General features: G+C 42.1%; 5 protein-coding genes across 5 annotated transcripts; 1 reads left to right on the forward strand and 4 right to left on the reverse strand.

Annotated features, from left to right (window-relative positions):
• Positions 1 to 31,243: 31,243 nt before the first annotated feature.
• On the reverse strand, positions 31,244 to 38,897 carry PSMG1 (proteasome assembly chaperone 1). The gene is made up of 7 exons (XM_063180812.1): positions 38,764 to 38,897; positions 38,467 to 38,549; positions 37,100 to 37,251; positions 36,708 to 36,770; positions 34,565 to 34,763; positions 33,116 to 33,252; positions 31,244 to 31,427 (listed from the first exon to the last, which is right to left on the reverse strand). Exons 1-7 carry the CDS (start codon positions 38,883 to 38,885, stop codon positions 31,353 to 31,355), a joined length of 831 nt encoding a protein of 276 aa, XP_063036882.1. The 5' UTR covers positions 38,886 to 38,897; the 3' UTR covers positions 31,244 to 31,352.
• A 1,669-nt stretch (positions 38,898 to 40,566) lies between these two features.
• On the reverse strand, positions 40,567 to 90,691 carry BRWD1 (bromodomain and WD repeat domain containing 1). Its single transcript, XM_063180825.1, has 41 exons — positions 90,600 to 90,691; positions 90,419 to 90,477; positions 90,247 to 90,276; positions 90,006 to 90,065; positions 86,934 to 87,084; positions 86,071 to 86,169; positions 85,187 to 85,347; positions 84,769 to 84,990; positions 83,329 to 83,429; positions 82,698 to 82,768; positions 81,366 to 81,466; positions 80,718 to 80,758; positions 79,817 to 79,915; positions 77,213 to 77,363; positions 76,640 to 76,774; positions 75,602 to 75,730; positions 74,219 to 74,444; positions 72,792 to 72,977; positions 71,110 to 71,293; positions 69,473 to 69,563; positions 68,401 to 68,541; positions 66,875 to 66,960; positions 65,182 to 65,377; positions 63,066 to 63,182; positions 62,860 to 62,967; positions 62,407 to 62,531; positions 62,228 to 62,310; positions 61,778 to 61,889; positions 58,710 to 58,771; positions 57,773 to 57,928; positions 56,586 to 56,706; positions 54,775 to 54,900; positions 54,169 to 54,244; positions 53,612 to 53,656; positions 53,368 to 53,514; positions 52,540 to 52,692; positions 52,108 to 52,277; positions 50,347 to 50,582; positions 48,913 to 49,104; positions 47,120 to 48,094; positions 40,567 to 44,279 (listed from the first exon to the last, which is right to left on the reverse strand). Exons 1-41 carry the CDS (start codon positions 90,655 to 90,657, stop codon positions 43,138 to 43,140), a joined length of 6,924 nt encoding a protein of 2,307 aa, XP_063036895.1. The 5' UTR covers positions 90,658 to 90,691; the 3' UTR covers positions 40,567 to 43,137.
• Positions 90,692 to 93,843: 3,152 nt separating this feature from the next.
• On the reverse strand, positions 93,844 to 98,499 carry HMGN1 (high mobility group nucleosome binding domain 1). The gene is made up of 6 exons (XM_063180837.1): positions 98,416 to 98,499; positions 98,117 to 98,149; positions 97,981 to 98,010; positions 97,843 to 97,893; positions 95,943 to 96,077; positions 93,844 to 94,740 (listed from the first exon to the last, which is right to left on the reverse strand). The coding sequence occupies exons 1-6, from the start codon at positions 98,428 to 98,430 to the stop codon at positions 94,693 to 94,695; spliced, it is 312 nt and encodes a 103-aa protein (XP_063036907.1). The 5' UTR covers positions 98,431 to 98,499; the 3' UTR covers positions 93,844 to 94,692.
• Positions 98,500 to 98,710: 211 nt separating this feature from the next.
• GET1 (guided entry of tail-anchored proteins factor 1) lies at positions 98,711 to 105,578 on the forward strand. Its single transcript, XM_063180865.1, has 5 exons — positions 98,711 to 98,837; positions 100,490 to 100,655; positions 102,047 to 102,114; positions 103,721 to 103,835; positions 104,489 to 105,578. The coding sequence occupies exons 1-5, from the start codon at positions 98,748 to 98,750 to the stop codon at positions 104,560 to 104,562; spliced, it is 513 nt and encodes a 170-aa protein (XP_063036935.1). The 5' UTR covers positions 98,711 to 98,747; the 3' UTR covers positions 104,563 to 105,578.
• On the reverse strand, positions 105,292 to 121,396 carry LCA5L (lebercilin LCA5 like). The gene is made up of 8 exons (XM_063179516.1): positions 121,387 to 121,396; positions 115,132 to 115,640; positions 113,792 to 113,929; positions 111,915 to 112,008; positions 109,161 to 109,264; positions 108,766 to 108,874; positions 106,974 to 107,285; positions 105,292 to 105,362 (listed from the first exon to the last, which is right to left on the reverse strand). The coding sequence occupies exons 1-8, from the start codon at positions 121,394 to 121,396 to the stop codon at positions 105,292 to 105,294; spliced, it is 1,347 nt and encodes a 448-aa protein (XP_063035586.1).
• Positions 121,397 to 121,964: the final 568 nt, after the last annotated feature.

The following is a 121,964-nucleotide window of genomic DNA, read 5'->3' on the forward strand; positions in this document are numbered from 1 at the left end:
CTGCTTTTATGAGTCTGCTCTTCATAACTCATCTGCCAAAGAGAGCTCGGCACAGCCAAGCTCAATAGGAAATATCCCCCTGGGGAAACAGAAGCATTCTCCAGGCTTTGGGTATATTTACAGCAGGCAGATGAAATGCATAAATTCAAAGGGTAGGTAGAGGCTCTGAGGAGCTGAAGGCAGCCAGGGTACTCAGACACTAGGCACATTTATTAAGGATGGGGTTTGGGGTTTTTTTTTCACAGGGAATGTTAGTGTTCCACGTCTGACTTTCCCAGCTGTAGTAAAACACACGGTGGCATTTTGAAAGCGCCGTGGATCCCCTCGCTGGGAGTGCTTCCCTGCTAGGAGACCTTGGCAGAGGCAAAATCCTGGAACAGACCAAGAGCTGAAAGCAGGCACAGCTAAAAAGCACAGGATTTGAGTGCTATGAATGGTGAGTTTGTCTCCAAGAGAGGCACAAAGGCTTTGCCCAAAGGAGATAGCGTGGAAGCAGTGGGGATGTTCGGGATCTTCATCCCCTTTTGCCAGCACAAAGCTACTTTCTGTCCCCAGTGAGCACCGTGGGTGCAGGCTGGAGGCTGATCAAAGCAAAGGAACAAACAAATAAATAAATAAATGAGCAGTGCCTGTCAATCCCAGCCCTCTGAGGGCCCAGCAGCCCAGGAGCCAGCCGTGGTTCCACACACAGCCCGCGGGCGAAATGGAAACCAGACGGGAACCTCTCCAGCCCCACTGGGCTCGCCTTCCACCCGGTCTGCAATTAATTAAAAGCTGGAGGGGAGGCTTTGAATAACCCCTTTGTGGAACAAAATACACGCAGTCAAAAAGCCCAGCTGACAAACACAACAAAACTGACTTCATGGTTTCTTATGAGAAAACCATTAATGGCCGGAGAAATGAAGAAACACTTTGTTCGAGTCGCTGGTGTGAGTGCAGCATATTCAGATTACAAAGCAGTCTTGCCCTGCTGTAATAAATATCCTATGGCTTTATCCATGGCTAACCAGGTGTGTAAAAGCCAGGAATAACACATGAGGTTTTTAGTTAGCATACAGTACCTACTATTGCACGTTCCCAGAGTTCACTCACAAGGAGCCGGTGCTTCAATGCCTCTGATGCAGCAAGAAACGATGGGGCAGCCACCTGACCCCCCTGCCATGGCTCTGGCTTGATTTCAGCTCTTTATCCATGCCCTCCTCTCGTGTCAGCACCCAAAGGAGAGCAGGGCTGTGTGCTAAACTCTTTAATAAATCTTCTTTACCTCGGTGGCGCGTCGCCTTCTTCTCCACAGTGCTGATGAGCTGTGGCAGGTTGCTCTGTCAGGCAGGCAGGAAGAAGTAGTGATAAACAAATCATATTTGGGGAAAATATTTAAAGTCTCCAGCCCTCAGCTGGGTGGCATTTAGCAGTCTGTGATGTGGCAGGTCAGAGAAAAGGCTGTGACAAGTTTCCCTCCTTGTACGGGTGGTGAAAGCAATATTCACCCTTTGTTTTACTGCCAGCACCCAAAAGCAGCTCAGTAGTGTCCAAGTCTGGCTGATCCCTCTTGCAGTGGCTGGTCACCCTCTCTCTGTGATGTTTGTGAACCCACCACCCATGAGTCAGGGAGAGTCAGTCCATGAAGCACAGACCCAACAGGTCCTGGTCTGGTCTTTTGTCACGTTCTCCCTTTGGGCACTTGAAATCCCTGAAATCTCTGAAATCCCTGAAATCCCTTTTTGCCTGCACCAGCCCCTCAGCTCTGTCTGGAGGCTGCTATCCTAACCTGCAAAATTCATTTCTCTTCCAGACCTAATCCAGCCCAGGATCCCGAGTTCCTTGTGGGAAAAGGCAGCCACCATGCCAAGTCAGCATTCAGTCACAAACCTGGATTATTTTTGGCAATACCATTGTTACCATCGAGAAACACGGTCATTTTTAAACTTGGATTCCTAAAATGAGAGGAATTCTGACCAACAGACTGTATTTTCATCAGGTTTTCAGATAAACCAGCAGAGCACTGTGTGATCTCCGTGGTTTGACAAGAGCTGTAATTGACTGTCCACATTTGTCTCCATCACTAGGAATGCTTTCATGCCCTAAGCATGCCAGGGGGGATAACAAACCACTGGCTCACTTCTAGAACATGGAAAGAGCCCACTGGAACAGGAATGAGAAAACACTGTTCCTACACCTTCACCAGCCCTCAGAAACCTGAAAGATCCAACTTACTGAGGAGGCAAGTGTGCAAATTCAGCACCAGTTTCTTTGAGCTGTATTCTGAGTATTTTCCTACTTCACAGTGAGTCATCTTTACACATTTATGACCTGGAGCCAAGGCTAATCCAATCCCAGGTGAAACCCAAATCATTTCATGCATGAAGCTGGTCCTGCCTCTTCACCTTGTCCTGCCTGGTACCAGACTAATTCCCTTCAGATCCCTGAAATTTGAGATGATGGAACCATCCTCTGGGCAAGCATGATGTGCTGAAAGCAACCACGACCACAAGGCTTCCAATCCCAAGAAACTGACTCAAAATCTCATTTCATATCTGCCCCACTGAAATCAGACCATGCCACAGCTCTCCCAGACCTTTGCTGTCTTTTCTAATGCACACACAGAGATGCTTTGTGCCTCGCCTGCCCCCTGACAGAGGGATGATGAAGAAAATGATGAAGGCAAAGACGAAGATGAAGATGATGAAGACAAAGAATTTGACAAAGACAATGAAGACGTGGAAGAAGATGAAGATGGAGTCAAAGACAACGAAGAGGAAGAAGAAGAACTTAAAGATACATAGTAGAATAAGTGTAGTGACAGGAATAAGAATTTAGCACACACAGAAGAAGAGGAATAGGAGTAAGAATTTTATAACCCATAGGAGAGGAACAAGAATTTTAAAAGCCATAGAAGAAGAATAGTAATAAGAATAATAGTTTTAGAATCCACAGAAGAAGAGAAATAAGAATAAGAATTTTATAACCCATAGGAGAAGAGGAATAATGATAAGTAGAATGTGAAAATATGTAGAAGAAGAAAAGAAGCAGCAGAATAATGAGAATAAGGAGACTATGAAGAATGATTTAGAATTCCATAAATGAAGCTAAAGTCTAGTAAATAAGTGAAATGAAGAAATAATTTCTATTTTCCAATGAAATTTGTGATGCACAAGGACAGAGTCTCCAGATTTCCTTTCTCCTCTCTCTGAGCCATTGATGGATTTCCCACTTCAGTCCCAAGAAATGCCCTGGGAGCAGCACCTGCTCAGCCCCAGCACCTGTGGGAACCCAGAAAGGTTGGAGCCAGCTGGGATGGGGTTCTGCTCCCAAGGAATGAGGGATGGCCTGAGAGGGAGAGGCCTCCAGCTGTGCCAGGCAAAGGAACTGGGAACAATCCGTGCCTGGAAAGGGTTTTCCAGCCCAGGGCAGGAGTGGTGTCCCCATTCCTGGAGGGATTTCAAATCCATGTGGATTTGGAGGGACCTGGATCTGACAGTGCTGGGAATAACTGGGATGCATCTCCAAGGGCTTTTCCAGCCTAAATGATTCTGTGATTCCATCAGCCCCCACCTGCAGAGCTGCATCCAGCATCTGGATCAATACCAGGAAATGGAACTGCTGGAGCAATCCCAGAGAAATCATGGAGATGCTTTGATACACATTGCTTTCCTAAAGTGCACTATTTATTCAACAGAAATTGTATCTATTATTGAAATGGAGAAGCACCTGCTGTTGTTTCTGCTTGTGTAACACATGCAGGTAATAGAAAAATGATCAGTGATAAACCAAGAGATTATGAGACTTGGTATTAAATTCAAGGTAGCTGAGGACAGTCCAAGAAGTTGTTTTTATTTGTGTTGTTATCAATCAATGTAGGACAGGTTGTTCCCCATGCCTTGAGTCTTAAAATCATGGGAGGATGAGATGCAAAGCTGCAGGGCCTCAGCTCCTTCACCCTGGTGGTCACCATGGCCTGTAGAGGAATCTCAGCTCTGGCACCCTGAGCTCCTCCTGCCCCTTCTTCTCCACTGACCCTGCTGTCCCCACATTGTTTCCCTCACATGCTCTCACCTCCTCCTCTTCTCTGGCTAAGAAAAAACTGTGCGTGCTCCACTTTGCATTGATTTTGTTCTTCAATATTTTATAACAGAGGAGTTCCCCAACAGTCTCATGGCCCAGCCTTGGCCAGCAGCTTGTCCATCTCCAGAGCCACCTTCAGAGTCTTGGCTCTGCTGGACATGGTGGAAGCTTCCAGCAGCTCCTCACAGCAGCCCTCCTTGTGGGGCCCCAACTATCAAAAACCAGGCCCTGAAAAGGCATCACAGTTATTTAGAAGCAGGAGCAGGTCTGCTGGGGGCTGGGGTTGCCAGCAGACTTGCTCCTGGTTCTAGATTGTTTCCTTGTTTGCTATAAATGGATAAATTAAGAAGTTTTGTGTCTACGTCTGTGTGGAGGCCAGACACAAACTCTGGCCAAGAATGAAGTCAGACTCCTCTTTAACACTTAAAAGGTGATTTTGGAGGGTTTATCCCAACAAATTTGGAGGATTTGGTAAAACCAGGACACATATCAGAGTTCAGCCCGATTCTCTGTGGCAAAAAAGAGCCAGAAAATTCCTTGTTTTAGCAAACCCATTCCCTCTCCCTCCCCGAGGCTCTCGGAGCCCCTGCAGCCAGCTGTGAGCAGCCAGGTGAGGAGGAGGAGGATGGCAGCACACGTGTGCTGGCACATCCAGAGCAGGAATGCTCTCCCTGGGGAGGCAGAGCCAGCTGAGCTCAGGGTAAAGCAATCCCCAGGCTGCTGCAGCCAGACAAAAACCCTTCCTAATTGGCTTCCTGGCAACCCCAGCCCCAGCAGAGCTCGGCTGCAGCAGCGACTGTGACCCCAAATGCCCTGGAATTCCCAAAGTGTTTCTGCATCTGGGAAGGTTCAGGTCTGGTTTCCCATCAGTTGTTTCTTCCTTTAAGAGGCCCTGCAACAGACACACATCCAGAGATGTGCTGTTTTGGCCTCCCCTGATAAATGAAGAAGACAATATTTGTATTTTTACTGGGATATTACAATAGATCATGTGCTGGTTTCCACCTGTCCATAATCTGCTCACTAGTAAATCAAATTCACCTCAGACACACAAAAGTAAAGAATGGTTGCTCTCCCACAAGGCCTTAAATGTGGAAATATGGGTAAGTAATTTTAGGTTTCAACACAATTAATGTCATGGCTTCCTTGCTGTTAGAAATTCAGAATAATAAAATGGGTTGGGTTGGAAGGACCTGAAAAAAACCCAGTTCCAGCCCCCCTACCATGGGCTGGGAATCACTCTGGAAGTTTCTGTCTCTCTCCATTGAGTAGAGAGGGGGTTTCATGTGAGGCATCACCGCAGCCTTTTGTTGTGACAGCACAGTCCCATTGCAGACATTACCAAAATTCCTGTTCAATGTGGTGATCAGAGAGGGCTTCCCCCAGTGTTGCCACGGAGAACGTGGGTTTATGCCACAAGCAGTCCAAGATGAGGGTGGGACGGGTGATTTCTTCAGGATCTCCTGTGGGGCTCCAGCTGAGTCAGAGCTGCTCATCAGGCAGTTCCTGATGGCCATGGAGGCACTTTGCTCATCCTTTTTTGGGTAAAATCTGCACTTCCCACCCCACTCTGCCCAGAACTTCCTCTCAGGGCAGGCCGTGTGGTGCTCACACCACCCATGAGCTCAGCTGGGTTTTGGCAGGGAGGGAAGGGACAGAAATGCCAACCAAGAGAGCTCCTCCATCCTTGGGTAGAGATCCTGAGGGAAGAAAAGCAAGAGGAGCACAAGAAATGCTTGCTGCACTCACACAGCTTGGACTTGCTGCCTTTTTCAGGCAGACAGGGCTGTAGCTGACCACAACAACTGTGCAGGTGTTGGAAGCCTGGTTATTGAGAATTTGAGATTTTCTGTGCTGCCAGGCACTGACCCCCAAGAGAACACTGCACTGACCTGAGGCCGTGGAGAAGCTTCCAAAATTCAATAATAAAACTGAGATTATAGGTGAGCAATTTGAATAGAAGTGTGTGATATCACAGGGTGGGAAACTCAGAGTTTAAGTGTTTAGAATACAGGAATAGATAGAAAGCAAGATGGAGGTTTTAGGGTGGAGGCTGTCCCTTCTTCTTCTCCTTCTTCTTCTTCTCCACCTTCTTCTTCTTCTTCTTCTTCCTCCTTCTTCCTTCTTCTCCTCCTCCTCCTCCTCCTCCTCCTCCTTCTTCTTCTCCTTCTTCCCCTTCTTCTCCATGGCTTGGGTGGTTTTGTGTCATTGGATAAAAAGTCCCCATTGCAGACAAGGTGGTTGGTTATTGGGTTAAAAGTAAAAATAATTTAGGTGTAATTTCTTAATTGGACAGTTTATCCTTAAAAGGCCTCGTAGAAAGAGACAGGGCTCCATTTTTAGTTTGTTAAAGTGCTGCAGAACTCAGGGTTTGTGAGACTGTGACAGAGATAAGAACTAATAAATATCTGAGTCCCAACAAGAAATACCTTCTCACACATTTAATCCCAACCTTAGCAAAAAAGAAGCAAAGAATCAGCAAGCAGGAATCCCAATTTCTTCTGGAGAGACACCCCTCCCTCTGGCAGTGGGAAAATTCCAGCAGGAGCAGATATTCCAGGTGCCCTGGGCTCGGCTGCTCTGCAGAAGGCTCTGCTTTGTGTTCAGGGACAAAATCCAAACAACAACAGCAAAGAAAGGACATTTTCAAACAGAAACACCTGTTTCCCACAGAACCACAAAAATCTCCAGGGCTGCTCTTCTCACTGGAGCTGCAACTCATTAGCAGGGACAGCCTGGCAGAGAACATTTGCAAAGAGATGAGCTGATGTATGACCAGGCTGCTAAGGTGGTTGAAAACACCCCCAGAAAGGTGCTGGTTATTTGAGATTGCTCACAAAGAGAAAAGTAATTTCACTGCTGAAGCCCATGAGCTGCTATGAACTTGGCAAACACAATCCTGTGCCTCCTGCAGGTGCACTCTGAGGAGAAAATCAGTGTGCAGGGAAGCACAAACCTTCATTCTCCTCTCCTTTGGCAGCAGAGAGGGAGTGAAGAGGCAGGGAAGGAGAGGGAGACAGCAAAAACTTCTCATATTCTGCTCCAAATTCAGCCAGAAAGCAACTGCTGGCAGCACCTGTCTTGAACCATAGTTTATTTTGTTGTGGGGGGTTTTTGTTTCATTTTGGTTTGGGTTTTGTTTTTTTGTTTTGTTTATTTTATTGGCTTTTTAAAGACAGCTGTCACAGGTACCTCAGCAGAGCACAGGCTCCCCCACAGCCAAAGCAGTGGCACCTCAGAGGGATTTCCTTGGGACAGTAATGGATTCTGGTGGGAAAATGACCCTTCCCAGTGCTGGTGTTGGGGGAACCATCACCCAGCTCAGCTCTCCCTGGCAGTTCAGTCCCTCACTCCATGTGGTGCACACGGGGAAGGTGACCCACCTTTGTCCCTTCCAGAAACAGAGCAGGGTTGTCACTGTCACATTTTCTGAAAAATCCCTTTGCCAGGATTTTTCTCCTGGGAAGCTGAAAAAAACCTCAGAGAAAAATGAAAACAATATTATCTCATTTGCTTCTCCTGTGTTTTGCTGCTTTGGAATGTGTTTGGAGATTGTTTACCAACGGGTCATTGTTTTATTGGTTTCATGTGAATTGTTTTAACTTAATGATCAATCACAGCCCAGCTGTGTTGAGGCTCTGGAAAGAGTAATGAGTTTTCATTATTATCTTTTAAGCCTTCTTTCTGTATCCCTTCTGTATTCTTTAGTGTAGTTTAGTGTAGCATAATAAATTAATATAATATAATATAATATAATATAATATAATATAATATAATATAATATAATATAATATAATATAATATAATATAATAATAATATATAATATAATAATATAATAAAATACTATATAATATAATGACATAATAATTATGTTTTATTTATATTATAATTATACTTTCTATTATAATTTATTTATATTTATATAATATTTATATTATAATTTATAGTGCTATTATAGTTAATAATTATATATATTATTACTATATTAATAATGTATTAATAATAATAAATTAGCCTTCCAAGAACACAGAGTCAGATTCATCATTCCTCCCAACAACAGGGGACCCCAAAAATACCACACAGGGAGCCCTTTAGGGGAGCCCTTTTCCCTCCTCACCCTGAACCCCCAAAGCTCCTGAGCCCACCCCACAGTGGGATTTCCCACTACCTTGCCCCAGGATAATGGATTTTCCCTGGCACATCCCCTGACCAGCTCTGTTGCCCTCCTGCAAACCTTCATTAAGGAAATCACAAAATAGCACAGACCCTGCCCTGGGGTGCCCTAGCATTGATCCCCCTTCTCTGGGATGCAGCATCCACCTTGGATGATGAAAATTCCTGTGTTTTGATGGCCTGTGGAGGCACTGACCTGCAAGCAAGCATTGCCAGGTGCTCATCCTGCAGGGGAAAACCCTAAAAATGCCACCTCTAGGGGATCTACCTGGATAGTTCATTAAATATTCAAGGATTGAGGGTTTTTTTAATACTTTGAGGAATTACATTGCTCTGTAACCGTGCCCCAGCCCCCTGAATAGTTTATTTTTGTCTTGACATCATATTATCCTTTGGGGAACTGCTCACTTCCAGGAAGATTGTCCTTAAAGGGGAAAAATGTGCAGTGAAAAAGACCAGATCAGGACCCACCTGTAAAAGAACATCATCCCCACCACTTCATCAGCTTTTAAAAGCCACACATGAATGAAACAAAAAGTAAGAGCTGCTTCTTTTTTTGAGAGCTGAGGACCCACAAGGATTGTTGAGTCCCACTCCTGCCCTACACAGGACAGACCCAAAATCCCCAAAATTCTGTGCCTGACAGCATTGTCTAAACTGTTCTTGAGCTCTGGCAGCCTTGGGGGTGCAACCATTTCCCTGCAGTGAGATTATGGGAATGACATGGATGGCATCTGATGCCAATTTGGCCTCCAAACTGGTGAGTGTGGATAAGAAGTCACACAGAACCCCTTCCACTTCCCCCACTGTGCTTCTCTGGTTGCTGTTGTATCCTCCACAATGAAAAAAACAAGATTTTTTCCTATTTTTGCCCAGCTGTGGACAGCACAAAGCTTTCCAAGGAGATATCTGGGAGAGAAGAATCCCATAACCTCGTTTGCTTTGTTCAAGGCCCCTGTGTGGCAGTGTTTGTGGGAGGGAAGAGATGAGAATCTTGACTTTATGTTTCAGAAGGTTGATTTATTTTATTATATATTATATTATTTATGATATATTTTATATTAAAAATGTAATTCTTTAATATTTTAATATAAAATAAAAGTATACTATTTTATTATATATTACCATAAAATTATAGAAAATATTTTGATATATTATTATATATGATATATTATATGATATAATGAAAATATTTTGTATATTATTTTTATTATATATATTATATCAAAAGAAAATTATAGATTAAAACTATACTAAAGAATAGAGAAAGGAGACATCAGAAGGCTAACAAAGAAAGGAATGGAATGAATAATAAAAATCTTGTGACTGACCAGAGAGTCTGACACAGCTGGACTGTGATTTGCCATCAAGTAGAAACAATTCACATGAGATTAATCCAAGATGCACCTGTTGGTAAACTCTCTCTAGATCACATTCCACAGCAGCAGATAATGAATGTTTACATTTCATTTCTGAGGCCTCTCAGCTTCCCAGGAGAAAAATCCTAGCAAAAGGATCCCTGCCTAAATAACACAGGCACAACTTTTTTAATTGGTTAAAAGGAGTTAAATGGAAAAAAAAAATAAAATAAAAGCAGGAAAAACCCACCCCAAAACCCTGGGTGAAATTTAAGGAAGATGAAGACGTGCATGTCTCTGCTCTGAGCTGCTGGAACCTGGATCTGTTGGGTTCCATGGATTACTGCAGCACCCAAATTTTTCCAGAAATTTCAGACAAGTTTACCACAGCAATTAAGCCGTCTGCCATCTGCTAAAGATTTGCCCAAGAGTTTCCCTAATGTTTTTTTCCCCCCCTCCCTGAAATACATTTAACTTAATTCTTTCAACGTTTTGCCCATCATTCAAGCCCATGTGCATTAAGCACCGTGGAGCTGGCTGGATTTTTGAGGGCAGCTTTCCCTTCTAAGGATTAGCTGTGCGCTGGTGCACTGAAATTTTATATATGGAGTAACACTCTGAATATGAATTATTCCTCGTGGAACACTGCTCCTATTCTTGGGGAGAGGAGAAGTAAAAACTTTACTGGGAGTTCCAGCCAAGGAGCTGAGATTAACACCCTTTTTTCTCCTCCCAAATGGTGAGTTATTTTCAGAATACTGGCCCAGGCTCCAGCTTGATGTCTCCATCACACTGTATAAAAGTGCCCTGCGAGTAAATACGTGCACTCAGCCAGTGACAATGAAAGACATGGATCTGAATCCTCCAGCACAAAAATTTCCAGCTTTCCCAGGAACATTCAGCCTGCCTTGTGGTCCAAGGAAAACAGTGGTTAGGAAAACTGAAGGGTGTTCTTTATGTTTCTCCTGCTTGCACATAAAATGGTTGTTCCCAACTGCCTAACGCTGGTGGGTGTTCTCACTTTTCACTATGGAAACTATATTTTTATTTTTTATGGAGCTCTCTAAATACAGATTTGCTTGTGTGACAAATAACCAGCCAGTCTGCAGCACGTTATTTTCTCTCTCCCTCAGCGTTTGTGCTTGCACGGCAAATTCTGTTCTTCCAGCCTGTACCCAAACACTGAGTCTCCTAAAATAACACCCAAGAAGTGATTTGTTAACAATTAAAAGGCAGGAGGATTGGTGGCACAACCTCTCCCTTTTGGAGACTGATTTTTGACAGAATTTGGGACAATTTTAGGGTGGGCAAACATTGGAAGGGGCTGCCCAGGGAGGTTTGGTCTCCCCATCCCTGGAGGTGTCACCTGGAGGTGACACTGAGTGCTCTGGGCTGGGGATAAGGTGGGGATCAAAGTTTGGATGTGATGATCTTGGGGATCTTTTCCTACATAAATGATTCTGGGACTCCATGGGCTGGGAGGGCTTTTCCAACCTAAATTATTCTGTATTTTGTTAATTTTATGCTGTTTCTATGACTTTGCAGAAGCACAAGACAAGGTCAGGCCTTAGAAGAATTGAGAATTAGAACTGGAATTTTCACAAAGCCAAATAAAATACTACATAACTGAGAAAAATTGGCAATTTTAAAAAGAAGTAACTCAATCCCTCACGTGAGTTCAGTGTAGAGCCTTTGCTATCCTTGACTGACAAGATATATTGGGGAAATATAAAACTTTGCCCTTGAAAGCACATGTTGAATTTTAGGATGATGAATCTGCATATAAAAACCAATCATCAACCTCCATTCTGTGATTCTATTATTTTATAGATAATATTTTATATTAACTAAACAAATTACCAGCTTGCTTTCCTCTTTCTCTTTCTTATGGTGTGTATTTTCCTATTTCTGGGTGATGAAGCCCTTTGCACATCTTGTCCATTTCCCAGAATCCCAGAATGGTTTGGGGTGGAAGGGATCTTAAAATTCCAATCCCTTCCTACAGGCAGGGACATCTTCCACTATCCCAGGCTGCTCAGAGCCTCATCCAGCCTGGCCTTGGACACTTGCAGGGATGGGGCATCCACAATTTTTTTAGAAAAGTAACAAAAAGCTCAGAAATGTGATCACAGATGGGTAGGGATCTGCATGACCAGTCCCACTACCACAACACTGAGGCAGCAAAACACTGTGCAGAGTCCCCAGATTGGGTTTCAGGCAGCAGCAGCACTCACAAACTGCCTTCCTTGTGTCCTCCTGTCCATCCACATCCTCCTGTCCAAACCTCACTGCAAAGCACTTCCCATCCTCCACAGCTGCAAGGTGGAGCTGCTTGTTCTTCTTTCTATAGAGAAAGTCAAATTTGCTGCACTAAAACAAGGTGTGTCCCCACCCTACTTTACACACACTTTCAAAAATACCACTGCTATTCAAAGCGCTGGATGTTAGGCACCAAAAAATAATTACCAGCAGTGTGGAACACGTTATTTCTGTGATATTTTTTTACAGCACACGGGCCCAGTGCTGGTCACACCAAAAAGAATGCACACACAAAAATACAGCAAAGCCATCGGAGAGGCTGAAAAGCCATCAGAGAGGGCTGTGAGCTCCTGCAGAGGAGCCAGAGCTCCAATCCCTGGCATGGCAGGGACACCTTCCACTGTCCCAGGCTGCTCCATCCCCAATGCCCAACCTGGCCTGGGACATTCCAGGGATCCAGGGGCAACCACAGCTGCTCTGGGCATTAATTGTTGGCATGGTCCTCATGGGAAAGAGACACAGAATTTGCGTTTTCTTTCAGGGTGCAGAACAAGGAAGTGTTGGAATGTTGGGGGACACAAGACAGGTGATGGACTTTGGAGCTGGTTAACATCAGGGATTTGATAACAGGATGCCTTGGCAAAAGCAAAGGGAACTTTGAAAATTAGACCTGGATTGCAAGAAGATTCAATCAGACAGGTTTACTGGAAAATCCCATTAAATTCTGCAAGCAAGAGATGTTGTTATATGCATAAGTTTGTGTGTGTGATTGTAACCTAATCATTGTAGTACACATTACTAGTCTCCCTAAAATAGAATATGTTTGTATCCCACAATAAAATCAGATTCTGATCACCAGCAGTCTCCTCATCTCTCTCCATCACTGACAAGGAAGGGCTGCTGCCTTGGTTTGGAAAGCCAGGTGTCTGCTAAGGAAGGCAGGAGCCTCCCCTCAAATGGAAAATGTAAACCCCCTCCCTCTGAATTATTGTAATTTTGAAATTAAGGGGCTCTCGGGAAAAGATGCGGGAGCAGGAATAACAGATCTGTATTAGGGAAGAAAATAAAACATTTTAAAAAAATGCAGTAGTACAAACCAGCACTGCCAGAGTGAGACCGTGCCCTGCCCCCTGTGTGCCAGGGGGTGTCCCAGCCCCATCCCAGGGGGGCTCAGCCCTCCTGCAGTGCCAGCTGTGGCTCTGCTGCAGCAGGGATCCTGCACAAGGGGGGAGTTTTCCTCTGCAGCTCCAGGGCTGCTGCAGATGGGCCTGGGCTCCCTCTGGCCATGCAGGGCAGCAGAAAGCTGCTCCTCTGGCAGTGCAGGGGGCAAAGGCTGCTGTGCTGTCCCAGCACCTCAGATTGGATCCCGGCAGGAATGCTTGGCTCCTCCCCTGGGCGGAGCATCTCCCCATGGGATGCTGGGATTGGATCAGCCCTGCAGGGACACTCAGTGGAGGCGCCCATCATCTCCAGCAGGACAAGGTCCCAGCTCAGGGAAGGGTTCAGACTGTGCTTACATCAGACAGCAGCCAAGGGGGAAGGGGAACCTTGGGGAATGAGGAATGGTGGGGTGACCACAGACACTGAGACCTTAAAACCTGTGGAACACAAGCAGAGGAAAATGAACAGTCTCGGCTGAGGACCTGTGGGGAAAGGCAGTGCCTGCAGCACAAAGAGTGAATTACAGAACCAAGAATCATCAGGGTTGGAAAAGACCTTAAAGCTCACTCAGCCCCACCAGCATCACCCCAATCCCTGTCCCCAAGGCCACATCCAGGCTCCTCTGGGACAATGCCAGGGACTCCAAACCTCCCTGGGCAGCTCAGCCCAAGGCCTGACCACTCTGCCAGGGAAATTTTCTGTGCCAGTCTCCAACCTGAGCCTGCCCTGGTGCCATTTGAGGCCATTTCCTCTCCTCCTTTCCCTTGGGACAGGCAGCAGAGCCTGAACCCCTCTCACTGCCCCTCCTGTCAGGAGCTGTGTGCAGAGCAACAGAGGCACTGAGCCTCCTTTGCTCCAGCCTCAGCCCCTTCCCAGCTCCCTCAGCCGTTCCCCATAACTCACACATTCCAGACCCTTCCCCAGCTCCATTACCTTCTCTGGACACTCTTCATCACCCCTGCCCTTCCCACTGCTCCTTCTTCTGCCTTGAAATTATCCTGCCCAGAAAATCTCCATCCAAAATGTCCCTCCCAACCTAAAGATTGATTCTGTGGTTCTGTGAAATCCAGCTGCTGTGCTGCCTCTCCCCCTCTCTCCCCTGCTCTGTCTGCACCCTGGGGTTTTAATGGACCTCTGGTCTCTCTCAGTACCCTGTGGATAAATTTCCCATTCCCTCAGACAGTTTTATTCTGCCACAGCCCTGGCTGCCAGGGCAGTCACTCCAAACCCCTCAGCACACCTGCAAAAGCAGCCACAGCCACAAGCCCTGAGCTCAGGCAGAGGTGCCAACACCAAAACCTGGTGCTGAAAATCATCACCTTTTGCCACTTCAGTCCCGAGTTCATTCTTCATGCCCACCACAAAATTCACTCAGCAGGTGCAGGGCTGCTCTGCCTGTGTGGTGTGAGGAAATTACAGCCAGGTCCATGGCGTCTCTGAGTGCCCAAGCCCAGATCATTGGGGCAAACAGAAATTCTTCCTGATTTCACCAGCACTGAGGGGAATTGAGGCAGGAAGACAGCAATAACAATAATTTCGAATATTGGCTCTCTGTTTCTCTAGGAAGTGAATCATTTTAAAATTGACACTTTGCAGCCAGCAAAGAAATAACAAAATAATTCAATAAATCAGTTTAATATGCCTTGGCATAGCAGGTATATGCTTAGGTATGTGTCTGCACACGGGCTGGAGGTCTGCTAGCTGAATTCATATATTATTTTTAAAGTGAGCTAAAATGCTGTCACTGAACAGCAGGTTATTTATTTTTTCTCCCCAAATGAAACCTCTGGCAAAAGCATATAAACAAAGTTGATCAGATTCTATTTCACATGTATTTTCTGCATGAAATCATCCCTGGAAATGCCCAAGGCCAGGCTGGACGGGGCTTGGAGCAACGTGGTCTAGTGGAAAGTGTCCCTGTCCATGGCAGGGGGTCGGAATGAGGTGATTTTTAAGGTTCATTCCAAGCTAAACCGTTCTGGGATTCTGTGGAATTCATTTTGGGAACAACAGGAAAGAGCACACTGATGGTAACAGCAGTGTTGCTCAAAAACATAATTTGTAAAATGAAGAATACAATTTGAACAAAATTATTGGTTAAATAATAATAATTGTACTAGAGACAAAACCAATTTATATTATATTATATTATATTATATTATATTATATTATATTATATTATATTATATTACATTACATTACATTACATTACATTACATTATATTATATTATACTGTATTATACTATATTATTCTATATTGCATTATACTATATTGTACTATATGATATGATATGATATATTATATTATATTATATTATATTATATTATATTATATTATATTATATTATATTATATTATATTATATTATATTATATTATATTATATTATATTATATTATATTATATTATATTATATTATATTATATTATTAATATAACAGCAATAATAATATTTGTACTAGAGACAAAACCAAAATACACCTCTGCTGCCAGAAAGAAAAGCTTTGAGTCGTGGAGGTGAGCTATAAACCACGATTTTATTTCACAAAGATCCCAGCAGGGATTTGAGGCTGAACTGGGGGCACTGGGGCTTTGCTCCGTGGTGTCCCCATCTCAGGGCTCTGAGGGGTTTAAAGTGGAGCAGCAAAACCAGAGCACTGAAATTCAAATGCAGAGCAGTGAAATTCCAATGCAGAGCACCGAAACTCCAATCCAGAGCGCTGAAACTCAAATGCAGAGCACTGAAACTCGTTCAGCGTGGCAACACTGCCCTCCTGCTTCCAAGACATCCCTGCCCTCTGCTCTGCTCAACACACGGTGCTGGGAGATGTCCCAGAAGCTTCCCCCATCACAAAAGTGTCAGGGATTTGCTCTGTGTTTCCTTCAATCTGTTCAAACCAACTTGTGCAGGCAGTACAGACACAGATCCTCAGGGAAAAGAGGGTGGTAAAAGCTCAAACCTTAATTTGTGTGGTTTTCTCAGGGGGAAAACGCACAGCTGTGAAAATCACCTCAAAATCCACTGTTTGATTTCTGGGTTCAGCGTCAGGCTTTATAACTGGGCTTAGGACTTTATAAGTGAATTAATGACAAAAAGTACCTAAAAATTAAATAATAATTATTATTGTGACTACTATTATTATTATTATTATTATTTATTATTATTATTATTATTATTATTATTATTAAGCACAGAATCCCAGAATCACCAAGGTGGGAAGAGCCCCCCAGGATCACCCAGTGCCATCACCCCAATCCCTGTCCCCAAGGCCACATCCAGACTACACTGGGACAATTCAGTGACTCCAAACCTCCCTGGGCAGCTCAGCCCAAGCCCTGACCACTCTCTCAGTGAATTTTTTATTTCAATATCCAATCTGGACTTTTTCTGGTGCAATTTGAGGCCATTTCCTCTCCTCCTTTCCTTTGAGACACAGCAGAGGGGATTGACACCTCTCCTCCCCGACAAAAATTTAAAAAAAAGGTTTCTGTCTTTTCTTCAGGTTAAACATAATGGAAAAAAATAAAAATATAGATGAAATAGATTCTTGGATTAGACTAATCTTGTTCTTTCTGCCTTCTGTTTTTTGGGAATGGCAGGGAGGGAAAGATGCAATACTCTAACCCTGGCCAGATTAAAATCTAAATTAAAATAATATAAATTTAAAAATAAATCAGAATTAAATTAACATATGAATCCCTATGACCTGTTCCAACCTGCTCCTATTGAAATACTTGTTCTGGGCCAACAAAGCTACTGAGGGAAGTGAGGAAGAGAAGAGAGGACACCTCTTGCTCCCTGCACACCCCTGAGCACAGGATGACTCAGAGGGTTAATTTAAACTTCCAATGAAGAAGTTAATTACTGATTCACCTGGTCTAATGGGACATGTCCCTGTCCATGGAGGGTGGAATGAGATGATCTTTAAGGTCCCTTCCAACCCAAACGATTCTGTGATTCTGTGGTTTCTGATGCTGCAAAGGAAGATGATGATGGAAGCCTTTGATTCTGTGTAACATTTAACCTGAGCCTCTGTGGTTTTCTCCTTCCAGAAAGAAAAGCAATCTGAGATGTGCAAATAAACCAGGAAAACTGGAGGGAAGGAAGGAGCAGCTTGCAAGGCAATTGAGAAAAACTAACAACAGCAGTAATGAGGAATGGACAGAAAAAAACTCCACAAAGAGAGGACGTGGGCCAGGATTTAGAAAACATTGGAAAGACTCAAAAGGTGCAGGAAAAAAAAAAAGCTTGAAAAGGCTTATTGAACCCAGGAGGTGAACAAGACTGAGTAACAAAATGAGAAAAAAAGGAAGTTTACAAGGAAATAAATCCCTTTGTTTCCAAGTTCCCATAAATCAGGCTCTGGGTACTGCTGCTGACAATCCCAAGTCCCAGGTGCTCTTGTGTCCCAAACTTCCCTGGAATTCTGTCCTCCTTTGAAAATTGTCCCATACACCTTCACACTTCAAAGGTAAAGGTTTTCCTGGTAAAAACTGCCTGTGTGCTCTGTGTGCTGATCATTTAGAAAGGAAGTTTCCTCTTCCAAAGGAAGAAAAATAATTAGTAACAGCAGCTACAGGCATTAGCCCCAAAGCCCTTATGGCTTTCTGATCTGAACCCAAATCATTACCCATTTGTGGATCCCCAGACTGCCAACTCCACCTTATATTTCCTTCACTCTCCCTCATCTCTGACCAGACCCAGAGCTTTTTTTGGTCAGGAATCAGCACAGATCCCATGGGCTCCTCCTTGCACACCTTCCAGGTGTGTCACCACTGACAGCTCCAACACCATCCTCCTGTCCATCTCCCATCTCCCATCATCTCCCATATCCCATCATCTCCCGTCAGGAAAGCTGTGTGTGCAGCACCCTGTTTCCCTTCCAGAGGCACCAGGAAGGGGAGCAAGGTCTGGGAGAGCTGACAGCTGCAGGCAGGCCTGGAGACTCTTAGTTTAGGTTACAAATGCATAATAGACTTAGTTTAGGTTACAAATGCATTATAGACTTTTCTTTGCTGAGCATCTCAGTACAGCAGAACCAATCTATACCTGAACTATTATCTATAGCCTATCATAACTACTGTAATTACCATATCCATGTTACTGTTCTCCAATCACTACAAGTCAGTACATTACAGTTTAAGCTAAAAGTTGTTTTGCAGTTTTCTTGCAGTGGAAAATTCTGAGACCTTTTTTCTACTTGCAACATTTGCTGACTTGTTTGCCTGTGCTCTCCTTCTTCTTATTTGAGGTGGGTTTATCCTTTGCTCTAAGCCATAAAAACCCCTTCTATCTAACACACCCTTTTGCCTCCTTGGTTATCCAGTGAGACTGGCTCAGCAATTCTTTTCTTCTACATCAAAACTTGCTGCCATCTCTATTCCTTCATCAGACTCTACATTCAAGAATCTTTCTGCTAAGCACACACATCTGTGAGACTTTCTTGTCAAACTTTCATCCTTCCTGTTCCAGACTGCAAGGCACGATGTATTCTATTACCATTTCTATGGCAGTTGTCTTTTATCAAGTGGCAGTTTGCTTTATCTCTCTGAGTGATCACAGTCACTCCTCCCTCGGGAGGGGACACCTGCTGATAAGAGCTATTGAATGTCACTGCATGGCTGATAAGAACTACAGCATGCCATTGGGAGATGTGAGCCCAGAGGGAGGAGCCAAGCATTGCTACCCAGATATAATCCAGAGGTTTTTGAGACACCAGCACGGCTTCTGCACGGGATTCCCCAGAGGAACAGCAGCTGCCTCTGCCACTGGATCTTCAGAGGAAGAATACATCCTTCTCTACAGGATCCCTGCTCCAGCAGAGCCACCCCTGACACTGCAGGAGGGCTGAGCCACAATTCCAATGGGGCTGCTGCCAACACCCTGACCCACAGGTCAGGGTTCTGGCTGGGTTCTGACTCTGGCACTGTTATTCTAGTGTACTGCATTGTTCATTTTATCCTTTTACTTTTTTCCTTTCCCTATTAAAGAACTGTTATTCCTGCTCCCATATTTTTGCCTGAGAGCCCCTTAATTTAAAGTTTACAGCAATTCAGAGAGGTGGGGAGGGTTCACATTCTCCATTTCAGGGGAGGCTCCTGCCTTCCTTAGCAGACTCCTATCTTTCCAAACCAAGACACTTCCCAACATGTGAGATCTGGGAGTTTTGCTGGTGTGGTGCTTCCCCCACACTTGGCCAAATTTTGCATCAGATCCACAGCAGAATGGTCACACATCCCTTTTCACTGGAATATTCCTGTGTGGGAAATATTAAAGGTAAGGAGACTTCCAGAAAGCTGTAAAAGCAGGCTTTAGAAACAGAAAGAACAGAAAACTTGGAGCTAGCTGCAGCTGCAAAGTCTGAAAGTAGAAAAGTTACAATAGAACAGCAAGCAAGGACATGAAACAATAGCTTGAGTTTTAAGACAGACTTTAAGACTGCAGAAAAATATGCTCAACAAGACAGTAGAAGGTTTTAAGCTTAATAATGAATTATTGTGTATTGTTTATAGAAAGAAGACAAGCAAACATTGTGTGCAGCAGGTGTAGGTGTGCTTTTAGTGACTGGCTTGAACGTTTATCTGTAAGCTTTAGCAATATGCTGTTGGCTAGAATGTTTTTCAAATGCTCCGTAGCAAAGAAATCTTGGGCTGCTGTTGCCATCCTCCAATTGTCCCAGCCATGTAATGAGGCTGATGCTGCAGTAAAGCTCAAGGAACATCCCAGCAGTCCTGTCCTATGGGGAAAAATTCCCAACACATTCCTGCTCCCTTCCCCAGCACTGATCTGCACATTTGCCCCATGCTGGCTGTCACCTTCCAGCCTTCCCATACCTGTTGGCTTTTCCTGACCTGTGGCCTTGCTGTGATGCCCTGCAGCTTGGCTTTGTTCTGCACTCCCAGGTGTGACTGTGGTCACAGGGGTCTCAGGATGAGGGAAGAGACAAGGATCTGACTCCATGTTTCAGAAGGCTTGATTTATTATTTTATTATATATATATATATTAAAACTATACTAAAAGAATAGAAGAAAGGATTTCATCAGAAGGCTACCTAAAAATAGAATAGGAAGGAATGGTAACAAAGGCTTGTGGCTTGGACTCTCTGTCCGAGCCAGCTGACTGTGATTGGCCATTAATTAGAAACAACCACATGAGACCAATCCCAGATGCACCTGTTGCATTCCAGAGCAGCAGATAATCATTGTTAACATTTTGTTCCTGAGGCCTCACGGCTTCTCAGGAGGAAAAATCCTAAGGAAAGGATTTTCATAAAAGATGTCTGTGAGACCCAGGTCACTCAGAGAGATATTTTCAAAGCATCCTTCAAGCCTGACAATGACAAATCTCAGTTTATTGCCCGTCCTAAGGCCTCACAGTGTTCCCTCAGACATCCTGGTGGTGCTTTCAAATCCATCACCCTCCAAAGCAGATGTGAAGTAACCGTGGAAAGCTGTACACAGCCATCAAACCATATGAAGGATTTTATAACTCCTGGCAACCCACTGGATGTTAAATATTGGATTAACCTTCAGCAGCTCTGCTGGTGCTTCCTGTATTTTGGCAGAGAGCTCTCCCCACATGGAATGCTCAGGGAATGGGCTGCAACTCCCACTAAAAAATCTGAAAATGGATCCCTTTGTTCTGCTCTCAACACGCAGCCAGAGGGAAATGGAGCAGCACAACAGGATCACAGGCTGGGGGATGAGGCTGCTGCTGCTTTCCAACCTCTGGGAAATGAGTTTGTAACTCTTGACTCGCATGGCTGGCCCAGGGAAAAACATGTGCTCAACCCAAACCTGTTCTCTCATGAGTTTTGGTTTCCTCTCCTCCCGGCACTCCCCTCCGTGAGAGCTGTGATCCCTTTGGGATCAGGACTGGTTTTCCTGTGTGCAGGATGATTTTGCTTTACCTTACAGGGTTCACTTGACCTTTTCTCCCATAACATGAGTGCTTCTCCAAGCAGGAATAATTTCCTCTGAGAGTCAGCTCCAGGTCTCTGCACTCCAGATATTCAAGCACAAGTCCCAACACCACCTTGCACCTCCTGCCAGCTTTCCATCAAGGAATTTCCTCAGCTCTGCATCCCTCCTTGCAGGGTCAGGAGCCTCATGTAGGACCAAAACCATCTCTGGGGAGAGGAGCTGCAAGACCACGGGCACCAACAGGACCCTGTCACAGCTTCACCTCTGTGGGGCACAGACAGAGGAGATGCCATGAGTGTGACAATCCTGCCCAGACACCCCAGCACTGCAGTTGTCAGCTGCCAAATCTTAGCCCAGATCAGGGAAAAATAAATAGACCCAGCTCAAAGGGGCTGCTCCTTCCCTGGACGTGCTCAAGGACAGGATGGATGGGGCTCTGAGCAACCTGGGATCCTGGAAGGTTCCTTGCCTAAAGCAGGGAGTGGAATGAGAGGATCTTTTCTTAGCTGCTCACAGTGACCCCAAGATAAATTAGAAAGTCTCTTTTCCCAGCCCAGCAGTCAAAGAAGGAGTCAGGGCACTTCAGTTCTCAGTCTCGAGGTTGTTTATTGTTCCTTATCTATAAAATTCTTTCTCCTGTCCAGCCGAGGTCCACTCAGCAAGACAGTCCAGGCACTCTGCCTGCCCCTGGGGTGGTGTTATAGATGGAGGCCAAGAAGAAGAAGGAGAAAGGCTGGACACACCCAGTTCCCTCCATCTTGCCCCCTGAACCCCTATTCTAAAAACCCCAAAAATCTATTTTTTCACCCTGTGACAAATTCACTATCATTCTACTTAAACTGTCGTGACTTGTAATTCTTCATATAAAGGTTGGTAATTGTTTTTTTCCAAGGGCTAAATCAAAGGCACAGGGGTCTTGGGCTCTGTGCCAAGGTCAGAGTCTCGAGCCCTCCAGGGCAGCCAGAGGAATTTCCTGGGTTCCAACAATCTTTAAGGTCCTTTCCAACCCAAACTATTCTGTGGTACTGTGATTCTATGAAAGGCACGGGGAGAAACCTGATCCCAGAGGATTCCAGGCAGCCCTGCTGGAGCAACTCCTTCATCACATTTCCTCCTGACTCGTGTTGTACACTCAGACACAGGCTGCAGCAGTCTCAGAGGTAGAACGAGCCTGATTGATGGACTTGTGATAGATGAGTAATGCCATGATTGACTCTCACAATCAATGGACAAATATCATGTGTATAGGTTAAGAAAAGTTTATAGATTTGTAGTTCTGTTGTACCTCCTCATGTGGTTATCAAGGGACATCTGTGAGGGCTGGCTTGTCACTGTGGTGACATCTGACCTCCAGTCAGGAATTGAGGAAGAGATCTCCACCACTGGACAGCCAAGAAGGGGTTGATGGACAGAACTTTGGGAGGGGTTAAAGGGTTAAAAAGGGTAAAACCTCCATTGTGAGGGAACTGAGCACATGGTAGGGAAGATCTTTTGCTCTTGGCACCGTAATCTTTTATCTTTACTCAGTCTCCTGTTGTATTTTTGATAAGGTTTGATAAACCTTCCTAAACTATGAAAAGTGAGTAGCTATTTCTCACAGGCTCCAGCACACAGCCCTGCAGAACACACCAGCATGACAGGGCTAATCACCACGTCCCAAACACCATTTACAGAAAGGCAACCTGTCAACTTTGCTTACATTTTGAGGCTCAGCCCCGGAGGACTCCGGCGAATTTCCAACACATCGAGCTAATTGCAGTTTACATTCGCTTCACTCTCCATCAGAGCTGCTCCACTTTCCAGGAAAGCTAATTGGATCCACAGAGCTTGGGTTTTGTGCAGGAAACCCGAGCAGGGCTCTGGGTACCAGGCAGAGGGAAATGTGCACACGTTCTGTGGCGTGTTCCCCTCAGCCCAAACCAGCCCCAGCTTCCTCCACCCTGCTGGAAATAAAACACACGGAGTTAGCACGGCCGCTGATTGGATTTTGATTGCTCTGAAACGCTGCCAAGTTTAAAGTGGGGAGCGTGGCCTGAAAGGAAAAACAGTAGACAGCAGACAATTTATTTGTTTCAGAGCAGGGCCCTGGCTAACCAGAGCAGCATGTTCCCATATGGAAAGCAGATGGCGGCGGGATCGGGCGGGATCCGCGAGCGCGGCACCGGCGGCAGCGGGAAAGGCAGAGCTTCACTTTCCCCCTGAATGAAACCTGGGCCAACCACAACAGCAAACTGCTGGGAAATGGCTGCCAGGGAGAACATTCCAGAAGGGTCAGGGTGGTGTGGGAGGTGGGGAGGGGAAACACACCCAGAGACAGGGAAGTGAGTGATGGTCGTTGTTGTCAATGTTGTTGTCGTTGTCGTTGTTGTCATCGCTGTCATGGGCAGAGCTGTCCCAGCTCAGCCTGGCTGCTGGTCCCATGGATCTGAGGGATTATAAAACCCTGGAAAAGGGATAACAAATCCCCCAGTGCCACACCCCTCAGAGCTCCGCCCACCCAGCCCCACCCAGGAAGTTCAGCCCCACCCACAAGTGACACCGCCCAGGAGAGGCTGTGGCACATAATCACACAGGAATGAAGCCAACAGAATTCCCTGAATTCCCAGATTTAGCACAAATTTATCCATTGTCTTGATGGAAGAACAAGGATACCAACCTTCTCCTCCCACTTTTTGGGTGTTTTAGACTGGAATGTGACACCACCCAGGAGAGGCTGTGGCACGTAATCACACAGGAATGAAGTCAACAGAATTCCCTGAATTCCCAGATTTAGCACAAATTTATCCATTGTGTTGATGGAAGAACAAGAGATATCAACCTTCTCCCCCCACTTTTTGGGTGTATTAGACTGGAATGCTCTCACACCTTTGTATTTCTATTTTTTTTAAACAGCAGGGTTTTGATGATGGCGAACAAAAAATTAAGGACAAGTTTGTCTGGATTTAAAAAATGAAATAAAAAGAAAACCAAACTCAACCAATTTGGAAAATGAACTCTTAGTCTGAATACAAATTAAACTTCTCAGTCAATTAAAAAACAACAACAACAACAACAACAACAAAAAAAACCACAAACCCTTATAGTTCCATTTTTCCTTTTTATTTTGTTGAGAATTTTTGTCATGTTTTCCCAGACCCAGAATAGCCATTTTTCTGAGGCTGCTTTGATTCAGCCAGTGAAGGGGAAAATAAAATAAAAAACACTGTTTCAACTCTGAGGGCAGAAAAAGAAGGAAACAATTGACCATGTCAAAGCACAGCCTATCCAGCAACCTGACAGTGACCACAGCCACGTTCCCCACTGCTCATTAGCTGCTGAAATGCTTCCAGAACAGGAGCATTTTGTGGAAAAGCAGCATCCAGAGAGTCAGAGCCCATGACTAAACAAAGGTTATGCTGCTATGATCTGTTTTCTCATCTCAGGAGCTACTGACTTTTCATTTCTTGATTTTATGACTTGAAGGAAACAGGGAACAGGGTTTCTAAGCCGTTGTTCGTGGAAAAGGCATCAGCTTTCCCATGTTACCTGCTCAGGATTTACAGTTTTCCCAGTGGTGGGTGACAGTGTGGGAAATGTTTCATTGCAGTTCTCCACGTTCACTGCACGTCCTCAGTCATGGTGAGACCAGAGCAGTGATTCTGTGTTTATTGAATTCATGCTTGATTTGTGCACAAGGGGGGCTGTTCCAAAGCCCACAGAAATCAACAGCACTTACAGAGATTCTGAGGAAAACCCTCTTGGGACAGGAATATATTGAATGGCAGCTCTGAGCAGCCCCAAACTGAGACTTGGGTCAGAAGAGTCCAGGGTGCTCCTACCCCACATCCTGCCTGGTTCTATTCCTGGTGCTCCTAGAAATACAAAGTTCCTGAAAACACCATCCTCACCCAGAGCTGACTCTTGGAGAATTTCATGGCCTGTCCTTTTGGGCCCGTGATTGCCTGGACACACATGTCTATGAGTGCTCTGCTTGGAGGGTTTGAGCACCAAATCCAGAATATTTAAGGGAAAACGGAGTAGAAGGGAGAAGAGAGATGGGCAGAGAAACCCAAACTAGCCACACACCTATCAGAGATGGAGAAACTCCTGAATGCTGGCAGAAGCCAAGGGGCTCCTGGGTCATGGAATGGTCTTTGGAGTCATGGTTTGGATTGGATTGGAAGGGACCTCAAAGCCCATTCAGTGCCACCAATGGGCAGGGACACCTCCCACTGTCCCAGGCTGCTCCAGCCCCAGTGTCCAACCTGGCCTTGGACACTGCCAGGGATCCAGGGGCAGCCACAGCTGCTCTGGGAATTCCATCCGAGCCCTGCCCACCCTCACAGGGAGGAATTCCTTTCCAAAATCCCATCCCATCCTTGCCCTCTGTCAGTTTGAAGCCATTCCCCCTTTTCCTGCCACTTCAGATCCCTGGAAAAAGTCCCTCTCCATCTTTCTTGTCATCTCCTTCAGATTGTGGAAGGCCAAAGTTGGGTGTTCCCAAAGCCTTTTCTTCTTCAGGAATCTTCAATGCCAAATCCTAAGAAATAACTGTAATGCTGAGCTCTATAGCCAGGAAATCAAAGTAGACACCTCAGTCATTGCTTGTGATGCAGCTAAACAAACCAGCCTTCAAATGAAAAATAACACTTATTTCACCAAAAGATCAGAAGCTGTCTGTGTTCAAAACGATCTCAGCAACTCAGTAAATCAATATTTGCCTGTCAAAAATCTCCTGAGAGGTTATGTAAGCCCACATGTACACATACAACTATCATTTGGAACAAAACAAAAGCCGTTGGGATGAGTTTTAGCTTATTTCAGGATAAAGCAGTGGGCACCACTTCTTGCAACAGCACCTCATGCTCCACAAAGCTACAGGATGATCACTTTTATTCTAATCATCACAAAAGCTTTGCATTGATTTATGATAAAAGAGGAGAATGAGGACAGGACCCCATCCCTGTCTCCAGCTGCAGATATTTTTTTTCCCTGCTGAACTCCCATGATCTGTTCTCCTGCAGAAACACAGAGGTCACATCCAGGCTGACACTGCACCTGCAGCTGGAAAAGCCAACCAGGTGTGTCTTTATGAGCTCCAGCAGCAGAGGAACTCAGACTTTTCACTCCCTAAACCAATTTTTCAATGGCAACCCCTAAACACAGCAGGCAGGAGTGCCCTGAGCAATGCTCCTCATTTGTGCTCAGAAAGTGTGACAAAACTCCTCGTTTTAATTAGTCCACAATATTCCAGTCTGTTCTTTAAGGAAAACACAACTCTGGGCCAAGGCTTTCACTTCCCACTGCTGGTTTAGTTCACAGAATCACAGAATATTCAGGGTTGGAAGGGACCCACCGCAACCATCCAATGCAGTTCCTCAGGCTGAGGCAGGTGAGAGCCAGGCTGGCCACAAGTTATCACCAAAGTGTCTTTGGAGAAATAAAATTGAAGCCCCTACAACCAGTGGTTTGTTGAAAATTTGGTGACTTTAGGAAGAAATTCCTCCCTGGCAGGGTGGGCAGGGCTGGGATGGAATTCCACCCCTGGATCCCTGGCAGTGCCCAAGGCCAGGCTGGGCACTGGGACAGTGGAAGGTGTCCCTGCCATGGCAGGGGAATGGGAGTAAATGATCTTTAACGTCCCTTCCAACCCAAACCATTCCGAGACTGTGACTCTATGGCTTTGCCAGAACTTTTCATCACAAAAAGAATCCAGTCCTCATAGTACAGGGTAAATAAAAACCTCAGGAGGTAACTAAAACTATCTCAAATCATAATCAATTTTTAAAAATTGATTTTAAAATCAACTCACAGCTACCTACACTTGGAGCTACCTCCAGCAATGGAGACTATATTTTTATAGTATACATATATATGTATATAACATATATATAATACTATGATATGATATGATATGATATTATATTATAGCATTATATTTTTTTTTTTATTTTCTTGCCAGCAATGTTTTCATCTTTAAAAGCTCTCTAAAAGCTCATTCACTTGGCTGCTTAAAGAGATTTGCTGCCCAGTCACATCAGAGGAGGACTTTCGCCTCTTTCCAGCAGGTTTTGCATTTCTGGCTCTCAAGCTCTGACCAAAAGGGCAATTTTTCAATCATTACAGAACAGGTTTGGCACTTAGGATTTAGTGCCCTGTAATGACATTTTTAAAGTTGGAGAGTTACGGTGTACTAAAATAAAAAATAATAAAAATAAGAAAGCTGGGCCAGAAAAATAACAGCTGAGAAACTTACTGGAACAAAGTGTATATAATAAAAGGCTTTTTATCTTTTAAACACTCGAATAATTTTGTCCAACTGTAGTAAAAACCAAAACTTTTTTTTAATCCTCTCACTTGGAGCACACCTTTAAAACAAACCACAACAATGGATGGAGCTTCCTGCATCCCCTTCCTGCTATGACCCACTGTAATTCTTTGAAATAAATATGTTTGGGGTTATTTTGGTAAGGGCAATGTTTAGTGTCTGTCCCCCAGTGTGTAAATGTGTGGAATACACCAAAGATTTAACATCTGCTGTAAATAATTTTACAGAGGGTCTCAAGTTCTCCTAAGGTTATTAGGATATTGTACAGGTGGCCAAATTATTAAAATATGGTTTCAATCCAACACTGAGACGTTTTCATAACGTGCATTGGATTTGAGGGTCTGGAAGCCACATGTCAGCACCAGGCTGGCTCCCTGCAGGTCCCAAAATCAAAGGCACTTCCCAAACATCCCAGCCCAGGCAGCTGCAGCCACAGCACCCCCAGGGAGGCTGGAGGGGATGGGAAAGCCAGGGCAGGCTGCTCTCCTCTCAGACAAGTGACCTTTTCTACCAGCATTACAGCATTACTTTCTCTGCCCCACGCTGATTGAGTCAAGGCCTCCTCCAAGGGAGCGGAATTTTAACATCTGGCTGTGAGCAGCGGAGAGTGGAGGCTGAGGCACGCAGAGCCAAACAGCTGGGGCTGTGTCTTTGTTCAAAAAGTGAAAATTAAACGAGGGAAAATTAAATAAAAATTATATTTAAAAGCTCTGCTTGCTCTTTACTGGTAACACTCAGTATTTATTCCGGTTTTGAAATGCTTGATCAGGAATGCAGGGGAGCCTCTTGCCTGCAGTGCTCAGTTGTAGCCATGATATTTTCTGAAAATTCATTTCCTTAGGATTTTTCCTCCTGAGAAGCTGGGAGGCCTCAGGAACAAAATGTAAACATTGATTATCTGCTGCTGTGGAATGCAACAGGTGCATCTGGGATTGGTCTCATGTGGTTGTTTCTAATTAATGGACAATCACAGTCAGCTGGCTCGGACTGTCTGCCCTTGTTATTCATTCCTTCTTTTTCTATTCTTAGCCAGCCTTCTGATGAAATCTTCTATTCTTTCAGTATAGTTTTAATATAATATATATAATAAAATAATAAATCAGCCTTCTGAAACATGGAGTCAGATCCTCGTCTCCTCCCTCATCCTCAGACCCCTGTGAACGCTGTCACACTCAGTGTGCAGAGCTCTGGGAATTTGGGTCCCAGCTGGAAGGAAGGACGTGGACAGACAGCAGGAAAACCCATTTCTGCAGCCTGTGGTTCTGCTGGGCTGCTCTGGAGAGCACAGAAAGTGGATTTAGCAGAGAAACTCTTATTATTTAAGGGAAGCACTCACTGTGTTGCTGCAAGGGAGAAGTTCCTGCAGCAATTCCCTCTGTCCCATGGAATAGAGGGGGCTGCCACTACCTCAAGAAGCACCTAAAGCATCACCTGAGCCCCTGAGGTCTGAGGAGGCTCCAGGATGGGCAGAGGGATGGAGCAGCTCTGCTGGCAGGAAAGGCTGGCACAGCTGGCATTGTTCACCTGCACAGGAGAAGCTTTGGGCTGAGCTCAGGGTGGCCTTGCAGGGCCTGGAGGAGCCCCAGGAAAGCTGGAGAGAGACAATTGCCAGGGCATGCAGGGACAGCACACAGGGAATGGCTCCACACTGAAAAATTACAGGTTTAGATCAGATATTAGGAACAATTTCCTCCCTGGCAGGGTGGGCAGGGCTGGGATGGAATTCCACCCCTGGATCCCTGGCAGTGCCCAAGGCCAGGCTGGACACTGGGGCTGGAGCAGCCTGGGACAGTGGGAGGTGTCCCTGCCATGGCAGGGGTGGCACTGGGTGATTTTTTAGGTCCCCTCCAGCCCAAACCTGGCTTGGGCTCCACCTCTGTACAGCCCTGCTCTCGCAGCTGTGGCCTGCACTGCACAGATTCCAACAGCTCCCAAGGCAAGAGCAAAGGAGCCTCCATAAAATGCACCTTAAAATCCTTTCAGGTCAGGCACATCACCAAGGAGTCAGAGCCTTCAGGAATGGAAATCACCTCTGCCCACCAAATAAACTCTGCAGTGTGACAAAGCAGAGTGCACTTGGGAAGAGCCCTTGGTCTGGAAGGCATTCAGCAGAAGACAGATCAATCTTATCTAAAAAAAGGTAATAAGTGGCTTAAATGACTTTTAAAAGTGGGATAAAAAACCCTCTTCCAGTCTCACAGTTCACTCTGGTTTCACAATTTGCATTTAGCAAATACCTCAGCAAACCAAGTCTTACACAATCTCATTTCAAACCTCTCCCCCCAAAGCTCTGAAGCCATGTGCCACATTTGACAGCTCTGAAGTTTGTGAACTCCTCCAAGGATTACACCCAGCAGCTGGGAGGAAACCAGAAAACCTCACTGCAGGCTCTGGGTGGATACGGGAGCACAGAAGGGAAAATAAAAAACAGGCAGCAACATTCAAATATGGAAAAAATCTTCAGTCAACACTCTCATGTTATGAGAGACACAGCTCATCATTAGTTCTGAGGCTTACAGAATATTTAAGGGGTGAATATGAACTGGTTCCTACATTAAATTACGGGAAAAGGCAGAATTTTAAATTAAAATCTCTTATTTCACAGGCCTATAGCACTTCCCCACTACATCCTACCCAAACATTTCCTGCTATGGAGAGCTTTCAAACTTTCAGTTTTGAGGAATTCTGCCAGAACACCGGGTTTCAGCCTGATTTCATCTCCCAAAGTTGCCATTTTTATTCAAGGTGTTTAGGAGCATCTCACACCTCAGCATAAAGCCAAGTAGTAAAAACTGAATTAAATATAATGCAATAACTGTTTTAAAACATTGCAAACTGCCTGGGTGAGCACACCAATACCAGGAATACATTCACAATTCTTCTAAGAGTCTGCATAATTTACTATTAAAGAGATTTCTTGTTATCTGCTTTATTTATTATGAACCAAACATGTAAAAGTAAGAAAATGGTGCAGCCAACTTTCAAAATAACAGAATTCTCAGCTCAGATCACACATAAAACCAATTTATGAATTAAAAAGATGGACAGAAATGGGTGAAAAAAAACCCCCAAAAAGCTTCAGAATTTGTTCCAAAATCCAGCACCACTTTAGGCAATATGTGCTCATCTGTAATTACCTGAACTGAAATGTAAACCAGTGACAGTTCTGAGCAGGAAAACACTGCTCAGAAATACCCACTGAGCATCCAGTGTAAATCAAAGCTGCACCCAGCAGAGAACAGAATTACAAATTAAAACTCTAACACCATTTTCTTAAACAAAATGTTAAATTAAACAGAGTACAACTCAGAACTGCACCTCAATCCTAGCTAGTACTTGAAATAAACTGCTGAAATTGTTATCAGCTTCCAGAGAATTTTCTGAGACAATTTAAAACCTTTTACTTTCTTCTAGAAATCACATTCTCTGCCTAAGAGATCTTTTATTATTTCTACCATTGCCCAAATTTTGGTAGTTTAAAGTGAAATAAATCAGTTTGCCCTGGCAAACACAGCTGAGGCAGCCTGAGATCCTGCCAGCCCCTTTGACCAGGAGAGGTTATTTTTCACTGGCAAGTTTTAAAGGCATTTACCACACTTGAATTACTGCATTTTGTATCAATATATACATTAAAAAGGGCACGTGGAGCCATAAATAAACACAAGCAAAATTCTCTGTGGATGGGAAAGGACAGAAAATGCATTTTCTTGATCACAGACAAATCTTTGAAGAGCATCAAATATTAGAAAAACCTTCATATCTCAAAATAAAGTAAAAAATGGAGAGGTCTTGTTAGATACAGACAAAATTCCTTATCTGCATTTTCCTCTTTGAAATATAAAAGGAATACTTTTAGGTAAAACAATCCCTTCAGGAGGAAAAAAAAGGAGTTGATTTTCATATCCAAAATCTTTCCTAAAATCACTCCAGAAGAATCTTCCAAACCATGCAGAAGGGTGTTCAGTGATGAAGTTAAAACAACAAAAATGAGCGGGAAAGTAAAAAAATCTACTGAAATTTATTCTACTATTAAAGGAAAAAAAATAAAATCCCAGGAGTCCTCAAGAGAAGAAACTGGAGTTTACAAAGTGCAGCACAACTGTCCTTGTCAGATGTAGATGTTATTGTGAGTTTCACTGGCTGTCAGGAACTTCTTCAGGATCTTTGTGCTTTCAGAGGCATCCTGGGGAAAGGAGGAGAGGATCAGCATCAGCCACAGAGTGGGACAAAGCAAGAGCTCCCCTGGCCCCATTTTCATTACTCTGAACAGCACTTTTATTAAGATATTACTGAATTTTATTAGATATTATAATTATATAGTTATACATTATTTATTTAGATTAATTAAAGATATAAATATCCCATATTATATCATACTATATTATATGTATTAGTATATATAATAATATATACACTAATATATATAATATAGTATATATTATATATTAGTGTAGTATAATATATATAATATAATATAATATAATATAATATAATATAATATAATATAATATAATATAATATAATATAATATAATATAATATAAACCATATAATACTATATTATATAGTATATAATATAATATTATATATTATATACTATAATATATAATAATATAGATTATATTATATATTATAGTATATATTATATATAATATATATAATACAGTACTATATATTATATAGTACTATATTATATATTATACTATATATATTATATTATACTATATATATTATGTTATGTTATGTTATAGTATATTATATTGTGTTATATTATTATATTACATACTACATTACAATATATAATATATAATATATAATATATAATATATAATATATAATATTAATACTATATTTTTACTACATTATATTATACTATACTATATTATCTATTATATTACAATATATAATAATAGAACAGAATATATAATAATAAAATAGAATATATAATAATAGAATAGAATAGAATATAGTAATGTAATGTAATGTAACGTAACATAACATAACATTATATTTATATTATATTACATTATATCGTATCAATATTAACTGAGCAAAACTCAGGTTTTCTGAATGAATTTATCCACAGGAATGTGCAGTGCAGCAAGAAAATGGATTTATTATTTTGCATTCCTCCTTGCTTGGACATGAGGGGAAGGTTCTCTGTCATTGTTCTCCTTCAGAGTTTAAATATTTATGTGTTACTCAGAGTTATTCAGCAGAACAGAATGAGCTGCACTGAAAACTGATTTTAGGACTGAAATAAAGACCTCAGTACACACAGACCTCTTTGGGCATTGAAATCGGGGTTCAAAGTGTTCTCAACCAACTAGAATTCAATTAAAAACATTTCAGAAAGAGGAAAACATTCATTTTAGGGGCTGCAATGGGAATTTATGGGAGCAATGGGATTCACTGTGAGGGTGGTGGCACACAGAAATTGGGGCTGCCCCATCCCTGGAAGTGTTCAAGGCCAGGCTGGATTAGTGTAAAATTTCTTCAGAAATTTGGCTTTTTAGCTCCAAAATGAAGTTATAGGTCAAAATGGGTTATTTTAAGAAGCTTTCCTGTATGCCAGAAGAGAGGCATATACAGAGCTAGAGCAGAGCCATCTGATATATGAATATAAAATGTAAAAATAAAAAAAAAACACATAACAAAAAGCTTTAAATGAGGCAACTCCAAAGCAAACTGCAGCTTACACAAGCACAAAAATCCTTCCCTGATACATTCATACATTAGCAGAGCCTGAAAATCCAACATGAAGTTCTGAAGGAAGCTGTAGAGTGCAATCCCCACAGGGGAACAAACCCAGCAGAATGCAAGAGATGAAAACAGACAAAAACTCCCATTAATTATAAAAATGGAATTTTACCTTGGCTAAACTCTTCAGGAGCTCAGAAGAGAGCAGAGGCTTGAAGGCTTCAATGGTGACTGTGTCCAGCTTGATGACATCAGTGTAGCACTGGTAGAGCACTGCAGGGATGTCCCACACCTGGCAGTAACTCAGCACTGACACAGGGAAAGGAAATCTGTTAAACTCAGCACAAAGGGATCTCTGCTCTGCCTGGAAAAATCAGAATTTTAAACCCATGGGAGTTCCATTACCAGCTCAGGATGCTGACTGCTGGAGCAGCCACTCATCCCCCAGCTATACAAGGAAAATTAGTTAAAATCAAAAATTTGTTAAATGGAGGTGTTTTTTGCTGGCACATACCCTACCTGGAAACTGTACATGAAAACAAATATAAAATAAAATAAAATAAAATAAAATAAAATAAAATAAAATAAAATAAAATAAAATAAAATAAAATAAAATATAATATAATATAATATAATATAATATAATATAATAATAAAAATAATAAATAAAAACAATATTTTCTTAAATATTTAATAAATAAAAATAAGAAAAGAAATAAAAATGTAGGACATCCAGGGAATGAAAATAATAAATAAAACCAGTAAAATATTTTATCAAATATTTCATAAATAAATAAAAATAAGAAAAGAAATAAAAATGTAGGACATCCAGGGAATGAAAATAATAAATAAAATCAGTAAAATATTTTATCACATATTTAATAAATAAATAAAAATAAGAAAAGAAATAAAAATGTAGGATATCCAGGGAATGAAAATAATAAATAAAACCAGTAAAATATTTTATCACATATTTAATAAATAAATAAAAATAAGAAAATAAATAAAAATAATAGCAACATCTGCAAAAAACCCAAACAACCCCCCCAAAAAAAAACCCAACCAGAAAACCCATAAAAAGGAATGTGAACAAGATAAAATTATCCACTTTTAGCTCCTGCCAGACAAGCTTTTCCTCATGCTGCTACCATTAGGGATTCTAGAATGCAAAAATTCAAGGTTTTTATTAAATTACATAAAAAACTGAACCTAATTTTTCCATGGGGTTGATCAGTGGATCTGTGCAAGCTTCATGACCTGTTATATACAGAAAGGACTTTATGACGTTTTATTTTGGGTGCTCAGATGAAAATAATTCCTAATAAAATTTATTTAATTACTAAGTAAAATTCCTAAAAAACCCCACTGTACAAAATGCTTTGTAAGGCTGTACTGGAGAATTTCCCAGTATTTCTGTCACACACATAACTGGGAAAATGATTTATGGCTGGTTTGGAAAATTGTCCCTATTCTCCAGGGCAATATGTAAGATGTGAATCTGTCAGTAATTAATTTTTAAAAAGCTGAATTTTCAGCCAGTTCCCACAATTAAGCAAAAATTCTAATTGCAGAGGGATGTTCCTCAGGGGGAATTGTGTAAATAAGTGGAATTGCAAAGTACCAGCAGCAGGAAGGTCCCTCACAATGTTGGGCTGCTCCAGCAGTGGGCAGCAGACCTGCTCCTGGAATTCTTTGGTCTTCAAGGCTTTCAGGAATGGAGACACAAGGGTCAGAGTGGATTCCTGAGTTTTATAATCAGCTACAGGACACGTGGAAAGGATGGTGACTTGCAAGCCTTTCTTCTGCATGGAGCCAAAAACCTGAAATACAAAAAAACACATCAGGAAAAATTCTCATAATAAAAGCAGAAGAACCTCAAGGATTCATTTCAATTTCAGATTCATTTCAATTTCAGATTCATTTATCTTGAACTCAGGTTTGCAGGACCAAAACCAGTCTGAATCACAACCTTCAGGTAGAAATTTCCCAGGCATTGCTCCTAGGCTAGAGATAAAAACCCCAAAATAACAGCTGATATATTTACTAAGTCTAGTGATCTTCTGGAGAGGTTTTATGTTTTCAGCACTTTGTATTCAATATATTAAGATTTACTGCTTTATTAATGGTGATTGTAAAAAAAAAAAGAAAAATAGGATTCCAAATAAAAACAAGCAGTTCACTGAGCTGCTTAACATCTGAAATGAAAACTGTGCTCCCTGGATGCCCTACAATATTGTAAAACAATTTATTTTAGATACACTGATTTTATTTCATTCTATTCAAGTTGAATTGAGAAAGAAAATTTAGGCTTCTCTTTCTCATATTCAAAGAACAAAGTTTTGAAGTACAAAACCTTCAGAACATTACAAAATACCAACAAGGGAAAAGGAAATAGAGAATTTGGAAACTGTGACAGAAAGTTGCCTACACAGGTTTCTGTCTGTGTACCAGTCCCAGGAGGGAAGCTGTGCCCTCCCATCACTGTCACTGTGCCACCAATGTGACAGAAATCTGACAGGAATATTCAGAAGCCCACAGATTTTCCACTTGCTTTGCTGGGAACACAGGCTGGAATCTATGGCTGCAAAATCCAACCTGTGTGTTCTGGTTTGTCAGTGATCCTTACAGAGAAAACCCACCCAGAGGTAAAGATCTGACCTGTGCAGATGGGAGATGCTCAGGAAATCAGGATTTCCACACAGAACAGGGCTGCCACTCACATGAAAAGAAAAAGGATGGGCAGCACGTTGTTTCTGCTGCACATTTAAAAATACCAACAACCACAAAATGTAAAAATACTCAGGAACATGGACTTGGTACAACCACACTCCTGCTGTTCAGGAACACCCACAAATGGGGAAGACAACAACCCCCAGCCATCTCTCTCCTGCAATCCCACTTCAAATGAAGTGCAGGAATGTGTGGAATACAGCAAAAATCTGAGGTCTAAGGGTTTTTAAGCTTCCAAATGAGCTGTGATCCCCCAGCAAAGCTGTACTGATCTCTAAGCCCAGCTTCAGAATCCCTGCTGCTCCATCAGCTCAGCACAGATTTAAAGGCAGGCAGGGAGCAGACAGACAACAAGACAAAATCAGCCACACTTCCTGCAGGCAAAGCAGTGACCCAAATCCATCAGGAAAATCAACAGGAGGAACATTCACCCCTTGGCTTTATCTTGTTAAAATCAAAATGATGATATTTGGAGGGACTTCCCTGAGCCAGCAGGGCTCCTGTACCTGGATAATGCTGGGGTGAGGCCCTGGGAATGTTAAATGTGGGAAGAAATGGGACAAATTCTGCTTGGGAGGCACCTTTATCTCCAGCTGCCCCCTGGGAAAGGCACAGAACACACCCAGCAGCTCCACAACTGGTTTGGCTGGGGATCCTTTGGCAGCTGGACAAATTGCTGCTGGTTTTTTTTTTTTTTTGAAGGAAGAATTCTCCCAGAGGTGAAATGCAGCTGAAATAAGGCATGGGAAATGAAAAGCAAGCAGGAAAAATGTTTGGGAAGTGGTTAAGGGCCAACAAAAGTGAAACTGTCCAAAACCACTCAGCTGGGAGCTGACAGCAGATACAGCTGGCAGCACAGAAAGGGATTTCACTGATCCTGCAGAGAGTAAATTGATCTATTTTTGAATATTTAATAAAAGAAAACCACATGGGAAACTTATTTAACACTGTCATGGTTAAAGTATCAGAGAAAAGATCCCCATCCTAATAAACAGAGGATTTTATTACTCCATTTATTTCCTTGCCAGTTTTACCTTCTCAAGCCACTGGAACTGTTGATCCTCAGCCACATAGCAACTACACTGGCACAATAAAACCTAAAAAAAGGTAAAAATTTGTGTAAGCAAGTGGTTTAAAGGGCACAGCAGCAGCTCAGCATCACCTGTAAGGGTGATGTGGCTGCAGACAATAAATTGTTCAGTTATTTTGGGTTTGGCTCTGTTTCAATGAGGATTTTTTGCTCACAAATGCAGTGAAGCCACGAGGCTGTGACATTCTGTGCTGAACTTCACACAGTTTTAGTTTTAACCCTTCAGATCATTTATGAGATTAACCCATGATCCTGCAGTGGCCTGTTTGGGGGTGGATGAAGTTTCTCCTTTTCAGAAAGCCAAACCACAGAGGAATTAATGCTCAAGTCACTCACTGTGGGGTCTGATATCAATCTGTAGAACAAGCAGAAAGAGTCTGTGGGGAGGACATTTGTGCTGCTGGATGTTCTGCACCACTCATTCCACAGCTTCACAACTCCAATCACTTCCCAGCACACAGAGTCCAGGATAAAAGATGACAGGAAAGCTGCAAAACCCATTAAAAATAGTGTTAATTTATAAAGAATAAAACCTCTGTTTTACAAATAAATAGCTGGACTAAATTAGGTTATTCCTTTGCAATCTGAAGGAAGAATAACTCATTTTTATCAGTTTATTGACCAAATCTAAGAAACATCAGCAATGTGATAACCTTGCTGTACTCAAATTTAAAAAGATGAAGAGGTGTTCAACATATACAGATCCCTAACATAAAAATCACTTGTTCTGAGGAGTTACAGCATTACAATCAACTTCAATTTCTTTAGTATTAATTAAGATTGTGAAATATTAGGTCTCTAATACCTTCTGACATAACAGACATAGCAGATTAAAACCAAAACTCACTGAAGCAGCAAGGCAGAACTATTACACTGATTTTAGAAAAAACAAAGGCAAGAGTGTGGCAAACATGTTAATAAATCAAACTCCTGTCAAAAGCTACAGAAGACAGATCCAAAATATCTATTACCATTTTTCAAGGAAAAACTTGAACAAAACCCAAACAAATTAGCAAAGTTAACTTTGATAAAATCTAAATGTCATCTAAATGTCACTTCAATGCAAGCAAGACTTGTGGGTACTATCAGATCAAAACTTTTGCCAATTAATAAACAATCCCAGAGAGTTTACCAAACAAAAACCAGATAAAGGAAAAGAGGGATTGTCCTAACTGAAATCCCAAACTAAAACATACTTCACTTCTTGTATTCAACTGAAAATACATCAATTTCCAAGAGAAATAAGCACCTGTAATAATAACTGTGTTTTACATGCACAGAGGAACTTCAGCTTTCTCTGGGACAACTCAGCTGCCTCCAGGTTTAACCTCTGCTGCTAAAGGAGGAGCTGCACATTCAGTAAATAGAGGGGTGTAGTGAAAGCTGGAGAGGGATTTTTCAAAAGGTAACGGGATGACAGGACAAGGGGGAACGAGGTGAACTCAAGGAGGGCAGGGTTGGATGAGAGTTTGGGAGGGAATTGTTCCCTGGGAGGGTGGAGATGCCCAGAGGAGCTGTGGCTGCTCCTGGACCCTTGGAAATGCCCAAGGCCAGGTTGGACACTGGGGCTTGGGAATGTCCTGGCACATTTACAACCCCAGTTGGGGCTTGGAGCGGGGAATGTCCTGGCACATTTCCACCTCCCTGCCACCTTCTGCCTCCCCAGTTTATCCCCAGCCCAGCAGCTGAGGTTCTGCACGCACCCGCAGCGTTCCTGCCGATGGCCACGATGAATCTGGAGCACACCAGGGACTCCTCAGCACAGCTCCACAGCACTTGGATCTCCCTGGGAAAACAACACAGAACAGCCCGGGCTGGGTGGGACCCACAAGAACCATCCAAAACCAGCTCTTGGCCCTGTACAGACCCCAACAACCCCACCATGGGCATCCCTGGAGCTCCGGCAGCCTCGGGGCCGTGCCCATTGCCTGGGCAGCCTGGGCAGTGCCAGCACCCTCTCAGGGAAGAACCTTTCCCTGATCTCCCCGCGCTGCCGGTACCTTTTCTTCTCGATCTCCCTGCGGATCTCGCGGTCCTCGGGCGTCTCCTCCCGCGCCTCCTCCTCCTCGTCCAGGCCGGCCCGGGACGGGGCCACCACCACCTCCCCGAAGAAAGTCGCCATGGCCGCCTCGCGCCTGCGCGGCCCCGCCCTCAGCGCCGGAGCAGGCGCGGGAGGCGCCGGGGGCTCTGAGGGGAGAGGCGGCGGCGGCAGCGCCTGGTGCCTTCGGTACCTCCGAACCTCGCACCAAAGGCCACGTCCGGGCGGGTCTGGAGGGCTCGCAGAGATGGTGACTCCATTGCATCCCTGGGCAACTTCTTCCAAGGATTAACCATCCTTTCAGTGAAGAAAATCATCCAGATATCTCATTTAAACCTGCCCCGCCTGACCTCGATGCCGTTCTGTCCTGTCACTGTTCCCTGGAGCACCGCCCGACACCCCGGCTGCGACAGCTCCCAAAAGAGGATGGAGGTGAAAGGGACAGGAACAAACCTCAGGAAATCCCAGAGTCCCAAAATCCCTGGAGGGGCTGGCAAAGCCCTCCAAGGTCACCAAGTCCCAGCTGTGCGTGCCCCATGGGCACCTCGTCCCCAGCCCAGAGCACTCAGTGCCACCTCCAGGGGACACCTGCAGGGATGGGCACTGCAAAGCTCCCTGGGCAGCCCCTGCCAAGGCCTGAGCTCCCTTTCCATGGGCAAATTGCTGCTGCTGTCCCAGCTGGGCCTGCCCTGGCCCAGCCTGAGGCCGCTCCCTCTGCTCCTGTCCCTGTTCCCTGGCAGCAGAGCCCGACCCCCCCGGCTGTGCCCTCCTGGCAGGGACTTGTGCAGAGCCACGAGGGCCCCTGAGCCTCCTTTGCTCCAGCCTCAGCCCCTTCCAGCTCCCTCAGCCCCTGCTGGGGCTCCAGCCCCTGCCCAGCTCCGTTCCCTGCCCTGGACACGCTCCAGCCCCTCCAGGGCTCTCCTGCAGGAGCAGAACTGGGCCCAGCCCTGGAGGGGCCTCTCAGAGCCAGCACAGAGGGACAATCCCTGCCCTGCTCCTGCTGCACACACAATTCCCCATCCAGCCCAGCTGCCAGGGGCCTCCTGCCCCCCTGGGCACCCCTGGGCTCGTGTCCAGCCCCTGTCACAGCACCCCCAGGGCCTTTCCAGCTCTCCAGCCCCACGGGGTTGTTGTCCCTTGGTCTGGCTGAACCAAGTAAGAGCACAGTGACATCCTGTTGGAATCCTGGATGCTGAGAATTTTAAACTTTCTGTGCTGAAAGGCACAGACTCACAAGAGAACACTGCATTTGACCTGAGGCTGTGGAGAAGACTTCCAAAATTGAGTGACAGCACTGGGATTACGGGCATGTAGTTGGTTAGAAGTGTGTAATACCACAGGGTGGAAAACTTAAAAGTTTGGGGTTTTAGAATACAGTAATAAATATGAAGCAAGATGGAGATTTGAGGGCCAAGGCAGGTTGTTCTTCACCTTCTTCTTCCTTGCTCTTCATGGGTTTGGGTGGTATTTTGTAATTGGACAGAATAGTCTGCATTGAGGGCTTTGAGGGATGTTATTGGGTTAAAAGGGAAAATAATCTAAGTATAATTTCTTAATTGGACAGTTTAGTCTTAAAAGACCTTGTAACAAGAGATTGTTGGCCATTCTGTGCCTTGTAATGAAAGACTGCTGAACTCATGGTTGTGAGGTTGTTACACTGATAAGAAATAATAAATGCTTGAGTCCAAACAGGAAATACCATCTCAAGTGCCTTCAATCCCAACCCTGGCAGAAGCAGAAAATACAAAGAGAGAATCCACACATCCCAGGTGTATGTACAGCTTTACTTTGGTCACTAACACATGTACATCATCAAAGCCTGGAACATGAATGAATTTGATTCCTTTACGATTCTGTCCTGCACTTTAATGCTTCCCTCTGTTCATGCTGCCTGATCACCATCACACACTCAGGTCCTGCTCTAAACAAACCAAAACACCCCCCAAAAGTCACATTAAATAAAGATCCTACTTTTAAAGGACTACTACTTTACTTCCCTGAGTACAGCTAGACAAAACCAAAAATGCTCACTTCAAGGAAGGTGAAAGGACTGCCAGTCCCACAAGAGCCACCATGCTCCTTTAATAAATTAAAAATAAATAAACTCTTAAAGGGTGAAAGACTCAAAATACCTTTCCAGTTTAATAATTTCTCTTCCCACTATGTGTATAAAATTAGGAAATACAGACCAGCACATGCTTTGCCTAGAAAATGAAGTGTCAGGGTCCTTAAGGCAGTGACTCCTGTGGGATCTGCAGCCCCAAGGCCAGAACCTTCTCCAGCTTTCAGGGACATGAACCTGTGTGTGCAGTGACAGAACACAGCCCCTGAAAGAAATCCAGCTTTGAAAATCTAAGCCTAGACTAGAAATACAAACCCACCAGCCAAATTTTAGCTGTTCAAACTGAAAATTAACAAAAATTTTATATTTAATTCAATTATTCCCAAATTAGAGATTGTACTCCAGAGAACACAGAATAATCAGCTGCTAAATAATCAAGTTTATGGAAAATATAAAAAAATTGGTGGACTTCCTCTCTTATAACAAAGTTTGCTCCTCGAAGAAAACACAAAGCCACCTTCAAGTTTTATCACTAAACACAACTGTGTTTGTATTTCAGAAACCAAATAAAGAATCCAGATAAACATTTACCTTGAATTTACAGAATTCTGCTGTATCCTATTAAAGACTACGCTCTAAATAAAACTTCCTGGGGCAAGAACAATTTAAATTATTTTTGAACTTCACATGAAGTGTTAAGGAAGAAAAAAAGAGTATTTCTCTGTGCTGAGATAACATCTGGCATAGCAAAAGTGAGGGTAAATGCAAACAATGTCAGTGAGGGTGTTGGAGAAGTGGCTCTCACTGCTGGAAGCCTCATTTTTCCATGATGATTTCCATTTGTAAAAATTCTGTCATTATTCACCAGCACTGTGCAGTTGCACTGATTTTTTTACCCCCAAACCCTTCTAGATCCCACTACCAGTCCAACCTGCTGGAAAACCAATCCCCAAACTTGCTATTTCAGTTCACATGAGCTAGGTTAGGGTCAATCTGATACTCTGCCACATTTTCTATTGAATGACAGAATGACCAAGTTTTTAATTTTTATTTTCAAAGAATGACCAAGTTTTCCAAAGTGTGAGAAAGGGAAGCTGCAGAGAAAACAAGGAACCCTGGAGTGGGAAGGAGCAGAGATTCCCTGGTTTTGGGCTGGGGGCAGCCATTGTGGGGCTCCCACCAGCACAGTTCCAGGGAAAACTAAAAATTCAGAGCTGCTGTGTGGTTTTGTTATTGCCATGTGCTCAACCAGGGACTTCCACATATTTTCCTGGAGAAATTTTCCTTCTTGTCCACGAGAGCCACCTCAAACATTGTGAAAACAGGAGATATACTGCAAAGCTCAGAAACTGGTAAGGTTTAATCAATGGGAAATCCAACATTCAAACACTTTAAATATGGAGAAACAACAGAAACGTAGCAAAAAAAGGTCTGGAATGTCGGAATCCTGCACCTCAAGCTTTCCACGCATAAAGAAAACAGAACAAGTGTTTTGTTTGTTTTTCTATTTTATAAAGAAAACACACAAAAACCCTTTTAGGCCCAAGAGTTCACCTGCATTTCATAATCTTAAAAGTTTACAGTATAGAAGTCACATTAATGATGTACTACCTGTCAGCAGAACCAAAGCCTCTGGAAGTGGCAAATAAACTTCTCCACTGGTAACTGCTTGTACAGAGCACTGAACAGCTGCACTGAACCCAGCCGTGGAGTTTTCAGCCTTTTCATTCCTCTCTGGAAGCAATGTTTGCATCCACCAGGTTTTTAGAGTGTGTACTATTATTTAGAAGCCTGTTACTGTTGTAGATGATTTCATACAGCATTAGAGATGTTTGAAATCTGTTCTTGAATGTTGCATGACCTAGGTAGTATTTCATTGCAGCACCCATAACAATAATACTCAACATACTGCTATTAACCTGTTTGCAGTGTTTTAACATTTTTTTTTAACTCTTGTTTATATGTAATAAAATACCAGTAAAGACAAAAAAATTGCCCCTATAATGAGGCACATTTTGGCATCTGTGCTAAATGCTGCTACATGGGCAGGCAAGTGCAAGTCAAAATATGAAAAAGGAGAAAGTCATCATCTAATCACATTCATAACTTTTTCATAGAAAAATATAAATATATTCCCTGAAATGTAGGACAAAGAAGAGCCAGCACCCATCACGAGTTCTAGTGCTATTACCATTAAAAAAAAAAAAAAAGAAAACAATAAAAGAAAAACAAACAAACAAACAAAGAGATGGGCTGGCTATCCTTTAGTTAAGGTTACGTTTCACAGGCGGCCTCCTCGAGGGCTCTGTCGTCGTCGTCGTCGTGGTAGCGCACGGTGCGCCGGCCGCCGCTGCGCGTGCGGATCTTGGAGCGCCGCGGCCGCCGCCGGGCCCGGCCCAACTCCAGCTCCTCCGAGTCCTGCTCCTGGCTGCCTTTCCGCCGCTTCCTGCGCTGCGGCCGCCGCCGGCACGGCCGCAGAGAGTCGTGGCTCAGGCTCTCCTTCCCGCCCACTTTGCATTTCCTCTTGCGCTTCCTGGTGTCCGCGGCGTCGCTGCAGATGGTGCTGTCGGTCCCAGAGTCCGAGGAGAAACACGGGAAGGTGGTTTTGGAGCTTCCTGCAGTCCCAGGTGCTTCCACATCCTCAGAGACAGAGCTTCTCTCCTCTCTTCTCTCCTCTCTTTTCCCTCCCATTTCAGATTCTCCTTCCTTTAAGTCATCCACCCGTTTTAATCTCTTGAAAGAAGCTCTGGGTTTTTTATTTGCTGCTACTCTGGTATTTTTAGTTTCAAGTTTAGCCAAGTCAGAATCTACCTCCTCTTCGGAGTTACTCGTACAATGGTTGTGGGCTGAAGCTGCCTGCCTAGAAATTCCCCAGTTTCCCCCATTTTCTACCCCGTGGTTTGTGGAATTCTCCTCTGAGAAGTCGTAGTCAAAGTTATTCAGAGCTGCAGCACAGAGGGGTTTGTGTGGCTGCACGTGGTTATCACTCTGCTTCCGAGTCTCTGTCTCCGAGTCAGTCCTTTCATTCTCAGACTCAATAATATATTTCCTTTTAGAAACAGAAGATTCAGAGCAGGAAGCTTTTTTCCTACCACAAACCTGCTCACTCTCATTTTCAGACTTGGAACAAGCGTCCACCTCAGAGCTGTTGAACAGCTTCTTCCTGCAGGCTGAGGACACGCTGCCCTGGAGCTGCTTGCGGTTTTTCCTGGCTGGGTAAACACTTTCTGAGCTGGATAATTCCTCCTTTGCATCACTCATGATCTTGATCTTGCTGGCTGCCAGCGTGGCACACCTGCGGGGGTTCTTCTTCTCCCCCACGCTGCACACCCTGATGTGCTTCTTGTAGTTGATGATGCACGTCCTGTTCCTCAGCACCTTGGCACCACTCTGGCTGGCCTCCTCTGATGTTTGCTCTACAAAAGGAAGATGGAAAAGTTCTTTTTAGTGTCTTACATTCCTGAAATTATTAGTTTATTATGGCCAAACGCTGCCACTTCTAATGAAATTCACAAATATTGAATTTCAACTGTTCAGTTCAATTTATCTGAATTCTTTACTAAAAATACCAGCAGTATCCCAGCGACACTTTTAACTCTTGAGATTGTCACTTTTAAAACTTTTCATGGTCTCTAAAGAGCTTTCTCTAGCATCATCCTGTTAATTAGTTAATAAATTACAAATTCTCTCACTTACCAAACAAATGCTGTCATATTACTAATACTTGTATCATTAAAAGCTGTATTTTTCTTACTAGAGGTAGATAGAAGGTAGATACAATGTCTACATAAAAAGGTAGATAGAAAACTAGATAAGAGGTCTAAAATATGTAATTAACATTGCAACTTTTACTAGAATAGAAGTTGCAATGTTAATTACATATTTTACACTTTTTATCCTAAAAAAGAAACTGTAATATTTCACGTGGATGCAAATTTCATGTGGATTTTAAATTTCAATTTTAGATGGCTCCAGGTGGAGAACATTGAAACCCTTCAGCTCCTTATGACTTTAACAATCAAATTGCTGCTAACAGTGAATCTTCAATTCACTGTCTTTAAAATTAATATAGAACTTCCTAATGCTGTGTTTTAAAACAAATATTCCATGTGTAAATCATATACTACGAACACCAGTGTTTCCCTTCTAAATAAGACAATTCATACATGTGAATAAAAAAAAAAATCAAAAGTTCTTGAAGTAAATTAAAAATATAAACAGAGGGGAAAATTATGAGGCATAAACTCAAATGTCCAGCTTGAGTACCAATATTAACAATCTCTTAATATACCAAATCTGGTCCTTATTTAAATGTAGATCCTTTTATGTACTACTCCAGCATATTCCTATTTTTACATTTTCAAAGGATAATTAATTTCTTTTCTTTGTTACAAGCTTCCAGAAATGATACATGAATATTACTACTTGTAGTAGTTGTGTTGTGTGATTTTATGGCCAAAGCACAACACTTCTGCTGCACACTGCAAAATGCTGTATAAAAGGTGAATTAATCCACAGACTAAAAAGAAGAGTTAGATCTTATATTATACACTGTCCTCCAATATTATTAAGTGGACCATAAAGCTAAAGAATAAAGTCCAGCCTTCCTGCAACACTGCCAGAATATTGAAATTATACTTTGTATACAAGATCCTAAATTTGGAACAAATCTATAATAAAAAGTATTGAAATTTTCCCCTGAACATCCAGGAATAAAAGCTGCAAAGCTACAAGCAGGTGGCACAGGCAGAAGGAGGGAGCATTACACCAAGTACCCCCAGAAACTGGAGGAGCTTTTAAAAGCCACAAAGATGTGAAAATTTGGTTGATCAGGGTGTCCTGGAGCTCAGGCCAAACTCCAAACCTGGAATACTGGGCAGGAAAATCCAGCCTGAGCTCCAACCAGCTCAGCTGCAGGGGGCACTACAGCCCACAAGGTATTGGCACAATTTACCTGAAAACTCTGCTTTCAATCTTCTCTGATATACAAAATCCCATGCTAAACACTCCATACCTGTAATATGTATTATATATAACATAATATACATTACAGAACTACATACAGACTGTATGTATGTATATATACACTATATATGTATGTATATAGTATATATATATATACTATTTTACATATCAAAATAGATTTTGTATTATTTATATAATATATATATATATTATATTAAAAATAACTAAAGCAAAGCTTCCACATAAATTGTTTAGCTGGCTAATTGAGCAGTGTGTTATATATACAGTTACAGTTATATATATATATATATACATATATATATATACACATATATATATACATATATATACATATATATATATACACACATATATATATACATATATATAGACACATATATATATATACACACATATATATATATACATATATATAGACACATATATATATATACACACATATATATATATACATATATATACACACACACACACACACACATATATATATATATATATATATATATATAGGAACTCTACAACTATGCCCCTATAAATGTATTAAATATAAGATCTTGGGACAAAACAAGTAAATATTTCTTGTGGAAAATGGTCAAGACAGAGTCATCTTAACAGACATAGTAATTAATTTCAAAACCAATCATTTTCTTAAGATTCTTAAAGCATATTGACAGGATTGGAAGGATTGCACCAAACACCAACCTCTGAATAGTCTTTCAAATTCCAAATCAGGACTAATTTCCTGATTATATGAAGGTACAGTGGACATGACAAAAAAACCCCAAACCAATCCAACTCTCTAAATCATTATCAGCCACCACACAAAGGTCTGACTGATAGATAAAATTACAGAATAAAACACAAAAATAAAGGAATTTCACTTTCTGTAACAAGTGGAATATAAATCTTACTTGTGCCAAGTGCCTGTGTTAAGGACTCTACAGATCATTAACAAAATAAAATCTCAAATCAAGTTTCAGGTTCTGGCGCACACTATGGATGTGAGAATAATTTAAACACCTTTCCATCAAATTTATTTTGGAAAATGATCAATAAATTTACTTCAAACTGAAACTAACAGTTGTAAATCTGCTGTAGCAGAGAAAATCTCAACAGAAAATTAAGGCAAGGTAACAGAACTGCAAACCAGAGGGTTTGGTTATCTCAAAAGAAGGAGCTGAACAAAGAGAGAGAACACTGCTCTACTGGAGATTTCCTCTGTCCTCTACTCAGTATTAAGAAATAGAGAAATTAACTTTAAAAATGTTACCTTTTCTAACTACTTTTGTTTTTCCTTTCCTCTTCCTCATCTTTGCCTTTGAAGAAGTTTCACAGAAATTGCTGTTATTGGAATCACTCTCCGAGTCCGAATCCGAAGAGCGATGGAAGCCGGAGGCAGCTCCAGATTTGGAACCCCTCACAATCTTAGTGGGCACCAAGCTCTCCCACACAAAACTCTTCTCCTCCTCCCTGGTTTCTGCTTCAGACTCTGCTGTGTCCTCTAAATCACTCAAGACTTTTGCTTTTTTTAAAGGAGGAGACAGCTGCAGCCCAGAGGCTTTCCTGCCATTCCACCTGTCCGGCTCAGAGTCCGCCTCATCCTCAGAGTTGCTCACTGCAGGCTTGTGATGTGCAGGTGTTGACTGCTCAGAAACCTTTTGGCTGCCCCCATCCTCAGAATTATGGCTTTTGGAGTCCTCCTCTGACAAGTCTAAGGTGGGACTTTTCCCTTTGGGAGACACAGAGCACACAGAGCCCCTGAGCTTGTGCCCGTTGCTCTGCCAGCTCTTCTGCTTGCTCTGCGTGTCAGGCTCAGAATCCGAACTTCCATTCTCAGACTCGCTGACAAATTTCCTTCGTGGAGCAGAACAACCAGTCTGAGAAAGAGTTTTCCTCTTGGTGAGCTGCTCTCCTATTTCTTTGTCACTCTCAGACTTGAGGCCTGCCTCATCCTCTGAGCCTTCCAGCAGCATTCTCCTGGCGGCGGCCGAGGCGTTGCGGTGCGGCAGCTTCCTGTTCCTGCAGAGCCCGATGCTCTCCGAGCTCGACACCTCTTCCTCCACATCACTCATCAGCCTCAGCTTGTTGGCAGCCACAGCAGCACTCCTGCGTGGGATCTTCCTGTGCCTGCCCTTGCTGTTCCTGAGGGACTCGGATGTCATTGCTGAAGTATTTTCAGAGTCACTTCCATATAACTTTTTCCTGACTGTTTTCCTTGTGTTCCCATTCTCCTGAAGAAGTGTTCCTGTAAAGGAAAGTAGAGATTAATATCTTACATATGGAACAGCAGCTTTGAAACCTTGCCAAAACAGGGACAGGTTCAACCCACAGACATGCATGAAATATAAGCCCTAGTGACAGTCAGGTGCTTTTGCTGTCATAAATTTCAGATTCATGTGGTTGCACATTCTGGTTTTGTTTTTTCTTAAGATATGTTGCAAGTCATTCCCTCTCACCCAGCTCTGGGTTTCTGCCCTTCCCCTAGTCATGAAAAAATCTTTTAAGAAGTTGAATGTAGTTATCTGAGAGCTTCAAAATTAGCACCAGTGAGGCCATTATATTTTCTGAAAAATCTTTTCCTTAGGATTTTTCCTCCTGAGAAGCTGGGAGGCCTCAGGAACAAAATGTAAACAATGATTATCTGCTGCTGTGGGATGCAACAGGTGCATCTGGGATTGGTCTCATGCGGTTGTTTCTATTTAATGGCCACAGTCAGCTATCTTTGACTCTGAGACACAAGCCTTTGTTATTCATTCCTTCTTTTTCTATTCTTAGCTAGCCTTCTGATGAAATCCTTTCTTCTATTCTTTTAGTATAGTTTTAATATAATATATATCATAAAATAATAACGTAATAAATCAGCCTTCTGAAACATGGAGACAGATCCTCGTCTCCTCCCTCATCCTCGGACCCCTGTGAACAGTGTCACACATCAGTAAAAAAAGAGAGTATCTTACACATAAAACAATTTTAAAAATGCTAACTCCACTCAGTTATTTTTTATAAATATAAATAAAATAATTAGGATTTTTCTTGCTGTTGACAAGGCACTCCTGCCCCCACCTGTCTGTTTCCTCTGAGCAGCTCGGTTGCGGGTCAGCCTGCGGCTGCTGTTCCTCCTACACACCCCGTTGGGCAGGGGAGAGGGGGACACAGGAGCCCCAGCACAGCCTTTGCTGTCTTCTGAGCTGCTTGAGGAGGATGAAGATGAAGAGGAAGAAGATGAAGAAACCCCAGAACCTTCTATTTCACTCTCTGTTAAAAAAAAAGCAATTGGCAGTTAGAATTCTAAACAGCTTCCAGTTAAGAGTTACATTTTGCTGATCCTGGAATCTTCAGAATTTTCTCACATTATCTTAAAATGCATTCTCATGCCTGAATATCAAACTGATATCTCAACAAAATCCATATTCATACAGTGTTCAGTGACAGGAAGCTTCTTAAACCTGTATTAAAACTTCAATTAAAATAAAACAGCTCTTTTCTAACACCAGATTTAAGTGAAAAGCATGTTTACAAAAAAACCCAAAGCACAGAACATTTTCTAACAGATTTTACCAGAACTTGCATTCTTATTCTTTGAAATAAGCTGAATTTTTTCAAGGTGAGATGTAGGGGAAAAGGGAATTTCTGTCATTTGCTAATTGTGGATAAGAAGTTTTATATAACATATATATAAATATATGGGCATATAACCTGTATTTTATATAATAGCAATTATCAAATACTCTGTAAGAAGTTTTATATAATATAAATATACATATATGGGCATAGAACCTGTATTTTATATAGTGTCAATTATCAAATACTCTATAAGAAGTTTTATATAACATATATAAAATATATATATAGGTATATATATATATTATATATACATATATGGGCATACCTTTATTTTATATAGAATCAATTATCAAATAATCTATAAAACGTTTTATATAATATAAATATACATATATGGGCATACAACCTGTATTTTATACAGTGTCAATTATCACATACTCTATAAGAAGTTTTATATAACATATATAAAATATATATATATATAGGTATATATATATTATATATATATACATATATGGGCATACAACCTGTATTTTATACAATATCAATTATCAAATACTCTGTAAGAAGTTTTATATAATATAAATATACATATATGGGCATACAACCTGTATTTTATACAGTAGCAATCATCAAACACTCTATGCTCTTCTGTTGACACATTTCTTCATTAATAAAAGTAAATTTACTACATACTATTTCAAATAGTATATACAGTAAACAGTAAATAGTATATATAGTAAATATACTATATCAAAGCAAAAAAATTATATATAGTACACAAATCTTTTTATAGCATTCACTGTAAATAATGTAAGCGTCCAAAATCCAGTAAAACACAAAACTGTGCCTCACACAAAAACCCTCAACCTTGTGGAAAAAAATTCACATTAAAAACACAAAGCTCATTTTGCAGCAATTGTAAATGCTGACCTGATGACAAAGCAGAACAATTGGCCAGAGGTGTGGATCTGGCTTTCCCATTCCTCTCAAAGGATGCCAGGCAGGCAGAGTCTGAGGATTCTCCTGAGGAGCTGTGCTGGTAGGAGCCAGGGCTGGGTTTATGGCTTGTGACACAGGCAGCTCTGCTTGAGGTAGGCTGAGCAAAAGCATCTTCCTGCTCAGATTCAAGTTTGGCCTGAGACTTGAGTGGCTTCTGCTTCAGATTTCTGGAGAGTGAAAGTAGGAGAGAGAAGACAACAACATTTAATTCACTTTTTTATTTCTAGGAGGGTTTTTTATGAGCTAATGTGGTGTGGGACAGTTTTACCTCTGGCAAGGATAAACATGAACATTTACTAAACATTAAAAACATTTACTTTGATTAAATCACAGTCTGCAGTCCTAGGCAGTCACACAAGAGGAGACAATCTCTGTCTGCTCTGAGAAACAGAATTTAATGGTGGATGTCCCCCAGACAATTCATGTTCTCTCATTTCCACTGCAGCAGCCTCAATTCCTGCTGGACTCCCAGCCTCTGGTTAGGTGCACATGAGCCTCCAACTAAATGCTATACAGGCAAATTATTATTATTATTATTATTATTATTATTATTATTATTATTATTATTATTATTATTATTATTATTATTATTATTATTATTATTATTATTATTATTATTCCTCCAAATAAACCAAGTTCCCAACACACACAGAAGGTGGAACCCTACAGTTCACTATTTAAAATAAAGAAAATTTCACTAAACTGATCCTTCCTTATCTCCACAGCCTGAGTGCTGCCTGCCATCCTGCTCAATCCATTATTTTCACCCACAGAACTGGTTTTTTGTCAGTTTTTTCTTTACATTGCAGGTTTTCAGACACTCATCCAGGTGCACAAGGTAATTTCTGTTATCCCAAACCTCACTTCTGCTGTGCCCCACTGAACAATCCCACACAATTCTCCAGATGTGAGCACAAATGAGATTCAAAAGACAATTTCTGCCTGTCCTGGTGGGTGGTTATTTTAAAATATAAAAGTAATCCCATGAAATTAGGTTTGGGGGTTTTAAAATTAAGTTTGGGGTGGTTTTTTTGTTTGTTTGGGGGTTTTTCTGGTTTTTAAAATTTTTTTAAAATTAAAACTCTTACTCTTGCCCTTTCCCTGCCAGAGAAGGAAGACTGGACAGCAGCAGAAGGGAGAAGTTCAGTGTCAGTAATTGACCACATTTAGCTTTTGTATTCTGTTCCACATGCAAATTAGGAAAATTAGTTAATCATGTCAAACAGCAATTGTGTCAAAAGCTTGGTTTGCCTTCAAGAGAAAAGGCAAATCTGGCTCCTAACTGAAAGCTACAGCAAGTGACAATTTCTAGAAATTCCATAGGACTGACTGTATTCTGTAGGTAACAAAATATGTAATTAATGCAGATTTTCATGTTTGTAATATATCCAGAAAGTAATCTTTGTTTCATTCCTCATTATTTTAGTTAAATATTGATTTTCTGATTCAAATATTAAAGAAAAACTCAACCTTTTCTACCCTTCTGTCTCCAGGTATTTCTCAGTTTTATACTATAAAAAGTCCCTGTTTTTTTAACATATTCTTTCTACTGCATGAAAATTATAAAAAGTTTCACTGGGGTTATAAATCATTTAAAAAGTCAGTTGTTCTTCTCTTCACAGACTAAATGTGAGAGTCCATATGAGTATCAGTCAGCTGAGATAGATCTTTTTACCTTTATGATTTGATTACCTGAGCATTTTGGTGGGCTGCTGCACTGAGCTTTGATTATTGAATCTTCTGCTGTACCTCTGGTTCCTCCTTAGCTTCTCATTCTGTTTCTGCCCATTTTTGAAATCTGAAACAATTCTTCGGATTTTCTCTTCAAACAGTGCTGACAATCTCAAGGTCATACTGTAAATCTGGGTAAGGAAGTGCTTTCTATTAAAAACAGAGCCTTTGATCCAAGATTAGTATTTGTAATATTAAAAACTGCATAAAAAGCAATAGGAAAAGCATAAACAATTGTGTGTAACACCAAATAAACAGAAAATTACATTTTAAATATTTTTCTTCTATTTCTCCCCACTATTTACCCAGCCAGCAGCTTTATCAAAAGCACTGATAAACAAATTGCAAAATAAGATTTATTTCATTCACAAACCCCCAGATAGTGACAGCTACCTTTGACTTTTTGTTTGGAGTATAAGACTTTGCATTACTGAATATCAGTCTGATATCTTTGCACAGTTCCATTGGAGTGTCATAATTCCCAGCTTCCAGGGTTTCCTTCACTGTACCAAAATCCATTGGAGTGTCTATAATATGTCTGTAATCCTATAAAAAATATGAAAAAAAAAAAATCTGTGAAAGTATCAAGGAAAAAAAACCTTTTGAATTTTATTTGGCATTTTGGAGTAGCTAAAATTACACAATTATCTTCAGCAGCAGTGAAAAAGGAAGCACCACAGCAGAAAGAAACACTTTTGCTGAGACAGTTTGATTTAAAATCTTTTTCATTATCCCATGAATTTTACTGTGAGAAACAACAGATCTATTATAAAAAACAGCAAAAAAAAAAAAAAAAAAAAATCCCCAAAACACAACAACCACACAAAAACCCCCAAATCAAACCCCATCAAAACACCTCAAGCTCTCTTTCTCTCACATTCTTGTTTTTTAGAGAACCTCAAGATGTTTTTAAACCCTGAAGTGAGACTTAAAATATGGAGTTACCAGGAGAAGTTATGTGCTCTAAAGAATTTCTTTTTTCCTTTAGATTAAATTTGTTGGGTTTTTAGAGGGAGAAAGAGATTGAGGGGGTAGTAAGATTACCATGAACAGCTAAAAAAAGAGGGAAAAAATCAAATTCATAGCTCAGGCTCAGGTAACAGATTTTAGACCTTCAAGATACTAATTTTAATTAAGAAAAGACAGATTTTTCTAAAATAATCCCCTTACAAGGCACAGCAAGAAAAGAAGAATCTATTAAGGTTATCAAGTACAACTTACAGGATATTGATCCAAATCAACTGGCTGCCTGAAAGGTTCAGAATCCTCACACTGGAAAATTAAATTCACCAGTTCCATGCACTGCTTCTTCCAGCAGTTTTCATCAAAGCCACTTTTCAGGTTTTTCCCTTTTTTTAAGCCCCGTCCCTTGAGGGGGAAAAGAAGTTAGGGAAAATATTACTGGAATACAGCAAGAAAAAATTCAACCTGATTTGGGTTATAAGGTAAAGATTGGCCAACTCACTTTTCTTCTTCTGTATGATGTTCTTGGAACACATTGTTCATCATCCTGCACAAAATAAAATCAATTATCTTAAAGTGATATAGGTAAAAAAGAGGTGATGGAGGTTAAAACTGTCATTAGATTTGAAACTGTGGTAAAATTAAATTTTCTTCTTAATTCAAAAGATGAGGATAAAAAATACACCACAGCATCTGGGAGATTTGGAAAGCAATATCCTAGATAAGGACAAGAGCTGGAGTCTGGAATCTTCAGTGGTTTGAGAAAAGGAAAAACCACCATCAGAAATTGCAATTAGAAGTTACTCAACAGATTTGAACTTCAGTCACTAAATATTACCAGCAATGCAATTCACTAATAAATGACATAAAATAATAATATATATAATATATATAATATAATATAATGACATAAAACAGTCATAAAAATTCCTAATATAGCCCATGTTTGTATTAGCTATGTAAATAGCTCAGCAATTTTACCAACAATATTTGAAGGTTGTTGGTATTTTCTTATCACCATAAATTACTGGAGTTTTCCACAAAAACCCCACAACTTACCAGATCAGCATCATGACAATCTTGCTCATCATCTGTTGTGCTACATAATTCAAAAATATTTGTACAGTCCTGGTCACTGCAATGCAATTAAATCTCTGTTATTGGAATAGCAGAAATGTTGTTATTTCCTAAATTCAACTCAGCCACAACCAAGTGCTCCATATTAAAGGGAAGACAGGAACTGAGCATTAAGCAGAATATAAAAATCAGGATTAGGGATTTGAAAGGGGCCTGCCCAGCTGCAGGAAGGCTGCCCAAACTTATTTCTAAATAAACCTCTCAGTTTATTTTAACTTTTCAATGAAGTCAGACAAGCTCCAACAGGAACTTGTACACAGGACAGCACAGAAATCACATTTTACAGGCTGAGCTACTTAACATACTCAATCTCAAGGGACACTTTGGGTCTGTAACACCAGGAGAAAAGGTAAAATGCCTCTAAGCTAAACATGCTAGTGTTTAAGGTAACACTCAGAACGAGACACCTGTCCTCCCAAGTGCACTGAAAATCAAAGCTCACCACACAGGGATCCTGAGCTGTTTTTACATTCCTCTCTTCAAAAGCACCAGGATTTCAAGCATTATTTAGATTAAAATGCCACTTACTTGATAAACTTCAGGAGCTGGGTGGTGATTTTTTTTGCAGCTCTGGCAATAGCACTCCCAGGCTCGTTGAAGGTTCTGGCATTGCTTTCAATGTATCTCACTTCCCAAACCAATGCTGAAATTCTCCTTCAAATTAGAAAATATTGCACTTTTAATACTACAGAAAAGCTTAAAACCAGCAAAAATTATAATCTCTGTAGTTTTCTCTCCATTTAGATTTAGATGTCCTCTGTTTTATGGCCCTTCAGGGCAGTCTCAAACTTCTCCTTTCCATGGCAAACCCAAGAAAGGAGAACCAGCAATGCACAGCTTTCATCACTCATTTCCCAACTCATTATTAATCATGAGTTGGGCAGTTTGGTACATAAAAACTCAGTTAATGCAGCTGGCTAAGTAAGCACCAGCATTTGTTACCCCTAAATCACAAAATATCACTGAAATCATCCCAAGGACTGTGGATTTCCTGGATTCTTTAAAAAACACAATCATTTTAAAAAGCTTATATTTAATTTATTCAAAAGGAGGGGGAAAAATATAATTTAATCACTACTCTAAATGATCACATTTCTTCTGGAAATATCAGAAGCTGCTTATTACAAAGGCCTGAGAAATGGAACACAAGTCATATTCTGAGGAACTTTTAATGTATAAATGCAAAGCACAAGCAATTAAAAAAGAGTGACAAGAGCTTAGTCTAATTATATTTTTAAAGAATCCCAGCTATGATGTTCCTTTCTGTTCTCCCTTAAAGACCTTGCTTTGAGGCCAACTGACCACTGAAAACAGTGCCCCCTGTAAAATGACAGATGTAAAATCTTAAAAATAAGATTTGAGAAACTGCTACAAATTGAAATTACAACTTGGTAGAAATGAGCTGCCACAAATGTGTAATTTCATTTTTACAACTCATTTTCCCATTTCTTTATTCCTGTGAAGCAGAGATACCCCGAGTCTGCAGTTCTTCACCTACAGAAGTTCCAATTATTTCCCAAAATATTTTTTCCATCTTATACAGGAGGAAAATCACTATTAATGCCTCTTCACTGTATTTACAGACACGCTGAATGCAGGTCTAGATGAAGAATATACTTAGATATATATTCAAGCTATGGCTGACCAGCACATCCAGCAAACCACAGCTTTGCCATCATTACACTCTTCCCTCTATCTCCTCTGTAAGTTTTTATCATTTAAAATGCTGCTGTTTATATTTAACATTTCACCTCTTGTGTTTAAGCTCATTTCTGAAAATAGCAACAGCTTAACCTTCTTCACGTTCAACGTAACTCAAGGACAGCACTTCAAAATCTGAATTTAAAGTAACTGCAGGGAGTTTTTTCCCATTGGGTGGTTTGAAGTGGTGGATTGCTCAGAGCAGGGGTGTCAGCTTGCTGGAATTCAGCACTCAGCTGTAGAAGCTGCAATTCAGCACTCACTGCAGAAGCTGGAATTCAGCACTCACCTGCAGAAGCTGCAATTCAGCACTCAGCTGCAGAAGCTGCAATTCAGCACTCACCTGCAGAAGCTGCAATTCAGCACTCACCTGCAGAAGCTGCAATTCAGCACTCACCTGCAGAAGCTGCAATTCAGCACTCACCTGCAGAAGCTGCAATTCAGCACTCACCTGCAGAAGCTGGAATTCAGCACTCACCTGCAGAAGCTGGAATTCAGCACTCACTGCAGAAGCTGGAATTCAGCACTCACCTGCAGAAGCTGGAATTCAGCACTCACTGTAGAAGCTGGAATTCAGCACTCACCTGCAGAAGCTGGAATTCAGCACTCACCTGCAGAAGCTGGAATTCAGCACTCACCTGTAGAAGCGGTTGGCCAGGCGGGTGCGGATGGTGGTCAGGTCCGTGGGGTACGCGATCACCGTGCAGTACTTGGGGTACGTGCACAGGTCCACAGGGCCAGCAAAGGCTGCTGAGATGTCTGGTGAAAAACAGCAATAACAGCAACATTTTACTGTTTGACTTCATTTCTGGCCTTCCAGGGCCTGAAGGAGCTGATAGGAAAGAGACAATTTCCAGGGGATGGAGGGAGAGCACAGGGAACAGCTTCAAACTGACACAGAGCAGGGCTGGATGGGAGACTGAGAATGAGGAATTGTTCCTGGGAGGGTGGGCAGGGCTGGGATGGAATTCCATCCCTGGATCCCTGGCAGTGCCCAAGGCCAGGTTGGGCACTGGGGCTTGGAGCAGCCTGGGACAGTGGGAGGTGTCCCTGCCATGGCTGGGGTGGCACTGGGTGCGTTTTAAGATTCTTTCCAACTCAATCCATTCCATGATTCTACAACTCTCCTGGCCTTGGCTACTCTTTTTAGTGCAGGAAGAGGTGCAATTTCTCTTTTTTGTGTTTTCCCTTTTTCTTCCTTCTCCTTTTGATTACCTCCCTAAACCTTTGTGAGGGAAAGCCTTGGTAACATTTTCACTTCATTCCCTTGTGGCACAACACACTGCCAAAGTTATAAAGCACTACGAGGGCACTTTTGGATTCAGCAAAGTTCATGATCCTCTTCCTGATGATTCTTAGGATCATCCTTGATTTCTGCAATATGCCAGCACTCCACATCTCCCATTTCTGATGCCATTTCTGAGGATAATGACCTAGAAAACTGTTTCATATCAAGATGTGGCTTCAGATTTGGAGTTGAATAAGCATATTGAAAAGAAGAAAAATAAAAGAAGAAAAATCAAAGAGAGATTAATATTCCTGCCCATGGCAGGAACTGGACTGGTTTTCAGGTTCCTCCCAACCCAAGCCATTCTGGGATTTTATTTCAAAGCCTGCAGGTCCATGACAAATGAGATGGATGTTAAAAATCAATGATGTACAAAATCAGAGATCTCAGTACAAACACCAAGAGCTGCACAGAAGAACATTTTCTCATTAAAATACTTTACGACTTTATGAATTTTTAAAGGATGCCATGGATATTCCAGGCTGTTTATAAATGTACCATGAGGAGAAAAGCACCTGATGCTCAGCTCACACTCACCAAGGGTCATGAGCTGATCAATGCCGCGGATAATCCGCTCACAGGCCTCGTCCCGGGACTTCATCCCCCACTCCCCCTCCTGGGGCTTGTACAGGAGCTTCTCCACCTCCTCCAGGGTCACTGACACACTTGCTCCCAATTCCTCAGGCTGATCAACTGCAGACAGCAAATGGGGAAGGAGTGAGAACAAGATAAATTGTTGAGCACTCACAGTTATTAAATTATTGTGTGCTTGCAACTGACGAAAAAATTCTTGCCTTGAAATAGAGTTTAATGCTAAGGCTGTGGGGAAAAAATTATACAAAATGGATACAAACAGTAAAATGTTTAAAATACTGTTTTTCTGCAGTTTTGAATTAAGTTTATTACCTTTCTGACAGCTTATTCAGTAACTACTTCCTCAGTATCTCCCAAACATTCCTCCCCCCTCCCAGCTGGTACTGACAAGTACTGGAAAAGTGAAACATTAAGACAAACCACAAATTCCACTCTTTTATTTACAGATAATCTGGATTTGACCAGCAAACTTTATAAACTGTTGGTTTTAAACTATGTGCAGTAAGGGTTTGCTGACTGGAAATGATTTTATTTATTGTCTTCTTACGTCCCCCTTGTATTATGGTACACTACAACAAATTCCTAGTTTGAAACTTGAGATGTTTTCTGAAACCTGCCATTTGGAAGTAGCAGGTTTATTCCATAAGTCAGAGCTACACATTTAAAGTACTTTTTTAAAAATTGCTCTGAAGATGCAAAAGGAAAAAAATATAGGTGTATTCAAATTATTTCACTAAATCTGAATCAATATTGTCTTTAAGACAGGAGTCATCTGCATGAAACAAAGAAACTGGAAAGAGAGAGAAGCATATTAAGCTTTATTTAAAAAACTTTTATAAAACTTAATAAAATTAAGTTTTATTAAGGGGTTTTTACCTACCATTGTCAGGGACTGGTTCCATGTCCCACGGGCTCAGCTTTTCAATTTCACCATTGTCCCATCTGTTCACCAAGTAAAAAAAAATACAAAATTTACTTTGACTGCAAGCATACTTGAATTTTAGCTATAAGCATTGTATTTAAATTACAGCTATTTGTAGGCCTTGACAAATACTCTGTATAAACATGTACAGAAACAAAGGCATTGGTTTGCAATCAGCAAAAATTGATTCTTCATAATCAATTTCAGGTTAAAATTGTGCTCCTGATTTTGATGCATGCAACTTACCCAATACATAAATCAATTTTACAAAGCCTGTATCAAGAAGATGAAGAAAAATAAGCTGCACATTTGGAAAAGTGAGATAACATCAAGGGGAATATTTGAGAAAAAACACAGGAGATTTTTTTGCTGATCATGGCAGGAGTTGTGCAAGTCCATGGATGAAGGAAGAACAGGAAGTGAGACATTTCATGTTAGCACTTCCATTTATGAGGCAGAAGGCAGTAAGAGAAAGAAAAGAATAAATATAAAATGAAGAAAGTGAAGTTAATTAAGGTTCAAGAAAAACCAAAAGTAAGACAGGTGCTCTTGATAGACCTGGATATTCACTGTGAGACTGAACTACAAGGTGTGTGATCATTCTGAGATCTCTCCAAATCCCACCACATTTGGGCAGATTTTTACATGTTTTTAAAAAGACATAAAATACCAATAAATTTTGCTATCTCCAAGGTAAGAAATGTCTGACAGGATCAGCCTCACACCTCACTGATGCAGACAGGCAGAAGTGCCCTGTACAGATGGAGTGCTGGATCCTTCCTACAGCTGGGTTAATCCTTTCTCTCCCTTTTTTATTTCTTATTACAAGCACATCCCAGATATCAATAGATCAGACTGCACTTCACCAGTTTCCCTCCAGAGCTTTGCCAGCAGTTTCCTGTCAGAGCTCTCCAAATTCCTAAGTCTACTTCTGATGCATTAATAAACTCAGATATTTGCTCTGATGCCTCCTGTGCATTTATTTCAAACCAACTGCAAACTGCAATGATCATGCTCAGAGTATTCTGTAACTAAACCCCTGCTCTGGCCACAGCAGCTCTCCACTGCTTTGGATCTCCCAAGGCCTTGGAACACTTGGATCATTCAGCCTGTTGGATTTTTATAAACTAAGAGTCCTAAAGGTTGATCTGTTCAGTTCTCCTCCCCAGTTACTGTACAATACTTCACAAGCTGTTGATATTCACAAATGGAAATATTAATTCATCATTTTGCATGTAAGACTTTATCAAGAGTTCAGCACAGCTTAAGCCCCACTTAGTTCTGCTTAAGTTCCACTCAGCCAAGTAATGCAACTTTATAATAAATGAAGCTGCTTCTACACCAACACCTATTATTGTCTTGCCAATTAAATAACAAAAAAATTAAAATTATCTTGAATTCATTTCTTTTCCATACAACACTAACAGTGATAAACTGAAGTAAGTGTGACAAAAACAGCAACAGATCCAGCCGAGTCACAAAATCTATATATAACTGCCAAACACTCCAGATATTTTCACAGACATATCCTAGGATTCTGCTCAAGAAGAGCCAGACAGAATAAAGTCCTTTTGGAAAAGGATCTTAAGGAACACAGCATTCCTTCCTTCAAAGCAGCTCTAGACTTTTCTGGTAAAGGCTGGTGCATTAAAATATTGAAATATCCCTTAGGTCTCACAGGAGAAAGAGCTCAGGAAATTGGCACCAGGCTTTTGTTCATGACTGGAAACTGGATTTGGAACTGGCCAAGAAAAATCCAAAGCCCACCTGAACTTGCTCCTAAGGAACATCTGTGGCACAACAAAACACATGGAATGGATGGAGTATGGAAGGGAAGGTTAACAGCAAGAATTTCAGTCTGGGAGTTACTTCAACCTTCCCACCAAGGAAAATCATTGAGACAGAAGACAAAGATGAGACAAGGAACCAAAACATGTAACACAGCCTTGGCAGTCTCAGTGGATTGTCTATTAGCTATAAAATTTCACTTCTTTGTGGTGAGCAACAGGTTCAAAAGCCTTTGAGTGAAAAAACAATTAAGAAGTCCTCCAACAATTAAACTGTGACATGGGAATTATCTCTGGGCATGATGGAAATAGGAATATTGAATATTCACTGTTTATTCTCCTTACAGTCCTCCCTTGCTGGGAGAAACCAAAGCAAGCAAAATCCCAGAATTATCCTTTCAGTGCACAAAGGAGGTGACAAGAAGGCTGGAGAGGGATGTTCACAATGGAGTGAAGGACAAGGGGGAATGGCCTTAAGCTGTAGGAGGGAAGGGTTAGATTAGAAACTGCAGAGGAACTCTTGACTCTGAGGGTGGTGAGGCACTGACACAGGCTGCCCACAGCTGTGGCTCCCTCATCCCTGAAGTGTCCAAGGCCAGGCTGTTTGGAGCTCTGAGTAACCTGGGAGAGCAGAAGGTGTCCCTGCCTATGGCAAGGGGGTGAGACAAGACTGTCTTCAGGGTCCCTTCCAACCCAAACCATTCTGTGAATTCCAGACAGTTTGGACAGGGCAGGTCAAGGTCAGTATCCTGAGTCTGAGCACTGAAGTCCAGAGATATCTTTGTTTACCCTTCCCCTCCTTTGTGTCAAGGCCTGTTTGTTGATATGAAAAGGGGGCACAATGTGAAAGACAAAGTGTGAGGACTTGAGACATTAAGGATGTCAGCAGCCACAGAGGAGATTCAGCATCCCCAAATCAACTATCAGTGCAGACCAATAATTAAAAGTCCACAGAAAACTGCACTGCTTGCTTTGTGGAAGGGACACACAACTACTCAGTACAGGAAATGTGAAGGGGTCAACAACTGCGTTTACTGTATTCCTACTCATTAACAAGCTGCCACAAGCTATTACATATCCACACTGTGCTACAGCAGCAACTTAAAACCATTAAAAAGTGACAATACCAGGAGTAAAATAACTGAAGGGAACAATTTATACATTGCCATAGCAATGAGGCAGTTGTGTGACAGCAAATGCACTCTAATAACACTGCAAATCCAATCTCTGTGTACTCACTTGACACTGTAGCACTGGAAGTGGCTGTCTGGATACTGAGGCTGGTAAGGTTCCTGACCCAGCACTGTCCCAAACCACCAGGCATCGTCAATAATGGAGCGGAACCTGTCGGCTGCAGCAAACACAGACACTCTGCTGAGAGCAGCATTTCACTCTGGGGCTGCCACAGGCCATCACAATAACTTCTGATAACTGTACTGCTTGATTCCTCTCCATAATTAAAGTTCTAGACTCACTGACATGTAAATCTTTTATTTAGCTTTAAAATAATAAAAGGAACAGAACAGTCTGGATACATAAATACAGGGATTGCCTTTATTTACATCTACTGCAGTCCCTCCAAGGTTCAAATTTCTGACTCTTGACCCTACAAACAGCACATGCAGCAATTAGCTAAGGACACATTTGTGGTTTCTAAACTGTTCAGTCCAGCACCCAGCAAACACTTACAGGCCTGCCAGTTCCTCTGCCGGGCTTCGTCGTAGAACTGACGCAGGATGAGGAAGTCGATGACATCGGGCATGTCGTGGTATCTGGATAGAAAAAATCATCACTCACGTGTGCCTCAGCGCTTTAGGAAGAAGAGAAACATTCTTAACCACTTTTCATGGAAATAAAACTGCACATACCTGATGGAAAATGATTTGTCTGTGTGTTTCCCAGTGGCGTGATCGATAAAGGCAAGCTTGAGGCAACACAACGTGGGAGGACCGACCTCGTATCTGATTCCAACAATTTTTACCAATTCCTGATCCTACAGGTAACAGCAAACAGCTTCAGCAAGTTCTGTCTCAGGGACCATGCACAGAACTGTTAGTTTAACATGAATTAAGCAACTGTACCCACATGCAAAATGAGATTTGAGATTTCAATGGAAGGCAGTGGGTCAGTCCTAGGATTTTAACACAGATCTTTCATTTGGCTTCCCACAGAGAATTCTGCAGACAATCTGATAATTGCACACACTTTCTCCATAGGGATACATTGGTAACCTCCCAAAGCCATGTTTTGCAAACAGAATGACAAAACTCCTCAGTCACAGGCTCTGTTACACACCCACAGAACCCTCAGTGCAGACCTACCCTAAGCACCACTTTTCTCCAAGGCTCCTTGTGTGGATTCAGCTCATAAATGTTATTTCTCCTCACTGCTTCAATGTAAGCCTCGTGCCCTTGTCGGAAATATATCACCTAAAAAACACCCCAACCAGCCCAAACAGTGAATGTTTGCCTGAATTTAGCAATCAGAACAATCACAAGCACTGGAAGGTTTTAATCCTTGCTCCTACCTCGTCCCCCATCTGAGGGACAAAGGGGGACCTTCGCAGAGCCGTGTCTGTGATCCACACTGGAGGGTGCCAGTCATAGGACAGCTCCAAGTTCAGTGGTTGTGCTGCAGCATCAGCCTTCAAAAATCAGACAGGATGGACATCAATTCTAAACAAATCATTCCATTTTGGTTTGGCAGACAACAGATTAACTTATAAAGGACTAATCTACAGTATTTCCAAACAGCATTAGCAGAATTCCTCCAAGGCTTTGTTTGAGTTGTAGCTGTATTTGTAATTCTAATATTAAACATTCCTTTCCTATCTGGAGATTTGAGTGAGCAAGTCATTATTACGCAGGCCTTAGCAGAAAGTTTTATAATTTATATGACAGTCTCAGTACCCAATTAAAAATTATTCAAGCTGCAAGAAACTGATTCTACTTAGAAGGAAGTGAAAGGATAGAGAGAAAAACAGAACAAATGCATCAAAATTACCCCAGGCTTAAAAAAAGAATTTGTTTGCTCCTTTATGACAGAAAACAGCTAACAGTACTTATTGTAACTGAAGGTAATTAATTTAAATTAACTTAAAAATATCAGTAGGTTAAAATAGAGTAATTATTGTAACTTATGAAAAAATTCAATAAATTAAAGCTAAGTATAAATTGCTACCAGCAATGTGACTGTGTCCCCTATGCATTAGACAGGTAAGTTATAGAGTCAAAGACCATCTTGTTCCATGCCCTGCCACAAGCATGGACTCCTTCCTCTATCCCAGGCTCCTCCAAGCCCTGTCCAAGCTGCCCTTGGATATTTCCAGGGACATGGCAACATGTGGAAAACACGACCCAATACCTCATCACCCTCAGAGTCAAGAATTCCTCCCTAATCCAATCCAACCTAACTCTGCCCTCCTTCAGTTTAAAGCCTCCCCCTTGTTCTATCCCTTGGGAGAAGTTTGATATTCTGTACTGATATATATTAAACTCTTTTCCCCTTTAACACCATCAACCTTGAGAACCCTTTTCACTGGGAAAATGAAAGCACTTTCACTGGGAATGCAGATCCTTCCCTACAAATCAGCAGATCCCTCACACTGGGAATGGTCTCAAACCAATCCCAGGTTCTGTGTGTGCTAACAGAAAGATCCTTGGCTGATGACAGTAACAATTATTTTAGCAGTTCCTAACGAAGACACCTAACCCCTAAGAGAGAAATGAAGATTGTGCAGAAAAAAAAGTGTGGAAGCTCTGTGTCAGGACCCAGGACACCCCTCTGGCTGTCCTGAGCAGCCCAGACCCTGCCAGGGGGCTCAGAGACCCTGGCACAGAGCCCAAAATGCCCCTGTGGTTTTGATTATGACCTGTGGAGCAAATTACCAACCTCAGATGAAGATCTGCAAGCCATGACAAATTAAGTAGAATGATAGTGAAGTTATCACAAGGTAAAAAAGTAGATTTTGGGGTTTTTAGACTGGGGATTCAGGGGACAAGATGGAGGGATCTGGGCGTGTCCTGCCTTTCCCCTTTTTCTTCCTGGCCTCCATCCTCTGCTGTGATGGTGGCACTTTTAGATTTGGTTTAGAGTAGAAGCTCACTGTCTAATATAGGTGATAGGTATTGGAAAGTAACTGTAAATATTGAACACGTAGTTTTTAGTATAAAAAGATAACATTGCCCCAGGGGCAGGCAGAGTGTCTGGACTGTCTTGCTGAGAGGACCTCAGCTGGACAGGAGAAAGAATTTTATAGATAAGGAACAATAAACAACCTTGAGATTGAGAGATGAAGAACTCTGACTCCTTCAACTGCCAGGCTGGGAAAAGAGACTTTCCAACTTTTCTTGGGGTCACTCTGACAAGCTAGAGGCCCCGACAGCCCTGGGGGCATCTCCTAAGCTACACTCCACTGGCTCCTTCCCCTGTTCCTATGTGTGAACAGAGGTGCTCCCGAGCCAGTCCCTCACCTTTGTATTGCCCCTGGAGAGAAAGCTGGACCCTGAATGTGTGTGTGTGCCTTGGCCCTGAACCACGCGGCCGAATTAAACATCTGTGCGTATCATACAAAAACCCTTTTTGCTTCCTTACCCTGCGCTTCACCAGCACCTACTCAGGCCGCAACAAAAAGAAAATTATACCTCCTCCTGCTTTTTAGGTTTGGGTTTTTTCCTCCTCTTCCTCCTCCTCCTCTTGGGAGGAGAGGATTTCTCAGCAGACACGTCGTCCTCGGAGGAGCTGCAGTAGCGCAGCGCGTTCCTGCGCGAGCTGCGCACCGGCGGCTGCAGGTTGATGCCGGCGTCCGCGATCCAGTCCGAGTACCTGCTCGAGGAGTCGCTGTGCACAGGGCAGGGAAACACAAACACAGCCCGTTGTGGTGTGCTGTAATGTCCCATTTTAGACTTCCGGGTCACTGCCCCAAGTGTGCCTGTACCTCTCTCCCTTCCCCCTTGCCCCCATGCTGAGTGAGTCCTGTCAATCAGGCTGAACATTCCAGCAAGGCGTCCTGTGGTTGGTCACGTTCAAAGGATGCCCCTATGCCCAGAGGTCATTGGCCTGTCTGGGTGTCATCTTCCCCTGAGACCCTGCCCCTCTCACCTGGTTGGTGGCTCACCTGTACCTCCCCTCCCCCTGTCCCTGAGCTTAAAAGGTGATCAGACCATGCGGTCTTGGTTCTGTTGGAGCAGGTCCTCACGTTCAGACCTCTGTAACCATGGAATAAACCTCTGGACATTAAACCCTCCAGCAGAATCCTCTCCTTTTTCTCTTCACCATCACCTGAAGCCATTCCTCCTGAGGTAACGGGGTTCCTTACAAGCCTGGACTTGTTCAGTGCCCAGCTGCAACCACCAGCAAGCCAAGGTATCTCTGGGGTGATACACTGCAGTTGCTGCCTTTGGCCCAGCAGCGAGGGTCAGACTGGCCCAGGCACAATCTAACTGGGAATATTGGGATTCATATTCCAGTAACAGCCCAGCTCTCACTGCTGCACAACGCTCAATTCACTCAGCAAAATACCAAACAGCAAGAGTTGTTGACAGCAACTTCAAAATCACTTTGCCTCTCTTGTAACTATTACTTCACTCGGAGCTTAACGTGAATTTTTGGGAGAATCCAGTAATTCAAAGTGTATTTCTTGAAACAACTAAAATCTGGTGAATTCTAAAATCAATAATTTTAGTCAAGAAAGTTGTGCAGTGGAATTCTGGACTTATTAGGAGCCCTCCCTAAGGAAAACATGAACCAAATGCTGCTTAAATTCTTTACACTTATTCAAATCTCAGCTACACATCCAGAGTGGATCTCTGAGTACCAGCATTCTCTCTGAGTATTTTTTATTTCTAGCACTAAAGAATAGTAAAAGAGTATCTAAAATAGCCACAAGGAAATGATTAAAAATTATCGATAACAGTTCTATATAAAACCAGAAACTTTTAAAAATTTAGATTTTTCAAAAAAAAAAAAAAAATTAAGAGTAAGGAAAAAAAACCCAAAAAATTCCCCAAATAAAATTGGGGGAAAAATTTCCAAAGTGAAATCTTTCATCCCTCCAAAACCAGACCAAAACACACTACAGAAATATTCCAGACTCTTATCTCTCTTTGCCATACAGCAAAAAACCAGAGAGACTTAGAGTTACATTAAAAATATAAATATTTTGGTGAAATGGAACAGTAAATAACAATATAATGTGTCAGTGAAGTATACAAATTCTGCCTTATATGATTATTATTATTAAATGATCACCTCAGAAGCACAACAGAGCTTTTATACAACTCTTAATTTGTCAAAATTCAAGCAAAACTCATTATGGCATATGATTCTTCACTTTACCTAGAACTATTACTGTTGCTTTTCTTGTCACTTCTCCACTCTTCCTCTTCATCAGAAGAACCAGAGCCCTCACTTTCTTCAGCTTCCTAAATTTAAAAATACAAACTCAAGCCAAATCCATGTTTTAAGGGTCTGGAACTTAAAAACATGTTGTCCATATTATCAAATTTTAAGAAGTTTGGTAAAAAGTTGTTAAAATGGAAATAAAAGTAATCAGGCCATGCAAAGTTCATAATAAAATCTGACAGGGAAGAATTTGTATTACAAAAGGAACAGATCAAGAAAAACAATCACATCTTCTCTCCACACACAACAAGGGCATGTTCTGTCACTATGATTTCTTTTCTATAATTTTTTATTAGTTCTGCAAGTTGAGGAGTTTTTTTCACCCCCTCCTTTTAGTATCAAATGATTGGCCAAGTACTAATTAGAGTATTCATGCACGTATTTAAATGCCACAGTAGAGATACACCAAAATACATTATGACTTTACTAATTTCTTGATTGTTGCTCATCAACTATTTGCATGAATACAATGTTTTAAATGTGTTTTTCATAACTGAGTCAGTATGATACAATGCTCACGTGTCAAGTTGTATTTTGCCAAGCAAAAAAAAATAAAAATAGGAGAGAAAATCCCATGAGATTTCAATTGTAGCTTCAAATGTTTGAATTAGTCCAACTGATTGTCATTTTCAGAGTAACAAAGCTGAGAGTCCTCTCCCTAAAATCTGCTCATACCCTGTGCAATGATACACTACAATATCAAAGTGCAATACTCACTGAACTTTACAGTCAATTTAAGGGATTTATTGTTTTTATACAATGAAATTCTTTATTAAGAGGAAAGGAAAGGAGAGCCCATTTCCAAGGAAAATCAGTCCTCATCTTATTTGCAAGATTTCCTAATCTCCTGAACATGTTCCTTTTGTTCACTGCTCCTCCTTAACAAAGTGACATCTCCAACAAGTCTGAGCTTCTCTGCTCCTTCTACTTGTCCTTTTCCAGTTTAAAATTATTTCCTTGTGGGCAAGGCAAGACAAGGGCAGTCCTATCACCCATTTACAGTCTGATAACACATCAGACACAACAAAAAGCTCCTGCTATCCACAAAGCCCTGTGTCGCCTCAGGTCAGAGCAACAGACCCTGTGGAGGAATCACATTTGCAAGAATCTTCAAAATTTCCATAGAAAAACATTAAAACCACATCTAAACTCCAAATGTCACCTGGAGCCAACCAACTGTCCATCAGATTTTTGAACATGGGCAGTGGATTTGGTTTAGAACATTCCCAGCAAAACCAGTTGAGCCATTTATAAAGTGACAGGAAATATTGTCTTGATTAATGCAACACAACACGTTTGAGATGTACCAACAATGATGATGCTTAAAGAAATACTTTTCCTGGAAAAAGGAGGAGTGGAGGTTTTTGCTTGCTTGTTGAACAGAGAAAAGGCACATCTACATGAAATTTCATTTATTGAGCAACTCAAGATCAAAAATCCAAACCCAGAGGAGAACTCACCTGCTCTATCAAGCCCAAGCAGTTGTCCCTCTCCTCCTCAGAAGACTCCAGCTGCTCAATGTTTTTCCTTGTTCTGTAGTTGGAATATTTCCGTCTGTGCAGTCGACGTTTGGATTGGATCAATGAAGATTCAGAGTCACTCTGATTTATAAGAAGGGAAAGGACAGGAGTTTAATAAAAATATATTTTAATAAAGAAATATTTTGCTGAATGCAAAAATTGAAACAGCATGATGAAGTTAAAACTCTCTTTGACAAGAAATAACTTGCAGGTAAGCCCAAAGTTTAAGATTTGATGTTACAAATTTAGGATTTATTAGTTGTTCTAAGAAATTCTTCTTTTTTTTTTATAAACTACTGTGACAGCTTCATTCACATCACTTGATAAATGTATTTACAGGATCAAGACATAACTGCCTACAATGTGCAATTATAAAAACAGAGAGTGGCTTGGGTTGGAAGGGACCTTAAAGATCATTTTGTTTCAAACCCCAGCTCCCCTCAGTAAAGGGGATCCTGCAGTTGAATTCTTGTGTCAAATTGTTTTGTACTCTAAGACACAGCAAATCAGGCAACAGGCTTATAAAAACAGCACAATAACCAATGTTTCCTTCTTGCCAATCTCTCCCACAAAACCAAAACAGGTGACAAAAAATGCACTTGAAAGGAGGGAGGTCTGAAGAAGTTTCCCCACACACAAAATATTGTTATCTAAAATAAAATGACAAGGAACAGCAACATAACCTGTGATTCCTCAAGCACAGGACCTTGAATGCTCTCAGTGTTTCAGCAGGACTTGCATTAACTGAGTAACTGCAGCCAAACCAGAACAGCCTGAAAGCCACCCTGCCTGCAGAAATTACTCCCAGATACCTCACATAGAGGCAGGCAAGACTGAAAGCAAAAAGAATTCCAGGTATCCATAAAAATAAACCAAGCCTTGTCCTGCAGTAACTGGGAGCTGAATCATCAGAGTCCTTGGAAGACCATTCCAGAACCCTCTGCTTTCATTTTCCACACCACCATTTGTCCTTGGGCACAGAGTGCTCACTTTTCCAGAAGCTGCCACGTACCTTTTCCAGTGACTCAAGTGACTTTTTATTCTCTGTTGCATAAAGATCTCTCTCTTCTTCTCCTTTTGCAATCCGATATTCTTCCTGTTTCCTACAAGAAAGACATGAAAATCGAATTCTGCACCTGTTTTGACAATGCTGGTCTCTTTGAGGATTCTCTCTCACATCCAATTCCATTTAATTTTTCATTTCAGATGTTATTGGTGCTCAATTAACTCTAAACCATCCTAAACCGGTAAAAAATATGGGTGCTAAGAAAGTCTTCCTTCCAAACATCAAAATATAATTTACATTTTCAACCTTGTTTTTAATTCACATTTTTCCATTTGCAATCACTCTACCTCCCAACACTGGGAATGCTTCTTAAAACCCTCAGAGATGTTGCAGCACCTGTGGCTGCAGCTTTAAACAGAAATGTTTAGCTACTAATTCTCCTTTTCAGAGATCAATACTGACAGTATGTTGTGGTGTGTGCAATAGTATTTTTGAAAGCAACTGGTTTAGCATTTCAAGGGGTTACATCTCATCACCTCCAAAAGTCTCACAGAGAGCACAGTCCCACCCAATCTTCCATGGAAATGATTTCAACCTGTATCTTTTATTTTGGAGGAAGCAAGAATCTAGGTGGCCTAGCTGGCCTGGAGATGACTTAAAATATTGAAATAAGGGAGAATCAAGGACAACTTCCTTTTCTTCTCATTGAATGGACCTAACAATGATGAGTTTTTAGCACATCTGCCCACAACATTGAGCTATTCCAACAGCATCCATTCTACCTTTGATGTAACAGCACTTAATTTAGACAATCAAGCTGCTGTGCTGTCCCTAGTGCTGCTTTAAGTTGTAGCTTTTATGTTTTACAGATTCCGTACTGGATTAGTGCATAACTCTGAATTCTATATAGAATGCTAGTTAGCTCTCTTCAATTTTGGTCAGAATAAACAATCCTCCTGGGCCTGAAACCAAGGTCACACCAGCTGCCTCAGGCCCTGTACAGTATAAACAAAAGTGAATTTGGGGGAGAAGCAAACTAGTGGGATAGGACTTCATTACCTGAAGCTGTAATTGGACAATTAATCTCTGATATGCAAACAGACCACAGTTATATCTGCCCAAAAAACTCGTGACCATCCTCCATGGTGGACATAGCCTTTGCCAGGCTCTTGCACTGCCCAAGAGCAGTTGGGGGTTGAACAAAAGTATAAACAAAAATTAATTGAGGGAAAAGCAAACTAGGGGAATATGACTTCATTACCTGAAGCCTTAATTGAAAAATTAACCTCTGATATGCAAATAGACCAAACTTTTATCTGCCAAAAAAACGTGTGACCATCCTCCATGGTGGACGTAGCCTTTGCCAGGCTCTTGCACTGCCCAAGAGCAGCTGGTATAAACAAAAGTGAGTTGTGGGGAGAAGCAAACTAGGGGGATATGATTTCATTACCTAAAGCTGTAAGTGGACAATTAACCTCTGATATGTAAATAGACCAAAGTTATATCTGCCAAAAAAATCTCGTGACCATTGTCCACGGTGGACGTAGCCTCTGTGAGGCTCTTGCACTGCCCGGCTCTTGCACTCTGCCTGGCCTCTGCTCTGGGCAGCCTCTGCAGGCATCCCCTGCAGGCTGCAGACAGACCTGAGCAAGCTGGGGGGGATCTCTGGCACCACCACCCTGCGCCTCCAGGCCTGCAGGTCCCTCTCGGTGGCCATCTGGCTGCGGGGGGCGTTCTGGTGCATCTGCCGCACGCCCTCCACCTGCCCGCTGCGCCGCAAACCGATGTTGGGCGGGGACTGGATGTCCAGGCTCGGCCTTCTGAAAGCTGAAACACACAAATTGTGGGAATCTATAAAATCAGAGGGTTAGCATCTTTCCATTATCATAATCATGTAATGAGACTGATGCTGAAACAATAAATAGCTTCTAACACTTTCCATAGCAGTCCCGTCCTGTCTGCGTCTGTAAATAAACTGTCGGCACCAACAAATCAAAATGGTTTTTGTCATGCTGAAGGGAACTGGAAGATTCTTGCTAAAAGATTAAAAAAAAATTAAAAAGAATAATGGCTGTATTTTTGTCTCTAAGTATGTGACTTGGAGCCTTCAGTGATGCTTTAAGTTTTGAGCTTTTCTATTATTCAGATTCTGTGCTGCTTTAGTGTGTGGGGCTGGGTTCACATTCAGGGATGGTGAGCTCTGTGCACAGAGCAGGGAGACAAAACAATTCCTGCCCCAGCTGGGCACCAAGGACAAATGAGCCAAATCTCAGCCCAGGAGCACAAACACCGTGGGCTGGAGAGAGAAAAACAAGCAGGGTGGGACTGCAGGGCTAAAGCTGGAATGGGACAATGAACTGCAAGGTGCAAATGGAGCAGAACTGATCCCAGGGACAGAGCCCGTGCCCGGCCGTGCATTTTGGGGCCATTTTGGTTCATCTTGGGTGCAGCCCTGGCTGGGCTCTGGTGCTGCCCAAGGTGCATCCATGGAGGAGATGCTGTGAATAAATCCCTGCTTTATTCTGGAGCTCTGCCCAGCCTCTGCTCTGGGGCAGCCTGCACAAGGCATCAATTCTGGAGGCTTATGTGTCTTGTAGAAAACACAGAGATTACACAAAGTACTTTAAAAATTGTTATTTCTGATTGACAGAATCACAGAGTCATTCAGGCTGCAAAAGACCTCCAAGATCCAGCATTTGATCAGTGATCACCTGGTCAACCAGACCAGAGCACTGAGTGCCACATTCCAGTGGTTTCCCTAACACTTCCCAGTGGAAGGGTTGTGATGTGATAAAAGGTCTCTTCTGAACTATTTCAGACAGCTCTGAGGCTGCTGAGGCTCTAAGAAGCACTTTTGCTAGAGCTGAGCACATATAATAAATATATAATTATGTATGAAAATATGTATTTTTAAATCTATATTATATATCTACATAATTAAAACTACAAAGACACAGCCTAGGAAAGTATCTTGTTTCAATCTCTAAAGAAGGGACAAGGGAAAGCAGCTTGAATAATGGCACAATACTTACTCTGCAGAAAGTAAGGAATGCAAAAATAACTTACATTGACAAACATTTGCAAAAAAATCTATTGTATACATTTTGCATGTTATTAATGACCTTTTCCTTTTAAAGTGAAAGGCTTTGTAATTAAATCACAGGAGCAGCAGTGCTTTAATGAATAAAAATAACCAGGTATCACAATGTTAAAGGAATCTCAGTCCCCAGAATTATAAAGAAGTTCAAACCTGTTTCAGTATTTCACACAGCACAATAGAAACAGAGACAGAACAATTAGTGAAGAATTTGTCAGCAGTTCTAACCTCTCCTGGGTGTTCCCTCCCCGTTCTGGGGGCCACTTGGAGCAGACTCTTGATCAGCTGCAGTTCTCTGATCCTGTTCCAGCTGCAGCTGTCTGATCATCCCATCCAGAATGCTGGGCTCCAGGCCTGGCTCATCCTGGTCCACTGTCTGCTGGCCAATCACCTGCTCCACAACTTCTCCATCACCTGTAAAACAGATCAAATCAATGACCTTATTCCAATTATTGATTCCAAATATGACATTTATGGAATGTACAATCGGTTTGTGAACATTACTGCCCACAGAAAAGAAATGCAACACCCATTTGAAAAACTAATTTTTTTTTCTTGTTTAAATTGTATTTACTGTAGGATCTTCCAGCATCTTTAGAGAACATAAATACAAAATATTAAGTGAAAAAAAGATTATTTTTAAATTGATGCTGCCCCCTTAGAAACCAGTGAATAACCTACTTCTGAATGTGGAGCTTCAGTGACATTTTTACTTGTTGCTACATACCAAGCTGAGGAATCAAATGTTCAATGAAGTTATTCCAATTATTGATTCCAAGTAAGACATTTATGGAATGTACAATCAAACAGTTTGTGAACATCGCTGCCCACAGAAAAGAAATGCAACATCCTTTTGAACAACTGATTTTTTTCTTGCTTGCTTAAATTGCATTCACTGTAGGACCTTCCAGCATCTTTAGTGAACATAAATACAAAATATCAAGGAAAAAAAAAAGTCTTTTAAAATTATTGATCTCCCCTTAGGAACTAGAGCACAATCTAATTCTGGATGTAGACCTTTAGTGACATTCTTACTTGTTGCTACATATCCAAGCTGAGGAATCAAGTGTTGAATGAAATTATTCCAATTTAAGACATTTATGGAATGTACAATCAAATGGTTTGTGAACATCACTGCCCACAGAAAAGAACTGAAAGTCCATTCGAACAACTGATTTTTTCTTTTGCTTTTTCAAATTGTGTTCACTGTAGGACCTTCCAGCATCTTTAGTGAACATAAATACAAAATATTAAGTGAAAAAAAGATTATTTTTAAATTGCTGCTGCCCCCTTAGAAACTAGTGAATAACCTACTTCTGAACGTGGAGCTTCAGTTGACATTTTTACTTGTTGCTACATATCCAAGCTGAGGAATCAAATGTTGAATGAAATTATTCCAATTTAAGACATTTATGGAATGTACAATTAAATGGTTTGTGAACATCACTGCCCACAGAAAAGAACTGAAAGTCCATTTGAACAACTGATTTTTTCTTTTGCTTTTTCAAATTGTGTTCACTGTAGGACCTTCCAGCATCTTTAGAGAACACAAACACAAATATCAAGGAAAAAAGAGTCTTTTAAAATTATTGATCTCCCCTTAGGAACTAGAGCACAACCTAATTCTGGATGTAGACCCTTAGTGACATTCTTACTTGTTGCTACATATCCAAGCTGAGGAATCAAATGTTCATCTGCACAATTCTCTCTTCCTGGCACCAATCTTTGATATTTTGTGGGATGAGGGTTTCCATCCACATCCACTAAGAAGGGAGGGGGCATGAGGTGAGGGGCCTGCTGGGTCTGCTCATCCAGCACGTAGTTGTTGGAGTCCCGGATCAGCGGCCGGTAGTCAGTGTGGAAGAACATCTGATCAGGAATCTAAAAGGAAATTGGATTTTTATGTCAGCAAATTGGGGAAAAAATATGCTAAAGAACAAAGAACAAGCACTAAAGTTCCCTAAAATCTACTTAAAAGTAGAAGAAAGGGCAACTTGTCAATTAGAAAGAAGATTTATGTGTAACTTCAGTTAACCTGGATGGGTTTTCAGTACTGTAACTTTTGATTGTGGTTCTTGCAGGCAACAAAATTCTTTCAGAAAACAAAAAGCTGAAGTAACTTGATGCAAAAGGACTGTTTTACACTTAAAAATAATTATCTCCATTCTGCATTTCCCCTACAATTATTAGAATCACAGAGTTGGAAGGGACACACAAGGATCACCAAGTCCAGCTCATGAGTGGCCCCAAAGTTTCCTTGCAAGGAAATCTTTGGCTAAAGCTCAACACCAGCTCAAATTAAAGTTTTCCTAACCATGATTTCATTCTTTATCTATATCCACCTGAAGTTTTTTCTACAACTGGAAGTCCATGAGGCTGAAGGAAAATGGTTACATAACTATTAGATCACAGTCAGAATGTTTGCTTCCAGCAGTGATGGCAAAGATGAAGGGAACAAGTTTCAATTTCAGCTGAGAATGCAGAGCAAGGAAAAAATAATTCTTTAAAATGACACACATGGAACTAGAAATGCAACCCCCACAAAATGGAGGGGAAGTGAAGAAAAGAAGAAATGTGTATTTATCAAAACAAAAAGGAGGCAGGCTGATAAATTCAAAAATTTAGGATAGGTTAAATTGTTGGATCAATAATTTATTTTTGCTTAATTTAATCAACTACAGTGAATTTGGGCTTGAGTGAGGAAAGGCCTAAAGAACTGCAAGATAAACCAGGGGAAATGAGAAACAGAAGCATTTTTGAGGTTGAACAATGAAAGTGAATTAGCTGTGTCCAAGATGAAAATGTGTTCCAGGAACATTCTTGGGAGTACTCCCATGGCAATGTTGAGACTTTGGGTTTTTTCTGCTCTGCCAGGATCATATAAGCAAGACAATTTACAGACACCAAGGAATCCATTACAATTGGATCTTCTAACCACACAAATAAATTTTTACATATAAACTTTTAAATTAATTAATGTAATAATGTAATTTTAGTTAGCAACTCCATACAGAGATGTGATAAAAAGCTGAACTTACCTTTTCATAAGGCCTGCTACAGCCAAAGCCAAATATCAGCAGATGTCCATGAGAATCTGTGCATGCAAAATGCTGCCCATCTGGTGAAAACTTACAGTCAAAAACAGCTCCATGTCCCTGGCCCTCAATCTGGATTGAAGGAAAAAAATTCAAGATTATTTGACCATTTTTTCAGAGCAAACCATAAGCATAAAAAATTAATTACTCCATGCATTTCCCTAAACACTTCCAATTAAGGCCCAAATAATTTTGTTACTTCAGTATATTTCTTCCCCTTAAATTTAAGTCCTGAACCAATTCTAAAATATGCACTAGAAGCTATGAAAAGTTACTATTCAGAGAATAAAATAAAGAAATAAACATGTTTTAGTGAGGCTTTTTAGCTGTCAGCACACTGCTTGAAATAAAGTGGAGCTAATATAGACTGGCTTTGTCAAACAACTTTCTAGACAAGAAAAAGAACTTAAGAATAAAAGAAGCAATTCTTTATTTAAGAACTTAAAAAGAAGCTCTTTGCTGTTGACAGACCAGGGAAAAAGGATAAAAAATTTATATGAACATTAGATCAGAACCTGAGTCTCAGAGAAAATAACCTAATTTAAAGTATTAATGATGAGCTGTCAAATGGAGCCCTCAAGCACTGTGCCAAAGGATATTAAGATTATTATTTTTAATCCCGTGGAAAATAAAAGTGTCTTGAAACAATGGCCTAAAACAGAGCCTTTTAGATGGCATCTCACCTCAGCTCAGGAAAACAATTAATATGAATGAAGTGTACAAGGATCTTCAGTAAAAAGAGAATGTAAAATCTGCAATAATCAGGAAACTCTAAGGTAAAAAGCTCTAAGGAAAAAATTAATTAATAAATTTTGCTGGTTAAGGTTTTCCTGTTTGGTTGGGGTTATTTTTCCCCTAAAGATGCAAAGATGTGAATGTTGGTGGCAGTTCCTTAAGCTGGTAGTGAACACACTGCTGTGAATAAATGGTGTTTAAAGAGGCTCCTACCATTATCTCACCATTATCTTACCATTATCTTACCATGTTAAAATAATGTTTTGTTTTGGTGCCCTTGGTGATGTCCCAGATGAAGATGTTGCCATCATGGCCTGCAGAGAGCATTATCCTGCAGTCAAAGGGATGGGTCTCCAGCACAAACACTTCATCTGCATGGCCCTGCAAAGGGAAACTGCACAGCTCAGGGAAAAAGGGAAATCCACAGCAACAGGATGTGCACAACAGAGCCCAAAGCCTCTCTGGGAAATTAAACCCCAGGCAGCCACAAAGATTTCAACATTCCAAAGGTAAAAATTTTCTACATTCAAGCAAGAGCTGCAGAAATATGAAGCTCTGCCAAAGGACGGTGAATTATTCAATGGGTGAGTTACTGCACAAGAATTTTATTTATTCCACATTTATTTGTTCTTTTATTGACAGGGAAAGTCCAAATCTGGAGGAAGCAGCAAATTTTGGTTAAAAGAATTCCAAGGAACACTCCCCTTGCTGTACCATCCATACAGAGCTTTCAAGATCAATCAGCTCTAATTCTAAATTCAGCATGCACATGGCACTGCAACTCCAGGAAAATCTTCCAAAAGAAGGAAAATCCCATACCACCAAGTCATGGAGCAGCTGCCCTGTGCTGGAATTCCAGACTTTCAGCAGGTGATTATTCACAGCTGTAACAACATAGTTGTCATTTTGGTTCCAGGCTATCATGGTTACTTTAGGCTTCATGAATTTGTCTTCTTCTGCACAAGTGTCACTGTTTGAGAAAAGTCAAACAGGTCAGAGATGTGTTTTGTATTTTATTTAGCCCATTGCTACATCATAATACAATAATCAGACAACAGAAAGGAAGTGAAGAATTAAATCTGGGTTGAAATTTTTGTCTGCAAAATCCTTCATTTAAAGCAAATCTGGATTTTTAAATTTTAAAGGACTTGATAATCTCTTTCCCATTTGAGAAGCAAGGCAAAAAGGTTTTCCTTTTTCATGGAATCTTGGCTCCTCTACAATCAGAGTCCAAACATAAATCCTGCAAAATTTTGGACTTTTTACAGTCAGCTTTTCCAACTCACTGATTCCCAAGCCAACCTCTACATTAGCTAAGCAGTTTTTAATGAGTCCCAACAGAAACCCAGGAAAGATAACACTGTGTTTTAACCTGTCTATTTCCTTATTCCCTCCCTAAAATACATTTATAGGTTCTGTAACACTGCCCCTCAGCCCTTTTCCAGTCAATCCAAGGAATAAGTTTTCCTTAAAACACCTTCACATGGGATTATCTTTATTCATTTACAAAGACTCTGAACTACACAGCCACACTGAAATCTCAACTATTAATAACTCCTCCTTTGTAAAATCAGGTTTCTTTCATGGTCTTTGTCATCACAGGAAAAGCCTGAAATCATCCTCCAATCAAATGGTGCATCCAAGGTTTGGCTTTTTATTTAATCACCTACAAATCATTTAATCAAAATCTCATTTAATCAAAATCTCATTTAATCAAAATCTCATTTAATCAAAATCTCATTTAATCACCTACAAATGCATTTCTGTTCTGTGTCTGTGGAAGTTTACTGAGCTTCTGTACTCCTGTAAATCATTTCCCCTTCAGGTTTACCCAACACCATAAAACAATCTGATTTTTATCTGTAATAACATTATTCAGACTGGGTGCCATCTGCATTTCATTCATTCACTTCTTTAAAAGCAGAAAATGGGGACAGTCAGGAAGATGAATCCTTGAGGAAAGCCACCTATTCCGTGTCATGACCTCTCCTGCAAATAGGTCACCACCTACTTTATTTGTACTAACCTAAAAATATTTCTCCCCTGACACACCAGGTGTCAGACTAAACCCAGAGAGAGAAGTTAGATTCTTTCTGTCACTTTTTTCCCCTGAAAAGAGGCAACAAAATTAACTTGGTAAATCTGAGAGCTTTCTGAACACTTAGGAATTTATGGAAGCACTGAAACTCAGCAATTATTACAGAATCACAGAAATTCAAGGCTGGAAGAGACCTGTAAGATCATCAAGTCCAACCCATGCTCTAACAATTCAACTAGATCATGGCAGCAAGTGCCACATCCAGTCTTTTTTTGAACTCTTCGAGGGATGACTCCACCACCTCACTGGGTAGATGATTCCAGTATCTGACCACTCTTTCTGTAAAATCCTTCCTCCTTAATTCTAGCCTGTATCTCCCTTGGTGCAGCTTGAGATGTGTCCTCTTGTTCTGTCTGTTGTCACCCGGAGAAAGAGACCCCAGCTGAGCACAGGCACCCTTCAGGAGAGACTGACCCCAGCTGAGCACAGGCACCCTTCAGGAGAGACCGACCCCAGCTCACCATGGCCACCCTTCAGGAGAGACTGACCCCAGCTCAGCATGGCCACCCTTCAGGACAGACCGACCCCAGCTCACCATGGCCACCCTTCAGGAGAGACTGACCCCAGCTCACCATGGCCACCCTTCAGGACAGACCGACCCCAGCTCAGCATGGCCACCCTTCAGGAGAGACTGACCCCAGCTCAGCATGGGCACCCTTCAGGACAGACCGACCCCAGCTCAGCATGGCCACCCTTCAGGAGAGACTGACCCCAGCTCACCATGGCCACCCTTCAGGACAGACCGACCCCAGCTCAGCATGGCCACCCTTCAGGAGAGACCGACCCCAGCTCAGCATGGCCACCCTTCAGGACAGACTGACCCCAGCTCACCATGGCCACCCTTCAGGAAGCTGTAGAGAGTGATGAGGTCGCCCCTGAGTCTCCTTTTCTCCAGGCTGAACAACCCCAGCTCCCTCAGTCGTTCCTCACACAGCTTGTGCTCCAAGCCCCTCACCAGCCTCGCTGCTCTCCTCTGGACACTCTCAAGCATCTCAAGGTCCCTCCTGAAGTGAGGGGCCCAGAACTGGATGGAATACTCCAGGTGAGGCCTCACCAGTGCTGAGTACAGGGGCAGAATGACCTCCCTGCTCCTGCTGGCCACTCCATTCCTGATACTGGCCAGGAGCCATTGGCCCTCTTGGCCCCAGGGCACACTGCTGGCTCATATTCAACCGATTACACCACCAGAACACTCAATTCACCCCTCCCAAGACCACAGAACTCGAGCAGAATTCTGCCCTCACTCTCACATGTGAGTAATTGAGTTGTTCAATCTGAATTTCCACAAAGGAAACCATGGGATGAACAATGAACACTTCACCTACCCCAGCAGTCGATCAGACATGTCCAACAGGATGCTCCTCCACTCTGCCTGCTCGAAACGCCAGATCCGAGCTGTGCCATCCCTGCTGCCACTGATGAACCTGAACAAGGGTTAAAAATTCACTCATTTATCCTCCAAAAAATCTGCTTTAAAGCAGGTTTAGATTTAGACAACACCACAACATAGATTTTGTAGTGGAAGAGTGATAGAAATGAAATCTTATTTGTGTTCAAGAGAATTCTTTCCATTAAGTTTCTTTCCAGGAAAGCAGGAAAGAGTTTTTCTGAACTGGAAAACTGAATAAAGTTGTCAAAATATGAAGAACAGAGAAACAAGTTCCAAAGTTTAACTCAATTCACAAATTCATCCTCAACTCCTCCTCAGTACAGGATTTTAATGTATTTTAATAGCAGAGTTTCAGATACTGAAGTAGAGGCAATAACAAATCAGATGAAAAGGTTGCAATTTATTTTTTACTATTTTCACTGATTTTTTCCTATTTCCTATACAATACTCAGGGAAATTGAAAGGAAAGGAAGAGATCAGATGAAAAGGTTGTAATTTATTTTTGACTATTTTCACTGCATTATTTCTATTTCCTATACAAAACTCAGTGAATTTAAAAGGAAAGGAGGAGGAAAAGGAGATTTATAAGGCCACAAACACATTGGGTACATTAAAAAGTTGCAAAATTTCTCCAGGTAAATAAAACCCAAGCCAGGCAAAAAATATCACCTAACACAGATCAACAGAAACTGAAGTTTAATTATGCTCCTGCATCAGTGCAAAATTCCCCTTCTCAGTTCTAAATAAGATTTTTCTTTACTGGGAACATTCAGTAACAGATTCTTAATTCCAAAATTAAATTTTTTTTGGCCATATTTCAGCATTTTTCAACATACCTGTCCCCACCATTAGAAAACTGAATGCTGTCAACTTTGTCCTGTAAGAAAAAGTAGAGTTTGTTAGAAATTTTATTTTTTAAATAGGAAATATATTTTTTTGATAATTGTGAGTTTAGTAAAATCTGAAATAATGAAAAAATAAAATGTTGTGTTATTTTTAAAGAGTTTTAACTGCACGGCAAACCAAGTCCAAACACTGTCCAGAATTCACTAACCATTAATGTATCTAAAATGCAGCTTTTAAAACCTGCCTGAAATAAACATGAAGGATTAAAAGATTAAATAACCTGGTTGACAAGTGGATCATATTTAAATATATTTCCAGCACCATAAGTCAACTACAATGGTGACAAGTCTGTTGTTCCTACTCCTGCTTACATTTTCCTTAAAATAATAAACAATAATTCACTTTTATCACAATAAAAACTGCAGGAAAAACATATATCACACTTTGTCTTAGAGAGAAAAAGTAAAAAATTAAATACTGATCAAGCCTTATCAATGCAACAAAAATAAAGTCAGATTTTGTAGTAGAGGAAGCATTAAGGCAAATAAAATTAATTAAGAGCATTGCTAAAAACCCACTCATAAAATCATCTTGTGATTTCAATATTGCTTCCAATGACTAATTAACTAATTACTTACAGCATGACTTTCCAATTCTGCTATTTTCTCAGGTGTTTCAGAGCCAAAAAAATACATCCTGATGACGTGGTCAGTGCTGCCAGTTGCTAAGAACATCCCACCTGTGAAAATCAAGCAATAATTAATCTGCTGTGGAAGAAATGGAAACAGGTCACCACCATTGCTCAGTGGCCTGGTTTAAATTAAAAAAAAACCCCACAACTATTTGGAGAATGGCACATTTTTAATGCTCTTCCACTGACACACATATGTGGAAGGAAATCCCTTTGTTGCCCCAGGAAGTGTTCTCAGCCATAGTAAAAATCAATTGGTGTTACAAAGGTTTTGAAATAAATCTTTAGGGCAAGAGTGGAACTTTTAACATGAAACTGCACTGAGGAGCCTTCAATGGTGGGGAATAGGGCTCTGGGTAATCAGAATGATGTAGATGACTCTCACTGTAGTCTGGGCCTCAGTTGTGCCAGTGAACTGCATCAAAATTAGGCTGAAATGTGAGTAAATCAGTCAAGTGAATCACACAGGGTGAGCACACCAGGATTTAGCTGAGGGGGCAGAAATTCCAACATCTGCATCTAAGTGCTGTCAAAAAAACAAAACAAAAAAAAACCAAAAAAAAAAAAAAACACCTCCCACCAAACAAGCAAAATGTCGAAAACAACCTCCCAACACAATCCAGGGGTCTGTCCTGACAATGCTAACAAGCTACACTTTGATTTGCCTTTTATTTCTGAAAATCTGCTTTTTATTTCTGAAAATGTTCAGATTCTGTAAATCTGAAATTCCCATGAACTGAGTGAAAGGAAACTGCAAGGCAGGAGTGAAGCACATTAAAGATCCAGTTCTGGATCCTTAAGAGGGGAAGATCTTTAGGAGAAGATCTTTATGAGAAGATCTTTATGAGAAGATCTTTCTTTAGGAGAAGATCTTTATGAGAAGATCTTTCTTTAGGAGAAGATCTTTATCCCTGGCTCTGGGTCAGGAGCTGCTGCTGGCAGGACCCACCTCCACTGCTGCTGTGGGGTGTCAGAAAACCCATTTTGCCAATCCTTGATATTGCATGAGGGAATTAAACAAAAATAAAAACTCCACTAAAGATGGGTAGAAAAACCCAGACATGAGGTGGCTTTTACCTCTGTGAAATCACCAATGTCTTCAACAGTTTTTCACTGTTAGCTAAGGGAATCCTCCTGATTTAATTATGGCACAGCTAGCAGGGCACAACTGTGCAATTATTTCCTCACCACTGCAGGATTCCTCCATGTTAAAGCTGCCACAATCAGGTGTTACAAGAAAGGAAAGAAGAAATCCCAAGGCTGAATCCACCTGACTTACCCACACTGAAGGAAGAACAAAGCATCTGAACCCCTGGCCTGGGCTTCTCTGTGAACTTCACTGGCTTGGTGCTGGAAAAGAAAAGATGTTTGAAATAGGTCCCAGCACCCAAAACTTGGCTTTTAGCAACATTTCAAAGCATAAAGGGATGTTTCTTTAAACATGGATCACTTTATACCATGATGGGGCAAAACACCAGACACACACTGAGCTCTTCCTGGCAGTAATTAATTTTTGGGGTACAAACAAAGAGTAATCACAAATGAACATTTCCAACTATCCTGCATGCAAGTTCTGTAAGAAACATCCTAAAACTACAGGACTGCTGGAAAACCAACAGCACCACCAAGTTTTATTATATTTTCCAACATATTTACATTTCCAGCCAGTCCTGCTGTCCTACTTTTGTACTTTTACTGAAGAAAGAAATTCTTGCATTTCCCAACTAATCTCTCAACTCAATGGAACAACATTAATTTGTAAAGGATACAGTTGGTGATGCTGCTTTAAAATAACCATTGAATACATGATTTGCACAGCATTTTTATAACTCAGTGGAGTCAAAACCACCTGATTTGTTTCACTCAAGCCCCAGAATGGCATAAAGGTTAACAACAAACCATTCACATACTTGAATTTCATGGAATCTGTATCCCACTGCCAGAAGCAAACAGTTCCATCTGCCCCAGTGGAGACCATGTACCTCAGGGAGCCTTTCACCATGGGGCTGAACTGCAGGGAGAGAAGCAAAACCACACACACAAACAGAGATTTAACAATTAATCATCACCTTCTTAAAAAAGTTCATGTAAAAGCTTGATTTAGTTTGGATTTTTCACCTCAGACTGCTGGAGCAGTTGTTGGTAAATCATTTTTAGTGTTTACAAAGAATATCTCCCCTAATTTAAGGTAAGTTTGTGGTCTGTGTTTCAATTACTGTGTTAAAAAATCCCAGTTCCTTCAGTGGTTTGGGTTTGATGTTTCCACTGACCACAATCATGCACTGAAAATCCTGTCAGTGAATGAAATAATGAGCACAGCAGACTGAAAAAAGGGAAGTTGGAATAGACAGGTGTAGTTTACAAATCATTCAGCAGAGCATGAGATGTGAGATGGTTTGAATGTGTAATTTAGCATTAGATGTAATTTTATTAATTTTATGGGAATTCCTCAGAAAAAATCCTTTATGACATGGATTTATTGCTATGCACAGAGCTGCCCTTCAGAAAACTTTACATACACAATTTGTTTAAATTGTTCATCAATTACTGCATTGGAAAGTCATATAAATTGTACATAGTACAATTATGGTATTACTAAGAAAGCCTAAATTAAAAATTCACAAACTGCAATGAAAGAAGTACCATAAATATTTAGATATTAAAAAACCAAACTAAAAATGCAATGAATGCCACAGAAAGTGCAGGTATGAAGATTACTCTCTGAGGCAGCATTTTTGAGAAAAATTTAAAATTATTTGTTTGTACTGAGCTCCACAAGCCACTCTTCACCTGCTGGTCTCACTAGAAAACACCCCAAACCTGGATAATGAGTTACTAATTTCTGTGTTAATTAAGGAATTTAAACTCAAACTGAATCCAAAGGACACCAAGAGCACATCATGTATCAAACCACCTTCAAATTTAAATACACACATTACAACTTCTGAAGTAACTCCTGTTTTGGAGATTAAAACAAATACCAACATCCCAAAAATTGTAGGAATAATATACAGGATCAGAACACATTCACACAGAACAGCAAATCATGTCTCCAGTGAGAGACAACAGGAGGACAGGAGATTTCTCAGAAATTCCCTCTTGTTCCAACAACTCAAGTATTATCAAGTATTATTTCACATCAAGATCAACACAGTGATCTTGATGTGAAAAAGAATTCCTGTTAAATATTTAAAAATTCCAAAGAGACAAGGAATTTACTTGTTTTCAAGCAGGTTTATCCTGTGATTTGACATGAATATTTACACATTCAGATTTCACTACTCCCATAGGCAGCTCCAGAGAAAGAATTTCAGTTTTTAACATGCAGGAACACTTCAAAAGCCCAATACCTGCAGGGAGGTAATGGAGCCTGTGTGCCCATGGAGGACAGCAACTGGAGCACAGGTCCTCAGACACCACACCCTGATCATCTTGTCACAGCTGCCAGCTGCAATCATGGTGTTCTCATAGTTCACAGCCATGTCAGAGATCTCTGCTGAGTGTCCTCGTAAGGTGGCGAACAATCTGCCATTGTGGGTGGACCAGATCTTCACCAGACAGTCATCTGAGCCCTGAAGAGAAATATTCATTAGGGACAACTTCTGACCTTTAATTACAGCAAACTGTTCCACTCCAGCAGAGTGAGAGCTGCATTTTACCAGCATTGATACTTATCTCCACAACTTCCAGCACAACACCCATTTCCAAGCTCTTTTCCTTGCATCATCTAAAAATATATTCAGAGTTGGATTTATTTCATCAACTTACAGTAAATATTCTGTGTCCAGTCCTGTCAAATGCCACACAATAGACAGAAGAGAGATGGCCAAGGATCCTCCTGTGCATCTTGACATGCTGGTACATACTCCCTGGGAATGAGGTGCTGAACTTGGCATATCCAGTTAACTGCTTTGCTCGATGCACCTCCACTGGAACACAGGAAACATCAGGTTTCAAACATGTCTGTTCTAAAATTTGGGTTTATTCAATTGCCATTAATATTAAAAAAATAATTTCATAAAGTCAGGTTTTGTGGTATCTGTTGGTTTTATTTGTTTGGTACATACTCCCTGGAAATGAGGTGCTGAACTTGGCATATCCAGTTAATTGCTTTGCTCGATGCACCTCCACTGGAACACAGGAATCACATCATGTTTCAAACATGTCTGCTCTAAAACCTGGGTTTATTCAATTGCCATTAATATAAAAAAATTAATTTCATAAAGTCAGGTTTGTGGTATCTGTAATTTTCTATCAGTGTTTTAGGTGTGCTCAGCAGCAGGGGGAGAGGTGAGAGGAGCTTACCAAGGTTGGAATCACATCATGTTTCAAACATGTCTGCTCTAAAACTTGGGTTTATTCAATTGTCATTAATATTAAAAAATTAATTTATAAAGTCAGGTTTTGAGGTATCTGTAGTTTTTATACCAGTGTTTTAGGTGTGCTCAGCAGCAGGGGAGAGGTGAGAGGAGCTTACCAAGGTTGGAATCACATCATGTTTCAAACATGTCTGCTCTAAAACTTGGGTTTATTCAATTGCCACTAATATTAAAAAATTAATTTCATAAAGTCAGGTTTGTGGTATCTGTAATTTTTATATTTTAGGTACTTTAGGTGTGCTCAGCAGCAGGGGAGAGGTGAGAGGAGCTTACCAAGGTTGGGGGGGGTGCCATAGTTCACAGGCATTTCAGGGGGTCTGCCTCGATGCAGGGCAGCAAATGCAGAGCCCTTCCAAACTGTGCTCCTGCAATCTGCAACAACAGTTGAAATTCATCATGAATATTTGTTTAAAATGCAGCTCCAAAACACAGCAAAGAGCCCATCTAGCCTGGTCTCAAACACAGGATTGAACCCACTGAAAAACCAGGCACCAACTGCCCCAAAACTTCTCACAAACAATGAAGAGTTAAAGAGAAAAATCCATTTAATAGTAATAGAAGGAGAAAAAACCAACACAACCAACCAGCAAACTGTGAAATTACTCCTAAATGATGGTACCCCTGCAGTTCACATGACACAAAACTAAAATTCCAACTGATTTTAAACATTTTCCTGAATATTTCTACAGGAATGCAATGAGTAGTTAATAATGTGAAGTTATTTCATGAGATGATCTCAAGAACCTTTCAGTAACTGAAGGGGATTTACAAGAAAGCTGGAGAGGAATTTTTCACAAAGGCTCGGAGAGAAAGGACAAGGGGGAAGGAGGACAAGTTTAGATGGGATGTGAGGAAAAATCCTTCCCTGGGAGGGTGGGGAAGGCACAGCTGGGGCTGCCCCTGGATCCCTGGCAGTGCCCAAGGCCAGGCTGGACACTGGGAGGTGTCCCTGCCCATGGCAGGGGTGGAATGGGATGAGATGAGATTTAAGTTCCCTTCCAACCCAAACCATTCTGGGATTTTCTGGGATTTCCCTTGCACAGCATCAGCCCTGCCTTTCTCACAGCACTCCCCAAACCCTGACCCTGTACCCATGCCATGACTCACCCCCATTTCACACAAAGAACACTTCCTACCTTTTGCTGTCCTTAGCAAGGACTGTCTCCCTGCCCCAAGCAAGGAATTCACTCTGGAAATGCTGGGTGGGATCTCCTTATCCAGGATGGGGCCAATACGTTTGCAAATCTGTAATAAATGATCTGGAGCCACATGTTTGTTGGACAGCACCTGACAGAAATTTAAGGTTTAAAAATTAGGATGGTACACCCAGAACTGATGGATCTAAAAGCATCAATAGGCACAGGTATATTTGATATTTTTGATAAATTTTTTTTAAGTTCAACTTAGAGAGAAAATCAATTCTGTTAAGCTGTGATCTAGTAAATTCAGTGGGTACTCTGCTGTAGTAAAAATAACTGGAGTAAAGTGGCTCCTGCACATCAGTATTTTATTACTTGAAGCTTGCAGGAATCACCCCTGTGGCACCCACTTGTGAGGCACCCTACACTGAGTGGCTTTGCCCAATTCACCCTGGGATTTGTACTAAAAACAAGAAATAAAACACAAACCCTCAGAACTGAAGATCATGCACAAGAATTTATGCAGCTACCACTGGTACCTGTTCAGTGAAGTGCAAACCAGCAGGTTTGAGTACAACCTCTCTGGAAAGAGTTTCCTTGAAGAACCAGTCCCACACAACCTAAGCCTGCCCTACTTCCTGAAACCAGGGCTCAAACCATTCCTCCCTACACTCAGCAATGATCCCACACTATCTGCATCAAGCAACCTAAAAAAAAAAATCCACCCCCACCCACACTGAGATGTCTCAGACAAGAACAGATGTGTGAGGGTTTTGCTGATTTTTCCCCCTTTTAATCTAAAAAAATCCTTATTCTTATCAAGACAATAATGTAGAAATTAAAGACACAAAGTAAGAGTTTAAACAGCTTTGAGTGGAGCAAACTGTCAGAACCATAAAGTGAAGGAGCTGGGACTGCAGTGTCAGCTGGCCATGACCAAACCAGTCACCCCAGCAGCTCCTGCAGCAGCCCCACAACTCCCAGGCCACCCCAGCTCAGGTATGTGGCTCCTGCCCAGCTCCCCCAGAGCACAAGCACAACGAGCTCCTGCTGCTGATGCTGCTCCCTTGAAGGGCTGCTGATGACCCAACAGGGCTGATCTGCTCACACAACACTGGGAATTAAAATAAAATTAAAAATTAAATACCACACGCTCCCAGAAAGTTGCCCAAATGCACACAGAGCATTCAGAAAGCACAATTTAAGTCACATCCTAGCACTTGTTGTTAATAATAAAATGCAGGTATAAAGCTTGTGGGGCACAGGTTTGTGCTCCTGGCAGGGTGGGAGGAGATAACATCACAAAAAAGTTCCCATTACCCCACAGGCAAACCTGTCCAAGCAAATCAGCCCATCAGATGCTTAAGGCTGATGATAAGAAACATATCTGGTAGCCCAAAGACTACAAAATGCAGCTTGACAGAATTTCTTTATCAATTCTGACTCTTGAATTGCTACAGAGCAGTGCCAGCCACAACACCCAGGACAGAAAGGTCAGCCTGCTTTCTGCCAAACACTAAAACCCTTTTTGTTTGCCTGCCATCAGCAATAAATATATTTTCTAAATGCAACCCCTTGCAATTCCTTTCTTTTTGAAGTAGTTTTGCTGGGATTTTGGAAGGAACAGTTATTTTAAAGATTTGCAATTCCATGCTGAGCAAAGTGGAATAGAAAAAATTACAGCACATGACTGATTTGTCTGTGGTGGTTCCCAGAGGTTGCCAGAGCCCCTCAAAAACCAGAAACTAAAACTCTGAGAATATTAATTTAGATGTTCTGAAACACTGCTGCCTTGAGCAGAGATTTCATTTAAATTGTTCAGGAAAAAAAGAAGTAGAGGCAGCACCTGTTGAAGAATTAGTTTGACAATTGTGTATTCAGAATAATCAGAGTTAAAAAGCAGCCCTGAAATCAGGAAAACAAACACATGGGATCTCCCAACACTCTGCTTTCTGCCAGAAGAAATGCGACAAGAAATCAACAATGAAGCAACTAAAAAAAACCTCCCAACAATTCTTTCTAAGCCTAATCCTACTTTCATCTTGCCTAAATTCAAGTCAGAGCTTGAAAATATTCCTGTTTAGCAAGGCCAGGCTTCTTAGTGACTTAAAAAAAAATGATCTAAAACCTTCCTTGCTCAACTGACCACAACAAATAGAGGAAATGGAATCACACTTATCATGTCAAGCAATGCTGAAATCATTAGGAAAGTGTTTTAAACAACACTTCATTCCTTCTCTATGCAAATGTGAGCCTGAGATCTTTAAGTGCTTCACAAGAGGGAGTTCACAGCAACAATCAGTCAATTAACCCAGAATGCCTGAACCTCAGGTGGGAAAAAGCAAGGATAAACAATTCTTGAAAGGAAACACCATCAAATACAATAAATCAGGATAAAAACCACACAGGGCAGGGCAGGCACCACCAGGCCCTCAAACTCTTTGCCACTTAAGAAACAGCAAAATTAAGCCCCAAAACACAGCTCTGCCTTCTGTAAAAAACAATTCAGAACACACCACACCAGATGTGGAAGGGAAGAAAGTAAATTCTGCGGAGAGATCACCCCCATCCTTGCAGCACTTTAGAAACAAAGCCACGGGCAGCGAGGAGCCGGCGATGTGAGCACACTCACAGCCACCACAAGTGCCAACCCTCGCTTTCTGAACAGCGATTTCATTTCCTAATCTGTTGGAGGGGGCTGAAAGAAACCAACCAGAAAATAAATACCGACAAATCACAACGTGCCTCACAAGCTGGTGCCCGAAACTCCGAAATGAAACCTCGCTGGAGATTGGCTCCTGCCTGCATGTAGGCAGTGGCATGTACCACTGCACAACGCCAAGCTCCACCTCTGCTATGTAAACAATATCCTCAATTTAAACCACCGCTTGTGTTTTTGTTAGTCTGATGTGAAGAAATTAAAGGCCCTTTCTAAAGGAATTCCAGTGTTCAGAGGCAGGATGGTACAGGGAGGTGAAGATTTGGGCCTACTCTTAAGGGTAGAGGGGTCTAACATCAATGTCATCACCGTAAATAAAAAGGGTTTTTTTTAAAAGAGAAAAGTCTCACCAATTCTTCATAACTTCTATAATGCTCATTTCCTTGCCAATCCAACCTTTTGGGAAGCAACTAAATAAAGGAAAAACAAACAGAAAAACCGTGAGCGGTGAAAGGGGAAAGGAGGGATTACCGACCGCATCCAAAACAATGTGTGTCGAGGGGGGGAAAAGTTGAGACAGCGGCAGAAACTTGAATGACTTGCAAAGGAAACTTTTGACTACAGCAAGATTTCATCAGAGCCCACACAGACCTGGTGCTGCTCCAGCTCCTGCACCAGCACCTGCAGAGGGAAGGGGAAAAACACAAAGTCAGGGACAAGGCACGATCGGGCTCCCCCGGAGCGGGGGGCGCGGCTGCTCCCACCTCCCCCGGCCCTCGGGGGCAGCACGGGGTGCCCGCGCCCCGGCGAGCCCCGCACTCACCTTCAGCGCTCTCCGGCAGGGCCCGGTGCTCAGGAACCGGGCGATGAGGAAGTAAAGCTCTGTAAGAGACACGGCAAGAGACACGGGGGTTGAGCCGGGGGGCGGCCGTGACCCATCCTGAGGGGGGGGCAGGAAGATGGCGGCACCTCCGGCACCTCCTCACCCCGGCCCGCGGTGTTACCTGATTCAATGAGCGGCAGCGACGCGCCGGAGCTGGAAGAGGCCGCAGGCTCGGCCATGGCGGGCTGAGGGCGGCGGGCCCGGCTCGGCACGGCGCTGTCAGCGCCTCCCCTCCTCCCTCCCTCCCCTCACGGCCGCCCCCCCGCTCCCCTCAGCGCTCCCTCCCTCCCTCTCCCCCCTCAGCGCAGCCTCGGCGGCGCCGCCGCCATCGCCGCCGCACCACCCGCCACGGAGCCGCCGTCGACACCTCCGCCAGGAGCGCCCGCGGGGGGGCGGCGGAAAATAGTTCCCGCAGTACCGGGCGCTTCGAGCGCGCCGAGGGAACAGCGGTGAAGGCGTGTGGCCGCGGGGATATACACGAAGGGAAGCGGGGTGGGTGGCGGGGGGGATGGTGGGGAAGGCGGCGGGTGAGGAGAAGGGGAGGCGGAGGCGCGGAAGGATCGCGCGAGGAAGGCGGCGGTGACGCGCACCGGGGGCGGGGCTGAGCGCGGCGAGGCGGCAGCGCTGAGGGGTGGCGGCGGGGAGGCGGCGGCGGCTGCGGGGCTGCTCTGGTCGGCCCCGGGAACAGCGGTGCTGCCGCCGCTGCTCGGCCTCCCCAGCCCGGGACAGCCCTCCCGGGACCGGCGAGGCACCGACAGCTGTTTCCAGGGGGGGATTCGGTGACGGAGCGGACGCCGTGTGCCGCCAGGCCAGGGCCTTTGCCTCCTGTGCCGTGTCCGGCTCTGGGCTCCTCACTGCGAGGATATCGAGGGGTTGCAGCTTATCCACAGAAGGGAACAGAGCTGGAAAGGGCTGGAGAATCCCTGAGGGAGCTGGGAAGGGGCTGCAGAATCCCTGAGGGAGCTGGAAGGGGCTGCAGAGTGCCTGAGGAGCTGGAAGGGGCTGAGGCTGGAGCAAAGGAGGCTCAGGGGCCCTCGTGGCTCTGCACAAGTCCCTGCCAGGAGGGCACAGCCGGGGGGGTCAGGCTCTGCTGCCAGGGAACAGGGACAGGAGCAGAGGGAGCGGCCTCAGGCTGGGCCAGGGCAGGCTCAGCTGGGACACAGGGAGAATTTTTTCGCTGAAAGTTTGATTAAACATTGCAATGCTCTGCCCAGGGAGGTGTTGAAGTCCCCATTCCTGGAGGAGTTCAAGGAACGACTGGAAGTGGGTCGTTGACAAGGGGTTGATCAAAGGTTGGACTCGATGATCTCAGAAGTGTTTCCAAAGCAAAATGATTTTGTGATAATGTGATTCAAAGTGCACTGTGCCGCGTGGTGCCCAGTGTGCACCGTGGCTGCAGGGACTGGGGAGCATCAATGCTGTGTCTGTGTCAGAGCTCAGGGCTGGCCCAGCCTCTGCTGTGACAGCAGAGCCCCGTGCGGGATCCCGGGGGCACCTGGGGGTCCCCAAACACCACCTTGGGGAGGGGCATTTCCCACACACAGCACGGCTCCCCTGGCATCACTGACCCAAAAAGAAACCAGCTCTGCCCCCATGCCTGTGCCACCTCGAGCCTGGCCAGGACATCGGGCTGTGAGGAGGCTCCAGGATGGGCAGAGGGATGGAGCAGCTCTGCTGGCAGGAAAGGCTGGCACAGCTGGCATTGTTCACCTGCACAGGAGAAGCTTTGGGCTGAGCTCAGGGTGGCCTTGCAGGGCCTGGAGCCCCAGGAAAGCTGGAGAGAGACAATTGCCAGGGGATGCAGGGACAGCACACAGGGAATGGCTTCACACTGAAAAATTACAAGTTTATATCAGATAATTAGGAAATTTTTTTCTCTGGCAGGGTGGGCAGGGGCTGGGATGGAATTCCCAGAGCAGCTGTGGCTGCCCCTGGATCCCTGGCAGTGCCCAAGGCCAGGTTGGACACTGGGTTGGAGCAGCCTGGGACAGTGGAAGGTGTCCCTGCCATGGCAGGGAGTGGGAGTGGATAATTTTTAAGTTCCCTTCCACCCCAAACCATTCTTCATCTTTTTTTCTTTCCCACCGTTGTTTCCCAGCCATGCCCAGCCTGAACACTGATAAAACCAGCAATGGCTGTACTTGTGTTACATTTTAAATCCCAGGTCTTTGCCTATTTAATTCCCCACCTCTGGTACCTTAAAATGCATTTTTAGAACCTTGAAGTAAATTACTTCTATGTCTCATTCCCTTAACCCAAACAACTGCTAGGACTATACAAAGACAACAGAGTATGTTCCAAGAAAGAAGTTTTGTTCTCCTGCTGTTGTATTTTGGATCAGATTGTGCTCCACTGGATTCAAATCTGCATCAGCTCTCACTCCAATCCTTAGCTGAAGAGTAAATTTGGTATCACACAGGACAGAGTAATATTGAGAAGTTCCAATAAATGAACCAGTAGGTGATAGATGTGAGGGAAATGCTGAAAGTGCACAGAATCACAGCACCAGAGACCCAAAACAAATGAAAAACAGACACTCTGTAAAAGCAGGGATGAGTGGTTATTTTAGGGGATTTACCTGCAAGTTTAGTACTTATTTAACTGGTGGGTTGAGCTTGCCAAAACCAGAGTAAGTAATATCATAGAGCTAGATTTTGTTACTATTAAATTAAACCAACAAATATGAGGGGGATGTTGGGGGAAGTGAGTGATAAAAGTGGCATCAATTTCCAGTTTTGAAATATCCAAAAACTTGAAGGCAAAGCCAAGTGTGCTGTGTGAGGAACATTCCTGTGATGGAATGGAACAGGAGCAGGTTGTGCTCTAAGGTTGGGAGACTTTCTATAGAAAAGTTAAAGATTTCTAAAGTATTGAAGAGATAAAAATGGTAAAATTCTTCTTGAATTGAGAGTATTGATGAAGAAAGCAAATCAGAGGTGAAACTGAAGTGGCTTTTTTTAGAAACAACTGCAACAATTTGAAAAAGGCACTAAAAATGTACAGGAAGCAGGTACTGGGCTTGCAGGTGTTACCTAGGAGCATAAACAAATTCTGGGCTAAGAGGAAAAAACACCCAACAAAGAACAAACGTTTCTGTTTGAGCCTGGCTCCTCCCAGCACAAGGTGACAGTTTCTGGCTGCCATCTGACACTCTCTCATTATTGACTTTTTTAAAGCAAACAGCAGCAGCACAAAGCTCTCACTTCCCAACTGCAAGTTTAGACTCACACTGCAATTCTCCACTCCTGAACTGCCACCCATCTCTGTAAGGTGCAGTTTTGGCACTCTGAAGGACACAGTTACAAATCCAAACCACAGCACTCACATTCTGAGTTCACATCAATACAGGAGCTATGGAAACATCCTTTCATAATCAAGATTTATTTGGCTTTTGTTTGGTGATCACAAACACTATCAACAATTTTACAATTGTTTTTATTCACAGAGCTTTTTTTAATCTAAAAACTAATTCTGTTTTTTTTTTTTTCTAGCACTATTTCAAATATTTTTCACTCAATCTTTGTAGACAAGCTGTCCTTGAAAACTAGATGTGAAGTTCCAGTATCTCAAATATTGACATAACAAGTTCCATCTGCCAAGCAGAAACTTTTACTTAAGACAGTATTTAAAGATATAAAATAAAAGTTTCCAATCTTTTTGCATCACAGCTACAAAGTTGTTGGAAAAAAATAAAGCTGCAACTACCAAAAATAACTTTGTCACTGATATACATCACTCAGCAGGGAATCCACCACTAGGGAGCAGTTTTATTAGATAAGCAATTCTACTGATGGTACAACCACAGAGAAAGATAAAGAACTAAAATGTTAAGACGTTCTCAACACATCATTATGAATTCCAAAGTCTGATCTGTGTTATGCTTCATTTTATAGGATAGAAAACTGTCCCTTGGAGTCTGTGGAATGTGAGGCTTAATCAAGGCCTCAATGCCCTCTCCTTAATTAACACACTGTTAATTTCTGGTTTCATAGAAAACAGACAACCAGTACATGATTTTACCACTTAAAAAAAGCATTTACACTTATCTAAATATGTAAAAAAATGGGTTGAGTTGGGATTCTCTCCTTTTTAAAAACGTGTTTTCTAGAACTACTAAAAAACTTGCATTTACAAAATAGTTGATAAAAATATTCCTCTGAATTGTACAAGAAGAAAGGTTTAAGGACCACCAGTTACAGATGTGGGAGCAGGTGTCACTCAGACTTCACTTCTTTCTCTGCAGCTGCATCAGGTGCTAGGGTCTGGAAAGGGGAAAAAACCAGAACAATTCAGTGCAGGAAGTTTTTAGTGGCTCTGATTAGTTTGGAGTTTTAATGCACCTTAAACCCTGCACAGAATAACCTTGACTTGTTCCTGCAGATTTCTTTTGGATCTGCTAAACCAAGCTTCACAAAAAGGCTCTTGGATCCACCAGGATGGATTGCAGGATGTTGATTTGTTACTAAACACACACTGCAAGGGGTTTTAATTTTAACTGGATCACTGCCTTTAGGACAGAAAAAACTCCAGCTGTTACACAGCTACAATTACATATGAGGTGTTTAGAAAATCCATGAGGTAACACTTCATGCCTTTCAATTTCAGTGCCACACTTCAAATATCCTTCAAATCTTAACCCTATTTTAATTCTTAGCAAACAATAGCATCCAACAGGACAGACTCTGCCTCTTTAGCATAAAATTACACCTGGGATTTTGGGTGCTGTGAGCAATCATCATCCATTCCTTGTACATTTACATAATCTCTGCAGTGAACTAAAGGGACCCCAGATGGGAATGCTGCCAAATTTGGTTCCACTGCTGAAGCTTTACAAGCACAAATTAAAAGACTGCAATAATGCCAAAAATGAGTCAGCTGAAGAACTTGCAGTTGGAGCACAACTTTTTCACACTGCAGGCTTGACAATGACAAACTGTTACCCCAGAGCTCACTGAAGACCATCCTGTACCTTCCCAAACAAAAACCAAAATATTTCACTGAACCAAAACTAAACCAAAATACTCCACTGAACTGAAAATGTCACAGAAACCTGACACCAACTCCAGGCCCATAATTACCACACTTGCATTTCATCCCTGCAAATCTTGGCCTAAATTTGTAACAATGTCTGCATGCAGGAGTGTAATACAGAGTGGAGGATGCTGAAAGCGACCTGATCCATGACTCCAAAAAGTTCAGGCACTCTGGCACTGTGGTGCAGCCAAGACTCACCTGGCACAGCAATAACTCATTAATTGTTGTACTTTGTCCCTGCACCAACCTGTCCCTTCTCCCAGCAAGGTCTGGCACCTCAACTTTGCCCAGATCACCTCTGGGTTTCACTCAAGACTCTTTTCCAGGCCCGAGAAAAAGAATATTTCATTTGTCAACAAACTTTTGTGGCAAAAAACCTCCCCAACTTCTCAGTAACAGCAAAACCCAAACCCAGCACTCCAAACTTCACCTCCTCAGCTTTAGCTTCCCCATTCTCTGCAGGCAGGTTGTCCTTTGTCTGCTGCTCTTGGTTTGTCTCTTCTGTCTGTTTTCCTTTAGGCCCCTTCTTCCCCTTTGATGGAGCTTTCTTGTCCTCAGATTTATCCTGCAATGAAATACATTGCCAGTAAGTGAATTGTTATGATCTTCCAGCTAAACCTTGAAAACAATAAAAAACACACCAAAAAAGATAGATTTGCTAAGCTACCAACAACCCCTGATCACTCATTATAAAATATTTCAGAATTACATAATTGCAACACACTGACTTCTATGCTTCAAATGCCAAAATATATTTTTCTTCATTAGTATTTTTTTAAAGCCCACTAAGTAACTCCATAATGAGCAAACTTCTCACAACTAGAAAAAATACTGAGGATTGCTTTAAAAATTGAGGAATGTTTAAGAACTGATAAAGTTGATGCAAAAAAGGGTGGGGGTTTTCTTTGACGAATCAAATAAAAAAATCTTTGACTGTTAATTAATAGCTTGAAGTAGTTTTAAGCGGAAAATCCAACATCAATGAGCAGCAGTAAGTGCAGATGCATCACACACACTGCAAAAAAAAAAAAAAAGGAAATTACATCTTGGTAGCATTGGAAAGCTTCCCCAAATTCTTCAGGCTTACAGCCCTGAGAGTGGGAGCCCACTGATAGCCAGACCACTGGAATGAAGGTGGGCTCCTGGTCAGTAACTGCTCAATAGGATTAATGCAATGAAAATATCAGAAAGTCTAAAAGATGATGAGTTTATCTGAAATTAGAGAATCACAGAACAGTTTGGGCTGAGAGGGATCTTAAAGATCATCTCATCCAACCCCCAACACCTCCCACTGTCCCAGGCTGCTCCATCCCCAGTGTCCAACCTGGCCTTGGGCACTGCCAGGGATGCAGGGGTGGAATTCCATCCCAGCCCTGCCCACCCTGCCAGGGAACAATTCCTCATTGCCAATGTCCCATCCAGCCCTGCCCTCTGGCAGTTAGAAGCCTTTCCCTGTCACTCCATCCCTAGGAAATTATCTCTCTTCAACTTTCTGATCAACTCCCTCCAGGTACTGAAAGGTCATGATGAGCTCAGCCCAAAGCTTTTAACACATCACTAAGAAAAGCTGAAGATGACAAAGGAACACTTAACAACGCAAACAGCAGAGAGCCAACAGACACAAGGCCTTTTTTAATTCTCCCCAAAACCAAACAATTTTACACCTCACTTATTTTCACTGTGAAAGCTGTGCTGAAAAATTCAAAGATCACACAAAGCCACTTTCTTACACACAAACACCTGAAAGTTTGACCACATGAATGGAAGCTCATGTGGTTTTTAAGTGGCTAATACATTTTTTGCCTGTCCTAAGACACTGCTCTAAAACATCAGTAGGTGTGCTTTAGGTTCTCTTGTTACACAGATGAAATACAACGCTATGTACAGAATCATTTAGTTTGGAAAAGTCCTCCAAGATACGCCAACTTTAACTGAGCACCACCCTGTCAACCAGAGCAGAACAAACCAGATCCTAGCCTATCCTTGGACACCTCCAGGGATGGTGACTTCACGCCCTCCCTGGGCAGCTTTTCCAATGCCTGCCCAGCCTTTCTGAGAAGAAATCCCTCCTGATGTCCTAACGCAGCTGCTTTGACAGTCAGGTAGTTCCACCCAATATAACACGCATGGATCCGTGCCCACGCTTCCGTGCAATGCCTGGAGCTTAACAAGGCTCTACAGCCACAGCGATGGAATGTACCTGTAAATACTGGCAGAAGCACATCAAAACAACGCTTCAGCCAAGTTCCCACAAGGAACAAAACCATTCCAGCACGGTGCCCCCAAGCACTCCCACCTCCTCTCCCTTCCCTTTTCCAATTCACTCTCACCTTCGCCGGCAACTTTTTAGGTTTCGGCTCCGCTTTGGCAGGCGCGGGTTTCTGAGGAGAGAGAATAAATCAGGCAGGGATCCAGTCTGGGCACGGCGTCCCGCCCATCCCGGCAGGGCCCCGCCGCTCGGCACTTACCGCGGAGAGCCGCGCCGATCGCCGCTTGGGCTGCGGGAGACACGGACACACACAGGGACACAGAGAGAGAGAAGGGCGTGAGGGGCGGGCAGCCCTGGGCAGCCCCGCCTGCCCCGCCGCCCTGCCCGCTCCTTACCTCCTCGGGGGCGTCCCCGTCCGCCACCGTCACCTGCAACACACAGAGCGCGTCAGCGAGCGGGGCGGCCCCGGCCCCGGCCCCCGCCCGCCCCTTCCCGGACCGCGAGCCTCACCGAGCCCCCCCGAGCCTCCCTCCCACACCCGCTGCCCCGTCCCCGGCACAAGGGGAAGGCGCCGGCCCTCGGTACCGCCCGCCGCACCGGAGCCCGCGGCGCGGCCGCTTCCCGCCGAGCCCGCTCCCCACACACTCCCGGCCGTCCCCTCCCCGCGGCTCCGCTCGCTGCCGCCCGCCTTCACCTTCCTCTTGGGCATCTCGACGCTCCCGGCCGCGACCCCCGCGGCTGCGGCTGCTCCTGCTGCTGTGGCGCGGCTGCTGCTGCGAGCGAGCGCTGCTGCTGCGGCCGCCTGCGCGCCCCAGCCCGGCTGCGCAGCGGAGCCGCCGCCCCCCTCCCCATCCCAGCAGCGCCAGCGGCGCCGCAACAGGATCCAGCCGGATCGGCGCGCGCCCCGCCCCGCCCGAGCGCACCGCCTCCCCATTGGCCCGCCCGCGTCACGTGCCCCGCGCGCGCGGCCCCGCCTGCCCTCAGGCGGGCGCTGTGAGGAGGCGGCGGCGGCGCGGGGCCGGGCCCATGGCGGAGAGCGGCGCCTGGCTGCTGGTGCTCAGCGCCGTGTTCCTCTGCAACGCGCTCAAAATCCTGCTGCCCTCCTGCTCCTCCCTCGTGAGTGATGGCGCCCGTGGGGAAGCGGGAGGATGGTTGGGAGGGGACCCCAGGGAGCCGGCGGGGCGTTACGGGGTTCTCCCAGCCCATGGGGAGCGCTCCCGCGGCCCCGGCGGGGACGGGCAGGGTCTGCTCCTGCTGCCGGCCTTGCTGAGGAGAGGCTGGGGCTGGAGATGGTGGAGCTCAGCCCCGCTTTCTGCGGGATGAGTTACCTGTGTTATCATTGGTGCTCCTGAGCCTCCAGTCCCTGGGATGCATCACGGAATCGTGGAAAGGTTTGGGCTGGAAGGAACCCTAAGGATGATCCGCTCCCACGCCCCTGCCATGGGCAGGGATCCTTCCAGCGGGCCTGGATGCTCAGAGCCCCGTCCAGGCTGCTCCTGAACTCCTCCAGGGATGGGGCAGCCACAGCTTCCCAGTTTGCGGGGTAGGAAGGATCACTTTGTTCGGTCTTGCGTGTTTTCAACAGATGGACGTGCCCATTGTTGAGATAGGAGATCAGTGGATACGGAGATGAAGGAGTTAAGTCATGATAGGAATAAATCTCAATAATCTGATCAGGGCGCCCCTGTTCTGATCTGAAGCATTGCTGTGGAAGCGTGGATAATGGAATTCAAGACAAATAAACTCTGTCGTTGCCAGATAAACTCACATATGTACAAAGATGCTGAAATCCCTGTCACTCTGCTCTACCATAGAAATAACTTCACTGGCACAGAGATCAGTGTGCACTGTTAAAAATGGACAAAAGTCCTTTAAACCTTAAGTCACCCTCAGCAGTTTGGGAAGCTGAACTCAGTGTTGCTAGAGATGAGTGATCAAAGAGCCCTTTGTGGAGAGGCTGAGGGCATTTGGTTCCTTCAGTCTGGAGCAGGCTGAGATTGGGATCTGCAGCTCCTCCCAAGGGACTCTGAGCTCTGGCACAGGGACAGCACCCAGGGAGCAGCTGCAGCTGGGCTGGAGGGATTTAGGTTGGATTTTAGGGAAAGGTTCTCCCCCAGAGGGTGCTGGCACTGCCCAGGGAATGGGCACAGCCCTGAGGCTGCCACAGCTCCAGGAGCCTTTGGACAGGGATGCCCAGGGTGGGATTTTGGGGGTTTGGGCAGGGACAGGGCTGGGATTCAATTCCTTGTGAGTCCTTTCCAACTCAGGATATTCTGAGATTCTCTGAAGATTTATGCTCAGCTTTCTGCTGTGGTTTGAGGCTGAAGATGGTGTTAATGCCCTCACTGTGTGCAGGCCTGAGAACAGCATCCATGGGGAAATAAATTACATGTGTCTTGGGGAAGCTGGGAGATTTGTTAAGGAACAGCAATAAAAAGATTTTGTGTCCTTTTGTGCCTGGCAGAGTTCATGAACTGACAAGCAGGTGGTGCCTCAAGAAAAGAAATTAGGAGAGTAAAAGGAAGGGAGGAAATGTTGGAATACTTGGCTGGTGGAGCTGGAAATGATCACAGAATCATTTAAATTGGAAAAAACCTTCAAGATCATGGAGTCCAGCTTGAGGCTGTTTCATCTTGTCACCCAAGGATCTCCTGCATCTCACTGAAAGGCCCTTTGTTATGGGAGCCTTTTGAGATCATACTTTAAGCACACTAAAGCAAATCAGTGGAATTCTGGAGCAGGAATTGATCATTTCCTTCACTTCTCAGATATCCAGGCTGTTGCAGAAGGATGCAGAGCAGGAGGCCCAGATGAGAGCAGAGATCCAGACCATGAAGCAGGAGCTTGCCACCATCAGCATGATGGACGAGTTCGCCCGATACGCGCGGCTGGAGAGGAAGATCAACAAAATGACTGACAAGCTCAAAACCCACGGTACAGTGCTGGGCCTGCTCCTGCTCCACAAGGAAAAACATTTTCTGTTTCTGAAAAGCTGATTCAGCTTTAAGTATTTGTCCTTCAAACTTGACTTCACATTTCCATTTCCCTTTCCATTTCCCTTTCCATTTCCCTTTCCATTTCCCTTTCCATTTCCCTTTCCATTTCCCTTTCCATTTCCCTTTCCATTTCCCTTTCCATTTCCCTTTCCTTTCCTTTCCTTTCCTTTCCTTTCCTTTCCTTTCCTTTCCTTTCCTTTCCTTTCCTTTCCTTTCCTTTCCTTTCCTTTCCTTTCCTTTCCTTTCCTTTCCTTTCCTTTCCTTTCCTTTCCTTTCCTTTCCTGAAATTTCCTGAAATTTCCTGAAATTTCCTTTCCTGAAATTTCCTGAAATTTCCTTTCCTGAAATTTCCTGAAATTTCCTTTCCTTTCCTGAAATTTCCTTTCCTTTCCTGAAATTTCCTTTCCTTTCCTGAAATTTCCTTTCCTGAAATTTCCTTTCCTGAAATTTCCTTTCCTGAAATTTCCTTTCCTGAAATTTCCTTTCCTGAAATTTCCTTTCCTGAAATTTCCTTTCCTGAAATTTCCTGAAATTTCCTGAAATTTCCTGAAATTTCCTGAAATTTCCTGAAATTTCCTGAAATTTCCTTTCCTGAAATTTCCTTTCCTTTCCTGAAATTTCCTTTCCTGAAATTTCCTTTCCTTTCCTTTCCTGAAATTTCCTTTCCTGAAATTTCCTTTCCTGAAATTTCCTTTCCTGAAATTTCCTTTCCTGAAATTTCCTTTCCTTTCCTGAAATTTCCTTTCCTTTCCTGAAATTTCCTTTCCTTTCCTGAAATTTCCTTTCCTGAAATTTCCTTTCCTGAAATTTCCTGAAATTTCCTGAAATTTCCTTTCCTGAAATTTCCTTTCCTTTCCTTTCCTGAAATTTCCTTTCCTTTCCTGAAATTTCCTTTCCTTTCCTGAAATTTCCTGAAATTTCCTTTCCTTTCCTTGAAATTTCCTTTCCTTTTTCCTCTCCTCTCTTCCTCCCCTTTTCTCTTTCTTTCTCTCTCTCCTTTTTTCCCCCTCTTTAAACTATTTGAAAATCTTACCTGTGTCTTTCCAGGAATTTCCTGGGCTTCACTCTGTAATTATTTATTCTTTCTCACTGATGCCCATCACTGAATCCTGTTTTCAGTATGTCAAGATAGAAATTACAGTGTGATACAGAGCTGGCAGTTTGTTGTAGAAGAGTGTTTTTAATACAGCTATAAGTCATGTGGAAAGAGATTTTTAACAGGGTCATGTCCAGCCTTGAAGAGTGAAATATTAAAAGATTACTAATTTAATGTAATTATAATTCATAATTATAAGCAATGGAAACTAATATTTTCTTTTTCTTTAACAGTGAAAGCACGAACTGCCCAATTAGCCAAAATAAAGTGGGTCATAAATATTGTATTCTACATAGTGCAGGTAAGTCAGTATTATTTTTTTATGGATACAACTTCACCCAAACCCTCAGCAGTGTCACAATTCTCTCCTGGTTTATTGGTCCATGTCTGGTCACTCAGGGCTCCCCCAGCCAGGGAGGAGCTGGAGCTGCTGCAGAGCCCAGAGGAGGCTCCAGGATGGGCAGAGGATGGAGCAGCTCTGCTGGCAGGAAAGGCTGGCACAGCTGGCATTGTTCACCTGCACAGGAGAAGCTTTGGGCTGAGCTCAGGGTGGCCTTGCAGGGCCTGGAGGAGCCCCAGGAAAGCTGGAGAGAGACAATTGCCAGGGCATGCAGGGACAGCACACAGGGAATTGTTGAGTCTGTGAGGGTCTCCAGGACAAGGGAAGAGATGAGAATCTGACTCCATGTTCTCAGAAGGCTGATTTATTCTTTTATGGTATTATATTATATTAAAAGAATACTATACTAAAACTATATTAAAGAAAGAGGAAGGATACAGACAGAAGGCTCAACAAGAATGACAATGAAAAATTCATGACTGACTCCTCACAGCTGGCTGTGATTGGTCATGAAGTAAAAACAATTCACATGGAACCAATCAAACCTGTTGGTAAACAATCTCCAGCCACATTCCAAAGCAGCAAAACAGGGAGAAGCCAATGAGATAATATTGGCTTTTTCTCTGAGGCTTCTCATCTTCCCAGGAGAAGAAATCCTGGGCAAGGGGATTTTTCCAGAAAATGTGACAGTGACAGGGAATGGCTCCCAGTGCCAGAGGGCAGGGCTGGGTGGGATTTGTCAATGAGGAATTGTTCCCTGGCAGGGTGGGCAGGGCTGGGATGGAATTCCACCCCTGGATCCCTGGCAGTGCCCAAGGCCAGGCTGGACACTGGGGACAGTGGGAGGTGTCCCTGCCATGGCACTGGAGGATCTTTAAATTCCTTCCAGCCCAAACCATTCTGGGATTCCAAGGACACAGAGCTTGGCAGACACAAAGAATTTCTGCAACTGGAAGGGAAATCATGATAAGATCTGGTCGTTGAGGATGGAAGGAGTCTGACTTTTGTCTCAACTCTGTTTGTGGTTTTGAGGGACAAGATTGGGGTTTGTCTTAGCTCTTTAATCACTGGGGATTTTTTATATATGGCCCCAAATCCAGGAAAGTTCTGCTACATGTGAATATAATTCTGGCTATGAAACCCAAATATATTTCTGCTGAGGATGCAAATCTCCACCTACAGCTGCCACACATTTCCCCACAGTGCCTCATCAGATTGTCTGAGTAGTTCTGACTGATGCCAGAGAATTTGCTAAGGAGGATGGCAGTGGTCAGCATGAAGATTTCCTTAGGGGATTGTTAAAGTGAGTTGTACTCCTTGTAGGCAAAAATTCAGGCTAAAAAGGGTCATCAGAATTTTAACAAATGCTATGACTGTGTGGATTGAAGAGAGGGTCTTGAAAGAAAGATCCCCTTGCAACCTCCTATTATTATGTATAAATTTAAGGTCATATAAAATCTAAAAACATGTTGAATAAGCTAAAATAACAAAGAAACAATTCCAGATAGCACTGGGAATGCATTTGGTGTGTGTTGTGATCCAAACTAATAAAAAATGCCCACTGCAGGCTGCCCTGATGGTGTCTCTGATCTGGAAGTACTACTCTGAGCCCGTCACCGTGCTCCCCAGCAAGTGGCTGGCTCCCCTGGAGCGCCTGGTGGCCTTCCCCACAGGAGTGGCAGGTGAGCAACAGGGCAGGGCCCAGCCCCAGGGCTTGCAGGGATTCACAGCAGCTGCACAGGGCTCAGGGATTTCAGCACCTCTTCCCTGTGTGGTTCTGGTTTCTTGAAGTGCTCGTGAATTTTGTCATTTTTGTTTCCGCCCAGACAGAGCGTTGCCCTTCTCTGTATTGAACAGACCCTGGGGAAGAGTTAAATTAGAAAATCAGAAAATCGCCCAAAAGGGAGTTTTCTGCACAGGTGTACTATGAATAGCTATGTACTTACAAAACAACTGATTTCAATTTCAGAGGAAATTTATTTTTTACCTCTCTCAAATCCTAAATTTAGGTTCAAGCAAAGCATTCTGCCAGGCCTTAAACTGAGATATTTTCTCTTGGGTCTGTAGCTGATGGTTTTAGCTCTGGGGTGCACTCACCACACTTTATTTGTGTATTTGGTGATCTTTTCCCAAGACAATTCAGAATTTTTTGGGACCAGCATTGATTTGTTTCCCATCTCTTGTATCTCCCTTTTGTATATAAAGAGTTTAGTTCCTGTTGGTCTCATGAATTTTGAATTTAATTTTTTACACCTCCAAGGTTGTTTGCAGCTGCACAGGTCCCTCAGAGTTATTGATCCAACAATTTCAATTGTGTTTTCTCCCTCTTTTCCAGGAGGAGTGGGAATCACCTGCTGGCTCGTGGTCTGCAATAAAGTTGTGGCCATCATGCTGCACCCCTTCAGCTGAAGGAACCCCAGCAAGCCATGGACTCCCCAGCTGCATTTGCATAATCACTGCTTTAAATTAATTTAAAAAAAAGAAGGAACAGTTATCTTTGATGAGACAAGGGCTGAGACAATCCTTGGTACTCCATTTGGGTATCTGTCAGTCCTTTGGATTATTTTGATGTCACTTCCCAGAGTTTGTCTTTCATTTTGGAAAGAACAGCACTGCTGGTTATAAAACCTCATTTTGGGTTTAGTCATGGCAGAACCATAAGGTTTTGTCATGGCCTGTTGTCACAGTGTTGGATTTGTGGTTTTAAATTGGAAATGTGCTGGCTTTAGGAATTCATTTGGGAGCTTGGCTGTTTCTTTCTATAAAATATGGATTGGCTGTTTCTTTCTATAAAATATGGATTGGCTGTTTCTTTCTATAAAATATGGATTGGCTGTTTCTTTCTATAAAATATGGAAGCTTCACCCGGAGCTGGGATCATGTTGGGTGGTCCAGAGGGAGGCTGTTTGCTTGGCTTGGGGCAAAACAATTTCCTTGTCATTTTTTACCCTCAAATCAAAATATTCTTGAACTCTCCTAAAAAAACTAGATGAGTTAAATCAAGATTTTTATCTCTTAAGAGGTTTTTCCAGCTGCCAAGCACAGGTTGGTGTCAGTGAAGCAGAAGACAGTGCTGTTCCTGCAGGGAATGCTGATTGAGCCTCCCACTCTGGAATTCCCACAGGAATGATCCCTCTGCTATTCCAGGGCCTTTTCCTCCCTGCAGGAAGGGAAGGAAGGGGCCAGGACCCCTCCAAAATTGGCACTGCCTTCAAAAACAGTTCAAAAGGTCAGGTTGTGTTGTGTGTATATGGATGTGGATTAAACGTTTTTGTTTGTTTATTTGTTTTAATATTAATTTAAAATTTTGGATTTTATATTAGGAATTGCATTTAGCCTACTTGAAAATAAATATCAAGAAAAGGTGTGATTGAATGTTATGTAAAATTGTGGTTTTATTAAGGAAATAAAGCTTTTCAACCCATCTTAAGGTTTTTCATCTCTTTTTTAATGTTAACTGCAGTTTTGCTACACAACCCACAAAAACCCCAAATAAACAAACCCAGAATGGCAAAACAAACCCCAAACTCACCAAAATCCAAGCCAAAACAAGAGCCCCTGTCTTTGTGCATAAGGAAATATTGTTTGAAGCAACTCAACTAAATAATTTTTTAATTATTTGAAATGTTGCTGCAACAGGTTCAGCTCTGAATGTCTTTGCCATCTTTAAAAACTTTCGTAATGTAATTTTGGACGTTTTTTAAAGTGCAACTGCCTTTAAAAATTAACAGAATGCCCCAATTTTTCCCAACTTCACATGAATTTAGCAAGTATTTAATAAATCAGTGTGAGGAACAAACCACAATCCTCCTCCCCTGGCTTACATAACCTTAAACAAGGATTTTTAGAGGCTTTTTGGGGACTGGCTATGCCTGACTTGTCCAAAACAATGCTTTCCTCTTGCACATTCATCTCTGCATGTCAGCTGGGGAAGTTACCAGGCAAACTGCTTTGATAAGTTCCAACAGAGGGAAAGAATGAGGCTTTAGAGGTTCCTAATGCTCGTGAAAACAATGTAGGAGAAAATTATTTTTATTATCTGTGAATTCTGGAAGCTGTTTGGGGAGTGCAGGAACTAAAAAAGTGTTTTCTTTTATGGCATTGTTGGTGCTCACCCAGCAGTGAACCTTATGAAAGCTGGGTGCTCATGTCAGCAACCAACAAACACCCAGCTCCCACATCCCAGCTCCTTGGGAATGCAAAAACCTGGAAGTTCCTAAACAAGGACTGAATTTTACCTGGCAACAGGTAAAGATGATAAGGAATTCTTAATGCATGTATGTGGGAAAAGATCAAGAACACAACGTGGTTTTTGTGACAGCTGATTGGATTGTTTTGGAAAAAAATCATAGAGAGCAATTGCCAGCGCTTGTAAGGTTTAATAAACATTGAATGAAAGGAAAACATTTGGTTTGTAACAATGGGAATGTTTAAACTCTCTAAAGGCAAGCTGATGTCCTGAACTATCAGCAATAAGTGTGGAGTAACTCAGGAGCTGTTTCTAACCAGGAGAGCTGGAGCCTGGCAGGGAGTTTGGGCTTTGCCTTGCCCCCCTCGCTGCTCTGCCCTCACCCTTGTGCTGCTGGAGCTCCGGGAGTTTTCTCCTGGCACCCATTCTTCCCCAGAGAGCTCCTCCATCGGGCGCCTCCTCCCCTGCAGAGGAGCTGTGCTGCCAGCCCAGGGGGTGTGCCCAAAGGAAGGCTCATAAGCCCCAAAGGACATTTTCCCCCTGGGCACAGCAGTGGCATCACTGCAGCCCTGCCCTGCCTGTCCCTGGCTGCTCAGGCAGCTTTTCCCAAATCCTGCTTTGCTTTTGGCACCTGAAGTGTGGAGCCTCTGGTGGAAATTCTCAACAGCCCCTGAGAAAATGTATTTTTTTTTCAGCCTGGTGGGGTCTTTGCTTGGACTTGGACCTTCACTCCTGGCTTTCTTCTTTTGCTGCTCATGGGGGTTTTTCTCTTCTTTTTCAACTTCTTCCACTGCCTCTCTCTCTTGATTGTTCTTTTTTACTCTTTGAGGACTTCGTTCAGATTTCATCAGCGTTTTCAACTCCTGTTTAAGAACCTCTGTCTCTTTTTCCATTTCTTTAATAAATTCTGAAAATTTGCATTCTTCCATCAGCAGTTTGCCCCCTAAAATATTGCAGGGTTTAAGAACATGAGGAGTTATGAAGCTTTAAAAAGAGCAAGTATCACATCCTTATTTCACTGCTTCAGTTGTTATTGATGGTATTTCCAATACCATCTATAATAACATAATTCTGCCACTGAATCCAGTTTCATATCTTTATTTTTGCTTTTTTTTCATGGTGTTGAATTTAGTTAAATGGATTTAGCTGCCATTATGTACAGCAATGGCTAAATGCAGTGCCAGAAAAATCATGTCCAATGCAACAGAGAAACCAGGTGAGATCTGAACTCTTAATTTTCGCATTCTGGCTTTTAAGTGGAACTTAGAGATATGCAGGATTTCCTTTCTCTTAATTCACAACAGAGGTGCTTGTGTGGAGCAGAATATTCAGCAACTCTCTCACGTGGGAATGAGGGGGCTCCACTTTTCAGCAGGAAAAGGAACATGTGTGCAGAAATGCCATTTATCTGTGCAGGGAATGGGTCCTGTGCTCTGCAGAGACTCACAGAGTACCCCCAAAATGAGACATAATCCAAGCTTAAAGGGGAAAGAAGAAGTTGCAGGAACTAAAGAAGCCAAGTAAGGCTTCAATAAAAGTCTGCTATCAGTGAGAGAAACTCAGATTTCACAGATTTTTCAGAGGAAGCATTGTAAGACCTGTGTTTTCTGTCAGTTTTAAAAGGGCATTTTAAAGCCAAGTGCTGATTTTGGTTGTCTGGAAGGGCTGAAAAGGCAGAGCCCAAACCTCAGGAGTTCACACGTGCCAGGTTACAGGGATGGGACCTGGCACCACCTGTTCCACCTGGGCAAATGTGGGACCTGGAGGTCTCCTGCCACTTGAGACATGTTTAGAACGGTGGCATTCAGACATTTTCTTTTCCTAAAAGCCTTAAAGGAAGTAACAGGAATGTTTCTAGAAAGAAAATCGTGAATGAGGAAACAGCAGTGGCTTTTTCTCTCCTGTGTTCTGCAGAATTTCTTCAGAATAAAGCTGTTTACAGATGAGTCCCTTGCATGTAACTTTTCCATGGGGACACAGTGGCTGAGATTTCCATAAAATCTCTTTCCAGGGATCACTAATGAGGAACTGCTCCCAGCCCTCACACTCCTTTTCCTTTTCCATGGAAATAGGCTCACATCAGTAATGAAGATTCCCAACTTTGAGATCAGGGTTTGATTAGTGTGGATTAACACTGTTAATTGTCCTGTTACAGACAGAACACTGAGTTTTTACCAGCCTGAGCTTTGGGAGAACAGCAGGGTGGAGATGCCCATCCTGCAGAGCAGCTCTGGCAGTGCAGCACCAGCAGCAGCTGCATTTTCCAGCACAATTCTGTGTTTTCAGTGACACCTCATTCATCATTTGGAATCAGTTCCTGTCAGCCAGCTGCCAGTGAAGGGCTGTCAGAACCACATAAATCACCAAAACTTCTGGTAACTTGCAAAGATCAGGGGAATTTCTGAGAGAAACATTAAACCTACCTCTGTGTGTCCTGTCTGAAGTTTCTGGCACTTTCTTGGTTGCTTGCTTTTCCTTTTTACCTCGGGCATGTGAGCACACTTCCTTTGCTTTACCTTCATCTTTGTTCTCCTAAAATTGGCAATTAAAGGTAAAAATAATGAGGGAATGCTTGTCTAGTGACTTTTAAAAGAACTCAATCAGTGCAATACTTAAGAAAAGATCAGTAATTTCTATTGCTGTTATATTATATTTTGCATCACAGAATTATTTCTGTCCTGTAGTCACACCCATGCAAAATCCTCATCCTAGATGAAGGATCAGGCTATCCAGGCACATTACTGCAACTTAGGGAATAAAATACACCTTAGCTGAGAGTTTAAACAGGGAATTTGATTTGGATCCAGATCTTTCCCACCTTTTCTTGCTGGATTGGATTTTGTTCTGTTTCCTGGTGCTGAGACAGCAGCAGTTCTCTAAAACTCTCTTTATCTACTTGTACTGATCTGTTTACTCTCAGACCTGTTGAATAGGACAAACATCAGTAATACAGTTATTTCTGGAATTAGGTTGGTGATATAAATAAAATAAATCTCTGACAACTGGCAATACTGGTATGTGACCAAGAATTTCAACTTTTTTTTTTAAGGCATATCTTAATGCCCTTTAAATAAGAAGTAATTTTTTTCTGCTGAATCTATAAATGCTGAAACTGAACACAAACCTGGATTTATGAGCCTTGTACATCAGTGCATCCTAAACATAAGTATATATATAAATATATAAATAAAAATATATTACAAAGTATATTTTCAGATAGAACATGTAAAGTCAGACAAGTGTGTGCCCCAGAGCCCACATGGGCTTAATTCTTGGTTCCATTCTAGTGTAAATTTGAGAGGTCTGCTATGAAGCCTCAGAGTTCAGTTTCCTAAATTTGGATCTTTATGGAACCCAGCTCAGGGGGAATGCTCCACACTGTTTGAAATATCAGTGATCTTTGGAGGAGATTCTCTTAGGAAAATTAATGCACAAACACCAGAGGTTTATGTCTAAAAAGGAGACAGAGGAGTCCTTTTTGGCTTTATTGGAATAAAGGGAGAGGCCATGGGGCATTCCCCTGCGATCTCTCCAATTTTTGGAGGATGCAGACTCCTTTTTATCCCAATTTCCTGGCTGCATTTCCCTTCTCTCTTTCCCCATTGGCTGAGGTACTTGAGAGGTTCAGATTTCCCAAAACGCCTGATACCAAAGATTTCCCTCTAATGCATAGCCCTCACTTTTAATTTTTAATTCTTATGCAATTCAGGGGTTTGTCTTCCTCATTGTTTCATCTCTCAATGTCCAATTTCATTTATCAGCAAACCTAAAGTTTATTTGCAGAAGCAAAGATCTTTTTCCATTCATCAATCAGTGGAATCCTTCCCATTGTTTCTTTTATCTCCCGTTGCTGGTTTTATCCACCAGCAGTCCCACAGCTTGTTTGTAAAGACAAATCCACAATTCCTCTCAATTCCAAGGGAGTGACTGAACGAGATGTCCAGAGAAATATGGATATAAGACAGACAAGATGAGTATATTCTTCCTTTATTATTAGAATAATTTTGACACAAGCAGCTGAGAAAGTTGCTGCCACCAGAGCAGCAAAAATGGGATCTTATTCCAAGTTTTGAGCTCAGAAATGAAAGGATAAAACGCATAAAACCGCACAAAAATGGAGCCCTCGGGGTGCTGGCAGCAGGGCGGTGAAGGGGATGCTGGTGACCGGCCTGGAGCGACTCTGGAGATGCGGGAGGAACAAATTTGGGTTCCAGGAGCTCCGGGAGCTTTTCCAGGCGGGAGTTCCCCGGCACCGGGAGCAGGGGGCGCTGCCCCCCCAGGTGAGCGGCAATCCATCCAAAAAATCCATTCCAGCCAGTGCGCAGAGCTCTCCGGGCACCCAGGGAATCCTCCCTGCAGCCATTTATCAGCACCGCTAAAAAACCCACCTCTAAATTTCCTGCTGGCTAAAAAAACCTTTTGTGCATATCAACTAGAAAAGAATGACCTGAACAGGCAACTCTTCAGAAATCTGCTAAAGGAAAATTCAAGTCAATAGTGAGAAGGAAAATAAATTGTCAGCAATTCCAGCTCTGGGTTTCCAAATCCATTAACTAGCAGAGAATTAATTTTCTCTTAAAATTTTAAGAAATTTTTCCTAAAATTCCAGAGGATCGTGCAAATTTGCTTGCAAGTTTTTCATTACAAAACATCATTTCTCTCTCCAACTAAGCTCCCTTATCTTGCTTAAAGGAAAGAAGAAATTAATTAATAACAGTGGTTTAAGTACCATAATTGAATAGCAATATTCAATTTCTATTGAATACAAGGCCATATGTGAGTAAAAAAATAATAATAAAAAAAAAGGTAGTTATGTGGTGTAACTAAACCAGGAATTCAGAGTTGTGTCTGACTTGGGATGAGAACCAGGGATTTGTGTTTTTCTTAATTTAACACCTTGAATTACCAATCTTTTCCCTGTAGCTCACTGGTGGTTTAGGCAGAGTTAATGGTTTGCAAAGGCAATGAAGAGGAAAGAAATAAACAACTGAATGTGATAAGATTTTGTATTTCTGCCATGATTTGAGGAATTCTGTGGGGAGCATTTCCAGCAGACAGGTTTGCCAAGGGCTCTTTGGTACCCACATGAACAAAATCCTGATTTCTGCTTCCCTTTAGGAGCAGCAATACCCGATCAGTGTTTCAAGAGGTGCCTCAGCCACGAGGGAAGTCCATGTTTAGACCATCCCATCCCAAATTCTGGGTGTAGGGGAGGCAAACTGCGGCATCTCAGACAGCTCTGGTTGGGTTTAATCAGCTGAATCCCACTCCAGGCAGCTGCCCTTGGAATGTTGGACAGCCAAGACTGCATGGAACAGATATTTCTCCCCAATATCTATGAGCATCAATGTGAAAGAAATATTCTATATTAAAGAGCTCTTTCTTCCTTGGTAGAACTTAATTTATATTGCTCTTTTCTATCATTCAAGCCTTTAAGCTTCCTGAACCTTTTCACCTTTTCAGCCCACACAAAAGCTCTACTTTGGCATTTAATTTTGGACTAAACCTCCCATTCTAAAACAGTGAAAGTGTCACTTAACTAAACAAGAGAAGGAGATGATTACAGACATACTTTGGTCATCAGGAACCCAATCACTTCTGTCCCTCAGGGCTTTTGGCATCCGATTTGCATAAATGTTCTGGACATAGAGCTGCCGATCCTTTTCCTAAGAAGAAATAAACACTATTAAGCTTCTAAAATGCATTAAAAATTACTTTTTACCTGCTTAATTTTCCCATGCTGGGTGAAACCCATCAAAGGTTTCACCTTTTGCCAGACCCACGTGGTCTCTGTCATTTACATTTTTCCAGAATAAATATATTTTGCCTTTACTTCCTCTCTTTTGTTGATTTAAAAAAAAAAAATAAAATTACTCAGTGCCCTTGTCATATGCTCAGTTGCTTCACAACCTGTTGCTCTGGTGGCGACATGAACTCCTGAGGCACATTTTGACATTTATTTAGCAAGATTCCTCTTTCCTCAGTGAAATCTTCCTTAAACACAGAAGACAGATCTCAGTTACACTCTCACCACTCTGACTCAGTCCCACTCCCATTATTTTTTTTCAGAGGAAAAAAAAAGAGGAGCTTCATTTATTTGGGAAAATTACAAGTTATCCTGGAAGTGGAATGGCCTGAAATAAGACAGGTGCATAAAACTATGGATTTGTAAGGATAAACTCTGTTCTGGCACAGAAATAAGTTGGATGATCGTGTCTGGTTTTCTTTGTGGTAAATCAATAGAAGATTTTCAATAGAAATCAATGGAATAAATAGAAAATTCATATTTTCAATAGAATCAATAGAAAATTCAGAGACCTGGACACACAGAAAACTGTGTGGAAAAGAGATGAAACAGAACTATTTTAGAGAAGAGTTAAGGGGAGAATTTGGAATAATTTGCATTTTGGGACAGTTTTATATTAGTGTTTCAGAGGTTGTTATTGTTCCCATCTCCCAGATCTGCACGTCCAGGAGGAGATCAGGCTCTGACAAGGAAAAAAGCTCAGCCAAGTACCAGGAGGAAATTTCTGCACCTGCTACAGGGAAGAGGGATGAATAACACCCCTGTGTAGAAATCCCAACCTCCAGGAACTCTCTGGAATTGCCTGTCCTGCCCTTCACAATGGCTGGGAAATCTCCCCTCAACATCTTCCACAGAAATTTGATTCCATTTAGGAAGAGAAAGCTCCCCAATGGGATCACCTTGACACAGAAATATAGAAATAAGTGTATTTTAACTGTGTTACAAACACAGTTATGAAAAAGCAACAAGGGGTTCCAGGTTTTCTGGAATGTGTAAAGGTTTTCTTCATTACAACTCAGGTGGCATCCCATTCCTGGCAGTTTTTGGCTTTAAATCCATTTAGTTTTTCTGTATGTTTTGTTTACAAGCATTACAAAAAGTGATGAACTGGACCTATTTATCCCAAAATCGTTTGTCTAAAAATGAAACTGGAATTTAAGCAAACTCTTGAAACATTTCTATGGCTCTTCTTGTTAAACTGTAGTTTTGCAAGTTTTGATATTTGGCTCATTTTGACTGGTTTCTGTGAGGGAGCTCATTAAAAATGAGTAGATGAATATATCTGACCCCAGTCTGGCAAAATGTTGACCAAATTGTGGATTTTGGTTACATTTCTGATGCATTAATCTCTACTTCAATTCATTATTGACCTACTTCTAACAAATAGACCCACAATGATGAAGAATTTGACATTTCTGGCTTTTTTAGTAGATTGTAGCTAAAGCAGGAAAACAAATTCTGTAAGTAAATACTGTAAAAGAAGCAAAAAAACAAAAAAAAAACCAAGAAAAATAAAAGCAAAAGAAGAAAAGCAAAGAAGAAGAAAAAAAAAAAAAAAGAAAAAAAAAAGAAAGAAGGAATAGGTAATATTAAATATTTGAATTTTCCTGTGGAGACAGAAATCTGGACAAAACCTGGAATACCTTAATTTTTTGGTGAGCAGTGTTAATTTCCATTAGCAACTTCTTTGTGGTCATTGTAGCTTCCAGGAGTTTTCTGCTCTCATTTGCCAGCTGACGACTAAAGGTGCTGCTGTTCATCTTCAGCTGCATCTCCAGACTCTTAAAAAAGGCACAGATTTTACCATTCTCACTGTGACAACTGGAAAACTTCAGTTCCTGACTGATTTAAAATAAAAGTGTGCTAATACAAGGAAATTTAAGCTCCTAATTATGTATAACAGTTATTGGCTTCTAATTATAGCAATATAAATAATATTATAGTACTATATAGTATATAATAGTAACATAATAGTATTTATTTATTTCTAGTAATACAAATAATACATACAGTAATATAAATAATATTATAAAGTATTGTATGTGTTGTAAACAATATTCATGTATTGCAAACAATACATGAAACTATACTGGAGTATCTGAAAAATTGATTTCAAAGTAAGAAAAAAAGGTTTTAAACCTATTTTCAGTAGACAAAATAAAAGCTTTTGGCATTCAATCATAAAAATAAGGCTGTACATTACCTTTCTGATGGATTAATTAATATAACTATCTTTGAGAAATGTTAAGGCTTTCTATTCACACAGACCTATGAACTGTAGCAGAATAAGGAGGATTAGTGAAATGAAAATTTGGTGATTTATTGAGTTCTTTATCTTCAGAACCCAGGGCCATGCACTGAAATTCCAGTTCCTAAAACTATCAAGTGGACACCCAACCCTGTGTGATTTTATAGCTCCTCACTCCTGGAAACAGAAAGTTTTTAAAAGAGAGTCTGAATTCAGCTGTTCATATTTACAGATTCTTTTAAGAATTCCTGGCTCTTTATTTAATTCTATGCATAACAGAGGAAATAGAAATGAATTTCTGGAGGAAATTCATAGGAAATAGAAATGAATTCCTGGAGGAAATTCATTCCTCCGGGAAATTCCTGGAGGAAATTCATAGGAAATAGAAATGAATTCCTGGAGGACCATGGAAAATTCACTCTTCCAGTTTTGTAGTAAAAATTGTGTTCCTATCTTTTTTGTGCTGGGGTCAGTGAGACTAAAGGAACATGAGACACTAAAAGGAGATGAATTATCTCCTCTTGAACTTCCTTACACTCAGGAGAGCACTGGATTAAACAGCATCCAGTGTTACAGGATTATGTCAGAATCATTCATCTGATAAGAAGCAGCCAAAACTTTTCCACTATTCCTGCACTGAAACTTCTCCTGCTTAATGATCCTTGTGATTCCCTCCCAATTTAGGAATTCTATGATTCCCTGCATTCCACAAACACAACAATTTGCAGGCACTACCTGTATCCTCTCATCCTTTGCCTCCAAAGTTTCATTAAGCACCGACAACCTGCGACTCAGCTCCTCCTTCTCTGCCAGAGCTTTGTCCCCCGACAGCACAGCCAAAGCCTTCAGATCACCTTCAGTTCTCCTCAGCTCCGCTTCCACCTTTTTCAGCTCCCTGGCCGTGTTCCTCTCGGCCTCCTGGGACATTTTCAGGAGGCTCCTGAGGTGCCGCACGTCGCTGCGATGCTCTGCCAGCATCTCCTGCAGGTGGCTCTCTGTGTTGCCGTACCGCTCCATGGCCTTGCTGTGCCGCCGGTTCAGCTCCCTCAGAGCCAGGTTCTCGAAGCTCCACGTCTCGATTTTCTTTCGCAGGTCGAATATTTCGTTCTTCAGCTCTTTGATCTTGTGGATCCTGGCCGAGGATATTCGCTGGGCGGTTGGGGTTTTTTCCTGGTGACCCGCCCCGCTCTGCAGGGGCGAGGAGGAGGAGTTCAGGTTGGAGGCGTTTGGTCCTTTCTTCCCTCCTGCATTGAGATCAGAGAGAATTGGCGTCGGGAGACAGAAATTATTGGAGACAAATCAATCACTGTGTGCTTTTCCTGCTCACATAAACTCCTACTACTAATTAACTGCTACTCCTAGACTGCTCATCCAACTACAGAATTGTGGTTTCTTCACAAAATGCCCCAAAATTCTGATGTTCAATGAGCAGCCTGGTCTAGGGGAAGGTTCCCTGCCCATGGCACAGGGTGGAACACGATGACCTTAAAGGTCCCTTCCAACCCAAACCATTCCAGGATTGTGTGATTCAAATGATTCACAGATAAATTCATTAAATATTTTATGTCTCTGTGTCTTTTTGTGGCTGCAGCAGACCACAGCTAGCAGCCAATGGAAATAAAAGGAAATAAATCAACAGGAATCAATTTTCAATCCACGGAAATCAATTTTCTTCCTGTAAATCATGAACTTAAGTAATGTAGCCACAATTTGATGAACACAATTCAACCCATCAGAGTCTACACCTTGAATAGGTGCATGATAAAAAAACAAAACAAAAAACCACCAAAAAGCAACAGAGTAATTTACAGGTCTGGAAGAACTCAAAAACCAAGATGCTCCCAACAGCTCATGGTTGAAATCCCTGCAGCTGGGATTTCTAACCTGTTTTCTACACCTTTCCAGTCAGCTTTGAATTAAACTACATTTTAAAACAAACCTTAAATGCTCATTGCACAGAACAGGTGTGCAATTGTCTATGTGGCTTCTAAACAGCAATTAAAAATACATTAATGTGCTACTTCTCAGTGTGTTGCTGTCATTTGCCTCTCGTTATGGCCAGGATTCTGGCTGAATTACCCTCATTTGCCTCTCCTCAAGCAGGATTAGAATTTAAAAATATAAAAGACTGTAAATCTGAGTGTGTTCCCCTTTTTCAGGCACACATTCAGTTTCACTACAGTTCTCATGGCATTTCAGGCAGTATTTTGATTAAAAGTTTATTATAATTTATGATCATCTCATATTTTATGGGTAAAACAGGGAAGGTCCTGACTTTAAAAACCCACCAGAATAAAAGAACAGATATTTCCAAGAATTTCTGTTGAATCCAATATTTCCTGCAACACAATCCCACTGCAGGAAAACTACAATAAAATCACAAATATTGTCACACGAGTATTTGCAAAATTACATTATCTTACTATTTTATTTTGCCAGAAAGGACTGAGAGGATGGAAAAAAAGGGCAAATACCTTTCTGCAAAAGCTGTCAGAAGTACTGTAAAATGTATTTCATTTCTGCTAGTCATAGACAAGCAAAAAGAAACACTTTATCCAAATGACATATAACATCTACAAATATATACAATAAATTATCCACCATAGGTAGGGGTCAATAATGGTTTTTTTGCTGACTAGATATAAAAAATGACATTATTTTTTGTGTTCTCCTACTTTCATGCAAGTATAACTTCTTGACAGCAGCATATAATGGCAGAGATTATAGCAGAGACAATTAGTGCTTCTTCTGGTTGTTTTGGATTGATTTCCATCTTGTAGCTTTGGTAAATCAAGATGAAATTTTGAAGCTCAGCCGGAAAAGGGTTGCTGGTTTTCTGCTCATTTTTGTGATATAGGACTAAAGGATTTAAGAAAGGATGGGTTGAGATGGTAAAAGATGCAGACATGGAGAGATTGCTGACTGTTAACAGTGGCATAAATTCCATGTACATTTCCATCTCCCTTCTCTATGCTTATTCCATTGAGCCACAAGCTCATTTCACAGGATACACCACAACACAGCTGGCCACAAAACAGCTGTTTTCTGGGCAAAACTGACATTTTTGTGTATTATTTTTCCCCATTTTCCTCAAGAAAAGCTTTTTCAGACTGGCTGGTGATGCATGGTCAGACACCAAAATGTGGCAGAGCCACTGTCAAGTCCTTGGGTTAAAGCTGAGGAATGAGGATTGCCAAGGGCTCCCACATCCCAGGGGATTCCCCCTCTGGATCACTGACAGTTGTGGGATAACACAGCAGGGAATCTCTCCTTCTCTTCCCTCCTCTTACTGGTGTTTGAAATAGAATTTATTATATATATTAAAAAAAAATTTTATATATATATATAATATATAATATATAATATATAAAATTAATTTATATAATATAATAAAATAAATGTAATTTACATATAATATATATAATATAATATAATATAATATAATATAATATAATATAATATAATATAATATAATATAATATAATATAATAATAAATATTATATGTTATATATTTAATAGTTACATATTTATATATTGTATATTTATATATATTTTTCTATAAATATATATATTATTTATATATACAAAATTATTATATATATTTTATATAGCATTTTTATAGTATTATACATAAGATAAGATAAGATAAGATAAGATAAGATAAGATAAGATAAGATAAGATAAGATAAATTTATTGGATTATAGGCTATAGATTAGATATAAAATATATTACATGTAATATATATATTATATTATATTATATTATATTATATTATATTATATTATATTATATTATATTATATTATATTATATTATATTATATTATATTATATTATATTATATTATATTATATTATATTATATTATATTATATTATATTATATTATATATGATACCAATCCTCTCACTGAAAAACTGTTGCCTTGCTAATTATCAAAAAAAGCCAAAGAAAGGAAACAATGATATTTCTTAAGAGAGTCTCATACTACCAGCAATATCTCATACTACCAGAAAACAAATTTACCTTTTTTATCACCTTGGGCATAGAGATACAGTCCATATTTCTTTCTTTCCTTTCTTGTCTTGTCCTTTTTCTGGGTTTCCCTCTCTTCAGTTCCTGGTGTTCCCAAAGGTTTGCGTCCTCTGACTCTTTCAAGGGCAGCCACTGAAAAAGCTCTTGGAATCATCACTGGGAGAATGTTCACTCGTGTCTTCTCCAACAGTTCACCACCCTACCTGGGATTTCACATTATTTCATGTCATAAAAATATCAGTAATCACATTTTTCAAGAATTAGACAGCAAAACAGATCACAAAATTAACTAATCCCTTAAAAACAGCACAAAAACCACCTGAGCTTCCAGATGCACACTCTAAGCAGAGGATAGAGAAGAACCTAAAACTATATTAATATGCTTGTAAAAAGCATATATTTAGCATAAAATAAATAATTCTAAGTAATTTTCTAGGTCTTTCTGAATAAATGTTATGCTTCTTTTTTATTTTCGTTGTTTCCCCCATTTTTTTCTTTTTTTGGCCCATGCAGAAGCTACTGGAAAGTTCAAGAACAGATTAGCTTATTCTCCTGGCAGAATTATTTAAACACTGTAGTTCTGGTAAAAATAATTTTTTAGGATATGGTTTGATGGCCATTCAATTTTCTTATTATGTTCCAATCCACTTCAGCTGAGGAGAGGCAAGTTTTGCCTTGAGCCACAATTATGAAAAGGAATTAGGTTCTAAACAAATCTGAAAATGAGATTAAAACACAAAAGAGGTTAAATGTTGGGACCCAGAGTGATAATTCAACTTTTATTTCTTGCATAAAAGAGGAAAAAAATAGAAAAGTAGGAAAATATTTGCTAATAGAGGGTTTTGAGAGGGGCAATGTCACATTCATCTCATAGCAACAACAGGGCGACAGAGAAATTCATCTTTGCTCCCTTAAAATTCATTTATAAACAAAGAATCTTACTCAGTAGAAGGATAAGTTGTATAATTTTGGGGCCTAAAAGGAGCATGGCAACTGTGGAAAGGAAATTTGAGGGGGGTTAAAATGATGTTTTAGTTCACATGGGTTTTAACATGTCCCCTTCACTAACAAAATATAAAACTATTTTCTTAGACCCTTCTAATTCCTTTGTTGGTTTTTTTGCTTGGTGCTGGCATTTCATTTTAAATAAAATTTCTTAAATGGGAGAGGGGAATCACATAGCTCCCAAAGAAAATTAAAAAACGTAATTCAGGATTGCACAGAACGTTTTAGGCTGAATCACAACAATTTCATTACTCTTAATTCCTTTGCATGAACAGTTTTTCCTTGTGGAATACTGAGGAATGCCACAGCCCTGCTACATCTCAGGCAGTGCAATAACCCACAGGAGATGAGAAATCATATTTTGAGCATTAGGCAAAGCCCAGGTTGATTCACAGATCTGTATTTGTGTTAAAATTTGATTTGGCACAGCCAACACCTTCTAGGCAAATTGTCTTTAAAGCAAATTACCTAAAATGAAACTTAAAACTACTGCTTTAATTTGTTTAGATGAGAAGTGTGGCCTGAATCTGCTCATCCAGAGCAGCTGTTGAGAAGTAAATAAAATAGAAAAGGAGAAGACAGGAAAACAAAAGGTGAAGCAGAAGAAACAGACATGAAATGAAAGATACTGCAATAGAATTAAAGAAGCAGGGGCTGGAATGGACAAACTCCAGGAGAATTTATGATGAAAAAGTACAGGAATAAAAATAATTAGGGCCAAATTCCTGTGTTGATCATGAAAATGTCCTTGCACCCTGTCAGTGTCCACCTTGACTCACAACCCCAAACCAGCCCCATGTCCTGGCAGCTCCCTCAATGTCCCACAGCTCCACACCACTCCCTGTTCTGGGAATCCCCTCAATGTCCCAAAACCCCATACTCAGCCCCATGACCCAGAAATTTCCTCAGTGTCCCAAAACCCCACGTCCAGCCCCATGTCCTGGCAGCTCCCTCAATGTCCCAAAACCCCATACCCAGCCCCATGACCCAGAAATTTCCTCAGTGTCCCAAAACCCCACATCCAGCCCCATGTCCTGAAAATCCCTCAGTGTCCACTTGGACACACAATCCCACATCCAGCCGCATGTCTTGGAAATCCTCTTAGTGTCCCAAAATACCACATGCACCTCCATGTCCTGGCAGTCCCTTCAATGTCCCCAAACCCCACACCCAGCCCCATGTCCTGGCACCCCCTCAATGTCCCCAAGCCCCACACCCAGCCCCATGTCTTGGCATCCCTTCAAGGTGCACCTGGACACACAACCCCAAACCAGTTCCATGTCCTGGCAGTCCCCTAAGTGTCCCAAAATCCAGAACCCAGTCACATGTCCTGGTACCCCCTCAGTGTCCCAAAATCCCACACTCAGCCCAATGTCCTGGCACCACTTCAGTGTCCACCTGGACACACAACCCTAAACCAGCCCCATGTCCCGGCAGTCTCCTCAATGTCCCTGTGGGACACACAATCCCACACCCAGCCCCATGTCCTGGCACCGCTCACCGTCCCTAAACCTCACATCCAGCCCCATGTCCTGGCACGCCCTCAATGTCCCATAACCTCACATCCAGCCCTATATCCTGATAGTCCCCTCAATGTCCCACAATCCCATACCAAGCCCCATGTCCTGGTACCCGCTCACCGTCCCTAAACCTCACATCCAGCCCCATGTCCTGGAACCCCCTCAAGGTCCCATAACCTCACATCCAGCCCTATATCCTGATAGTCCCCTCAATGTCCCACAACCCCACACCCAGCCCCATGTCCTGGCACCCCCTCAATGTCCCACTGGACACACAGGCCCACACCCAGCCCCATGTCCTCCCTTCACCCCTCTCTGTTCTCCTTGTCCCCCTGGCCCCCCAGAGGTGAAGGATCCCACCTTGTCCCATGTCCTCCCTGGGGATCTCTCCCTGCTCCCACCGCAGTGTATGCTGTCCCCTCACAGCCTCACCAGCCGCCATCACGGGCCTCCATCCCTGCTGCTGTGGGAAATGGCGGCAGCACCCTGGCAGCGGGGTCTTGCCCTCTTCCTCCCTCTTCCCTCCCTCTTCCCTCACCCCAGACCCAGCAGAGGTGCCTGTGTGTGTATTTCCACCCCCATATTTCAGTACCATTCCAGGGTTTTAATGGGAATTTGGAGATGTGGGTCCTGCTGGGCCCTGGCCATAGAGGTGTCTCAAGGCCTGGACGCGCCCTCAGAGTGCACAGGCCTGACCCAGCAGGCTCCAAACTCGGCGTTAAACTCAACATTCTTAAGTTGAAAAAGGGGGAAAATCCTTTCAGAATGTAGTCATGCTTTCCTTGGAGGCTGCACACAATGGGAGTTGTGACCCAAAGCCCTTGCGAATGGCGTTTCCATGTGCGGCTCAGTGAGGGTTTCACGTATGAAGCCAAACAAGAGTGAGAGTTCATTGGCAATTCTGTCCCAGAATTTAATCATGAACATTTGATGGTGCAAATATTTTCTGCTTTGACTTTGACTTTTGTGACTCTTGTGGATGGTCCTGTGCAGGGCCACCAGTTGGACAT

The sequence above is a fragment of the Melospiza melodia genome, chromosome 2 (genome assembly GCF_035770615.1).
Source record: "Melospiza melodia melodia isolate bMelMel2 chromosome 2, bMelMel2.pri, whole genome shotgun sequence".
Lineage (NCBI taxonomy): Eukaryota > Metazoa > Chordata > Aves > Passeriformes > Passerellidae > Melospiza > Melospiza melodia.

What these genes read in the sequence shown, in the direction of transcription:
- BRWD1 (XM_063180825.1), bottom strand. Translation starts at nt 90,657, where the DNA reads ATGGCCGAGCCTGCGGCCTCTTCCAGCTCCGGCGCGTCGCTGCCGCTC. An exon ending in GCTCCATTACCTCCCTGCAG is followed by an intron (nt 83,430 to 84,768) that starts GTATTGGGCTTT and finishes CTCTCCCTGCAG; the next exon opens with TTCAGCCCCATGGTGAAAGG. An exon ending in CAAAACATTATTTTAACATG is followed by an intron (nt 75,731 to 76,639) that starts GTAAGATAATGG and finishes CCTTCAATCCAG; the next exon opens with ATTGAGGGCCAGGGACATGG.
- HMGN1 (XM_063180837.1), bottom strand. An exon ending in ACGGGGACGCCCCCGAGGAG is followed by an intron (nt 98,011 to 98,116) that starts GTAAGGAGCGGG and finishes TGTCTCCCGCAG; the next exon opens with CCCAAGCGGCGATCGGCGCG. An exon ending in CTAAAAAGTTGCCGGCGAAG is followed by an intron (nt 96,078 to 97,842) that starts GTGAGAGTGAAT and finishes ATTTCATTGCAG; the next exon opens with GATAAATCTGAGGACAAGAA.
- GET1 (XM_063180865.1), top strand. Translation starts at nt 98,748, where the DNA reads ATGGCGGAGAGCGGCGCCTGGCTGCTGGTGCTCAGCGCCGTGTTCCTC. An exon ending in TGACAAGCTCAAAACCCACG is followed by an intron (nt 100,656 to 102,046) that starts GTACAGTGCTGG and finishes TTTCTTTAACAG; the next exon opens with TGAAAGCACGAACTGCCCAA. An exon ending in CTTCCCCACAGGAGTGGCAG is followed by an intron (nt 103,836 to 104,488) that starts GTGAGCAACAGG and finishes CCTCTTTTCCAG; the next exon opens with GAGGAGTGGGAATCACCTGC.
- PSMG1 (XM_063180812.1), bottom strand. Translation starts at nt 38,885, where the DNA reads ATGGCGACTTTCTTCGGGGAGGTGGTGGTGGCCCCGTCCCGGGCCGGC. An exon ending in GAGGGACCTTCCTGCTGCTG is followed by an intron (nt 33,253 to 34,564) that starts GTACTTTGCAAT and finishes TCCCTGTGTCAG; the next exon opens with TGCTGAGTTACTGCCAGGTG. An exon ending in TCCTGAAGAGTTTAGCCAAG is followed by an intron (nt 31,428 to 33,115) that starts GTAAAATTCCAT and finishes TCCTTTCCCCAG; the next exon opens with GATGCCTCTGAAAGCACAAA.
- LCA5L (XM_063179516.1), bottom strand. An exon ending in CAAAGGATGAGAGGATACAG is followed by an intron (nt 113,930 to 115,131) that starts GTAGTGCCTGCA and finishes GCCTTTTTTAAG; the next exon opens with AGTCTGGAGATGCAGCTGAA. An exon ending in CCAGAGGCTCCACACTTCAG is followed by an intron (nt 105,363 to 106,973) that starts GTGCCAAAAGCA and finishes CTGTTTTTGAAG; the next exon opens with GCAGTGCCAATTTTGGAGGG.